Genomic DNA, 144179 nt, shown 5'->3' with positions numbered 1-144179 from the left:
ATGAATAAAGTTCTAATGGATGAGGGCCCCACTCTTACAAGCTCAGCATTTCTTAATTACCTTCGTAATGGCCCTATCTCTAAAAACAGTCATCATTGGGGTTAGAACTTCAACATATAATGTGGGAGGGCACAATTCAGTCCATAACAGATCCCCATGTCCTCTCACATGGCACCATCATCATAGACAAATTGCTGACTGAATTCTATCTAACAATTACTATGTTACCAATCATACAAAATTATTTCTTATTGGATAATAAAGTAACTGTGATTATGTTGCCAACTAAAGAGAAATTTTCAAGATAGTAAATTAGTTGAAAATGCTGTGTCTAGTTATTCTCTGGGGGAAAATTCAAGTTCGATTATTCAATAAGAAAGCACAGAGCATTGCACCTTTGCATAGTACCACATCCATCAGACCAGATAACTGCATCTTCATCCATCATTTGGTACAGTCAAAATAAAATTGTTATAACAGAACATCAATGTAGACTGCTTTGAAACTAAGTACTTCATTTCAATAAATGTCTTGGCTGCTCCCGTGATTCCATCTTACAACGCATTAACATTATCTGTGGCCCACATCCCATCCCTAGTGGATTAAAGTTTAAGAACATTTGATTAGATAGACAAAACAGAAGCTTCTACAAACCCATAGGCTGCATACTTTAAGCATATTTTCTGTCTTTGCCAGTTATTTTATTGTCCAGCTTTCAAAAAGTGGTAGGTTGCTATCTTGCTAGTCATGAATCAGTGCTACATACTGTGCCTCGTCTGAGCCACCCAATCTTGGAGAAAACACTGACTCACTTTTGTCACTTAAGACCTATCCAGTTTTTTAAGTTCATCCCAAATATATAAAGATCCTAAAGCTATTCTCTATCATATCCATCTTTATAATGTTTTTAAAATCAGGATTTGCCAATTGAGGGTAGCCAATTATTTATATGAATAAAGCAATACTTAAAATTTACTTATAGGAAGAAATAAAATATAGGAAATGCTACATTGCACAATTGACTTCTCACTACTGCTCAAGATAACTCGATATTTCTTTCTGGATGGTTAGGTTTTTTAGGGAAAACTTAAATGCTTTTTATGGGGTTATCTCATGTAAAGTAAGTTTATTTTGCAAACAAAACTAACATTATCACTAATGGAACATCATTATTTCATCAGACTTTTTTTGTAATTTTTTTAATTTTTGAGAGAAAGAAGAGATAGAGCATGAGCAGGGGAAGAGCAGAGAGAGATGGAGACACAGAATCTGAAGCAGGCTCCAGGCTCTGAGCTGTCTCACAGAGTCTAATGTGGGGCTCAAACCCATGAACCGTGAGGTCATGATCTGAGCCAAAGTCGGACACTTAATCGACTGAGCCACCCAGGTGCCCCATATTTCATCAGACTTTTAGACTATTGATAACAGATGCTTGCTGATCATTCACTTTGTTCTTAAGAAATTAATTGAGCCTTCATGGAAAAATACCTAGGAATTGATGCACATTATAATGGTTGGAAAAATGAAGGCATTTGATAGATAATAATAGTTATAATAAAATAATTATTATATTATTCTTGTGTTCTGCTCTGTGACTAAGATTCAAATAAAACATTTTATTTAAAAATATAGTTCCTGTCTTCAATAAGAGATCATTCAGTATATAATTATTGAGTGCCCACTATGAGCAAGTCTCAGCAATGATCTCTGAGAATAAATTTCCAACAGCTTTGGAAATGGCTGATACAAAAACAAGATTCATTTTTCTATTTACAGATCCTTTGGAACTCTGTTTGCTCCCATTCAATGTGAGCCCAATTTGTATGACTCACAGCATAATCTTTTGAGTGGGATTTTCCTTCCATACTCCATCACTATCACAAATACAGAATCATTACTAATATCTATTTCTTTATCATATGGTTCCATCACTGCTGGAAAATATTAAAAACATAAAGAGAGCTGGTCTCAGTATCTTCTTGAGGGTTCTAAAATTTGATTCACTCTTCATCAACTCCTCCCGCGCTTCCTGAAAGAGAAAAATAGAAATGGTTGGCCAAAGGCAAGAATATCAAATGAAGAAGTTGTTTTCACTCAACTCTTTTTAGCTCACTGACATTTCACATACATTAAAAAAGGAGAGAAAGAGAGAAAAGAAAAATGATAAAAGATAAAGAAAGAAAAGAAAAAACCACTTCTCTTGGGCTGCAGTAGCCCAGTTAAAAAGTGTAAGAACAGTCAGTTCTGTTATAGTTCTCTTTTGAGAAATTGTAGTTGGAGAAAAGTAAGACCAAAAAGGAAGAAGTCCTCCTCCAACATTATGTTTTGTAAGGAATTTCCCAAAGATTTCCAGCTTTCTTATAGAAAAGAACCAGAGGTTATTGATTCAAATGGTCATCTCTGCCTATGGGATTGAAATTGGATGAACCTAGGTATTTTCCCCAGGTAAAAACCTCAAAAGAAAAAATAGGTAGGTTATTGGCTGAGAGAAGGTACTGGTTTGATTCAGGACTTTCCTGTAGTTCAATGAAAAAAAAAGTTTTGTATTATAATTTCATCGAACTGAGCACTGTATTGTATTATCAGGCCAAAAATATTTTCAAGCATGTTAAAAAAAAATGTAAGAACGTTGTCATTAGAATTAAAATGTACAGTTTAATCTCAATCTAGTTGACTAAAATTATACACATCTATTTATCAATTTGGAAATTAATTAATCTCAAGTACAATAAAACAATATTAAATCACTTAAATTATTTCTTTGGGTTTATTGCAGTGAACAATATATCAGAATTTGAAAATATTACAGAGACTATGTAATTCAATCTCACATAGACTAACATACAGTTTTGTTTCAAATATTAGGAAATTGATCAAAACTGGGATGCTACAGAGCTTTCTTTGAACAATTGCACACAGGTACACTTACTTATCGCTGTTAATCTTTGAAAATAAATGAATGTGAAGCTTAAGTCTTAGGAATTTATACATACTAAATTTGAAGCTGATAATCACAAGGATATTTATTCTGAAAACTTCGCCTCAGGAGTTGGCCAAGTCTCCACTGGATTGCTGCCTGTTAATATCAATCTCGTTTCATATTGCCCAGAAATCCAAGTCCTAAAGGAAATCTTTCAGTTTTCTTCTTTGTTTTGTTAGCTTGTATTTTTTGGTGAAAATATACTAGAAACTAACTTATTTACACCTTTTATAGAAAATAAATAGAAACAATAGCATGTATTCCTTTCCTTGTTCAGCTAGGGTATACATGAAATGACAAAATAGAGAGTTTCAACAAGTACTATCCCAAGATCAGTAAGACTTTTCTTTGAACAGAAAAATACCCACACCTTCACAATAGTAAGCATAAATTGTGAAATCATCTATCATTTAACACATAGGAATTGAACACTTACTCTATATTAGACTTTGTGATTGATGACATATCATACAAAATGACTAAAGTGTGGGGTCCCTCTCCTAAAAATGTTACCACCTGAGAAGGGAGATACATAAATGAACACAGGGTGGTAAATTCTGTACCCATGTTGAGACCCTCAAAGCTTAATGGTCAGCTTAATCTGAAGATATCAAGAGAAAATTTGATAAGAAGTGATGATTGGAGTCTAGAAGGATGATTTTCCAGACAGAGATATGGGGGTTGTGAATGTGGTGCTGTATGACTAAACGTTGAATGATATGTGTGAGGACTGTATTATGATGCAGTGCTCTTTTTTTTTTTTTTTTTACAAGAGACAGAAGTATACCTCAAATGAACTTAAACATAAAAAGGAAACATGTTGATTTGAAAGCAAAGGTAGCCTTTGGGACAGTGGGATCCAGGGACATAACTTTTATGGCTCTATGTTTCCATTTTTCTTTCTTTCTGTCTCTAATGTCTGCTTCTTTTTGCACTTTGTGAATCTTTTTCACTATATGAGGGCTTTCCCTGTGAGGTAGAGAATGCAATCACAGGGAGGGAAAGACTCGTATACCACTCATACGACCAATAGGGAGAAAAGCCAAATTCAGAATGATAATTTCCATGGAAGAACTAATAAAATAGGCCCGGTTTGAGTCTTCATCTCTTGTAACAGTTTTGACTGATATTGCCTGATATTAGTACATCCATCCACTCTGCTTTGGTTACCATTTTCATGGAATATTTTTTTCCATTCTTTCACTTTCAGCCTGTGGATGGCACTATATCTAAAGTGAGTCTCTTAGATGGCATATGTCTGGATCTTATTTTTTCATCCATTCATCCACCTATGTCTTTTGATTGGAGAGTTTAAACTATTTATATTTGAAGTAGTTAGTGGCAGGGAAGTACCTTATATTTCCATTCATTATTTGGTCTAGTTATTTCCCTATTTTGTCTAGTTATTTTGTTCTTTTCCTCTCTTGCTATCTCCCTTTGTATTTTATTGATTTTTTGTGATGGCATATTTTGATTCCTTTCTCATTTTCTTTTGTGTGACATCTTATAGGTATTTTCCTTGTGGCTAGCATGCAGATTATGCAAAAGAGCTTATAGTTGTAGCAGCCTATTTTAAACTGATAGCAGCTTAATTTCAGTCACATAAAAACTCTACTCCTTTATATCTCCTTCCACCATGGTATGTTATCAATATCACAAATTGCACCTTTTAAATATTCTGTATCCATTAATGTAGTTTTAGAGTGAAATATTTATGTTTTTATCTTTTAAATTCTACACTTAAATTGAAAATGATTTATGCAGCACCATTACAGTGTATTCTGTATTTGTCTACATATTTATCTTTACTAAAGAGATTTATGTTTTAATATCCTTTCATCTTGCTGCCTAGCATTTTTTCATTACAACTTGAAGGACTCCCATTAATGATTTTTGTAAGACATGCCTAGTGGGGTGATGAACTTCCTCAGATTTTTTTTTTTTAATCTGGGAAGGATTTATTTCTCCTTCATTTTTTGAAGGACAGTTTTACCCAATAAAGTATTCTTGGTTGGCAGTGTCTTTTTTCTTTTAGCACTTTAAATATATCATCCCACTCCCTCCTGCCTTGAAATGTTTCTGCTGAGAAATCTTCTGAGTATCATATGGGAGCTCCCTTGTATGTGATGAGTCACTTTACTTTGCTGCTTTCAAGATTCTTTCTTTGCTTTTGATTATAATGTGTCTCATGCATCTGTCCTCTCAAATCAAATTACTTATGGATATACTGAAAATGGAATTCCTGGACTTACAAACCCAAGAGCCAGACATACATTCCTCATCAATTTAATTTCCTGAGAGGCCTTCTCCAAATGGCAACCTGTGAGCGTCTTGAATGTCTTCCTTCCTTTTAGCTGACCCCATTACTTCTCAGTCAATGTTTGTTAAATAAGTGAATGAGTGAATGGCCAGCCAGTATCTTTAAATGATTGTTCTGTAGTCCAATCAACAATATGGATTATATTTGCAGGATTTTGAGCTTCTTTGAAAGAAGAATCATTTAATCCAAGGGAGTGTAAGGACATGGCATAAATAATATGGTCTTAGAAATATTTTTCTAACATCTTGCTTTCTTCATGGAGACAATTCTCACCAAAATTGTTCAGGCATTGACAATACTGTTGTCTTGCTACACTGTTCTCAGAGAGGGGCATTGAACCAGACGATGGTTTAGCTGTTGTATGACATGATGGTACCCTCTCCAAATTCTGTGGCCTCTCATCTCCTTAGGGTTTTTGGGTACAGTCATGGTCTTTCAGGTTAGGCCCACCTGGGTATAGATGTTCTCCTAGGCTTTTTTTTTTTTTTGTAGGAGGTTGATTGATTTCTTTAAAAAATATTTTTATCATTTTCATCGTATGCAAATAATATTGGCTGCCAAGTATTTGTTCAAAATATGTCCTCCAAAATATCTACCCTGGCTCTACAATTCATTTCAGAGTAATATCAAGTCTCATCTTTGAGTAGATAAAGTGATCCACTTACTGAGGGAGTGTCCTTTAAGTATCTTAACCATAGATAAGAAAATTTCTTATTTAAGTTTTAAAAATAACTGTAGAATAAAAGTGGCTTCTTGGTGATATAATCTACTTAATATCCTCAGTCTTTAATACAAAACCAGAATTTACCAGGATTATGGATAGATTTTCTAACTGTTTAGGAAAAAATTAAGTGCACATATTTTAGAAATCTCAGTCAATTTGTATTGAATGACAGATCAGGCTATCTAAATTTCTATGGTTTGGTGTATGCAAAGTAACTTGATGCAACTGAATTAATCACAAGCTCAAGCTAATTCTTTTTGCATCCTTATTAATCAAGTTAGGGTTTCTGTTCTATGAATGTAAACACAGAAAGGTCAACAATTTTGCTAGGGGCATGTTCCAGGGCATGGGAATTAAGTGAAAAATCATCTTTCTTTCCCTTACTGGACTAAAAACAGCCTCAAACCTCAAAACTGAATTTTAGATAATGTGGAATGTGCTGTATTCACAAAGCATATAAGTTTCTGAGCAACAATGAAGATAATTTATTATAGGATTGTCAGCCAAGTCTGCAATGATTCTTTGATTAGTGAAAAGTGGTTTTGCATGTTATGCCGTGGGATATTTCCTTAAATATTTTTTTTTCCTCCACGAAGATTTTGTCGATTGTACTCATGCTCCACATGCTGATTTTTAGTGTAACATTTGCTACATGATGTGCCAAAGGTAATGAACAATAAAGCAGATAAATTAATTTAGAAAGTTTGTGTTTTTCTCTAAGAGAAAATATTGTATTAGAAGCCCTCATAAAAGACAGCAATGAGGAAGTTGCATAGAGTAAAGCTCTTTTTAACTCAAAGTTTTAAAATGTGACCATTTGGGGAAAAAATTGCAAGACGGGGTAAGTTTTTACATTGTAAATTTCTGTTACCTAAAACATTATATACCATAAACTCATCTTGCTCTCATAGACACATCAAACAACAGCTATTGCTTCTCTGTTGTAGAGAATAGAAAGCTTCATTGAATCAGCCAAAATAATTTTAAGCTAAAACATCCCTCAGCTCCAAATCTGTGCAGTAGCTTTAGACAATCTATTTCTTTCAACCTATTTCAAACACTTAAGTATTGTAACTAAGAAATACCATTTGCCTTTTGAGTTGGGATGCAATTCCCCTCTAATTTCTCCGACATCATGGTTTTGTCCAATTTTCTGATATTGTAGGTATTTAACAGATTCCTGAATGGATATCCTGCAGCTGAAGTTACCCAGAACATTTGAAACTCGTTCCTTTTATCTAAACATATCTGTGGAGTTCTTTGTATTTACTGAGCCCAATTATCCCATGAAGCCAACCATCCGTCCAATGAAAGTTAGATCCTCTTCCTTCCTCAGCTTCTAAAGGACACTTGCAAACCCGGCTTCCACCAGCAGCAGTACCAGCAAGCAACTATTGTCATCTTGGGATGGAACTGCTACTGTTGAGAGAGAGATTACAACTTCTGCCCTTAAGGGACATATAGCTTAGCTCAGGACTTCTAAGTCACTACCAAATGCCCCTGCTTTAGGACTTTCTCAATATATCTAGGTCTAGAGTTTCCTGATGCTCTGATTGGCACTCCCACTTGCATCTCGCAGCCCAACTGATCAGTGCAACATGGACACTTTATCTTAAGATTTTATTGTGGAAGTGGATCTGATCTTAGACACTTTGACACTCAGATTGGCAATACAGAATAGACGGACCCATGTGCGGTTGGCAGAGGAGATCTTTGCAAATCTTGAACTAAGGCATATGGGTAACTGGCTCACTTGTCATGGGCTCTAGGAGTGGTAGATAATCGCTAAACTTTCCTAGGCTGAAGGCAGTTCATCTCTACCACTCTTTTATCTATAGCAAGTAAGTATAAAGTGCTCACTTCTTCAGTGCCTTTCAGGAGCTAGGCTCAGTGCTAGGAATTCAGCATCCATTAGCAGTAATCTTCATTTAAAAGTTCTTCTACAGAATAGATACAGAGAAGCATTTGTCATCCAAGGACACAAAACCAAGATTCAAACCTGCTTCGGCTTTCTGTTTATTGTTCTAATTCCCTGATGCAGCTAATGTGCTACCCTGAAGTCAGCCCATTTGCTCAGACATGTTTACTTCTCTTGGTTCTTGCTAGTTCCTTTCTCCAAGATATTCTCAAAGACCCTGCTTTCATTTGGAAAGACCCAATGAGTTCTGATACTGTAATTTACCTGGATGAAAATATCACCATCAGCTGGAAACTGTTGGTGAGTCCACCCACCAGGTCCAACCCTTTAGATGATGATGATATGGGTGATATTGATAACCGCTGGTTTTGAGATCTCAAGATCTCATTTACATTTAGCAAGCAATTTGTTCCTCACAAAACTTCTATATTATAGTCATTGTCATTTCCAGTTTACAAATGAGACCCAGAAATGTGAATCCATTTGCCCAAGATCTATGACTAGAAACTGGATTCAAACTCAGTTTAGCTTTCTCCACAACCCATGTTCTGACGCTTAGGAATGATTGTGACATAGGACTACATTTAGAGGATCAGCCTTTCTGATTTAGAGTGACCAATCATCCCTATTCTCCTGAGACTCTCCTGATTTTAACTGAGAGCTACATCCTGGAAAGCCCCTCAGTCTGAATCCAGGCCCAGGGACCACCCTAGCCTGTGTTAGAAGCTTTGACTCTGGCCCATTCTCTCTTCTCTGTGGTCAGAGCCACAGTAGGTCAAGTCTGCAGTAGGCCCAATGGAACGGTGAGCATTTGAGGGTGGAAGTTACTCCTCTTAGGGGTAACTGAGGGAAAATTAGAGGATTCTAGGCCCTTCATCTTGAGAGTTAACCAGTTTTGAGTAGTGAACTTCAGGCTGCCTTGGCAAGTGTCTAGAAGAACACTGAGGAGCAATGTCTCTTTATTCACATATTTCTTATTTACACTGTTGGTTTCTTCAGTAGGGAACAGAAGGGACACCAATCTTCATCTGAGCCTAAGTTGTCACTCTTTCCAGTTTTGAAATCTGAACCAGTCCTTAGCAAAATGGCCTAACTTACCTTCCCTTACCCCTTTCTCTGTCCCATGCAAGGCTGCTTCAGGAATGTTTTAGCGTGGAAGTCATCTACAACTTCAGAGCCCACAAGCTCTTGAGATTGCTCATGGCTAGATCTATCCTCAGATGGGCAGCAGAGGCCCCATAAAGCCAGTGAAGCTTAACATTCAGAGCCCTGCATCTGCAAGAGTCCTTTCAAAGTCCCTTAGAAAGATTTGTGCAATATGTTCACATGATGGAACTTTTTTTCCCAACATTTACAGTAAGACATATTAACCTCAACTAATTAAGACTGGTATCTCTTTCCATGCCTGCTACTCCTCCATCACACTTCACATGCATCAGTTCACGTCAGCAAGCCGTGACTACCTTTTGGGACCTGGCTATGGAGAAATTAAGCTTGGACTATGCCATATTAAATGACATTTGGAGGACTGTTTTGGAAAGTGTCAATAAAACAAATGGAAATTTCAAAAAATTGGGCTTTATGCTTTTTGTTTTAAAATTTACATATTAAATAAGTTTAAAGACTCAGATAAAAATTAGTGGCGTAGGAAACAGAATCAGAAACATGCTCAAGGAAATGAAGAAAAAGATCCTACGATGACAACCGAGCTGCAACACAACATAAACTCACATAATATCAAAAGCAATGTTTTATATGAAGAGGTCATTTCCAAATAGAGACGGTAAATATGTCCTTGGTTTGTCTGAAAATGAAATTAATGAAAAGAAGTGAATCAGATAACACACTTTTTAAATTAATTACTTTTTAAAAATGTTTGAGAAAGAGAGAGCATGAGTGGGGGGAAAGGGCAGAGGGAGAGTGAAACTCTTTAGCAGGCTCCACGCCCAGCATGGAGTCCAACATGGGGTCGGATCCCACGACAGTGAGATCATGACCTATGCGGAAGCTAGACGCTTAGCCGACTCTGGATAGTCGGAATTTGTTGTCAAAAGAGCACACACTACCACCCAGAACAATAAAAGTCATATTGAGCGGCCCAGGTCACTTTGCTGAGAACGAGATTAATGAAGTCAATTTTAGAGACATCCCTTCACACGTACGATCAATAGTATGCACGTACTTTACCTACCAGGTTTGCTGCACTAACAGCACCAGGAGATTCCCGAATTCCCGGTCGCAGCTAAAATTGTACGGGAGCTGCTGACGGCTGCCAACTCCCTAGATCGTTAAGTAAGATAAATTATAATACATTGTGAACTTTTTCCAGTATTCAATACCTGTAGTTCAGTTGGTAATTTTCTCATGTATGTCATGCTGCCGGGATGCCATTGAACTTTAGAGTTCACTGCAAAGCAGATGATCTTTCGTTCTTTTGCAGAGCAGAGTTGAAATTTGTTTGCTTACTGGGGCGCCTGGGTGGCTTAGTCGGTTAAGCGTCCGACTTTCGCTTAGGTCATGATCTCGCGGTTTGTGGGTTCGAGCCCCGCGTCGGGCTCTGTGCTGACTGCCAGCTCAGAGCCTGGAGCCTATTTCAGAGTCTGTGTCTCCCTCTCTCTCTGACCCTCCCCTGCTCACGCTGTCTCTCTCTCTCTCTCTCTCCTAGAAATAAATAAAAAAAATTAATAAAAAAAAAAGAAATGTGTTTGCTTACATCAACAAATTGAGGACATTTTCACAAAATTGAGAAGTAAACAGGCCAATTTTCAAAAAAATTAAATTAAATTTAAAAGATACTAAAATCCTCAGAACACTACACTATAACAGGAACACCAATAACATATTAGTTAATGCCAATTGTCAATTCAAAGACCACGGTAAAAGTGGTTATTGCACAAGAAAACTTGAAATGCCCTGAACTGCCCTAAAATAGTACAGCTGACACATGAAAGAAATTTTGGCAGACGTTTTCACCATTTTGGCAGCCATACTAAATGTCCACATGACATTGCCGATCCAAAATTGGGAATCTAGAGTACTTTAAATGTTATCAACACAAAAATACAAATTTTACTCAACCATGCTAAAGGCAGGAGTGCATTTTTTTTCCTCTTTAAAAAATGTTATGTAACTGCTGTCTTATGAAGAGGTGACAAAGGAGAGTACTCAGCAAATATATATATATATTTTAAATACTATGGGATAAATCTAGAAATGAATTAATTAAAAATAATATACTAGTTATGGGGCGCCTGGGTGGCTTAGTCGGTTAAGCGTCCGACTTCCGCTTAGGTCATGATCTCGCGGTTCATGGGTTCGGAGCCCTGCGTCGGGCTCTGTGCTGACTGCCAGCTCAGAGCCTGGAGCCTATGTCAGAGTCTGTGTCTCCCTCTCTCTCTGACCCTCCCCTGCTCGCGCTGTCTCTCTCTCTCTCTCTCTCTCTCTCTCCTAGAAATAAATAAAAATATTTTAAAAAAATAATATACTAGTTTTCTGAATTTGAGGTTATTTGTGGTATTTGTCAGCTTTGTCATATTTTAAAAATGTGATTTCATTTTTTATCTCGTTCTAAATAAATATCTATTTTCACTCCTAATTTTATAATCTCTTTCTGAATTAAAGAGGGCACTTCCAGTAGTGTAAGCTCCAGATCCTATGGAGCCTAGATGTGCCTTCTCCCCACTTGCAATGCCTGAGAGCAGTAGATTCAAGCCATCAGGCAGGCCTGGGCTATTTTTATATGCAGAGTCAGAATCTATATTATGCAACTGGAGCTCCCACGTCTCTGTTTTTTTTCAGGCACTAGCTTGAGAATTGCAAGTGCTCAAAACTTTCCAATTTTAAGACAGTGATTCTCCAAAGCAACATTTTGGAAGTATCCTGATTTGTTCTCAGAGGTCCACCATTGCTATTTCCTGCAGTATATTTTAGAGTCTGTTTTTATTTTATAAAGTTTTGACCTAAACACTACAGAGCCCCAGTAGATGTTCAATCGTGTATTAATTATTAACATGCAGCTAGAAACTTTGATAGTAAATAGGTTTATAAATGTAATCAGATTGACTTAGTGGAATCAGCTGGTTTTGCTTTATTTATTGTAACTATGTTATCATAGCAGCCAGCAACATTAGAATGAACACACACACACACACCCCCCCCAAAACATAAGATATCAAATATGCCCAACAGGACTAGTCCTCCCCATTCACCTCAGGCCATCTGGTCCTTTGCTTGGCCTAGATTCTACTCATTTATCTATAGCGTCAAGGAGTCTGGCAAAACTAAACACTATTGTATGAAAAAATAAAGCAAATTAAATACACCATGATTCAGTTTATTTAAAATAATTTCAACCTTTTTGGGCTATCTAGTTATTTACTAGTATGAACAATCAAGTTTATTTGAAACATCTCCTCTTATTTATTAGAAACAGCCCAGGTCGCATGATATTCAAGCCAGGCTCAATGTATGACTTAAAATCTTGATTTTATTCCAAGTGCATGACTTAGGATTTCAGAACAACAGTGCAATAGAGTGAAAAGCCTAGAAGAGCCACACCTGGAGGTAGAAGACTATCCTTCCAATAATAAATGTTTTAGCACATACAATTTATATCAGGAAATAAAGCTAATCATAAAATACCTACAGCAGTCATCAGTCTGAATTTAGACGCTGGATTTAGAACCAGACAGACCTGGGTTCAAAAGCTATCTAACGTGGCCATGTTATTGCACTAGCTTTGCCTAATTTCCCTGGTGTGCAAAAACAGCATGATAATACAGACCGTATAAGGCTGTTGAGACAATAAATGAGACAAATGTACATAATAAGTGCTGGAAAATGGGAGCTATTTTTAACACTGCTCTAATAAGTTGGTAATAATTTTTAATAATAAGGGTGTCTGTACTATCTATTTAAAGTATCTTCATTGTTTATTACACTCTGCTTGCCAATATACAATTTTTAAATGATTGGAATCAAAACACTTTTTTTGGAGGATCTTTCAAAAATATATTTGTGAGGGAAGAATCCTAGCCTTATTATAGAAGCAGGGAGGGAATAAATCTGAGACCATCCCTTACATGCCAGATGTAGACGAGACAGCGTGTTACTCACAGCACAGCACACAGCGGGAGCATCAGCAGAGTGGTGCCAGATTCCAGGTCTCCAAGTCCCACGGGTGACACCATCGGCTCAGATGGAGGCTACACATGTAGTGGATTGTACTGCAGCTGAAGAACCCAGAGCCAAGGGACTGGCAATTCCTGAGCAAGCAGCAAGCAAGCCAGTCCCCTCCACCAGAGTGCAGGCAGTTCCATGGAGGTCGTGCTGTGGTCATCCGTACCTGCTTAGTGGCTTGTGTGGCTAACTATGAGCACTGCTCAGTATCAGGGGACAGATACACCTTACAGTTTATATCCAAGCACATGCAGGGATAAATAACCAAGGCTCATGATGAACTGCTTCCCTTAACAATGCTATTTTCAAGAAACCACAGTCGTTCCTTGAAGTTAAGCATTAACTGGAGGTGCTATTGTTTACATAATGTGATTCTGATTCAATGGTCTTACCTGTCTTGAAAATCTAAAACATTTTACCTTTTTTCAAATTAATATTGTGAAATAATAAAGGCTCTACTTCCTCCATTCCCACCTATCCAGAATTGTCTAGCTAATTAGCCTCTACAATTGAGTGCAATATTTCAAACTGGTACAGAAGTATATAAAATGTTGTTTTTTGGGTGCCTGGGTCGCTCAGTCGGATGAACACCTGACCTCTGCTCAGGTCCCAATCTCATGGTTCGTGAGTTTGAGCCCTGCATCATGCTCCTGCTGTCAGCACAGAGCCTGCTTCAGATGCTCTGTCCCCCTCTCTCCCTCTGAGGACCAGATGGCCTCCTCCCCCACCTGGGCTCTCTCTCTCTCTCTTTCAAAAATAAACATTTAAAAAGATAAATAAAATAAAATGTTATTTGTGATACAAACTAACCACTTCACTTTGGCCACTGTGTTAGTCAACCATATCTACACATGTTTTTTTCCATATCAGTTTCTGCCTCTATCCTCTCCCCAGCCTCAGAAGGGCATATAACAAATACAAAAATATGAAAATCCAGTAACAGTCTACAAAACATTAATAGCTTCAACACAAGTAGATTGATCTTTAGAGTCTTTCATTGTTCCTGCTCTATACCTTAGTAAACTGTTGGCCACAAGAAAACACATTTTTTTTCCTGCAAAGTTACTGTAAGACTCAGCACCATTTTTAACTTCTACAAAGCAAAAGATGGAAAGAGTGTGTAAGATTATGCTAAATATCATTTAACACCATAGATTTTCAAAAGATCAACCGCCTGATATGATGTTAAATATAGTTGAATGTGGTCCCACATCTCTGTGCCATTTTGCCAAGTTTCCGTCGGATGCAATTTGCAACAAGCAACATATTAAACCCCCATAAATAGTAATTATAATGTAAACACTGAATGCTCCTTATTGTAGCAGCGAGAGAAGCCTCTCCAAAATTAAAGAAAACAACAACCCAGAAAACAAATCCTTGAATTTCATCTCAGGGCAGAAGGTGGATTTGAATTTGAAGACATGCCAAATGGTAATTTTGGGCACAAATATTTCAGACAAAGCTGATCTATTATGAGTAATAACAGCATATGTTAGTTTCTAAGTCAGTTTGCATATGTCACAGGAAGCACACCCAATTAGCATGTGAGGCCATTTACACTTCAGCGAAGTTATTAACAGTAAATCATAACAAAGTAGGTATGATCAAATTATACATTCTATTTTGAATATGCGTAAAAATCTGACACAAAAACAGCAAAACAGAGAAAGGTAGAATCATAAATGAATTAAATCAGCAAATTAGTTTTTTCTTTTTGTTTCCAATTATTATTAATAATAATCATTATTGTTATTATTCTTTTCTTTCCACATAGCTGGTTGTTATGGCTCTTGACAGTTTCTTTTTAGCTAGCTAAGCCTCGGAGGATTAAAGAAGACATTTGGCCTTTATGGTTTTCTGTGTCTGAATGTGTATGTCCTGAGGAGAGAAAGGGCTGTGCAAGAAGCTATTAAGCACCAGTGAGCGAGTGCGGATGTGGAATGTCTGAGTTATGTTCACTGAAACAGATGTCGTGTCCCACAATTCCCTGAGCTGCCTCGGGCTTTTGCTGGTGTCAACCCTGTGGTAAATGGTTTTTCATAATGAATTTACTGTGAATTCTCACACACACACAAACCATTAGAATCACATTAAAGGGCTGACTAACAGCCACCGAGACTCAGAGTATGACTGTCTTTTGTTCATTTGGGAGAAGCTCTGAAGAATCCAGAATCGCAAATCAATCATTCATGATAGTTTGGAGAGAGTAACAGGCCTCTCTGTGGCTGGAGAGGGACAAGCACATATTTTGGGGAGGAGGAGGGTTCTCGAACCCCATGGAGTGCAGGGCTCTTAGTTTTTCCTCCCAGATTGTCACAGAATGATTATTCCTCTCATACCAAATGGGAGGTACTTGATCAAACTAACCTGATTTTTCAATTATTTTATTTTTGAATAACATTCAATTATTTTTTTCTCTCTCTTTTTTTAATGTTTATTTATTTTTGAGAGAGAGACTGAGTACGAGCAGGGGAGGGGCAGAGAGTGAGGGAGACACAGAATCCAAAGCGGGCTCCAGGCTCTGAGCTGTCAGCACAGAGCCCGATGCGGGAAAAGGTGCTGGGTGTGCTCTCCACTCCACTCTTACTGTTTTTGAGCACAAGTGTTTACTGTGATTACTCTGTCCCTGTCTTACCATTTTATGTTGAGTATATAGCTGGAAGATCACTTGTGTTTCTAGTTCACATCTCTCAACCTCAAAAGAAGCTGCCTCTAAGGAGCTTCCCCCAAAACGAACTAGACACTGGTCACGAGGTCCTGGATTTCAAGCCAGGTGTCATAATTGGTGTGAACCTTTATGGTTTCTGGATGAAAGTGAGCATAGTTTTCATGTTGCAGGAATGTGAATAATTTGTGTCAGCAGAGGTGGACTCTAGTATACTGCTTGATAGCCACGGCATTATCCACCTCCCTTTCGCAAAGTGGTTTTGCTGTTCCTCCCATCCACAGGCTGAGTGCATTTCTCCATTTGCTTAAAGCGGGACTGGAGTTGTGGAAGTGACATGTTTTGAGTTTTTGAGTCAAAGCCTCCACAGGGCTTACACCTGCTACCTTCCTTCTCTTAGGATCCCAACACCACAAGGCTGATGAGGAAGCTCAAGCGCAGACCACGTGGGTAAGGAAGCCCAGTCATCAGGTGCATCCCAGGTGAGCCCAGCCCCCAGCTCATTCACCGGTTGAGTGCAGCAACATGGATGATCCCAGGGGAGACCAGCCACTCACACCATAGTGAGAAATAATAACTCACTTTTTGGGGGAGTAATTTGTTAAGAAGAAATGGATAATTAATACAGTACAATAGACTGCTAAAAAGGTCATCTTTCTATTGATCCAAAATCTCCTGCCCAGTGAGTCCCATTTGCCCAGGTCAGGGTTTTTCATAGGCCATTAAATATAGTAAATTATAATAGTGAGTTAAGAGGTGATTTCCTCTTTTTATTTTACAGTAGTTCCCCCGTTTATCTGCAGTTTCACTTTCCCCTGTTTCAGTTACCAGCAGCCAAACACTGTCCGGAAGCAGAACCTCCTCCTTCAGAAGGTCAAGAGTAGCAAACACCACTTCACAATGCCGCCTTCATTCACCTCTCTGCATATTATCATGTAGGCACTTTATCATTTCACAACATCACAGGGTGATAACACACAATAAGGTATTTTGAGAGAGAGTATTCTATTTTGTAAGTGTTCTATTTTATTATTAGTTATTGTTAATCTCTTACTGTGCCTACTTTTTCAATGAAACTTTATTATAGGTATGTACGCACAGAAAAAAACAAAACCTGTAGGATTTTGTGCTCTCCGTGGTTCCAGGTATCTGCGGGGGGTGTGGGAACATATTCCCCCATTAATAAGGGGAGGAATACTGTGTAGTATTTTTATTGAAGACATGTGAAATTAGTGCTTAACTAGAACAGGGGGTTTTATCAGTAGACATATTGAAAACTGTTACAAACTGGCAAGGTATTTGGAGAATTGAAGCTTCTGATTTCCCCCCAGATGGCACCTTAAAGATACCTACGGACTCCACCTGAAAGTAGAGATTAGTTCTCTAGGAGGTAAGGTTAGGAAACTGCAGTGTAATTGTGATTAAACACCGGCAAGTTTAAATTATTCAACAGAGACAGCAACTTTCTGATGAGGAAAGTTCTATTTACGTTTCCAGATTTACTTTAAGTCACTGACCTTGTGCAGCCCCACCTTGAATCTTCTAAAGATAGATGCCAACTTCTTTTCTTTATTGATTCCTAGGTTTTTAATATCTTCAAATAGTTTTAGTGTTGATAGATTGACCATTTGATTCATCCCTTCAACAAACACGTATTAACTATAACAGTTAATGGGCCAGGAATGCAATAATAATTCCTACATAGCCAATGCTCTTAAAAGCATATAAATGAACAATTTGGTAAAATATTGTCAGTGTAACATTAGAGAAAAAAAAAAACAAATAGGCATCTAATGTACATTGGGTGAATTGTAACAAAGAACCTAAATCTGCTTTTGATGTCTGACTACTGTTGACAGCTTTTAAGCCTCACACCTCACTTTCTCCCTTTTGCCCCACATCTGGGCAAGCTGATAAGAAAGCCTGGTGCTTGCTTCCTCCTTTGTTGTGGGAAGTTCAACCTTTTCCTTAGCCATACCCCCTAACCACCACAAAAATCTCAGGCTAGTCTTCTTCCCTTGATCTCTCAAATTATTTTTGACCAGCTTGGGAGGCCTGAACTTCTCTCCCCAGAAAGCTGATTATTAAGTAAATAAACTTTTAAAAATCCTCTTGGTGCCTGTGTGGCATCATCAGTCTTTAACCAAATTTTGGGTAAGGGTAGCCATCCCGTCTCTAGAGAATGACCACAAAATAGGTGCTCATAAAGGCCAAGTTTATAATTAGGATTTTAAGAAGGAGACAGTGGTTGAGTATGAAAAGCAAAGCAAATCAGTAAGAGGAAGATTGAAAAGTAGCCACTAAGTTTGGGAATTTGGAAGCGAATGAGGTTTTTTTTCCAGAATCCTCCAAAAGTGTTATGGGGAAAAAAGCCAGATTGCAAAGGCAAGCAGTGAGCAAGTCGAGGCAGCAAATGCTGACTACTGTTTCAACAAGTTGGAGTGGAGGTTATTCAGGGATGCAGAAGATGAGCAGTGAGAAATGGCCGAAAAGGAAGCCTGGCCAGGGAAGGACCTTTTTTTTTTTTTTTTTTTTTTTTTTTTTTGAAGGAAGGAAATAAGACACCAAAGATTTCTTTATAGACTAAGGTTACATCCAGTCAAGTTAAAGAGGTTGAAGACCCTGGAAAGAGGGATTAAACAATAGAACAAGCTGGAAAAACAAGGTGAAAGTTTTGATTAAAAAAAGGAAAAGAAATGAACAAAGCAAGGTGGGGAGGAGAAAAACTCCATATGACAGATTTAATCTTGATTAGAAAAAAGAAAACTCATCCAGTGATACTCAAACAATACAAGCATATTTGCTCAAACAATACAAGCATGTTTGATATTAGGTGGCCAGGATCAGTAGGAAATTGATGGAGAATATGCATAATGGCTTCCTAAAGGTGGAGGCATGGTTACCTCTGAAAGACCCTTAGGAATGGGATTTAGAAGGGGGTTAAGGATGTAGTGAGAGTTGAAACTACTGGAAAACAGGGGTGGCAGAATGCCTGAGCACAGAGAAGTGAAAGCATTGACAGGCAGCTCTCAGTCCCACCTCAGGCTAGAGACTGGAAAGTATCAGAGACACCAGTCTACAGAAATGTGATCATCTTCCAGCTACCTTATTTGGATTCCCAAATAATCTGGTGGTCTGTGTACACCACAAGGATTGGGCTCCAGGATATCAAGACCACACACATTAGATACCCCTTCAGTTTTGCTCAGATTGCAGGCAATCTTCTAACAATTATAATGTCCTGTTTCATTTTACCTTCTCTTTCCCTCACACTGGCATCAACCTGGATGGTTGGCACTGGGCGAGTGAGACATTGTGCAGTGGGACCCTTCCCCCACCTCACAGCTCCTCTGGGACTTGGGTTACAGAACCTTGTTACATAACATTTACTTTAGAACAATTTCTGATTTCTTTCCTTTTTTTTTTTTTTTGATTATGAGATGGAGTCCAAATACATATCTTATTAATTTTTGATCTTCGGAATACATAAGGCAATTAAATCTATTGCCCATAGGAAGAGAATGACTTAAAAAGTAGATAAGGAATATACTGCGGTAAGCGTATTCCAGAAAAAAGAAACCCGAAGACATACATTCACACATCTGGCAGTGATTCATAATTGAATATTATTTTCTCTCTAGTTATGATGGTTTACATCAGCCTCAATCCCCAAACTGAAAGTAGCTGAGTAATATTACTGGCACCATCTCTTTATTCCAGTTCCATATGTGCAGAATAAAAGGTTTAACTATAATTCACTCTAGTAGCATTATACAGGGAATTTCAATGAAGGTGTTGAAAGAAAATAATTACCCATGGAGCCTGAGGCTAGAAGGGAAATCTCTCTCTCTCTCTCTTTTACAATATGTTTCTAATGGCTATGTGTGTGGAGCAACCTGGAGGATGGGGCCATTTTCTCACATGACTGCATCAGGATCTGTCAGAAATGGTATAAATTTGTGAAACGAGAAGGAGACTAAAATTTTCCTTGATGAAAGATATTGAATACAAACTTCCAGTTTTAGGAAATTCACCCAGGAATATATGAATAGGGATCATATATTCAGATATTTTTTGACTCTGACAAACTCATATGGATCAAAAGCTATGGGGAATTTGACACGGCCCTCTGCCACATGACCTAACTATACACCCAGACCCGGTTACTTAGGAAGCACCATTGATCCACTATGTGTACGTACTGACCAATGCACAAGCCCAAACGGAGCAAGTGATGAATACATATGTGCCTAACAGACAACAGGATAACCTTGGCGACTGATCCCAAACTGTATGGTGCAAAACTAAAGCGGATGATTGTTAAAAATCTTGACTTCCGAGCCCATCTCAAAGAAATTCTGATTCACTAGGTCTTGGGTAATTGTGCTTGAATCTGCATATTTAGCAAATACTCCTGGTGATTCTGGTGCAGATATCATCAGGATCACATTTCAACTGAGGTTTAAGAGAAAGTTGGAGCCATCATTTGATTGGTTTTAATTGATTAAAACTCTATTCTGTGGAGCAAGACCCTTACTACTTCAATATTTTCATTGGCAGTATGGAGAGAGGCAACTGAAATAAAGAAAAGGTTTACACAAGACAGGAATTGTATGTCAATCCTGTTTTTGGCAGGCACACCGCTATTCTCAAATTTTAATTCCAGAGCCAAAGCAAAAGGCATAGGTCCAAGCCCCAGGAAAATCTGCTATGTGGAAAGAATTGTTTGGCTTCATGAGCCCCACTTCCACCATGTGTGTGTCTTCGGGGTGAGGGACAAGGAGGACCCTGGTCATCCAAGAATGCCGGGGGCATAAAGCTCAGCCTGCCTTCCCTACATCACTGTTTGGCCCCCCCTTACCGCAGCAGCCTGCAGCCTAACACCACACCACCACTCCCAACCCTGCCCTCAGCAGCACCCTGAGCTCCAAATAGTTTCTAGCCAGCCTTCCTCATCAAAATTAGGACAAAGTCTTATAAGCTGATTAGATGAACTCATCCTTCCTAAGGCTAACACAATGCATGACAATGGCTTACATGTGTTTTTCCTTTCTTATAGTATTTACTCCAGCCTAAACAAATGACTCATGATAAGAACCTCAGACCCCTTGAAAGATAAGTGAAGCAAATAACTGGACTCAGGAGACATCAAGATAGTCCTGAAATCATACCACCATATGGTTAATCATGTTAGCCAACCTCTTCCTTATAGACACACTACCCTGTGCAAACCTATCCTTACTCTCCATTTTTCTTTCTCCTCCACACCTATCCAGTGCTTAGGCATTATGTCCCCTGCCCTCCCTTCCCTGTACTCTCTCAGGCTTTGTTAGCCTATGTAAAGGCACCTTTACTAAAACAGTTAAATCCCTTACTACAAATTTAAGAAAATAGGGAAGTTTGGGAACTCCATAGGATATAAATCAAAATATAAGAAAGTGTAGACACAGGGGTCTTAAATATGGAAGTTGATCTGGAAAACACATCACAGTCTAAAAGAGGCTCTCTCTTTCCTTACTTTTCTATCCTTACAAGGGCAGAAATAACTTCAAAACCAAGAAGGAAACAAAAGCTAGAAGCAAAAGAAATAATGATAGAATTCTACTTTTATTTTGGTTTATTTATTGAAGCATTTTTTACTGTATCAATTAGTAGGTATATATTGTTAATGGAGTTACTAATCAGACAATTTATAAATGTGGCCATAAGAACCAGAGGCTCCAAATAAGAAAAATAATACTATAAAGCTTCCTATACTTAATAGAGAGAGTGATCTTTTATAATTTAGAACCAAACGGAGATACATTTGAACAATATGACCTTCCTGTTGCTAAATCAATAGAAAGTAAGGATTTGTGTGTAATGACTTCTCTGATGGAGATCATTTCAGAGCACTTAGCTAGTTTGTAGTAATCTAGCATCCTTTCCTTCTTAAAAAAAAAAAATCAACAACAACAAAATCCAAAGCAAAGAAACAGAAAGACCAAAGTGGAGCCGTCTCACTGAAGTTAGCATCGGAACTGTTCTGTGCCAGTGTTTGTGACACAACTGATAGAATCAAGCGTGTCTCTGTTGCTATTTTCTTTAAAGCAATATGATAGCTAAAAGAGAATTAACTAATTCAATTCTGTCTTCTATAATTAGGTGGCTAGTCATTAAGACCCATCTTCAAAATATATGGCTCAACTTCTGAAAAGCCACTGGTACATTGCAAACCCATTTCGACTACTTCCCTCAGAACCTTATCTAGGTGGCCAAATATTATTAGTAACGTCTACATTGACCTACTGTTTCTACTAATGGAATGCTTTCACCATACGGTTCGTGATTATCATGTTTTTGATGTAAAAACATTCCATTATATTAAATACAAAATTCTACTAAGCTTGTTTTCCAGACATAAAAAAGAAAAATGTTTAAACGTAAAAGAAATATATAACTCCCTGCTATGGATGGAATTGTGTCTCCTCCCAAAATTCATATGTTGAAGCCCTAGCCCCCAGTGTGAGATATGGGTATTTGGAGACAGAGCCTATAAGGAGGTAGTAACAGTTAAATGAGGTCATAAAGAATAAAGGTGAGGTTCTAAGCTTATGGGATTAGTGTCCTTATAAAAAGAGATACCAGAGATCATTCTCTCTCTCTTTCTCTCTCTCTCTCTCTTCCTCTCTCTCTCTCTCTCTCTCTCTCTCTCTCTGCAAACCAATAAATGAGCTCTCACAAGAAACTGGCCCCTTGATCCTTATCTTCTCAGCCTACAGAAATTTAAGAGATAAACATCTATACATTAGGCCTGCAGTGTTTTGTTACAATAGCCTGAACAGACTAAGACACTCCCATTAGTCGCTGTTCCTGCCACCCTGTCTAAGGACACAGCACCCACTTTCTACCATACTTCCTGTCCTCTCTCCTTGCTTCATTCTTAATATTAGCACCAAACTTATTATAAGTAATATTGGTAGTATTATAAGTGCAATAAGTAATTATAATATATATTAATTATAATATATTATTGATATATCATTATAAATACTTATTATAAGTATACAAAGTAATTATAATATAAGTATTATATAAATATAAGTAATATTGGTAATACTATATTACCATCAAACTTACAATAAGTGTATTTTACATTTATCAATTTATTTCCTGTTTTCCCTTGTTAGAATTTAAGTTCCATGAGGACAGGGATTTTGTTTTGTTTTGGTTTGTTTTATTCACTGCTGTATCTACAATACTCAGAAGCAAACCTTATCTTCTTGTCTTTGGAACAGTAATTTTAAAATGCTAAAGAAACTGGGAGCACCTGAATGGCTCAGTCGATTAAGCTTCTTACTCTTGATTTCAGCTCAGGTCATGTTCTCACAGTTCACGGGTATGAGCGCTGTGTTCGGCTCTGTGCTGACCGTGTGGAGCCTGCTTGGGATTCTCTCTCTCCCTCTCTCTCTCTCTCTCTGCCCCTCCCGTTCTCTTTCTCTCAAAATAAATAAACTTAAAAAAATATTTGAAAAATGCTAAAGAACGCTGAAGTTGGCATACTAGAATACTAGAAATAGTATAGAATACTAGAAACTCAGGAAAGACAAACAACAGCATATAAATGAAGAACCCAAACAAATAAAAAAATTAACATATACACATTAAAATGTGAATGTAAAGGATGTAAACCTGATGAAAGAGGATTGTGCAAATGTTGTCTTGCAGCAAAAAGTACCCTTATTAGAAGTCCATAAATTAAGGCATAATATCTTACAATCCTAGGTTGATATTTTGTAAGAACAAATTACCAAGAATAATGGATACTGCCAGGAATTTTCAACACATGGTGGTCAGTCTAAGAAAGCAATATGTATAATTTGCTTTGCAGGAGAGTAAATACTTTGAAATAATGGACACGGATCCATTCAAGCATAATAGTTATCATATTTCAATTTATTTCCATGTAAATTGGTTGTTACATGCTGAGTTAGTACAAAGAATTATAAAAGAGATAATTAAATGCATTGAAAAATATAAAAAATAAGTGCAGCATATTAGACTACATTATTTTTAACTAAAAATCTTTGGATTATAAAGGCACCACTTAACTCTTTACGTGAAATCTGGCAACAAACTCACTACCAAAAAGCGTATTCTATATTGAATTAGATCATCATTCCACAGAGTACAGAATGTGCATTTCTAAGGCATATGTATGTTCAACAACATACTAATATATTTTGGTAACCACTAAATGTCAAACATTATCCATACAGGGTATTAACACATTAATGTTTTCATTAAAAAAGAAAGATCTCTTTCCTCATTACGTTATGCATTTATAGAATAGAGAGCTGTCAAATAAATTACTGCAAAGTAGTTCAAGCTAGACCGTATAACACTTGAATCATATAATCGGGGGCAAATAACCTTTAAAATGAAAGATAAATGGTAAAATTTAAGGGCATTTAATTTGCATAAATGTAATGTTAACGGTCTTTTCTTGGTTTCATATTTTATGCTTAATTTATATATGTCACTGTATTGGGTCCTTAACACTCTTATAGGTCAGTTTTAATTTTTTCTAATTTTATTTTACCATCATAAGTAATATGAAAGTGGTTTATCATATATAAAAATAAGGTGGTCTCATAAAAATAATTTAGCATGACTGGAAACATTCTAGCCTCAAGACCATTTTATAGTTTTATAGTTAATGCTTGCTTTGAAATAAATATGTATATTTTAGAATCTTGTGTGTGTAAAACTTAAATTCAACTTTGGACTCTCAGAACTCAATTTCAAGGAATTCCTCCACGTTAATGGTCATTGTGACCTTGGTATGCAGAAAACTTAGAACAAAGAGCTTTAAAGGTATATGGTTTGGTCTTCCTTTACTTTAAAAATACTATTAGCATTTGACACTCAAGTTATTGGCTTTAAAGTTTTATCTATTAAACTTCTATAAACACCGAAATGCATTCAAATATACCTGTCTAGACAATACTGTGACAGCTTTAACAATAAAGTAGAACAAACCACCTGTTGATTAACTATAATAATTTGAAGGGCATCCATGGTCCATAACCTCTAGCAAATTATAAAATGCCTGCAGTGCATGAATTTAATTATAGGCTAAAGCTACACAGCAAAATATTGATTTATACACTGCAAAAACATATTTTCTTTTCTTAACTTTTCTTGACTTATGTTTACATGCCAACGCCATAGGATTTCGGATGGGAAATGTTGCCACCATCCACCATCGGAATAATTTAAATGGACAAAACAGTGAAATTTTTTTCTCTAAGGACATTCTACTTCATATTATTACCCCCTCTTTTTCTTGGAACAATATTTGATGAGAATGAAAGTTGGCCTCACTCATTTTGATCCAAATTAGAGATAAAAGGATTGAGGCTTCCTTTGGGACAAAGACTTTTCTTTTTAAGTCATGTCAAGCAAAAAAACCAAAACTGAAATGGTAGGGTAAGTTATGAGATTCAAAACATTTATTATTCTCTTTTACTTTATTACATTGTGCTAACTACGATTTAATGTAAAAATTAAGGATCATATGAATGTTTACCATACATTTGTTGGGGACCATTATATCACTTGGCAGGGAGTCAAATTTTCATACAGATGCCCACAAAAATACCCAAATGGCCAGTCTCTAAATTTTGTTTTCAACCTACTTTTCAAACTCACTTTAAAGTATCTGGCTCTTTGTTACACTGGCAATTTCAAGAAGAGTTACAACACCTTGAAATGTAAGCATAATTATATATCTAGACCTATCTTTGAAAATGAGTTTCTTCATAAGTGTATCAAATCACCTAATAAAAATATGAAACTCTGTAATTGTATGTGATTGCAAATATATGTACAAGCATGAAAATGATAATTTATTCAGGTCACCCTGGCCTGTGGTGTTTGTCAATTACCCTGCTCATTTGGTAGATTTACAGATAATCACATATCCAAGTTCTACTCTAACAAAAGAAAAACATACTATGGAGACCAATCTATCTATCTATATGGATAGAAGGAGATAAATGTATTATATTGATTGTATCTCTAAAATAGGGAAGTCCCAAATTACTACAATTAATTGTATGTTAGAATAGGACAAAGCTATTGCACTGGTGGTATTTATTTTCTCCTCTAAAAATCATATTTGTGAAAAAAATATAAAATGTGCAACTTTCATGTGTTCTGGCTCCAACAAAACCTAAAGTAAAAACAGAGATTTTCTGGGGTTGGAATGCAGAAATTTGGGCTAAGCGTTTCCAATATTCATAGTAAAACGGACTAATGTCAAGAACTTGGTCATTGAGATACCAGTTATCTTGAAAATAATCTTGAAGACTCCCTTGCATGGAAAGATAAAGAACAATGGATTCTGGTTTGTTATTTGTTTTTGTTTGACTTAATTTTTGTGGCTTTCATATCATATTGTACAAAGAAACATTTAATCTTATTGATGTTTAATGGCTTTTTTGCGTTTTTGGAGGGGAAAATGGCACATTAGCTAAGTTGTTTTTATGCATTAGATACAGTTGATGCTGGGTTTTTACAAATGGCTTGCAAATGTTCTAAATCTCTTACGACAAATTATTTCTCAGTTTTACCAAGTTAACAAAACAGACATAAAACAACGCAAAATACCGTGGCAAAGGAAATAAATTCATGTTTGCCTCTCAGTACACTAAATCTAAATGCATACCAATTTTTACAAAATAACTATACAATAACCTACTTCCTAACGAAGATTAAGAAAAATTGCTGGAGAATCTTGACCAGTGGCTATGTGGTTATTAAGTCACATCATACTTATAGTAGAGGTCACCTGTAGGATCTCAACAACAAATAAGGGTGTGCAAAATGTCCAAGTATGGCCTCTTCAGGGCAGCTGCTAAAGACAAGAGCTGTACTTCAGCAAAAGGGTCTCAGACTTCACTGTGATCACTGAGTTTGCTTAAACTCTAAAATAGGAGAGGAAGAAATAAGTACATATTCAACTCTTAAATTGCTGCCAAAGAACAGTAGCAACTCATGCAAGCTGTCCAGCCAAGATAAGCAGATAGACATTGTATGACACATCAGAGTATAGTGGTTTAAAGCTCCAAGCCCAAGGTCAGACTGCTGACTTTGAAACTGGCTCTCCCACTTATAAGTGGTATAGCTTCCCTAAGCCTAAGTTTCCTCATTTCTAAAAATAGGTTAAATAATAGTATCTATGTTCCAGATCTAATGAATTAATGTTCACTAGTATCTAACGAATTAATATATCTGGAATATAATGAATACTCAGTAAATGTTAGGTATATAATAATATTAATAATTGTGTTGTTAATTATTATTATTTTATAAATACATATTGTTCTGATTGAATATAATAGGAATGAGTCTGGGAAGCACCAAATGCCATTCTAGGGATGAGGAAAAGCAAAATGATTCAAACTTAATGAAAAAATGGCAGGATATCAAAGCTTTGGGAACAGTTCTAAAACTAACTATAAAGGCCAGTATATTGAAGATAATTTTGACACTTCGTATCATGCGAGTGCTGGACTCTGCAAATACTATTTCCAAAGATGGCAATATGAACTGAGAGGCAAGGGTATCAGAGCAGAAAACAGCTATAAGGATAAATCTAAAGTATTAGCATTTGACAGAGGTGGATTCAAATTCCCAGGATCATGGATCCTGGAAGAAGCATTTATTTTACAAGTAAGTCGTATGCACATCATAGGCGATTCCCAAATCCTCTAAGCAGTGATATTGTTCAAAGACCCAAATTATTAAACAATGTTCATGACTGATCCAAGTAAGAAAAGGAAACATCCCTTTACTGTAGCAGAGGGCTCTGAGTGGGAGAAAGTTATAACAGATTCTCTATCAGTGGGGTAATAGGTTAATATAAAAAATGTCAAGCCCTTGATTCTACATTCTGATTTTATTTATAACTCCTGCGTGACAACTTGCGTGGCTCACCTTATTTGAATAGATGTTACTTAATGCGGCAGATACTGATTCAAAAGGAATTGGTTTCTCGGAGTCTGGGTTTCCACAGTACTTCATTGCTTTTATCAAGGAAGCTACAAGAAAACACAAGTAACGTAAGATAGATAGAGTAGCAGAAGGATCATGTTCAATGCTAGCCAAGAGTCCTCCCTTACCTGTGCAATGGGCTAATGATACTTCCATACTCCTGCTTTTACAATCCATGCAAACCTGAAAGAATTAAAATATACCCACAATTAGTTCAGCATAGCAGGCAGGAAAGAAAAAGACGGTCTTAAGAAAAAAGAATACCTAGTTCAAAAGAAAAGAAAAAGCCAATATTTATGATGTCAGACCACCAGAGGGAGGCATTGTTACACAGTCAGGCAGACCGCATACCGGGACAGACTTCTAAGAGACGGCCTTAGCAAACTAAGATTAATGCACTAGAGTATTAACCTTTACTGCAACTAAGCTTGGCTACTTACATTTTCATTTAATAAATGAAACTTCATTTAATAAAAATTAAAAGACTACATTTCCTTCCGTTTAAGAATGCTATAAAATTGTTCTCAACCTTCTCTTATTGAAGGGCCCATTTATAAATGTGATGAAAACTGCTGACCCACTGCTTACTTTAATATTTTACAACAATTTGTTCATATTCGTGGACTCTCAGATCCCATCCATGGACGGAAAGCTGAGAACCAAAATAATCAAAGGCAAGTCTGATTGCCCAACTTCCATTTTTAGAAGCCCATCAAGATGCGAGATCCTAACTAATTTGCTTGGTGTGCCTTAGAGTCTTGCTTCATTCAGGTCCTCAAAAATAGCAGGTAGGAACGCCTTATTGAAGGCCCTGATTTTAAATTCACCCAGACCAAAGTCAGCCCATGAAACTCAGTGAAAATAAATTGAGAAGTTTTAGCAACTCTAGGATGGATTTGGTTATATAATAGAGATGTATCTTACATATAAAATATAGAAAGTTGCATTTACAACACATTCTAAGAATATGCATGATATATCCAAAAAAAATTCTCTTATGTTGTTCCAGAAATAAGCAGTTACATTTTAGAAGAACTGTAGAATAATGGGAGATGTGTCACTCTGAGCATGAATAAACAAGCAAACAAACAAGTAATGCATGGACTGAGACTTTGCCACTGAATAAATGGCTCCTGTTTTTGTAAGTGAAAAGGATTAATTCAAGGTGACTGGTCAGTGTTTGACTTTTTCTCAAGCTCAGGAACCACACACACTAGTGCAGGTGGTTTGTTGATGTTGATAAACATAATCACTGACCTTCCCTGTGTCCTAAGCAGAAGAATAAATAGAAGTTGCTCCAGTTCCTTCAACCTACGTAACTCCTAGGGGAATGTTCCTACCACTGCAGTGACTAAGAAAATAATTCAGGAAGGTTAGGAGGCAGGAAGACATGCATGAATAGCTCAAGGGACTCTGTGGCTCTTTACTCTGGACGCCCTTTCAATGGCTGGAACTATGAAATAATATTAGTCGCAATGATATTATTTGCATTTTAAGAAATGACTTTTGCAAAATGAGAACAAATTATAAGACCTAGAATTACTGAATACTTATTAATTTCTAGAAAATTTCCTATGTGCGTTCTTTGCAATACATCATTGCTAAGCTTCACAACTTCATGAAGTGGGTATTTCTACTTCCAGTTTACAAAAGCAAACGCTTAGGCCCAGATAATGCAACTAGTTATTTGGCTAATATTTGGATAGGATCTATCTATCTTTAAAGTTAATGTTCTTGGGGCGCCTGGGTGGCTTAGTCGGTTAAGCGTCCGACTTTCGCTTAGGTCATGATCTTGCGGTTCGTGGGTTCGAGCCCCGCGTCGGGCTCTGTGCTGACTGCCAGCTCAGAGCCTGGAGCCTGTTTCGGTCTGTGACTCCCTCTCTCTCTGACCCTCCCCTGCTCATGCTGTCTCTCTCTCTCCTAGAAATAAATAAAACATAAAAAAAAAAATTTAAAGCTAATGTTCTTAACATACATCATAATTTACTGTAACCATGATGAAATAAACCAAGTAGTAAAAAGGAAATAAAAAAGGGCAGATTGATGCAAAACTGTTGATGTTCTATACACAGATGGAAGACACCAGGCCAGGGGCAAGTGGCATTTTCTGCTAATTTAAAAATAAAATGCATTGGTTGATTTGTCCCATAATTCCATTATGCAGTATTTTAAAACCATGAAGATGAATGAAAAAAAAACTTTCTTAACCTGTACCCAAATTATTTGAATTCCTCTGATTTTTCAACTTTAGATCCTAAACGCTGTGGGAATAAGTAATCATTTCCTCCTCTTGACAAACTCTAATCCTGATTTGTAATATCTAGAGAGAGCAGCTAATGAACATTTGAGCATATTCAAAATAAATTTAAAATATTATTAAACAAAACCTGCATATGCTGGTGTTTCCAAATAAATGGACAATCCTAATCTAGCGTTTCCCAAAATATGACCTTGGACCACTTGCCTCAGAATCACCTGTGGTTTAAATAAAGATTCCAGGATGAAAACTAGGACCCAGAAGACTGCATTGTGGATGAGCACCCCCAGTGAGTCTTCTGCACACACACTTGAGAGTACTCTTTCAGACCCTGGTGACACAGAAGAAACAGGAATGCCAAACACAGGGCCCCACCCCCCACCCTCCAGGGAAGAACTGTCTGTCTACAGTCCAGATTTAGATGCAAGAAACACATGACATGCTCAGGTTGAACTCTATGCCAAATTGTGCAAAGATTTTATAGTCAACATCAAGAAAGTAAAAGCACATTATATAGGAAAAAGGGTGACATACCAAAAGTTGCCACTAGATTTAAGGCCTAGGATATTTAAAATTCAGTTGTTTTTGTACAATTTGTTTTCTAAATATCTTCTCATACTGAATGAGACACAATCACTCCCCCCACCCCTTGTTTTCACAAGATGAACACACAGTGATCCAGAAGGAAACCCTGGATAACACCTGCCGGCTAGTGTGACAGTAGTGGGGCTACGCTCTCTCTCTGACAGTCACACATAAGCATCTTCCCCTGCCCAAAGTCCCAGCCTTCTCTTCATAAGAAAGTGATATGAAAGGTGATCTTTGCATTGTGTTTTTTGGTGTGTGTGTGTGTGTGTGTGTGTGTGTGTGTGTGTGTGTTTTACCTTTGCACTATCTTCAATTTGGAAAGCTGGACATCTCAAATTTATGTTTATCAATGAATAGAGGCACAATTATGCAACACCATGGAAAACAACCAACCCATAATGTGAAATTTTTTGGGAAACTACTGATCTTAACTCTTTAAAAGTCCATTTTTGACTTCTATGTCTTTCTATGATGAGTAACTAATATAAGACTATTCCATTCTTCATAAATAAGTAGTTAACCAACCAAAAATATACAAACCAGTGTTTTTAGATGGTGAAAACAAGAAGCACAGGACTGAGTTTCCTGAGACAAAGAAACACGTGAGGCAAGTTCTCCAGTATCTCTGCTTTCTGCACAAAGCAGCTTCTGGGCCAGAGAGTGATGGAAGCCTGAGTAAAATGCAAGAGCTTCTCTGAGCTACACAGTCAGAGCTGGAGTACAGGAAGGGTTAGGTAGGTGATATCTGTGCAAAAGAGTCATGGAAACAAGGGAAACAAGCAGAGAAAGAGCTCCAGAAATTTTCACAGGATTGAAGAAAAGACATTGCTCCATCTTCAAGACCCTCCCCCAACAAATTTAGTATACTGAGGAAGAGAACAAATGGAAATAAGAAGGTAGTAACTTCTTATTTACTCAACTTATAGTATTTACTCAAAAAAGTAGAGGGGGGCGCCTGGGTGGCTTAGTCGGTTGAGTGTCTGACTTTCGCTTAGGTCATGATCTCGCGGTTCGTGGGTTCGAGCCCCGCGTCGGGCTCTGTGCTGACTGCCAGCTCAGAGCCTGGAGCCAATTTCAGAGTCTGTGTCTGCCTCTCTCTCTCTGACCCTCCCCTGCTCACGCTGTCTCTCTCTCTCTCTCTCCTAGAAAAAAAAAAAGTAGAGGAAAAAATCCAGAAGTGTCTGAGTTTTCCTGGAATTGGAAAAATTAGATGTTCTTCCATCTGTTGGAATGTCTTGGGAGCTATGTTCATTTTAAAGAAATAAGTGGCTTTCTTTTTGTACACCAAGATCATGAAGACACATGAGGGTCATGGTCTAGAGAAGTAAGTGCCATCATCTCATAGAACGGAGAAAAGCCTGTGCACTGGGGGCTGTTTCAGAAATCAGACATGGTGTCTGGTCAAACTATACCCACCCATGAGGGTAAAAGAAAACATCTTGCCATGACCAAGGCCACTTTCTCCAGAGGAGTCTTTTCTCTTCTTTCTAGAAGCATGAAAGCCGACTGTCCAGAATACACTATGCTCAGTACATCTCAACCCTGAGTTCTCTCCTCTAGGACAACACCATGTAAATCCCCCAGCTGAGACCTCCACCACCACCACACACACACACACCGGAGGCTTGATGGGATCTCCTGAACACAAATCTATGGCAGTGGGAGGTATAAAGTTCTATGTTCCCTGGGGAGAACAAGTGAGATGAGTGTTAAAACAGGTGGGTTCAAGACACCAGAGCTAAGAGAGTAGCTGGTAAAACCCCCCATGACTGAAGAAAAGGGAAAGAATCAGTCCAAACACAATACCTCAACAAGCATGGAGACTCCAGAATAGTCAAAAAAAGTTACTCCACTGCAATCCAGGATCAAAAAGCATTTCTCATTGGGGCCCGGCTGTGAAGCTTCTTCTGTAGGAGAAACAGAGACTTGAGTTACAGAGTTGAGATTTCAGCTGCAGACTTTGTTGGATGGTGGAAAGGTAACAGTGGCCTCATGTTTAACAAGACTGGCTCCAAACACTTTTCAGGTCTTCTCTTCTTCAGCAAATGACTAGTTACTTCTGAAATCTTTAATTTTTAATTATTTGAATGTTATTTCAGGCAATTCTTACATAACTCTGAGAGGAAGATGGGATAGGTTAATTACAGAGAGACAAATGGAAGCTCTACACTTTTAAGCGATTTTAGATTTTAAATGATTTAGAATATCTGGCAACCACAGACTAGAGTTGAGGCCTCCAGGCCTTCTGAACAGCACTCTGTCCACACTATCACACAGGCTCCTTCATGGGGCTGCCCTGAGGCAGAGCCCTGTTTTGTCGTGTCTCAAGATCTGTTGCTGGGGCTTGTCTCTTGGGCTTGGAAGGGATGTGTGTGAGGGACCCTAAAAATTAAGCTTGATTTGGTTCTCAGCAAATCTGCCTCTGATGTAATTGATAAGGAAAAAAAAATGTCCTTAGGAGATCATGACCTCTTATTTGCCAACGTCTTCACGGTCACAGTTTCCTTATATGAAATTACTTATTTCCAAACAATGACATGCCATGTCCAAAGTCCCTCTAAGAACTGATGTGACTCTCAGAGCACACCATGTGAGGTAAGATACTTCCACTGTTATTAGGCAAAATCTATCAATTAAACTCCAATTCGTTAATTATGAAATTCTCTTTAGAATTAAATTATTTTTAATGTTTATTTATTTATTTTGAGACAGAGAGAGCACAAGATGGGGAGGGACAGAGAGAGAGGGAGAGACTCCCAAGCAGGCTCATCACTGTCAGCACAGGGCTTGAGGCGAGGCTCCAACTCACAAACTGTGAGATCATGACCTGAGCCAAAACCAAGAGTCAGATGCTTAACCAACTGAGCCATCCAGGTGCCCCTCTGAAGAAACAAATTCTTAATTGAAATAGCTTTGCTATTTAAAGTGCCTATGCTTTTCTCCTAGAATGGCTACAAAAAAAAAAAAACAAAAAAAACCATGTGGGACTATAGTTGTTTCTCAGCATTGGAGGGAAGTGTAAGGGAAATTATGTATTTTTTTAAAACTGCTCCTTAGACGTAAAAAGAGTGGCAAACACTTAACATTTATATATAGCAGTGATTTTTAGGAAAAAGAGAACTGCTACAAAGTTATTCAGGTATAGGATTTGTTTCTAAGTTTCAGCTTCAGCTCTATATTCATACTCATTGTTTGAAATGATAACCATAGAGCATATACTATGCTTAGGAAACTTTTTGAACTGTAAGATTTCAACACTGTAGCGGGTGATACAAATGTAAGTAAAATACTATTCCTTTCTTCTAGGAGCTCATCCTTGAGTGCCAAGGATAGGATTGGTATATAAATGACATGACAAATGAAAAAGAGTGGGAATTTACAAGAAGTCCCTCGAGTGATCACTCAAGGCTTCATGCAAAAGTACCCTTGCGGGATGTGTATGATTCCAAAAAGTAGATGCACTGTGAGTATTCCAACTATTCGGACAGCTGTAATTGAACACTAATGATAGGCACTCAAGAGTGTCTCCTTCTCCCAGGCAGCCAACATATATTGAGGACCTACTGTGTGCCAGGCACTCCAGTAGTGTCTTCTGTTTTCCTGTTTCTCTCAAAGAAAGGAAGGCTAATGGGGCGCCTGGGTGGCTTAGTCGGTTAAGCATCCGACTTTCGCTCAGGTCATGATCTCGCAGTTCGTGGGTTCGAGCCCCGCGTCAGGCTTTGTGCTGACTGCCAGCTCAGAGCCTGGAGCCTGTTTAACAGTCTGTGACCCCCTCTCTCTCTGACCCTCCCCTGCTCACGCTGTCTCTCTCTCTCTCTCTCTCTCTCCTAGAAATAAATAAAACATTAAAAAAAAAATTAAAAAAAAAAAAGAAAGGAAGGCTAAGAAGTAAAGGTTTAAGCTATACTTCCGTTGCCCCAAATGGTAAATTAGAACTTGAAACAAACCTGAAAGCTACCACAATTTAACTCTTATGGACCACTCAGTAGTAATCATTATTATTCACTATTTGCCTAATTAAACATGAGACCTACCTCTACGAATGCAGAGGCTCTTGTTTATATCCTTAGATTTCATGTGCCCTGCTCATTATCAGAGATAGGAGGAGATTGAGATCACAGGTAAAAGAAAAATGCACATCCAAAGCAAAGGTAAATAGTGGAATGTCGATTGATATTTATCCCTCTTATCTTGTAGTTCCACAAATACACACACACACACACACACACACACACACATACACACACAGGTTGGACTAGAATAATTGTTGTATAGATACTGCTATTTCATTTTGTTTAGAGGTACAGAGACAGAAAGTCCAAAAAAATGTTAATTCATTGCTTTTTCTAAAAGAAGATACACGAATTATTGTCTATAACTACTACGGTATGGCATGAGTTCTATCATCCCCATCCTTTAGCCAGATAGACATGGCTAATCAACTACAGTACTTTTTCCACTGAGGTCAAGATCTTAGAATTTTTATCAACTCGATGCTTGAGGAAGCCACTACTAGTTCACAGGAAGCTTACTTGTCAATCTGAATGTAATACTACAATGAGAAAACAATCTATGTACACATTATTTAGAGGGACTGATCACTGGATTCAAATGACCAGAAAAGGTGGTAAAAGGCACAGAAGATTCTTTAAGAAGCTTTTTTTGCTTTCCTATCCTATCGCATTTATTTCACTTGTAAATTATACCTGTCATTCTTTATATTTTCTTTTGATTATTTTATAATTTAAGTGGTGATAGATTGTTAACTATAAAAATATTTGGCTTTTATCAATAGCCACACAAAAATTTCCCTTCTATTGTCTCAGTGTGCTTGCTTTGTCTTCCACTTTACATCCAGTTTCCTCTTTCCTGTTCCTTTAATCAAAATATGGGCATATTTTCAGGCCATTCAAAACAAAACAAAACAAAACAAAATAAGACAAAAGAATTGTGCCGTGTAGTTGTAGATAATAATTTAGGTAAGCTAGTTTAAGAGAAGCAATTCATAATGCCTTTTCCAAATAAAGAAGACATCTTTAATGGTAAAGTTACCAATTCAGTCAAATGAAAATTTAAATAGAATGGACACTTCTGAAATCTTTCCAAAAAACAAGTGAAGTTTTCTTTTACACAGTACCCTCTCTGTTCTGTCATTGTACAGATTTTATGGCTATAACCTTGTGTTCTAAGCTTCTAAGTAAATCAACCAGTGCAATAAAAATCACATTGTCGTAGAAAAGAGTAAAGTGAATTCACAGCTAATATCCTGCCTTAAGCAAAATGAGGTAAGCTTGGAGCATGTGCAAAGGAGACAACTAATCTATACCCATGTGGGATGTGGTAAATGATGGGCTTTATCTACAAAAAACAACATTTCAGAAAGAAATTAACCATCAGGTGTGGGTGAGCAATTAACTCCAGACTGTGGAAGCAAGCTCTCTCCTGTAGAATATTCATTAACTCCTTTAATTAAAAAGTATTCATAGTTGCATAATTTAGGAGTGCTTTTCATATACTTCAAAAGGTTCTTGACACTCTGTGAGTCACTCATAATTTTTTAAGAGAAAGAATTTTCTGTTGATATCAATTAACTATTGAGAAGCAGATTCACATCTCTAATTTCTCAAAAAAAGAAAAACCAACAACAACAAGGAGATACAAGATATTTAGAACAAACCATAACATTCTCTTTGGAAAACATGTACACATATTATCAAGCATCTCATTTGTTCATTCACTCATTTGTTCATTCATTCATTCAAGCAATCAGTCAATACAGATGCATTTTGGGTTGAGTGCTGTCCTAAGTAAGGTAAGTAGAGTGGTAAACAAGAGAGATGATGGGCCCTGCCCTCAATAGATAACAACCACGGTTGTATCTATTGAAGTCAGCCTATTGAACTAGTAATTTGAAATTTTCTGAAGGCTGGAAAAATTATGGAGAGGAGATAGAGGAGTGACCCTGTGTGGTAGACAGAATAATAGACCCAAAGATATCCATATCTTAATCCCCAGAACCTGTAAATATGTTGTTACATGGCAAAAGGAATTCTGTGGCTTTGATTAAGTTAAGGGCCTTCAGATCAGGAGATTATCCTGGGTCATCCAGGGGGTCACAATGCAATCACAAGGGTCCTTATGCGAGGGAGACAGGAGGATGGGAATCAGAGAAGCCGTGGTGGTGAAAGAAGAGGTCGAAGAGAAATCTGATGATGCCACACTGCCAGTGTGGACATGGAGGAGGAGGCCAGGAGTCACAGAGTGCAGATGGCCTCCAGCAGTTGGAAAGAACAAGGAAATAAACGGATTCTCCTCTAAAGCCTCCATTAAGAATACAGCCCTGCAACATGGATGGACCTTGAGGGTGTTATGCTGAGTGAAATAAGTCAGGCAGAGAAGGACAAATATCATATGTTTGCACATATAGGAGGATTAGGAGGAACTTGACAGAGGAACAAGGGGGAGAAGAAGGGGGGAAATGGTGGGGGAAAGGGAGAGAGGCAAACCATGAGAGACTCTTGAATGCTGACAAAAACTGAGGACTAATGGATGTGGGGGGGGGGGGGGGATGGGCATGGAGGAGGGCACTTGTGGGGATGAGCACTGAGTGTTATGTGGAAACTAATTTGACAATAAACTATTTGTAAAAAAAAATAAATAAATAAGATAAAATGTCATCAACAATAAAAAAAAAAAGAATACAGCCCTGCCAAAGCTATCATTTTCTCCTGTGGGATTCATTTCAGTCTCTGTCTTCTAAAACTGTAAGATAGTAAATGTGTATTGTTTTAAGCCACTAAGTTGGTGGTAATTTGTGACAGTAGCAATAGAAAACCAGTACACCTGGCTTGCTGGTTTGGGGAGCAAGGAGAGGTGGTGAGTGAGGGCAGAAACTTGTTTTAGACTTGAGGATCCGTGAGAGCAGAAATCATGCCTGCTTTCTTCACCCTTGAACATGCAGCATCGGTCATTGTGCCCAGGACTGAACAGATGTTCAGTAAGGACAAGAAACATGTGCCCGAGGCAACAGAACATTAATTAATGCAGGAATGAGAAGAAGAAAAGAACACATGAGGTGAGATCTGGAGGAGGAGGTGAAGGTAATACACCTGGCAAACCATAGCACTAAGAGAGATGTGCACAGGAGTACCACTTGGGACATTCCCAAATGACTACAATGTTTTGGGGACATGACCTACACATGGTAATGGAAGATTTCTTCATAACTGAGCAACTTTTGTTTTCAGATAACTACAGTGACTGCCATCTTATAATTTATGTAGCTTGTTTCCTATATTTTGATTATTCAATCATGTGCCCAATGACAAATCTTTCCCGTCTGTACAAATTATTACAGGAGGGCGTAGATTTTTTAATTCTCTCCCCTGTTTCCCACTCCCTTGCTCAGCTTTGTCTCTCTTTGGTTTAGTTACTTCCAGATTTATTTAGTGTTCCTGCAAACCCACTGGATGTCTCCTGGACGTCTTACATTCACCACCCTCCACTTACCTTCCCTTTCACTCCCCAGGCCCCAGGTTCCACATCATCCCAGTGTGAAAGGTCTAAAGCCTCAGAATCGTTCTTTTGACCTCTCCCCTCCTCCAACACCCGAACAGTGCCAGCTGTGTTCATGACATGCTAAAATCTCTCTCAAGTTCATCGTCTCTCTCCATTTTCACAATCTTGTGACCAAAGCAGAGGGGTTAGCAGTCTCCCTGCAGACTACTTTCAGACGAGTCTCTCCAGTCCCAGCTTTGAGCATCCCTTCTTGTATGCATGCCCACATGGACAGGGACTCCACTCCTGCCTTTGTTCCCAATTAACGTCACAATTCAGGGCAAGTTAATCATCCCCAGTGGGCCCCAACTTATTATCAGTAAAATGAAGCGTATCCTATCACCTATTTGAAAGTGGAAGTATAGTATTTACTAATTACCTATTTCAGAGTAAAGATGGATGTCCTTTGAAAACTGTCAACTGCTATACAGATATTGTCTATCAGTATAATTTTCATTCACTGACCAAATGTTCATTGAACACTGAAGGATAATGCAATGAAAAGTTAAAATGTATTTCTTGCCTTAAACATCTAGTTAGAAGGAAAATATGCAGAAAAAGAACAAACTCTATAACCATTTAAGACAATATGTAACTGAGTGAAGCATGTGGTATCTCTGCTTTCCCATTACTATGATCTCTATTTCACAGCTGAAGGTCCTGAATTCTAGACTGTGCCGACAGCACGTTCCCCTGTATGGGTCTGGTTGACTTCTTCTTTTTTTTTTTTTTTTAATTTTTAATGATTTATTTATTTCTGAGAGAGAGAGAGAGAGGCAGCATGAGGAGGGGAGGGTCAGAGCGAGAGGGAGACACAGAATCTGAAACAGGCTCCAGGCTCTGAGCTAGATGTCAGCACAGAGCCCGATGTGGGGCTCGAACCCACGATCCATGAGATCATGACCTGAGCCAAAGTCGGAGGCTTAACCGACTGAGCCACCCAGGTGCCCCGACTTCTTTTTATACTTAATGGGATTGCCAAGCAGTGTGTCCTTCAATTTACTTTACTTTTCTGTTAAATCTTGAAGACAGTATAAGGTCTGGATTGCCAGATCGAGGAGATGGTTCTATTCAGGAGAATCCAAATAAAGGCTCAGAGCCAGGGATGACTGAATTAGACACAGGGGGGTGTGAGTTGATTTACGTGACTTGGATAGAGGGTTTGAGTAATGTGGGATGAAAGGGAAAGAAGTACAAGAAGATAAGAAAAGGCTGTAGGTGCCGTGCTAAGGAGGGTGGCTCTGGATCTTCAGAAGGGAAATTTTATGATTAATCATAAGACAGATGTTAAAGTAAAGGTGATTTAAGATTAATCTGTCATTACATGACAGAATAAAGCCAGGATGGCAATTATGTCTCAGCTTGCATGTCAACCCCAAGCATTCACAGTAGCTTCCTACAGCCCTGTGTGGAGATGATTCTTAGGGTACCTTGGCTCATAGGAGGAAATACTTGACCGATTAGTTCTGTCTGAGGTGAGCATGGGACACTGGGTATTTTCTATCCATGGATTAAAACCAAGAATGTCTCATGACAGAAAAAAAAAAAATACTAATTCAGTTTGAGCATGAGTAAGGACAGAATCAGCGTTGCAGAGGTGAAATATAAAGATAATAAAACCAAGAGTTATAGGTTGTAGTAATTAAATGGACAGCCTTAGCATATAAAGCACAAGGAGGTAGGGCACCTGGGTGACTCAATCAGCTAAACGTCAGACTCTTGATTTTGGCCCAGGTCATGATGATCACATGGTTCATGAGTGCGAGCCCTGCATTGGGCTCTGAACTGGTGGTGCAGAGCCTGCTTGGGATTCTCTCTCTCTCTTTCTCTCTCTCTCTCTCTGTGCCCCTTCCTCACTCCTCTCTCTCTCTCTCTCAAAATAAATAAATAAACTTAAAAAAAATAAAGCACAGGGATGAGAGGGCAGGATGGTGTTTCTGAACAAGAAGGAGAAATAGAAGGACCCACGATACTCTGGAGCATCAGAGGAGAGAGCATTTTGCTAGAAGAAATATTCTGATCAACTGGTTCTGACTATTACAGAAGGGACAAGGCAAGGGTGGTGGTGCCCATCCGTTGCTATTCTATGAAAAGTGGGCATGGCCTAGTGAGACAGAGGTGATAACACCCTTTAAAAGTTTCCAGGGGCGTCTGACTTTGGCTCAGGTCATGATCTCATGGTTCATGGCTTAGAGCCCACCTCGGGCTCTGTGCTGACTGCCCAGAGGCTGAAGCCTGCCTCAGATTCTATGTCTTCCTCTCTCTCTGCCCCACCATACTCATACTCTCTCTCTCTCAAAAATAAATAAACATTAAACATTTTTTAAAAAAGTTTCCAGATAAGCAGGAGAATAAGACTGTCAATAAAATGATCATTAAATAAGTACTATACCAGTGTTATGTAAGCATTCTTTGAGAACATAAGGCAGGACAAAATAAATTTACTACCAAAAGTGAGACAAGACCAGAGAAGCTGACATCTGAGCTATACCCATGTTGATATGGGGTCAAACCCATTGATTCATATATTTACATGACATTTATTTTATTTCATTCGATATGTTATATATTCATACAGAATATATTTTATATGGTAATATAATAAACAGTATAATATCCTCTTATTTAAACATTCTACATGTTCTTTTTCCTTTGTACTATTAATGGATATTTCAGTTGTTTCCAGATTTGGGGGAACTATAAAGGAAGCTACTATGAACAATCTTGTATATGTTTCCAGGTACAAATATTAACAGATTCCTTTTTTATTGTCTTTAGAAGTACAAAAATTAATATGTCAGCATTTTCTGTTTTTTGAGTTCATGTAAATGGACTTTTTTCTTTTTGCTCCATTGCATTTTATATGACTTATTCAATTTCTTTTATTGTATAAGTATACCAAATAAGTAATAATATTAATAATAATAATAAAAAGTATATTATGCAATTGAATAAAATACAGCTGCATAATATACCACAATTTATACGTTTATCTGCTACCTTTTTTGGAAATATGGGTTGGTTTCAGGTTTGGACAGTTATAAATACTACTGTTGTGAATATTATTGTTTTTGTAATTTGCTATATACAGGCTCTCATTTCTTCAGGCTGTCTAAGTAGGAGTGGAATTGGTGGTCATAGGGTATATATAACTTTACACAATTTTGCCAAACTGTCTTCCAAGGCAGTTGTAATAGTTTACATGCCCACCAGCATTGTAGCTTTTTGTCCTACACCTTCAGGAACCCTGGGCATCCTCATACTTCTAAGTGTTTACCAATAAACACACAGATATATATGCACATATACATGTATATATTACTGGATACATGCAAATTAAATCCACAATTTCTCCATTAACTACTCCGAATAATAGTCAAGCATATTCTCACATGTTTACTGGTAAATTTGAAAATGTCTGTTCATGTATTTTACCCATTTCTAGTGGGTCATCTACCTTTTATTATTCATTGATTTGTAAAGGAGTGCAGCCCTTTGTCCACGTTATATGTTCCATCTATTCTTCCACTTTGGCTTATCTTCTCATGTTTTATATGGTGGCTTTCATTGAACAAAAATGCTTACAAATAATCTAGTAAAGCTTAATGGTCATTTTCTTTATGCTTAATTCTTTGCGTTTCTTGTGTATTTTCTCCTATATTAACCTTTAAATTTATATTTACTTTACCACTCTTAGGACTTTGATTCACTGGGTACTGATGTCGAGGTAGGTGCGTGAATTACACTGGATGATTTCATTCAGTAGATACACAATTGTCTCATCATTGTATATGAGCAAGACTGCCCTTTCCCCACTGCTGTGCAGTGCCACTTTGTCACAAATCAAACATCAATATGTGTTAGATTTTTCTAGCCTTCTGGGCTCTCTCCTTTGTCCTATCGGTCTGTTCATTTATCTTGGAACCAATATCATACTGCATTGATTATTAGAGCTTTATAATATATCTTGAGAGTTAAGAAAATATTCTCTCATATATTTCACACATTTCATGGGTGTCTTGCCTATTCTTGGCCTTTTCAGTTTACAAATAAAATTGAGAATAAGCTTGTCAATTGCCATTAAAGTGTCCTATTGGAATTTTAACAGGGATTGCAGTTATGTTTATAAATAAGTTCAACATAAATAAAACTGACATCTTTCCAGTATTAAGTATTCTAACCAATGAACATTGTAATGTCCTTCCATTTATTAATAAATACCATTTACTTAAGTGTTGCAAGTATTTTTAATACTTTGTAATAAAGTTTTACACTTTTCATTCTGTGTAGGCATGCACATCTTTACTTAAATTTACTTCCAAAAGAAAGAAGGAGGTAAGATAGAAGGAGGAGGAAGAAAGGAAGGATGAGAAGAGGAGGGGAGAGGAGAAGGAAGTGGGAGGAAGAGAAGGAGGAGCTGGGCAGGAGAGAGAAAATGGAGAAAGGAGGAATAGAGAAGTGAAAGTAAGAGGAGGAGGGGAAGAAGGGCAGAACAGGGAAGGGAGGAGGAGGAGCAGAGAGAGAAGGAAATGAGGACAGTAGAGGGAGGTAGAGTGGCAGGAAGAGGAAAGAGGTTTTATTCTCTGATCTATATTCAAGTCAGAACACTTAATATTTTTAAAGCTAACTCACCATTGCAGTTGCCATTGGATAGAGAATTGAGCAACGTGTTTTGTTCACACTGAAATGAAAATGAATATTAGGAAAAATAACATTATAACAATTATTTCTGTCTCTGAAAACAGCACATGTTTCTTTTCTCCATAAATAACAAAAAACTGGGCTCCAATAATATTTTTCATTAGTCTTTCTTTTTCAGAATAATAAATACAACAAATTGAGATAATAAAATAATCAGCGGTTCTAAGTATTTATTAACTTGGTAGATAATTTATGTTACCAAGTCAGACTATCTTATTTAGAACATTTTCTACAAGACTAAGTTTGTTTTGATTTTTGATCAAATTAAATGTTTACATGTGTTTTCATGTAGTGTCTCCAATCAGAAATTAACCTTATTAATAAAACATTCCCTGACAGAGAGCCATTGACCATATATTTCATATTATATTAGAGTTAACTATTCATCTGTGGCTCCATGAAAATCCCTGAGAAACATTCTTGATTTACGGGAATTCTGGAAAATGAAAATAATTCTTTATCCTACAATTAAAGTTCTTTGAAATTGTCAATAATTGATGTCCCTAATGAGATCACATGCTACCTACTTCTCAAAGGATTTATTATTATTATTGTTAGTGATGATGATGATAGTAATTGATAGTTTTGACTACCTACTATATACCAATGACTTTATGTTAATTATTTAATCCTCAGAGCAATCCTATGGAGTTACTAATCTCATTTTCCATAGGAGGGAGCTAAAGATTGGAAAGGTTAAATAGCTTGACCAAAGTCACAAAGTGAGAACCTGGACTAAATCCAAAGCTCCTGCCTTTCCATTCAGAACCCCATGCTCCCAACCACTACATTCTACTGCTTCTCCCATGAAATCAGTTCATCCTAAATGCTGCCTAGAGAACATCTATTTTCTCTTCTTGTTACCCAGTGATACAGCTTATATGCTTTAATTCTGGCTCTGACAGTTATCAGCTATATTTCCCCCAGGCATTTTATAATTCTAAGTTCCAATCTTCCTTTTTTGTAACATTCAAATAATGTCACTTACATCATGGGGTTGGGGATGATTAAGTAACAGCCTAATTAAAAGGACTAGCCTCTGAGAGACATTCAATGAATGCAATTTTCCTTTCCCTGCTCTTATTTTTAATCTTGTCTGAAATCTGTGCAAAAGAATTTCAAATAATTTATGTAGACACTCTACCCTCAAAGAGATGAAGCATAACTCCACACTCTAACTGTGGCTGCACATAGCAATTTGCTTCCAAAGGCTACCATTATGGAAAGGGTAGAAACGGAGTAACTTTCCACTGGGGACACCTGACAAATCCTAGCTCCTGTAGGTGACCAAAGTTAACAACAGAGATGTATCATATTGATAGTATGTACCTTTGACATGATATGATGAAAATGGAACTTCACTACTATAGTTTTACTCCTAAAATCCCATATCCCTGATCTAACCAGGCTAAATTCCAGTAGAGGGGCATTCTACAAAATACCTGAACAATTCTACTCAATTGTCAACAATTGACAAATTGTCAAGTCAACAAAAATAAAAAAGTCTAGGAAACTGTTACAGTGAAGCAGAATCTAAAGAGACAGGACAACTAAATGTAATGTGATATAGTGGATGGACTCCTGGAACATAAAAGGACATTTGGCAAAACTATGAAGTCTGAATAAAGCATGAACTTTAGTTAATGATAATGTATCCATTTTGGTTCATTGAAACATTACACAAGAGTTAATAACAGTAAGAAACTGTGTGGTACAGGGTATATAGGAATTCTCTGAACCAACGCTTCTCAACTCCTTTGTGAGTCTAAAGTCATTTCAAAAATTAAGTGTATTTAAAAGAAAAACAACTTGTTTAAGCAAAAGAAAATTTGGGATAAACAGAAGGTTGAAACTTCCTTTGTAAAGTGAGATCACAAAATGGTGATTATTATAGGGGTATCTATAACCTATACAATAATGAACATGAATCCAACAAACACTAGGACTCTGAGATCCTAATGAGCCTCTGTATTCAGGAAGATATTTAATGATGATATATAAGAAGTATATTGTCCCAGTACAACAAAAACAGGAAATCCTTTTTCAGTTTGTGTTTTGAATATGACGTGATTCTTCTTGCCCCAGGATGTTTTAAATGCCCTTATATTACCACTGTCTATTGAAAATGTAGCTGTTAGAGAAGAGCACCCTACTTTAGGAACTGTGTACCACTATGCAGAGCCCTATAAAAGGCGGCAAAGCTGCAGTAGTAATTAATTGATGCTGACTCAGGACACTGAGTCTGAACTTGGAACAGGTGCATGGTCCTTAAAACATGAAGTTGATATCATGGACAGACAGAGTGTGACAAGGATGAGATGCCCGAAAGACCACCCATTCAACCATTCTGAAGACAAATCTATTCCTGGTTCCTCAGATAGCAATGCTTCCGGATTACCATCTAAATGTGTATTGTATCCTTCAGAACTCACAGTATGTAAATACATATAATATTTGCATTATTCTCATTATAGTGAAATGTACTCTCAAGAGATCCTTCCTCACCATTATAGTTCTGAGTGAAAGAATCCCTTTGGATGTCATTATGTACCAATAACCTAGATTCAATGAACTCTACTAGATGATTAGACTCAAATTTCTGGAGTTCCAAGTTGGTAAAATCACGTATGTGGTACCTCCTCAGAGAAGGCTGTGTGGATACGATGTTATTTTTGACTTCATATGCTACAAGATGAACACATGCCAACTGTCAATTCTAAAAACAAGTTGGAACAACTTAGTCTTGCAGAAAAATATTCTAAGGAAAAGATTATCATCAATAAATAACTACTTATAAGAATATTCACATCAGACACTCCACTAGACATGATAAAGCCTACAAAGAATCATATCATTTCAAGAAGTAAATCTACATTTTGGCAAAATAAGACCACAGATTTCTTGTGGGTTAGTTAGGTTATTTGGAAGTCTAGACAAATATTCCCACAATATTGTTGTGCATGGTGGTTGTCTGCTTATGCCAGCCACAAGAACCTACCTATCTCATAACACAGCTAAAAACATGTGTTTTCTAAGGCTTTTAAAAAACGACTTGGAGTGCCTGGGTGGCTAAGTCGGTTGAGCGTTCAACTTCGGCTCAGGTCATGATCTCAGTTAGTGAGTTTGAGCCCCGCGTTGGGCTCTGTGCTGACAGCAAGGAGCCTGGAGCCTGCTTCGAATTCTGTGTCTCCTTCTCTCTCTCTGCCCTTCCCCCATTAGCTCTCTGTCTCTATCTCTCAAAAATGAATAAAAGTTAAAAAAATTAAAATTAAAATTAAAAAAAAATAAAAAGAATTTGTGGGGCACCTGGGTGGCTCAGTCAGTTAAGTGTCTGATTTTGGCTTAGGTCATGCTCTCATAGCTCATGAGTTCGAGCCTCACGTTGGGCTCTGTGCTTACAGCTCAGAGCCTGGAGCCTGTTTTGAATTCTGTGTCTCCATCTATCTCTGCCCCTCCCCTGCTCACACTCTTTCTCTTTCTCCTTCAAAAATAAATAAACATTAAGAAAATAAATAAATAAATAAATAAGAGGCCTTGTATCCAACTTGGACAACTGGGAATGTATATCCACCTTTGGCATGAGTGCAAGTTCTTCTTAATCCAAATCACAGGTGGGGTTCCTAATAATCCGATGAAAGTGACATCCTAAAGAGCACAGTGAGAGGAAAAGACAGGGCTGGAGATAACACAGCCAGGGACAGCCTTGTAGGCTTGCAACCTGTGTGGTCACACAGGGTCCTATTGCTTAGAAGGGTCTCCTCCTTGGTTTAATGCTCTCTATTGCCATCTTGAAATTCTTAGTCACTGTTGAACAAGGGAACTCATATTTTCATTTCACGCTGCACCCAGTAAATTACATATCTTATTGTGTATTTATGGCCTCTATGGTGTGGGTCAGTATGATGCCCAGAGACAGAAGTATAAAGCTGAAAGGAATAGAAATGGGTCACTGAACAGCTCCTGGGACACTAAAAATGGGAGAGTTAATGCCTCCTATGTACCTGAGTGACTGGGGATAATACACATCCAAGGATACAAGAGAAAGGGATATTTGTAATCTGGAGCAGTCATGGCAAGCTTCATGGAGAGGCTACTACATGCACTCAATGAAACTAATAATATTAACTAATGTTTTATAGGGTGGAGTAGGCCAGGGAGTATTCTAAGTGACTTGCATATATTAACTCATTTAATCATCCTGATTTTAGATGAGAAGACTGAAGCACAGAAGGTTTGATAACTCAGTTATGTTCCTACAAACTCAGGCAGCTTAGCTCCAAACTCCATGCTAAAGGGCTTAAGGATTCAAATATTTATAGATAGCTTATTTCCCTTAAATCATCCTGATGCACATTTGATACCTATGTTAATTAAGACAACTTGTGGAAATAATGCTAGTTTTTATAATAATGTTATAATGATGGCAACAGTTTATGCTTCTCTGAAGTCATTTATCATATTCTATCTCTTTTGGATTCGGATCTGACTCTTCTTTCTCTTGGTAAAAAGATCATTTAAGCTAAATGATTTGTCTTATTTATTCTTCTCAGGGTTATAGTACCTAGTACACATGTCCACTAGATATATGTTGGATGAATGAATAAATGAACAAAGGAATGAATGACAGTGATTACCTAAAAGCTAACTATAAGAACCAAATAAAAAGTACTAAACTATATAAGGTGTAGCTGAGAGAGCAGTTTCCACTCTTATAATGTATCATATTCCATGATACAGATCTTAGTATCATGATAGAAGGATATTTGTAGTACAGTAATAGGAACTAGCTTTCCTACCTTGCTGATATCATCCAGTAGCTGGTTGTTGGCATTTTCCTTTTGGACTGTATTCATTAGATCAGTATGAAACTTCTTTGCATTCAGGAAAACAAGTGGGTTGTTTATTGAGATAATTTTCACCTGCTGCAGAGTTTCCTTTGGAGGAAAATATGAATAAATTCAGAGTTTTGAATGAAATAAAAGAGGATAACTATCCAAACAGTCTAACTCTTACAAATCCAAATGTCACTCAATGATGGAAGAATCTCTTAATCAAGGTTTTCATTATTAAAATTTATTTGTAAAAGTTAATATACTATCATGCTTCTTCTGAAAAATATTAGGAAACATTAATAACCATGAGATGAGCCTGCATCTTTTCAAAAAAATGGCACTTATTCCTACTGATTTGGGGGAGGCAACATCCCAAGATACCCAAAGAGTTATCAAGAAGACCTACCCTTCCAAAAGTACCACTTCTATACAATCTAGAAATTAAAAGTTCATTCACTTAAACATCAGTATTTATTTTAATGAAAATACGTCCTAAAGGGTTAACTCTCAGTCATTTACCTCATAATGATATAGCTTTCTTTGGCTGGAATTATAATCTTACGAGGGACTGATAGTCCTAATTAGGAGAAAGAAACCAAGAGATAGTATCTGAAAGGTAGTTTCACTTTGGGCAGGCCGAAATTACACTGGATTGACAGGAGGCAGGTAAGAGATGCAGGAAGGGAGAAGAAAAAGTTTCCAAGCAAAAGGTGCCTGCTTTGGCTATTGCCCAGGTTCTCCTGGCAGCAATTGCTGGTTTGCAGCTGAAACCATGCTCTTCACGACCTTTGGGAAAGGGGTCTGCCCTGGAAATGGAGATGATGGTGAGTTCTGTCGAAAAACTCCTTACCAGATAAATAAAGCAATACTCCTTCAGGCTTTAGTACTTGCATAGAAGAGGAAGCCCAGGGATTAGAGAAGCAGATGGGCAGATAAGGAATGATCAAAGAAAGAAAACATTAGGTATGTGAATTTGGACAATTCATTTAACCACTCTCGGCTTCTACATCTTTTAAAGGAGGTAAAATTTTAAAGTACATAATCTCAAAAAATTTCCATAGCTACACAACTGACTAAACTCTAGAAAGTGAGATTTGCTACATGTAAACAATCCCAGAAAACAAAAACTTTAAGTTACAAAATTAACTTTTAATCAAGAGTAAATCTCTTACAGAGAGAGACAAATCAAGAAACAGACTTCTAATTATAGAGAATAAATTCATGGTTACCAGAGGGGAGGAGGTGGGGGTTAGGTTAAATAGGTGATGGGGATTAAGGAGTGCCCTTGTTGTGTTGAGCACCAGGTGATGTAGGGAAGTGCTGAGTCACTATATGTACACCAGAAACGAATATTACACTGTATGTTAGCCAACGGGAATTTAAATAAAAACTTAAAAAAAAAAGAATAAATCTCTTACAAACCAAAACAATAAAACAATTCGTGGGCCTGTTATATTTAATTATCACAGAGCCCCACATCTAAGATTGACCCACCAAGCACACCACATTATTGGGCCAGTGTGTTGTTTTGAGTTAAGATAATTCTTTTAAAAAGCAGGTATTGGTTGAGGAATACAGATTCAAAGTGTGTCAGAAAAGAGATTCTCAGTGGGGTTGAGTTCACCCCCCAGAGAGGTCTCCCAAGTTCAGATGTGTTTCATGTGAGGAAAGTGGAAGGGCATGAATGGAGGAGAGGAGTGGCAGACCACTGACAAGCTTGAAGTTAGCTAAAAACTCCACCTAACAGCCCTTGTTCGAATCTTGCTCTTAGTTTTTTTCCCCTCTTATTTTTGACACAAATCATTAAATAATTAGTGAACTGTAATGTTCTAATAAAATTAAGATATCCATGTGACTGTTATTCAGGTGTGTGACTACACTGGAAACAGTCAAGAATTAATGATATGGAATAATTTTGACAATGTTTATCTTCTTACAAATCCCCTCATTCACTTGCCTACATGTTTAGTCTGAGAAGAAGGTAAAGATTAGACAGAATTTATTAACCAGTAATCTTTAAGCTGAAAATGGTCAAGGTTGAATTGTGTTTCAAAGCTAACAATGTCAAGGCTAATGTACAGAGCTATATGTGTAGTGTGGATACACAGAAAACTTTAGGGGCCCTAGAGCTAGTCTGGGACTTTCCATGAGCACTAAATTCTTGTGGAAAATTAAAAAAAAAAAAAGGAAAAGAAAAAGAAAATCATCATTGGTGGAAAACTTGAACCTGGGACAGTCTTAGGGCTCTGAACTCTAGTAGCTCTCTATGAAGTAAACTTTTTCACACTTAGTAAAACCACAAGCCAGGAGCGCCTGGGTGGCTCAGTGGGTTAAACATTCAACTTTGCCTCAGGTCATGATCTCTTGGTTCCTGGATTCGAGCCCCACATCAGGCTCTGTGCTGACAGCTCAGAGCCTGGAGCCCGCTTCAGATTTTGTGTTTCAATCTCTCTCTGCCCCTTCCCCACTTATGCTCTGTCTCTCTCTCTCTCAAAAATGAATAACTGTTAAAAAAAAAAACAACTCTAAAACAACAGCCATAATGTATATAAATACTGAATCACTATGTTGTACACCTGAATCTAACACAATAGTATATGCTAATTATTCTTCCATTGCACACACACACAAATACACACACACACACATTTCCCTGGGTGTCACAGAAGGACTCCTTGTGCCGCTTCCAACTTCCAATCTACTCAGAAATACCCTGACAATTAGTCTTTCTGGTAGGAACCCAGTTCTTTTTGTTCTGAGGGAAGTCATGAGGTACTGAAGCAAGTACATATGAAAAATAGAGGAAAAAAATAGGTTAGCCAAACACTTACAAAGCAGGTTCAAAGTAAGGCCAATTTTTTTTAATTGCTAATATTTAAGTCAACATTCTTTCCTTCACTTTGAACTTGTATTGGTCATCCATCAGAACAAGAAACTAGAGCTCAAACACAACTGGCCTGCCCAAGCATGGACAAGGCACAGCAATTTACATAAGCTGTTTCCTTAAAAAGATGGCCGCTGTGCAAGACCCCAATCCTATTGGTATTCCATACCCACTGAACTCAATTACCCTGTGGTAATAATACAATCTTATTGACTGTGTTACAAATAATAAAAGCAATACCATGATCCAACCTTTTTTTATTTCCTTCCCTATTCCTTATCTTCTTCCATCATTTAATTAGGAATAGACTATTTGTTTAGTTTGACTATTTTATGAAACTTAGCTAGTGGAACAGAGGTTTCCAATGCCTCAGCTAATCTGGGCCATGATTCCACTGTGAATAGTTCTAGGAACCATGCTATCATCTTCTCTGAATGCAACACGAGATTTTTTTGTTTTATGTCAACTGCCACATGTATGGTGGTCCCATATACCACTGAAAATTCATGCTAGTGAAAAATAAAATTATCATGTATTAAAGTTATACCTAACTTATGTTACCTTAAAAGTATCTAAACTACAAGTATTGTTAATAATTACACAAAGGAAAAGAAAACTAAACTTACACCATCCATTTCTGTCTTCACTTTAAATTCCATTTCTTTCATGTTTTTTATACTCAGAGTTTTTGCTCTAGAATTCAAGCAGAGAAAAAATAAAATGTCACTTCCTAATCACTACATTAACAAAGAAAATGCAAAAAAGATGTCATTTAATCTTAACAATTAGAACATACCCCTAATGGTTAACGTTTTGTATCCTATTTGAGCATAAAACACTGGTAAATCTATTTCTCAGGGATCTTCAGGAGTAGAGAGTAATACCAGAGGCATCTAAGTAGGGATTAATAAAACAATTGACCTCATCTGGTATCCCAGAGGCTGATCTCTGTAAGCCACGAGAGATAGATTGACAAAAAGAATATAAGAGAGTATATGGTGTTTGGGGAAATCTTGTTTTAGGGGAAAAAGAAGTAAGGAGAAAATCAATGTCAAGATAGGACAAGATACTGATGAATCTACACAGATAGGTTTCTATAGAAATCTCTTTATAGAATCTATACAGACAAAACTTAAAAATTTGTGAAGTATATTATTTTACAAAGAGTTTCAAGAGAAGGATGAGAAATGAGTAGAAGCATTATCAGATGATGAACACTGAGAAAGTAGAGAAAAAATTGGACAAAATAGCGGAATGGTTTACAGATGTGCAGCAAAAATCTTTAATAAATGATCTAGAAGAAATCTTTGTATGTATAAAATCTGCTTCTGAAAAATTAAATTTACTGAATTTATTTAATTTTCTAAATGATTAGATTTTACATGGTCATTGAATAATATATCCCCTTCACTTGATTAAGGAAAAAAAAAACTGCTCCATGATACACTGTATGGCTATGGGTTAATATACTTTGATAGGTTTTATATACTCTATTTTATAGTGTGGAGAAGATTTCTCTTCCTTAAAACCAATATTGGTATGTATCATTACATAGATAAAACCTTTTCTTTTCATCTCTAATTCTCTGATGCCAAGGAAAACATGGGAGTAGCACTAAATATTACACAGAAATAAAAGTAACTGGCAATACCATATACTTTGCTACAGTGTCAAAGTAAACAGCATTTAAGTAAGATCTTACCTTGGGAAGCGACCAATCACAATAGCTATGGTACAGACCACACCAAACAACAGCCCCACGTTAGCAGCAAAGCATATTGTAAATACATATGTACTGACCCAGATGCCCTAGAAGAGAAACAGGAAACAGAAGATACAAGTCCTTTGGTATTCTCTCTTATGATCGCTAAATTTTTTACCATCTTATTCTATAGCATTTCTGTAAACAAAACTCTCAGCAAGAACAGATTATTTTAAAAGTGGTAAACAGAAGTCCAGGAACACAAAAGCAAAGCCTATTTTCATTAGATTCTTAGCTGGGAAGGGTGGGGAAAAGGCACATTTTTTTTATTTCTAGAAACTTCCAGCCCTTAGTTCAATCCCCAACAACACTTTACTTAAAGATCTGTAAATAGTTGGTTGATGTATATGGTTCAAAAGCATTGCCATAATTTCCCATTGTTTTCTCATTTAATGTCATAATATTACAAGCAATTGTTAGCAGATTTTTGGTCATTCCCAACAATTTCTATTTTCTAGGACTGCTGTACAAAGAACTAAGGTAGTAAGACCTTCAAAACCCAATGGTTAAAACAACTGAATCTAATACTACCGAGGCCACTTTTAGATCAGCCACTCTAAAGATTATTATAATTTTATTTGCAAGAGGCAACTTCTTATGAACTTCTGAAAGCTAAAAAATCTGAGCCAACTTAGCCCTTGGAAATATTTCATAAGATTGCAAGAAATATCTTTTTCTCCTTTAGTTGAGATCCCAACATTATTCCAGTTTTGTCCACCACCTGAAATTATAATCAGTAACAAAATACTGTATAATAATTGACATTTCTAAGATTGTTACTGACAAAAAAAAAATCTTTAAAGGCAAAATACTTTGTGAAATCCAGATGGTTATATTTTTTAAACAGAAAATCCTGCATTTATCAAATAGTATACCAACAAAATATTCAAACCCCTCTTTTCCCCCAAATTATCTGCCTTACTTTACCTATGCATACACTTCTAAATTGAAGTCTTTCTGTCCTAATGTCTATATTATCACTTTGAAACATCTTCAACTACCTAATTCAACTTATTTGCAAATGAAAATGTCAGAAACTTCTTTATCTAATCTGAGTATGGCACAGATTCTTGTAGGGCTGGGTGAGACCAGTTTGAAGCAAATGTTTCTAAATAGCACTTTTTAATCAAAATACTTTTCCTTTGTATTATTTATCTAAATGGAGCTTGACTTGTTTCCCATGATAGGCTATTTTGAAAACCTAAGCCCTTTGATGCAAATGGAGGGATTTTTATCTATAAAATTCTTTTGATAGAGAAGAAACAAACATTCTGGAATAAAAGAGAAAATATATCTTTTTTAAGGCTTATTTATTTATTTATTTATTGGGGGGGCAGAGAGAGAGGGAGAGATAGAATCACAAGCAGGGTCCATGTTCTCATCGTAGAGGTAGATGCAGGGTTCCATCTCATGAACGATGAGATAATGACCTGAGCCAAAATCAAAAGTTGGACACTTAACACACTGAGCGACCCAGATGCCCCAAGAAAATATATCTTAAGTGTACTCATGTTCAGATCCATCACCAAGAAATGTAGTGCTAAGTTAGCACTTATTATGACATCATCCTCAGCCTGTCATCCTATAGGTTAGACACGGAGATGTTTTTCCTCTATTTAGGCAAAAAGACAGTCATTTGAGTCTTTTATTTGTATTAGTGTAATTTTTCCTCCCTAATGTATTACATTATGCTTCATCACATACAAAATAAGGCTGCAAGTTTTTGATCATTACTTCAATTTGCCATGATTGCTTTGTTTCTTACTCATCCCCTAATGCTGACTGAACCCTCCTGGGTGTGGCAGAATAAGACTTCACCAACAGCTTATAAGTCTAATTCCTCATGGCCAACCTCCATGATTCAGTATAGCATAGGGAACTGAGGATCCTGGTCCCTGCCATTTAAAAAACCACAGGGCCCAGAGGCCATGATTTATCAAAGCAGGCAGAAAGTTTGGTACCATCTGGTTCTATTTTTAAAGCATATTTACTTTCCCACAACATCATCTATTGTGAGTTAGGTTCCCATTGCTTAGTTATTTCCCAGGGCTACATTTATAGTTTTGAAAAAAACATCAAATGTAAATTAACAACATAGACCAGTAAATAGTTCCATTGGTGACAGTAAGTCCCCACACTGTTCTGTAACAATTTCTACTAAAGATCCAAGTGCTGTTTTTCACAGTTATAAGGAATTAGTTAACTCTCAGGCCCTTATTTTTTCATTATGTGTTACCACTTGATCCCTTCTCTATTGGCGCTTATAGCCTCTAAACACAAGCTAACCCCAGAGCTGACCTCAAGTAGGAAACATGTAAACACATAAACCCTTGCACCATTGAGCAACTACTCAATCACTTTGCCTCTTCCTCGTCTGTTTTGGTGATTGATATACATTAATATATTTGTGTAGATGTGAATTCTAGTCTCACTATTCAGTTACTCAAACTCAGCTCTGAGCTAATGAGTCAGGCCTCATTTTGGATTCCTATTTCCTCATTACCTAAGACAGGGTTTTTGATCTATAACTCAAAGTAGAATCATTATTCAGCTGTAAAAAAATTTTTAAAGAAATAAAAATTTCTAATTTTTCACGTGATGACTGCTCATATGACTTTTTAAAATTTCAACCTTCAAATTATTTTACATATATACACACCTTTGGTAACTTCTTTTCCATGATATTTTAGGTATATTCTATCTATTGAATAATCTGGATGTATTCTGTCTATTGGGCAATATAACCTGTATCCAGAAGTCTGTGTAACATTCTCACTATAAGTGCTCTGCTCAGGTCATATCCAGATCATCCATGGCTTCTCCCTGTTGTATTCCTTAGCAATGAAGGGCTACCTGCCCACTTCAACGTTAGGAGGGCTTTGTCAAGTGAAACCCAATGTTTCATTCAACCATCATGCATTTGCTATAACCATGTCACCTTTCTCAACCATACTTTTTGCCCACACCATACTATTTACTCCAAGTTTTCAACTATCACCTCTACATAGGAGACTACCAATTCTGAGCTATTACAACATTTTTCAAACTGTCTACCAATGTCATCAAACCCAATATGTCCAAGTGCAAACTCATTAACTTCACCCCCAAATCTCCCCTTCCTTCAATGTTCTCTTTCAGTTACAATACTAATGTTCTTCAAGACACTACAATCAGAAACCATGGAACCATATTCACTATTTCTCTTCTTTCATCTACTTGTCCAATAATTTCCCAAGACGTATCAACTATTAATAAAAAATGATCTCAAACCATACCCTCTTCTCAATTCACTGAGACCACCCTAATTGACTTTACTATGGCTTGCCTAGACTATTCTGACAGCCTATTTAACTTCTTGCATTTGTTATCAGCACTGTAAGCCATTTGCCATACTGCTGCCAGGAATATATTTATAAGTATAGATTTGGATATCAGATTCAGATAATATATTAAAGGCATTTTTACTCTACTATCTTCTATTAAAATCCATCCAAAACGATATAAAGAATGAATATATAGGGAGGAATACCCAGCTGCAATGAAACAAGAGCATGGCCACAACTCCTAACTATAAAATATGGTGGAGATTTACCAAATACTGTGAAATTTGGATGATATCAAGGAGGATACTGGAAGCCAACACATTTACTTCAAATTTCAGTCAATTATAGATTTCTTGAAATGAATGTCACAGTTTTTAAGTTCTATATAGTAATATTTGCTAAGAGCTCTAAGTTCTTGGGACAACGGTGGGCCGCCACAGAAGGAAATGCACTCATCTAATCTATATTTGATACCATAGAAAGAAGAGCAGCAAAATGAAATGCCATTTGTATCACTTACAACCTAGCTTCCTAACTGAAGGAGACTGACAGATGTGAAGTAAGGTGAAGAACAGAGAGAAAGCAGCAAGCGTTAGGTCATGAGAGAGCCTGTGACTGTGAGGCTTTGTTTCAACAAGGGACAAATCCGATGACATGCCTATGTCACAGCTGTGGGCTGCTCCCCTGCACCTCCTTCTCCTGCCCTTCCCACATTACTTTTCAGGAAATAGTTAGGTCCACTAAAGATGCATGATAATCATAAAAGAATAAACAAGGAACTTACTCATAGAAATGGAGGAAAGAAAGAAAACAATGAAACAGAGACAGAAGGTAGGTTTAGACATTTAATAGGCAATATAATCACACACACACACACACACACACACACACACACAGAAACCCCACACAAATAGATTTGAAAAGTCAAAGAAGAAAAACTGTGTTAAAAAAACCTGAAAATTAAAAACTAAGCTGGAAGAATTTAGAAAAGGATGTGGATGGAAATAAAAACGTTAGAGACAAAAGCCATATTTAAAGCTAAAAAAAAGGATAATCACAACTAGAAATCTATAACCAGAGACACAGTAAATAGTCCAGAGAAACCACATACATACTCCCCAAAATAATCATAGGAAAAAATGTAGATACAAAGAAAGACAAAATAATATCAGCAAATATATAATTCATTAGAAGAACATCTAGATTTGAGAAAAAAGTATTCAAAATATAGTAGAAGAAAAATTTGTATATAATCCTCAATTTTGTGATAAAAAAGATATGTCACTCTCATAGAAATTTGATTTCTTGTGGGTATTCAGCCACAAAAAATATTCTGATAATATTACTGAATCTCATGGGCAAGTAAGACCTTCACTGTGCATCAATGCTGAAAAACTAATTCACATGAAATAACAAATCAAGTTGGGGCACCTGGGTGGCTCAGTTGGTTCAGAGCCCAGCTCTTGATTTCAGCTCCGGTCATGATCTCCAAGTTCATGGGTTTGAGCCCTGCATGGGACTCTGCACTGACAGTGCAAAGCCTGCTTGGGATTCTCTCTCCTTCTCTCTCTGCCCCTCCCCTGCTCATGCTTGTCCTCTCTCTCTCTGCCTCATTCTCTCTCTCTCAAAATTAATAAATAAACTTAAAAAAAATAACAAATACGTCAACCTGTGATTTCTCTGCCTTATCCCTCAATACCTGACGATAATGCCAAGTCTAAAAAGCACCGAAGGAAGCATTTTAGACTCAGCCAAAAACTTCCTTCTACTATGAAAGAAAACAAAAACAAAAACAAAACAACAAAAACAACAGGGAATATAAAACACATAAGCCTTTCCTGAAAAGCTGCTTGTTGATGACATACAGAAAACAAAGAGATGAATTATAAAAAATAACTCAAGAATGAGAACCTGGATTAAAAAAAACAAAAGCTAAAGGTAAACACTAAATACATTTAAACAATCTTCTATGTTTTATAACTGAATGACATCATCTTCCTGCAATGATATTCCTAACTAGAAACTTGTAAGGAGCCCTAGACTGATGCACTGTATATGATGAATTGGTGGTGAGGACCAATTAATGCAATGTCTTAAATATTTATCAAGTGTATTCCTTCCTCTTGAACCTCCTCATCTCAGCTTTGTTCCAGACCTGCCTCACTTACCTGCCTGACTTACTAAAGCAGTTTCATCCATCTTCCCTAAATTACTCAAGCAATCCTTCTAATACATAAATCTTATTCTTATTTCTCCTTTCGGTGATTTCTATGTCCCATCTGTTACTAGATGTTCTACCCATCATTTCCTGGAAGAAGCCTTCCCTGGCATCTCTTCCCTTCCAATATGGTAATATGTTCCCTCTTATGTAATTAATTAGTTCCCTAGAATTACCTTTATCTGAGTTATCAAATAAATTGTAATTCAGTTTGCATCTTCTAATTTCTCTATTTCCATGTGCTACTTCACACATATCACCTTTAAAAAGTCATGACCCTCTATCAGTCTGGGTCATTTTAACCTCTTGGCCTGCCTATCAAATACTGTTCCTTCAAGTCTCAATTCACATTTCAGCTCTGCTGTTGGAGAGTTTTGTATTGACCCAGTCCAAATTAAATGGTCCAGCCTCCATTTTTTCCCAGCACTAAGCTTGTACATTTAAAAAAATATTTTAATTGTTTATTTTTGAAAGAGAAATAGCACATGTGCATATGCGAGTGGGGGAGAGGCAGAGAGAGAGGGAGACACAGAATCTTAAGCAGGCTCCAGGGTCTGCGCTGTCAGCACAGAACCGGATGCGAGGATCATGACCTGAGCTGAGGTTGGATGCTTAACTGACTGAGCCACCCAGGCGCCCCCCTCTCCTCAAGCTTGTATTTTTGCTTCCAGGTCATGTCATATCATGCCTTGTATAGTAAGTTAATATTTCTATGTCTGCTTCCTGCACAAATGTAAGTGTCTGAAGGAGACAAGTAATTCTTATTTATCTCTGCATTCCTCACGGCACCCAGCATTGTACTGTGGTTGGGTATTGAGCCTTGGGAGAAGTATTATGAAAGTAGGTACCATCACAAAGTAGGTACCCAAAGTCTCTCTGAAAAAGGAATCTGAAGGAGAAGGAATATATAGATAATTGCATTTCAGTATGGTGAATGTCATGATAAACAGAAGGTACTTATGAAATACTTTACCCATATTGGAAAGAGAATGAATTTTGGATGCTCCTGTACAGACACATTTCTCTAGAATTAGCATGTTATACATTTCTGTTGGTAGAAGCCACACTTTGTTATTGTTCAGTATATTTAACCTCTTGCTGGCAATATCCTATCAATATAATGTTCCTCTCAATGTAACTTCTTTAAAACTAAATCATGAGACTTTTTATGTATAGAAGGAATATGTTCACTGTTAAGATGTTCACCTTATATTGGGGGACCTGGGTGGTTCAGTCAGGTAAGTGTCAACTCTTTGTTTTGGCTTAGTTCATGATCTCATGGATGGTGAGTTCAAGCCCCATATAGGGCTCCGTGCTGACAGCACACAGCTTGCTTGGGATTGGTTCTCCGTCTCTCTCTCTCTCTCTCTGCCCCTCCTCTGCTTGCTCTCTCTGTCTTTCTCTTAAAATAAATCAATAAACTTTAAAAAATTAACAAAAGTATGTTCACTCTACATTAATGCAATGTATTTCTTAGTAATTGACAGTTTTTCATATGTGTTCTATTAGTGTGTACTTCCTTGATGAGCTTCACTTTAAGAATCAATTCATTATGGAAATTGAGAATCCCTAGTCCATTCAAATTAGCTCACATTTCTCTGTAAGTTATCAAACAAAAGGGGTGACTGGGTGGCTCACTAGGTTAAGTGTCCAACTCTTGACCTCAGCTCAGGTCATGATATCATGGTTCTTGAGTTCAAGTCCCATGTCGGGCTCTGCACTGACAGTGTAAAGCCTGCTGGGATCCTGTCTCTCCCTCTCTCTGCCCCTTCTATGCCCTCACTTTGTTTCTCTCAAAATAAACTTAAGAGTTCTCAAACAACACATCAATCAAAATTGGACAAAATTCCACTTCTGTTTCTTATAAAGACATTTTCTATTTTAATGCCTTAAGAGTCTGGAAAAATAAATAGTAGTTTACAAGTAGTGCACAAGTCTCAAATGGCCAGAACTATTTTCTGCAAATACATATTAAAAGCTGATCTTGCAATACATGCAGAGTCAAGCCAAAGAGGGTAATTTTGGGTCAAATATCTACTTACCCAATCAATTTTATCCACATTCCAATATTTTCTTAAGTCCCGAAACTGTATCAGCATTCCCTTCAATCCCACAACAATAATACTTGCAAGAACACACTACAAATAGGAAATAAGTTGATGAAGAAGTAAAATAAAGATTTTAATTTGAATTTAAAAGGACCAAGGTATTTTTTTGTTTGCTTTTAAAGTACTTACTAGAGAAAAGCAATCACCATTTAGAAGACTAAAACAATACTCATTTTGTTTAGAACCAACCTATTATTGCACTTTAGGAATATACTATCAATTCTAGAAAATCACAGTGTAAAACTTACACCATTAGAAAACATAAAAAAGAAAAAAAAAGGAAAGTTATGAATTATATGGGTGTATGTTATAAAGCTGAATGTCCTCTTAACTTTAATTATCCACTGCCAGATAATTTTTGTTGCAGAAAAAGTAAACATTTACATTATATATCTCTTTATAATTGCCTTCAATATCAATTATCTGGTTTCACCTGAAGATATTTATAACTCTCTTGAAAAGTGAACTTGATGATTAGATGATCCTCTTGTGGAAATGATTTATTCTCACTATATGAATGAAGAATTAGAACAAGACAGGACTGAGATGGTCTCTGGCTCTCCTAAGACCAGGATCTCACGTGGGTCACTTTGGTGCTTCAGGCTTATGAAAAGCAAGGTAAGCACTGGTAACACTGGTGTTCTGAACCACTTGGTATGAAGATGTATCAAGGGTGGCAAGATGTATTTGGTTCCCTACTCCCTTGCCCTGAACACATTCTTCTAACAGTACGAGTTCTGATAAAACTCTTTCAAAGTCTATTTCTTAAAACAGAGATTGTCCAGTTCCACCCTCCAAATGAACACAGAATAAATTTAGTTTCACAATGCCATGTTTACACATGAACTTAAGAAATAGAAAACAGCCACAGTCCTTTCCCAGTCCCCGCCCCCCCTCATCAAATGTGGACTCTGTCCACCTCCCCTTCATTCAATCACTACTTATGTCACATGGTTTTCATATGCAGGATCATTGAAGCCACTCTTATAAGATTAATATACAATGATTTCATTAAAAATAATGTTAAAAAGTAGATAATGAAAAAAGACTACTGTACCATGGGCAGCCAATAAAGCAAAGGTCCTACAGCATAGATGACTATCAGGACAAGAACGCAAGATATTAAGCAAGCCACCTGTAAAATACAAGACGCACAAAAAAGAAAGTGCTGAACATTCTTATTATTCCAAAGTTAAAGGAGGAAATATAATTCTTAGTTCATCTTGATTATAAGAAACTGAATGTTGGTGTGTGATTGTTAAACTGCCTAGACTACCATTATCTATATTTTGCAGCTGAGGAAACCCAAACGTGACAGCTGACAAACTGGTGCAATCAAATTAAGTCAGTGATGAGAGAAAAGCAATTCCACACAAAGAAATAGGACACCATCAACTTTTATCACACATCACGGCAATGGCTTTTTTTTGTTTAATAGTGAAAGTGACATTTCAATTAAAAGTCCTTTAGCCTGTTGTTGTTCAGCTTGACTCTCCTTGTTTCCTAGTGAGTTTGAATAATAACTGAATGTGCAACTTAGAGTTTTTTCCTCCGCTGATGATAAATTTCCACTGAAGCATTTACTCTCTTTGGAGCTCTTTGTTAGGAAGGGTTCTAGTATGAAGCAGTTATATGGCATTATAGGAGCAGTCTCTGTAGTGAAATAGGCTTGATTTTATTCATCCTGAAGAGTCATTAGTATAATGTTCCAACCAACTCAACTTGCTGACAAAAGGCAATTCAAAACACCTGACTCCTAGCTATGCTCCACTTGACAGAGAACCTGATTTCACATAAGCGAATGTGTATGACTTAATAAAAACATTTGGCCAAACTGGCAGCCTAACAGGAGAAAAGAGGGCTTTCATGGGACCACTAAGATGACCAGAATATCATTAGGGAGATCAGAAAGGGAATCAGGATCTATCAGAATGGCTAAAATTAAAAATAAATATATAAACACTCAATCAATATCAAGGGTTAGCGAGGACTTCGAGCAACTGAGGTTCCCGGACATTGCTAGTGGGAGTGCAGTGTAGTACAACCACTTTGAAAGGATTTTGATAGTTTCTTATGAAGTTGTGCATACACTTATATGTGTCCCTGAACTACCTAAGAGAAATGAAAACATATGCCCATGAGAATACCTATATGCAAATTATTATAGCAGCTTTATTCATAAACAGCAAAAATTATAAATAACTGAAATTCCATCAATTGGTGAATAGATAAATTATGGTACGTCCATAGAATAGAATACTACTCAGCAATAAAGCAGAGCAGACTACTGACACACGCAACAGCATAGATGAAACTCAAAACCATTAAAGTAAGTGACATATTTCATATTTAGTGGAACTCATCTCCAGCACTCCCCAGCATATAAAGGGGAAAATAATCCTTCTGTGGGAAACAAGTCTTCAGGGATCTAAGAGCACTCATTAAACAAGTCACAATATACCAAACTGTTATAGTACTCATCATCTAGGAACAATTGGTGATTTTGCATAAGAATTTTTAAATAGCAAAATATGTCTGACATTCTACTAGGGTGGAGAAAGCAGATCAGAGAGCAGATCATAGATTCATTCAGATAGCTCGGGGACTCAGTATGTTTATGGAAAGAAAAGGACACCAAATGCTAAGGTTTATTTCATGACAAAGGATAATGAATAGCAAATGAATAGCATGTACCCTTTTGTGGGCCTTCTCACACATATACTTACAATGTACCTGAAAATACAGCCTTTAATCTTAGTTGCAGACAGGAACTTTGGACAGCTATAGTGTAAATTCCTTGGAAGGCTCTGAGGCACAGGGAGGCAGAGTGACTTGTCCAAGATGGTAGAGTTCAGGAGTGAGAAGGCATGTGCATTATGAGCCAAGTTGGGATCCATAAAGCCGAACATGTTTTAAGGTTCTTAAATATGTTACAATTCACCGAAGCTGTTATAGGAAATACAACCTAACTGAATAATTTTATTTAAAAACAGTAAACTACAACTACCTTTGGGCTTTTCTCTAATATTTAATGGACCTTTCGTTCACGTGATGCTTTGTATGTACATCAATAATCAAACTGTGCACTCACTGAACTATGATTTGAGTCACTGTCAAAATGAGTCAAGAACTAAATGGATGTTACTTGCAAAGGATAATAAACTACGGGTAAAAAAAAAAGTTTATTTGTGTACCTTTGATGGTAAGCCATATAATGAAATAGACCATAGAAGCAAATGGCTTATGTTAGTTCCTTCAGTGCACTTGCCTCACCTAATGTTGCTGCCCTAGCTCAAAAGGTAAGTGTATCTAATTGGACAAAAAATCTTTATCAGCTCTGCCCAGTGTACCTAGTTCATAAAAATCAATAATATAAAAGTTCCTTCCCTCAAAGCTCTCAAAATACTGATATTCATTGTCTCTGCAGTTAAGACCCGTAGATGTTGAAACATGGATTTGTAAAAATCTTTGAGATCATGTAGTCCAAGTCATCATTTATATACGGCCAACTCAGTAACTATGCAAAGAGGTTGAACAAAGATGAGATATTTGCAGTGCTATCACAGACTTCTCTAATTTCAGGTTTCAGGAATAATACAGTGGAGCTGTATTTACCCTATTATTACCCAATTTCTGAATATCTGGCACTTTGCTTATGAAATGCTGCTTTTTATATATCTCTGATTTACCAAGAGAAAAATTTTAAAGGCAAGTTGCAACCCAAGCAACAGAGAACTAGGATATCTGTGTGGCTCAGTCTTTGAGCACTGGACTCTTGATTTGGGGCTCAGGTCATGATCTCACAATTTGTAAGATCGAGCCCTGCGTCAGACTCTGTGCTGAGAATCCCAGAACCTACTTGGGATTCTCTCTCTCCCTCTCTTTCNCAGGTCATGATCTCACAATTTGTAAGATCGAGCCCTGCGTCAGACTGTGCTGAGAAGCCCAGAACCTACTTGGGATTCTCTCTCTCCCTCTCTTTCTCGGCCCCTTTCCAGCTCTCTCTCTCTCTTTCTCTCTCTCAAAATAAATAAATAAACCTTCAAAACAAGAGAGAACCTTGTTCCTCTTTTTAAATTTTTTTTTTTTTTACATTTTATTTATTTTTGCAAGACGGAGAGAGAGATAGAGTGTGAGCAGGCAGACACAGAATCTGAAGCAGGCTCCAGGCTCCGAGCTGTCAGCATAGAGCCCAACACGGGGCTCAAACCCATGAATCATGAGATCATGACCTGAGCTGAAGTCGGAAGCTTAACTAACTAAGGCACCTAGACACCCCTCCTTTTTTTAAAAAAAAACAACTCAGAAAACAAACACTACGTAAGTGTCCTCTTCCTAATAAGTTTCAAGTTGGAGGAAGTTGTAACTAATAACGACAAGTGTTCACACCCCTAGTTATGCACAGGGCAAACGCTGTCTAGGTATGCTACTCTTCAGCTCTTTCGGTGCCATACTAACTAAATGACTAGAGACCAATGTTTTCTGCTCTAAAATCTAACTACTATATCAAGTTATTTCTGTATAAAGGATAATGAAATCTAAATGTTCTTCTTGTTGCATTCCATACACTATATATGTTGTAGGTTGCTTACAAAGATGACTCTGCAAGCAGCAGTGTTACGCATACCTACTAGATGGCTGGAGGAAGAGTGAGATGCCAGCCATGTCCTTCCTCAAGAGTTGCCAAAGAATGCAAAGTTGGTTGAAAGCCCACTATATGCACAGCTCTGTGGAAAGTAGTGGAATGGCAAAAGTGACAGGAAAGGGCAGAAGGAGAGAGAGGATGTTGGGTAATGAAGGCTAGATGAAGACAGCTTTAAGGAAGTTAGAAGCAATAAGCCAAATTTGAAAGAATAAAGGAACGTAGCTTGGCAAATTAGAACCCAAAGGCAATCTGAGTTTTGCAGAAAAACGCGCCAGCTGTCGTTTCCAGCTGTGACCGAGCTTTGCCCACAGCAGATGCTGCCTCTCACCCTTCATGTTTCGGTTAAGCCTCCCAAACTTCCCAGAGAGCACCAGGGTGTCTACTCTGTTGGAAGCAAAGGGAAATGCAGAGGGAAAGGGCTAGGGCATAATGCACTCCCTCTCATAATTCCTGATCTTCAGAGGGAAAAACAGAAGGAAGACCTGCCAACAATTCTTTGTGCGGGTGTGTCTAGGCAGCCCCGAGACTTTCTTATTCCTACATATCCATGCTCAGCATGTCACATCTTAAGGGAATCGCTGTGAAAAGGGTTTCTTCATGTGGAGGATAGAAATGTATTTGGGCCTCTGACCTCAGCACTTGGTATTAAATACTCAGTACCTTTTGTTATTTCAATTCAAACATTTTGATTTTTGAAACAAATGAGAGGCTTTACCATCAATTCTTTTGTATGTAAAATGGTCCTAAATGCACAAATATAGCCATATGTGACTCTTGTGCATTTGAGATGTGTTTAGTCCATATTTAGATAGACTGTAAATGTAACACACCAGATTTGAAGCCTTAGTACAATAAAAATAATGTAAAATGTATTGTTGATAATTTTTTGGATAGATTCTTTGTTGAAATAATATTTTGATTACATTGGGCAAATCCAAATATATTATTAATTTTAGTGGTTTCTTCTACTTTTTAAAATGTGACACCTGTGTGGCTCGTATTACATTTCTACTGGACAGCTCTTTTCTAAAGTCTGTGACCTTGAGCCTGGTTTCAAGTAGGATTTTCCTGATTTCAAATGTACTATGTTAAGTCCCAATACAAACTGCATGGCTTCACCTGTCCCTTTTTTTTTCTTTAAGTTTGATTGATTTATTTTGAGACAGAAAGAACACGTGCAACCAGGGGGAGAGAGAGAGAGAGGAAGAGAGAATTCTAAGCAAGATTCTGTTCTGAGAGTGGGAAGCCAATGGGGACTCAAACTCAACAACTGAGATCATGACCTGAGCTGAAATCAAGAGTCAGACTTAACCGACTGAGCCACCAGATGCACCTCACCTGTTCCTTCTTAATGTCAGCAAAACTGACTAGTTTTAGCATTATCAGATAACTTCATTTTTCATATATTCTTTCCTCACATAGTTACTGAAAACCTACTATGTGCTGAGTCCTGGGCGAGACACTAAGAATGTAGTGGACCAAAAGAAACATGGACACTTTTTTCTAGGAGCTTAAGTCAAGGGTAGAAGGCAGGCATGAGTCATAGAAATCACACTGATCAACATTTTGTGTACAACTGACCCTGAAAAAAAGAACTGGTGAAGTCTGGCAGACGGTCAAGGTCCACGCAGTGGTAGGTGAGCTTGTAGAAGGTCTGCTGCTGCTTCTGCTCCACTTCCATTATCATGTTGGCTCTTCAGAGAAGATTTAAAAAATCTCCTACTGAGGTGTGCTGATCACGCCCTGGAGGAGGACGCTGGGAAGAGGGAATCGGGCCTTCGTCTGGTGGGTCCTCAAAGTATTCAGACCACCATATCGGTCTCCCAACCACCAAGGGCAGCATGGGCAAAGGCAGCGAGGTGTGGAGCCAGGGGGTTACCTCAAGAAAGAAGCCAAAGTACACATGATGGAGAGCTCCAAATACCACTATGAGTAGAAAAATAAAATAACCAAAGTCTCAACAAGAGAGACCAAGAGACACCATTCAAAGAAGACTTCCCGAACGGACAGGCCCTGGACAGTCAAAGAGCCTTCTTTAATACAGCAGTACTCACAGGTGCAGAGTGCATAACAAGCTTTTAAAACTAACAAGAGACAGAAAGCTAACCAAAATGACAAAATGGAAGAACTCTCTTCTAAAGAAATTCCAGGAAGAAATGACAGCTAAAGAACTGCTCAAAACAGATATAAGATATATATATATATCTTATATCTGTTATATACATATATAAACATATATATATATACATATATCAGATATAAGCAACATAACTGAACAAGAATTTAGAACAATAGTCAAAATTAATCGCTGGGCTTGAAAAAGGCATGGAACCATCCAAGAAACTATTGCTACAAAGACTATAGAGCTTAAAAATAGTTGTGATGAATTAAAAATGCTATAAATGAGGTGCATAATAAAATGGATGTGTCCAATGCACGGATTGAGGAGGCAAAGAGGAGAATAGGTGAATTAGAACACACAATTGAAAAAGAGGAAGCTGAAAAAAAGAGACAGAAACTAATCCAGGAACACAAAAGGAGAGTTCCAAGAGCTGAGTGATACAATCAAACGGAAAAATATCCATATCATAGGAATTCCAGAAAAGGAAGAAAGAGGGAAAGGCGCTGAAGGAGTTCTTGAACAAATTATAGCTGAGAAATTCACCAATCTGGAGAAGGAAACAGACACTGAAATCTAAGAGGCATGGAGAACTCCCCTCAGACATAACTTGAACTGATCTTCTGTATGACATATCATAGTGAAACTGGCACAATATAAGGACAAAGAGAGAATTCTGAAAGCAGCTAGGGATAAAAGAGCCCTAACATACAAAGGGAAACCTATTAGAGTGGTTACAGACCTATCTACTGAAACTTGGCAGGCCAGAAAGGAATGGCAGGAAATCTTCAATGTGATGAACAGAAAAAAAATGCAGCCAAGAATCCTCTATCCAGCAAGCCTGTCATTCAGAATAGAAGGAGAGATAAAAGTCTTCCCAAATAAACAAAAATTGAAAGAATTCATCACCACTAAACCAGCCCTACAAGAAATCCTGAGGGGGACTCCATGAGGGAAATGTTACAAAGAACACAAGGTACCAGAGATACCACCACAAGTATGAATCCTTCAAAGAACACAGTGACTCTAAGCCCATATTTTTCAATAGTAACACTGAATGTAAATGGATTAAATGCTCCAATCAAAAGACGTAGAGTAGCAGAATGGATTAAAAAAATCTATCTATTTGCTGTGTACAAGAAACTCATTTTATAACTGAGGACAACTTCAGATTGAAAGTAAGGGGATGAAAGAATATATATCGTGCTACTGGAAGTNACAGGAAACCATCAAAACCCTAGGGGAGAAAACAGGAAACAACCTCTTTGACCTCAACTTCAGGAATCTCTTACTTGACACATCCCCAAAGGCAAAGGAATCAAGAGCAAAAATGAACTATTGGGACCTATTCAAGATCAGCTCTTCTGCATGGCACAGGAAACAATCAATGAAACTAATAGGCAACTGATGGAATGGAAAAAGATAGTTGCAAATGACATATCAGATAAAGGGCTAGTATCCAAAATCTATAAGGAATTCACCAAACTCCACATCCAAAAAACAAATAATCCAGTGAAGAAATGGGCAGAAGATATGAACAGACACTTCTCTAAAGACGACATCCAGATGACCAACAGACACATGAAATGATGCTCAATGTGACTTGTCATCAGGGAAATACAAATCAAAACCACACTGAGATACCACCTCATGCCAGTCAGAGTGGCTAAAATGAACAAATCAAAAGACTACAGAANGAGGAAGTTAACGGAGGACCATGGGGGAGAAGAAGGGGAAAAACAGTTGGGGAGAGAGAGGGAGACCTGAGAGACTCTAGAATGCTGAGAACAAAGTGAGGGCTGATGGAGGTGGGGGAGAGGGGAAGGGGGTGATGGGTATGAAGAAGGGCACTTGTTGGGAGGGCACTGGGAAGCGGCAGTGAGATCTGAAGGATGGGAGGACTTCACTTAGAGGGGAAGGGGAGGCAGCCACAGAAACTTGTGGCACACAGGAAGGAAGGAGGACCATGTGGCCCAGAGCTGAGAAAGAAGAAGAGAAGCATCCAAGATGAGGCTATAGAACGAAGCACCCAGAACCTTGTAGGTAAATAAAGGTATGAATACTAAGACCTCTGCAGAGCCTTCTATGGGCTTTAGGAGGACGTAACAAGATCATATTTACATTTTAAAAAAGCTTTCTATGGAGAAATATCAATGATGTTTCTTTTTTTTTTGAGAGAGAGAGAGAAAAAGAGAACACACATGCATGCAAACAAGGGAGGGGCGGTGAAAGAGGGAGAAAGAGAGCCTTAAGCAGTTTCCATGCCCAGCACAGAGCCTGATAAAGGGTTTGGTCTCACCACTGTGAGATCATGACCTGAGCCGAAATCAGAGTCAGACCGTTAACCTACTGAGACACCCAGGTGCTTCCTAATAATGTTTCTGAATAAGGAAGAGTCAGTTGGTGAAATAATTAACAATGGAAGGTGGTTCCCTCTGCTCCTTTAATTAGTTGTCATTAGCTTAAAAGTTGAAGAGTTTTTAGGTGTTCTAGATTAATTTACTGGGGATAACTCTGGTTCCTAAAAGAGATAGAGCCATATAAGGGGTTGTTTTGTGAAGCCTTGTCACCCAGAAAACTGGTTTCACAAATAGCCTATTTAAAGACAAAGCTTTTAAGGACTTGGCTTCCCCAGGGCCTTCTTCAAATCATGTCAGTTATCAGTTATACCCACATAAACTTAACAGTTGGAATGTTAAAGGTCTAAAATGACTACCATGGGAAAGCATCTTCGACTTGGGTACGCGCAGTAAGTCAGATTCCTTCTCTGTGCAACTTAATGGGAATTGTTGAACAGATTAGTGACCATTTCAACAAGCAGACCAGCAAGAAAATACTCTCCTGCTGAGCTTTATTTATTTTTCTGAAGTTGTGTTTTGTGAGATTTCTTCATTTCTTCTGAAGGCTAGAGTAAAGTGCCATGCAGAAAATAACTCTGAAAAGAAAAGTCCTTGGAAAATTTCTGTTGTCCTTATCATTCAAACATGTGGCCTCAAGAAAGGTGCCTCTCCATCCCCACTGCATTGGTTGAGCAAATATATGCCCACCTTAAATGAAAAATAAAAAATCCAAGATTTAAAAATAATTACATTTTTTCTCAATGTATTGTCTCTTTTAGACATTTAGTGTTTAAAGTTACAAAGATTAATGAGACAGTTTTGTTATTACCAAAATAGTAATCGGCAAAGCAGTAGACGCCCAAGGAAACTCTAGGTATGATGCACACTCAGGGGGAAGACATATCACAGAGTCTATTTCAACCTTCTCTTGTCCATGTGGTGAATGAAGATGCTAACCTGCTCAACATCCCCAGCAAGTTGGAGGGGCAGCTTGGAGTAGAAACTGCCCCACTGCACACCAGTCAAACTGGGGTGTTTTAATATTAAATGCTAAACAAAAGGTTCTGGAAAGATTTTATTATAAATAATAACAATGCAATCAATAATGGTTGTTACCAATGATGGAGTATTTATTTAGTGCTCAAGCTTTGGGCTAAGCAAGCATGTAATAACTCATATAATCCTTATAACAAATACATTGATGGCCCAGTCCAAGTCCAGTTAGATTGGAAAGGTCAAGTTACTTGGCCAAGTCACTCAGCCACTAGTGGTGGAGCCAGAACACAAGCCCAGGCTCTGGAATCCATGCCCTTAGCCACTCAGTTTATTTATCTAGCCCAAACATGAAGAGAAGAAATTGAATATATGACCCCTCATGAGAAATCAGATGGAAACTAGTATAGAATCCTAGAATTGGAGGGGTGGGGGGAATCTGGGTGGTCCAGTCAGTTAAGCATCCGACTCTTGATGTCAGCCCAGATCATGATTTCATGGCTCATGAGGTTCAGCCCCCACATTGGGCTCCGTGTTTATGGTGTGTAGCCTGCTTGTGACTCTCTCCCTTTCTCTCTGCCCCTTCAGTGCTCTCACCCCACCTTCTCTCTCTCAAAATAAACAAATAAATAAACAAATAAAAAGAATCCTAGAATTTATGATAGAAGTATCTTCAGAGTAGGGGATAATACTTGAGTACACTGCACATTAAACATTCAAATTCAGACCACAAACATTTGAGAGTACAGTTTGCGAGTGTTTATGCCAGTACGTATGTGAACCTATACTTGAAATCACTAGCTGCATAAAAGCCAATCAAATTGTCATGTAAACCATGCTTGAATGAGGACCTCACATCTTAGCTCACAAGTTGTGGCAATTATCTGTCAAATTGCTATACATTCTGAATTTGTCTCTGTTTCTTCTCCAGTCCATGCTACAGTCATCAGTAATTTTATTACCCAGCTATATGCTCTATTTTAATGTCAATTTACCCATCTTTCTCTTGCCACTTGCCCCCAAGTTCATACAGGCAGGTCTACTAGGCAGACCCCTAGTAAATGTTTGAATTATCACATAAAATGTTTTACAAATTCTCATTCAATTCCAAGGCTAAATAAATGTGTATTGTTTTAAAAATGGTTAGCTGTTAATACTAATTTCTTATATTAACATATACATAAGTTTTCTTATATGCAATAGTACTTAAAAGTGCAAGATTTGAGGTCCATCTATCTGGGTTCAAATCCCAGCTCTGCCGCTCAGGTCTGTGACTTGGATAAGCTATCTTAACCCTCTTTTCCCCAACTTTCTCATGTGGAAACTGAGGATAATAATTATAGCTCTTTCACAGAGTTGTCTAGAGGTTAAATGACTTCACTTATATAACAAGTATGACATGCAGTGCCTGGCACATAACTCAATATATGCCTCCACCAACACTACCATCACCATCATCTTCATCACAGCAACACCTTCATAATTGCCATTGTCAGCTTACTGGTACCCAGCATAATACTAGGTACATAGCAGGCTCTCAACGAATGTTGAATTGATTTAAGTTTCTAAAAATATATGCTAATTGTTTCTTTAGGCTAAAATGTGCACAGACGACTTATTACTCATGTATATACCTGTACATCTCTCTAGGCAGGAATTTCAGCGCCAAGGACTGATTTTCCATATAATTGATTTCGTTTCATTTAAAGGAAAAATGAACAAACATGGAAATTTTTTCAANCAAAAAAAACAAAAAAAACAAATGGACTGGTTAGATTAGCCAAAAACAAAATCAGCGGCACCACTAGAGGGAGCTTTATTCAAAGGTTGCCAACAAGCTGCCACTAAATACAGGAGTTTTGTCTGCTTTCGCAGTCATTCTGCTTCTGGAGGGATCATTCATAAGAAGAGAGAGAGAGAGAGACAGACTTTCTCGAACTAGTTAGAGACCAAAAAATTGAAGAAGTGAAGCTATTTCCAGGTCTTTAGAGAGAAGCTCAGTTTCTCCAAAAGAAACTGTCCAAAAGAAAGAGTAACTGGAAGTTCTTTGGCCTGTTCTGAAGTGACATTACCTGTGTCTTTGCCCCTGTGCTGTAGAGGCCAGCTGTCCTTCCCATGGCAGCAGCGCTTGGTATACAGAAGAAAAATGAAGGGATCACATTGCTGAGGCCGTGAGCCAATAATTCCTACAAGATGGATAATAGGAGAATATACCATTACTTAATCACAATCAACTTTAGGTGACCACAGGTTCATCCTGTCAAAGGATGAGGCTTGTCTGTACTCCATTTCTGTTCTCCCCATTTGTTGTCACTTAACCATTACAAAAAAAAAAAAAAATAGCTGACTTTTATTGAGTGCTTACAATGAGCCAGAAACTGTTCTAAGCATTTTACTCTTTAATGCTTGTAACCACCTTATAGGGAAATACAAGGATTTATTGTCTCTGTTGCCAATCTCTCCACCATCTTTCAAGTCACAACAGTCAAGGCTTTTGCTCCCACCATTCCATCAATGACACCCAGAAAGCTAAACCCAGTGATTAGTTCCTACCTACTTAGCCTAAAAGTGGCATCTGAGATAGTTGCTTACTTCCTCCTCCTCAATGGCTCCTTCTAATCCTTCTAGGATCTCACACCTTCCTATTTTCCTCTTACTTTCCTGATCACTACTTCCCAATTATCTTTATGGTTCCTTCTCACCAAACCAATCACAAATATGGGAGCATTTCTCTCTGATCTTAGCTACCCAAATATACGCTAACAACTATCAAGTCTACATCTCTAGCTTGGACCATTCTTCTGAACTCCAGACTCATATGGTCAACCTGCTACTCAGCATCTCCATTCGGATGGCTGCCACGTATCCCAAACATAACTAAATCATGTTTATTGCTGTCTACTATCCCAAGCCAGGTCCTTCTTCCCCATCTCAAGTTCCAACTGCTTAGGCCAAAAGCATTAGAGGTATTTTTGACTCCTTCCCCTTTTCCCAGATGGCATCCACAGCCAATCCATAATCTGTCTACTTCTCATCTCCTGCATTGCTACATCCAAGTCATCAAATGTCACCTGAATGACTGCAAAAGCCTCCTCAAGTTTTCCTGTTTCTGCTGCTGCCAGGAAATGAAACATACAAATATGCCTGTCTTCAGTTGGCTGGCACTCCAGTTAGGGACTGCTTACAGTAAACAAGAATAATACAAAAAGCAAAGAGAAGGGAGTGGAAAAACCTGGTGTTTAGCTTTTAGTGTACCAAGGAAGGCCTCAGTGAGAAGGGAATGTCTGAAATAAAAGAGGCATGCAGATATCTGAGGGAACAGAGTTCCTGGAAAAGGGAGCAGCAAATGCAAATATCCTGAGCCAGAAAAATGACTAGTGGGTCCAAGGAAAAGCAAGGCAGTAAGTATGGCTAAACTAGAGTATAAAAGGGATATGAAATCACAGAGGAAAGGGATGGTGGCAGGTCACACAGGGCCTTGCAAGCCTTGGAAAAGAGGCATTTCATCTGACTGTGTACGAGAAGCCACCGGGAGGATCTGAGATGAAGAAAGACATGCTCTGTTATACACCATTGGATCCCTTGTTCCTGGACCAGGGCCTGGTACATGGTAGAGCCCAACACACATCTGTTAACTGAATAAATCTGCTTTTTTACAGATGACAAAACTGGGACGCAGAAGTAATTAACGGCACATAGTATCAGAGTGAGATTTAGAAACAGGTAATTTGCCATTCTTAACCACTATTCCACAGCTGTCCCTGCAGACCTGTGCAGGAATGTAGGGTCATAAGGCTTGAAAGAAGAAGCTAGCAGAAGCAGATTCAGGAAGATGATCAATAAAATGTTCATTCTTTGGCATTCTTAGAATAAACACTTGCGCCCTTTAGTTTTTTACTAACAAGAATAAGTAATATTGGTATTATTTTTACTTTGATGTTTTAAAGTCAGCATGCAGTGATAAACATATGTAGATTCCCTCCTAAAATCAAAAAGGACATCAAGATGTCCCTCTTCCTAGGGGAAAAAAAGGCATATTATAAACCAATCCATTAAGGCCAGATTTTCAGCTTTCTATGAATGATTTTTGAGAGTTTTTGTGTTCTACCCATTATTGCTGTACACTTAGGAAAGTTACATTTTTTGTAAGTTCAACGTTCTCAGGATTTGGGAGCACGGAGTACCACGATACCACAGCTGTGGGGAAGGGCTGGGGTGTACTCCACCTGGTTGTCATCAACTGAGTATTTGTATTTTTTGGCAGATCCTTGAGCAAGAGCCAGGGAGGCCACATAACCGACAAGTGCCACTCCGAAAGCTTCAGTGATTACTGCAGAGAGGACATTCATTGGGGGAGCTTTAGGTGGAGGGATTCTGTGGAGAGAAAACCCATAATTAAGTCATCAACTTTTATGTAATTTCTGTAACAACTTGCAATGAATTCAACTGTGGTAATGACTATGAAGTTTACACAGAAAAAGTGAAACACCCGTGAAAACCCAGCAGCCTTGTCCTTAGAAGCCCTTTGCTTTCAATATTATTTAGCAGAAAAGCAAAATCACAAGGATCGGCACGGCAACAGCTCCATGTGTCCATCCGGCATTTACGCCCAGGGAGTTCAGGTTTTACATTACAGAAACTCTGACTCAATGAAAATGTTCTGTATCAGAGCAAAAGCAAATCTGGAGCGCTCTTTCATTCGAACCTTTCCAAATATGTAATTGGCAGGCATTAGAGACTCTACTTCCTGCCCTGGGTACTACAGTGTTGTACAAACAATGGTTTGCTGTGAGCTGTAATTCTTGAGCTAATCCCTAACTTTGCCATTGAGTTCATAATCTTAATTATGTTTTTAACTCAATCCTTTCATAGTACACTTAACTATGCGTCACATATGTGAAGAAAAATGTGTATAAAGGCTCCATCTACCCTCCGTTGTGAAATACAGGCCACAGCTAGCTGTTTCTCAATTTTAAAGAACTGCTTAAATAATTTCTTTCAACTAATACCCAGCCATTGTCTTATTGTCTTTTAAAAAACATTTGAGCCAAGGTATCATTGTTTATTTATATCCCTGATGGTACTTGGGAAGACTTACTTCCTCTTCAAAAACAAACAAAAAATCCCTCTGGGGAAAAGGTAGGAAAAAAAGGGAAGATAATTCATGTTGACTTAATCCCTAGCATGAAAGTGGAATGTTCAGCCCTTTCAATTAGCAGTTTCATTTAACTGTCCCCACAACCGCAGACCCAGAGCCACTCAGGCCCTCTGGCAGAGAAAACATTTCAAGAAAGTTTCGGTAATGTATCTAAGTCACAAAGTAAATGGTAGAGCTGGGGTTCACTGTCTCTTTTCAATGCCACACTCTATGATTTCTTAAGAGAATGGGTCTAAAAAGGTCACTCAAAATAAAGGAAAAATAAAGCAGTTGGGGGAGAGGCATGGTTTTTTTTTATCCACTTATTAAAGTTTACCCCCAAGAGAAATTGATCTGTAACATTACAGGCCCTAAGATATCTTAATATGATGTACAAAAGTGCTGCCATTTCAAAGTACAAGAATTTCTGTTGCCTAAAAGTTGAACTTAACTAATTACTAATAACAATAAGCTGACCTAGAAAGAAACAATAAGTTGACTTTTGAAAGTGGAAAAGTAGAGAATCCTGTAGAAAACCCAAATTGACTTAAATAATAACCTGTATCTACATAAAGGCTAAAGACAGTATTTTTAAAAATTTTTTTAAATGTTTTATTTATTTCTAGGAGAGAGAGAGAGAGAGAGAGAGACAGCGTGAGCAGGGGAGGGTCAGAGAGAGGGAGATACAGACTCTGAAATAGGCTCCAGGCTCTGAGCTGTCAGTCAGCACAGAGCCTGACGCGGGACTCGAACCCACGAACCGCGAGATCATGACCTAAGTGAAAGTCGGACGTTTAACCGACTAAGCCACCAAGGCGCCCCTAAAGACAGTATTTTTTTAAATTATCTTGTTAACCTCTGAGAATTTTTCTACTGTTCTTCCATTTTAATGTAATTAGAAACCAAAATTTGGGAATAGAAGATAAAAATACAGAGGAGTCAACAACTGTAACTTTGCCACACATTTATAAATACTGGTGTATATACAGCCCACAAAGAGGGAATGACTCATAACATACCCCTCTCTTCCCTAAGATGTCTTTATGTTCCTTCAGGCTATATTTGGATCTTTTTTTGCCCTTTAGGGTCAACATTTCATGTTAACCTTCCTCTTAGTGTCCACAGGAAGGCTTTAAGAAACCATACCCTCTTCTTTACTTCCACCCTCCCTCACCATTATACATCATCCAGGCCTATGTGTGGGCTTGCTATTTCAGATGATACTTGTGTGCTTTTACTATGTATAAGGTGAAATAAAAATAGTCATAAGAACATGTGAGTGGAATAGGGAACAATAAATCCCAGAGGCATGACTATAATTTGGAAATTCAATGCCCCCCTTTTTTTCTCCAAATAATATCTTTGTAAATATTTCCAAATCTTTTACCTGAAGCAAGGCTGTATAAAATAGTTGTCAACTTCCCTAGTAATAGGCAAACAGTTTAAGAAGTTACTCTTTCTCCGTATGTGTATTGTTCCTTCCTATTATTTTCAAATAGAAATTAATTAGAATTTTGTCCTATCCAGGCCCTTTGAAAGAAATGAAATACATAGTCACCTAATCCAAGTCCTTTCCTTCATCAAAAACAAACCAACAAAAAATAAATAAAGAAAGAAAAAGACTACATTACCCTTTTGGAATATGACCAACTACTTCTAATCCATATGTGATTTCCATATTGGTACAATAACAAGCAAATGATGCAGCAATAATCTGTGTGGTTCCATTTGAAAAAAGAAAAAGAAAATTATTACTGGCCTTTCAAACACCTTGAAACTATTTTTAAAAGTAAACATTGTTCATGTGCCCCATGATTGTCAAGAGTCATGTCACAGTTGCACAGACTTTTAAAAATTAAGAAAATGTTAAAAATCAAAAAATCCCTCTAAAATTTGAGAGCACTTGATTTGCAGCCTCAAAAAATTAAATGGTATCCAACAATATGGCCTTTCTAATATCCTTCCCAATGTGCCGATCCAATTATGTCTGACTTTGAAGGGGCACAGAACAGAATATAGGTGCGTATGTGTGTGTACAGTTACCATAACCAGCTTAAATACTTGTGTCTCAGGGTGTGAGGGAGTGCCTCATAACACAGCACGATTTCCCTCCATGACACCAACCTCTAAGGAGTTTGAGGAATTGCATTAATTTTCCTATATAGGTCAGTAGTCAGTGATGATTGACAGTCTCCCTTGGAAATTTTTGAATTTTGAACTTTTACTATTTCTTGAAGCAAAATATACGAGTTAATAACATGCTGGACCTACTGTTTTTAAAGTTACCTCCGGTGGAGTCTAAGGTGCCCTACACTGCTATGATAAGCAAGGTCAAGTATCCTCTGCCTGTATGCAGAATCACCTGAAAAATGCATGTTCAGAACGCAGTTCAGCCTTTGTTTTTCCTACCATGCCACCCTCATATTTTCCATCCATTTTCACATTCTCTTTTTATTCTTCTGATGTTTTAATAGGTACTGGAAATCTCACATGATTATGGTATCAGTTTAGATCTACTTATACACTATACTGTGGTTGCTTTTGTTTTAATCAAAAAGAGGCACACCAATTATCTGTTTAAAATACCAATTTAGCATATACATGGCCAGAAAAAAAGGTTTAACAAAATCACACTAGCAAATTAAGGCATATTTGAGAATTAATGCCCAATAACATTATTTTGTAGGGATTTTCTCCATCTGTATATTTCTGTTCTCTGTGATGATATTTAACCAAATTTACAGAGGGTTTTAAAACAACAAATAGATTCAAAAAGCAAAACACCCTTGAGAATTTTTTTTAAAGGCAACAAAACTATACAGATGATACTGTTAAACCTAATAAGTATTGTGATATAACAGTGTTTTCTGGTGAAGATAGCAGTAGTTAAAAATTCAGGCTATTAGGTTAGAATCAGAAGTATTCACATATTCAAAAATCCCTAAGACAATTAATAAATTTAATTGCTAATAATTTCCAAGAAATATTTACATCAGGTCAGAAAATACTGTGATATATAAAAGAAAATACCATTAGGCACAGAATATTGGTTCCTTATTGAAAATGGAAGAACACACAAGGTTCAGTACTTGTAGCCAATATTACAATCAAGTAATCTAAGCCACTGAGTTGGCTTCCAGACATCTTATTTCCTCGCTGTATTTCTTTCACGTGATTAAACTTCCTTTATCAGCCAAGTCATTGGTCTGTCTTTAATAGTATTTTAATATTATATGTGTGTATAAGACCAGCACTGCCCTTAGACTTGTGCAACATGGGATACATGTCCAGGCAGGTCCGGTGTTTTAGAGGGTTCTAATCCAGCCCTCCTCAACCTGCTGTCCTTCCCATACAATGAGAGCTTTGTAGGGATGAAGGGATGTGCCCAGCTTGCCTGTACCGTCTTTCTGGACTATACTTTGGATACTCAAGAATCTATGGTTTCCACCCCAAATGGCCCACAGAGTCTTTCCCCTAGATTCATCCTCCCAATGTGGCTTGTAAATAGGCCAAAGGACAGTTTTGGTGGTAGAAGAGTGAGGATGTGTTTGGAGTTTGGATACTGGGACACGAATGGCCACACATATATCTATGAGTCTTCCTTCAGGTGAGACAGAGTGGGAGTAAGAAGAGAAGGGCAGCCCAGTGAACTGCCTCTCCCCAGGCTGCCTTTGTCTGGCAGAACTCGAAGGAAGAAGAGAATTCTCTCTTCTGACCTTTCAAGGTAATCACTAAGATGTTTTAGTCAAACTAGGAAAACAAAACCTGTTTTCTTTAACACTTTGATCTATACAGTTTAAGTATTGGGGCCCAAATTAGTACTTTTGCCTTGGCTCTTGCAAATATCAGGGCAACCTTGTGTAAGAATTACCTCTTTTTTAAATATAAGAATAAAAGATAATTCTTACTAGTTTTGCATTGAATAAGTAATTTTTTTATTACCAGCTCAAGGGCCTTGTTACCTAACGTTATTTTCAATTCTTGGTTTCAGGCAACTTACGTAAAGCCTCCCAAGATATAATAAGATTTCTTTATACCTTTAGGACTTTGGAATAAAATGGAATGTTTCACAATTTTCGCTGCGAAAGTTAATAATTATAGTCCCCTCCACTTTTATGGCTTATTTGAAATACACACAAACACACACACATTATATTGATCACATATGTTACACGGATCTCCATAAATTATCAGGAGTAGAGAATCATCCAAGGTCTAGCTCTGGAGAGAGGCCATCCATCTCAGTTCTACAGAAATATGTCACAGTCCTCAGAGAGTTTCCAATGTGCTAGGCTTACACATTTATGTAAACCTATACCGTTCAGCAATATAACTGAATATTTCAAGAGGTGAAACTATTTAGATACCTCTTGTCCTGTACATGTGTAACCCAAAGACCATTAAAAAACTAAAGTCAATTAATGATAAATTAGTAGGCTGTGATTGTGTTAATATTTTATTTTCAGCGTATGCTTTGTCTAATTAAGAGTCCTCATTAGAGCCTCTTAAAATTTCAAAATGCATTCTAATGCACTAAACTTTAATGCAAAGTATAATTCATTGCTTTGCCAGGTACAACAACAAAACAATATCTTAGAGAACCAGCTCTGGCCCGTGAAAGTCATGGGTATCCTTTCAAAAAAGCAAAATTAGGTCAGTAAAAAAGGTGTTAATAACTCTATCAATCACTAATGGACATTTGTTAACTGATAATACTTCTATGCATATCATACAGATGCCACATCAGTGGGATGGGGTATCACTTTTTATAGCTTTTAGGAGAATCATTCCAGAGATCTTCTGAGTCTCACCCTTAGAAATGTCTCCTTATTTAAAATCTGAAGCTATAGGTTCTATTATTTATGTAAAAAAATTACAAGCATATGAGAAATGCCGTGTAAATTGAAAGCATGTGTGCCTCCTTTTTTAAAAATTATTGACTCAAAATGTTTCCTGTTCTTACATTAATGTATAGCCCTGCAAAATTAGCCTGCCTTTAATGAGAGACAGGAATAGTTGTGGGTTCTGTAGACAATATAGTGAACCTCTGCAGGTTACCCCAACAACTGGCAAACCCTGGAAGGCAGAATGCGAAGTGTTGATTTCATACTTACCAAAACTAAATCGACAGGAAGGACAACTTTAATTTTCCTTTTAAACTGTTCATTCAGCTCTTTAACGAGAACAAGCACCACGATGCTCAGCAAGGATAATAGCAGGGCCTCCAGTCGGACAGACTTGATGTTTTCAAAGACATACGCATAGATCTACAGTGTTAAGGAAAAATACAAACAAAATCCAGGGTCATCCACAATATGCCAAAATCGAAATCTGGCTCCAAATGAACTCAGTGATATTTCACAAAAATATGTTTAGGGGTGAGGAGTGGAAACGTGGGGAGTAAAAGGTGGCTAGTGCTGATTCAGAGCAAGTTATCATTCATTCGCATGTACAAAATTGCTTTGCCCTTGATTCTCCCACTCAACTCAGTGTTTACTCCTGCCTACATAAGGACAATGCTAGAGACAATGACTCTTTTGGGTCTTTCCCAGGACACCTCAATGGGCGGAGATGCTATAACTCATTACCTACATGCAGATTCATCAGTAAGAGCAGTAAGGGGACATAAGCTCTTCCTCAAACTCCAGGATCAAATATGCACATGTACTTTAAATATCTATGGATACATCTAGAGAATTAATAGCTCTACATAAGGAGATATTTGCATTTATGTGTCTTCCAAATTCTCTCTTGCAAAGATATAGCACTTGTATAATTTTAAAGGTTTTAAATAGGCCTTAAATGCTTATCTTCAACATGTCCCTTAACTCTTCCTTCTGTTGGATCAAGCTGACTATGATTTTTATACCCTCGTTCCTGTTTGTCCACAACAAATTCTTCAAGTCATTTCAGGTGATTAAAACCTAGCTTTCACTGTAGCTCACAGGCTATTCTCACAGCAGCCCAACTTATTGGTTGGTTCTTTGACCTCTCTTCTTAGTATCTCAAATATAATTTGATCACAACTAATAAAACTGGATCAAAATATTATATATACGATGGATCAAAAGAGCTTACATAAACTCTGTTCCTTAGCATCTCCTAAAATTCTGTTCAGCAGGTTTCCTAATCAAAGGACTCAGACCCTCGGGTCCAGAGATCAGGAACATCCATGAGGTATGTTGTAAAGGAGATGCATCAGGCTATTTGAACCTAAATTCTATACGTTAAATGTTACCATTAACACCGTAACACTTTCAAACACACAAATAAAATAAACTCAGTTAAAATGGAGCCTCACTGACTGAAAGGGATCAGGGTATAATGTAGGTAATCCAGAATCCCCTGTGTCTACACAGTTTAAAAACAAAACAACAATAACAACAGCAAAAACCCAAACACTATGTGTGTAAACAGATACATTAGCTTTACCTGTTACCTTTTTCACAGTATTCTATTTTATCCCACACTATGAGGGTACTATAATATCATAGTTACCTGCGGTGCAGACAGTATTTTTCTCTGTCTCTGTGGATGATAATTGTTCACAAAATCCCTACAGCAAGTGAAGGAGCAGGTTCCGTTTCTCATAGTCACTCCCTACCCAACGGCAAGGACTAAAATCCAAAATGCTACTCAGTGAAAAATTTTCTATAGGAGATGGGGTTAGAGGAATGTCAAGAACTTTTTGTCCAAATACATAGCTTTCTGACAATTTAAGGATAATATTGAGAATATCATTCAGATGATTTGTTAAGAAAAAACACAAGCATCCAAATGTTTTAAAGTAGTTACAGGATTATTCCTTCCATTTCATCCATGGTATTAAAAGTATGCCCTTTTCCGAAGAAGACATCCAGAAGGCCAACAGACACATTGAAAAGATGCTCAACATCACTCAGCATCAGGGAAATACAAATCAGAACCATACTGAGATACCACCTCACACTGGTCAGAGTGGCTAACATGAACAACTCTTCGGGAAATTACAGATGCTGGTAAGGATGCAGAGAAATGGGAACCCTCTTGCACTGTTGGTGGGAATGCAAACTGGTGCAGCTGCTTCAGAAAACAGTGTGGAGGTTCCTCAAAAAAATTAAAAATAGAACTATCCTATGACCCAGCAATAGCACTGCTAGGAATTTACTCAAGGGATACAGGAGTGCTGATGCATAGGGGCACATTTACACCAATGTACATAGCAGCACTTTCAACAATAGCCTAAGTATGGGAAGAGCCTAAATGTCCAACCACTGATGAATGGATTAAGAAAATATGGTTTATCTATACAATGGAATACTACTTGGCAATGAGAAAGAATGAAGTCTTGCCATTTGCAGCAACGTGGATGGAACTGGAGGGTATTATGCTATGAGAGAGAAGTCAGTCAGAGAAAGACAGATACCATATGTTTCCACTCATATGTGGATCTTGAGAAACCTAACAGAAGACCATGGAGTAAGGAAAGGGAGAAAAAAGTTACAAACAGAGAAGGAGGGAGGCAAATCATGAGATACTCTTAAATACAGAAAACAAACTGAGGATGGATGGTGGGGTAGGGGAGTGGGAAAAATGGCTGACGGGCATTGAGGAGGGCACTTGCTGTGATGAGCACTGAGTGTTGTATGTAAGCAATGAACTATGGGAATCTACCCCAAAATCCAAGAAGACACTTTACACTGTGTGTTAGCCAATTTGACAAAAAGTCATATTAAAAAAACAATAATAAAAAAATAAAAGTGTGCTATGAAAGTGCCTGTATAAGAAAGAGAAGAAATATGCTAAACTCCCGAGTCATACCAAATTTGCTGTAATGTGCATTTTGAGAACATGTGTTTGCAGTAATAAAAATGACCACCCCAGAATGAAAGGAATGACAAAACAAAACAAAAACCAGGGTTTTTATTGTCTGTATGAGTTAAACTATAACATGTAGAGCAAAGCACATCTCACAAGATGCTCCAGAAGAACATGGGGGCAAGCAAAGTTTTGTTAGGACTAGCATGAAGAACACAATAGACAGCAGGCTGATGAGGAGTGTCATCAGTGACTGTCATGTGGACCCACACAGAGAAGTCAGAGCTAAAGTCAGTTTGTAAGCAATGAGTGGCAGATGGAGACAGTGACTGGAATAAGGATAGGGATACAAACACATATACACACACATACTTACACATAGTTATGCATGTTCATTTAACTCAAGTCTAGGCATCCTAAGTATACATTAAAATTTCTCATTTCTCATATAAATCCAGTCATCTTAGAATACTATCACAAGCTTCAGTAGATAAAAATTCCTATTGAAGATCATCTTTCACTTCTCAGACCTCAGAAGGGCAAAGACAGTTTATATGTGTACAGATAAATAAATAAGCTATATCATCACAACTGACCAAACTGTTTAATAAAAACAGGTTAACTCATTTTGAGACTATAATACTAGTTCTTTAAAGGAACCATTGACTATAACTTGACATAAAATGAAAAATATAAATATGTATAAACAAATCAATTTTGAGGTATTTCAAAGAATAAAAATAGCCTATTGATAATACATCTACTGTTTCTTATTATGTTCTTTAGGGATGAGACTTTACTGAAGTACTCAATAAACATTTGCAGACACATAAGTTTATTTATATAATGTGTTTTTTTATCTGATTTGACCATTCTTAAGGTTTTACTGATGAATTTTCAACTTCTAGAATAATGTGTGGCAGATAGACACTAAACAAATATTGTTGAGTGAATAAATACTTTGACCTAATGTAGTAAAAATAATAATAAATCTGTAAATAGGAGATTGTACCCTGAAAAAGCAGGATGAAGAAGAGAGACAGGACCCAGACTATTCTGTCTTCACTATCAATACCTGAGCTACATCATATTTGTAGTTATCATTTATTCATTCTCTCAACATGTTTATGTGCAAAGCCTTGATCTAAATGTTAAAGCTACCATTGCAGTAAATGTCAAGTAATTATTTTTTATATCTTTTATATGATCCAAATAATCAGATTTTTAGTAACTTATAAGAATAAGCCAAATCTAAAGCTCAAAAAATTTATATTTGGGATTTAGTTAAGGAAAACAAAGGAGGTCATACTCTTTCAATAGTTTCTCATTATACAACTGTTACTGAGGTTCTGAATAAGGCATGTCTAGAAATACCTGTACACGAAGAAAAATCTAAATTACATCAATTTTGTTAAACTTAATAAGGCAAAGAGAAAGACCTTAAATTTTTAGAAATATTAATAGTATTAAAAACTAAAATGGACTTTTGGGATTCCTGGGTGGCTCAGTTGGTTAAGCATCTGACTCTTGATTTTGGCTCAGGTCACATTCTCACGATTTGTGAGTTTGAGCTCTGTGTTGGGGTACATGCTGACAGAATGGAGTCTACTTAGGATTCACCATTTCCACCTCTCTCTGCCTCTCTCTAGCTTGCACTCACACTCTCTCCCTCTAAATAAATAAACATTTTTTTAAATTAAAAAAATCTAAATAGACTTCCTGTCCAATACTCAATTAACCATAAAATTCTATCAACCAAGTAATCAGAAAATTCTGTCAACCAAAATATCCTTTTCACCAGTATTCTGGTTGCTTTAGGTTTTGCTCTAATGAAATCTCCATGACAAAAAAAAATGATCTTAATATTTTAAGTATATAATACTATCATTGACAATTCTTCAATAGCAAGCAGCAATGAGTATGTTTCTGAACTGTCTATAAAGGGATCACATGGAATATGCTAATATATATTTCTATGCCAAAATGAATATATAAACCCTTTAGTAGTATTATTTATTATTCCTGTGCTGTTTTTGTATTAGGAATCTGTCATAAATCACTTTAGGTTTTGCTACAGAAACAACAGAGTGATAGTACAACCAGCAAACTTTAATAAATCTGTTAGCATCCTACTGTATAATAGGTATAAAGTACTAATCTTGATTCCCAATATATAACTTTGAGTCTATCATCAAGCATGAAACCAAGAATTTCTGTAGAAAAAAAATAGTAACATTCATAAATGTTTGCTACCATGTGTTTAGACTGTGGTTTGAAAACACATGTGGCATGTGGCACCATCTGTGCACAGACATATCTTTAAAATCCATCAAGTGCACTTATAAGGGACAGAAGAGAAGACATGAACATAGAGTGGAAGACTTTGTGGTAACAGAGGCACACAGTCTGGTGTGACGGAGCCACAAGCCAAAGAATGTGCAGAGCCACCAAAAGCTGGAAGACCAGCAGGGCTTCCCCCTAAAACCTCCAGAGAGAGCATGGCGGGGCTAATGTCTTGATTTGGGGCTGCTGGACTCCAAAATGTGAGAATAAATTTCTGTGGTTAAGCCACCAGCTTTCTGGGAATCCGCAATAGCTTTCACAGGACACTAACGTAGTTACCAAGTCAAATGCTTCTCATTGCTGAGATAACTCAAAGAGGGGGTTATGGACTCAGCTGTACTCCCCTAAAGTTCATATGCTGAGGCATATGCTGACACCAGTGATATACATGCACAGTGGGAAGACTATGTGAAGAAGCAAGGGGACAGCCATCTGCAAGCCAAGGAGAGAGATACCAGATGAAACCACCTCTGCTGGCACCTTGATGGTTGATGTCTAGCCTCCAGAACTGTGAGAAAATGCCTGTTTGTTGTTCAATCCATCTAACCATGGCAGTTTGTTACAGCGGCTCTGGCAAACTACCACAGAGGTATGGGCGACTCAGATCTTTTCCCTTTGGAATTTCATATATACCCTAGTAAATTCCCTCTTCAAGTTAACTAAGATAGAAGTATTTTTAAGACAGAAAGGAAACTAAACAGAAAGCTTTTAGTAACAATTGCTAAATGATTAATACCATTAAGAGAGATAGCCAGCTGATGGGGTAAGCATCTCTCCCAGACAAAAAGGCATGGTGGATAGCTGTGGTAAGGATCTCAACAAAAGTGCCTAACAAAGGCAATATTTAGAAGACACTTGTCAGAGCCCAGAGGCCCCAGAAATCAAGCAGTTGAACACACTCATTTTGTAGATGTGGAAATCTAGGCTGTAAAGATTAATGACTTAGCAGGTGACGTGGCTTGCAAGTGACAGACTCAGGACTATGATGCAGGTTCCCTGAACCCTAGACCAACACATTTACCATTTTACCAATGCCTCACTCACCATTCCCTTCTTTCAGTCCAGCATACAATTGTTCCAAACTTCCCTGGTGCTTCCTGCTTTCCTTGGAATGAAAACACCACCCCTTTGAAGGGGAGACCACCATGGTGCATGAGGTCTTTGATTTCGGTTGTTAGTGGTGGGATTTGGTGGTACCTGTCTGCATCTCAGGCAAACCAACCCTTCTCACTCCTGGCTTTAAATCTGTGACATCAGTAGCAGAGTCATGCCAGGCAAGTGATAAAACCTTCCAACTTGATTCTGAAAGCTGTGAGTACAGGAACCATGACTGTTTTTTCTTAACATATTCATATTTAGTGACAGTCTCCTTGCACCCATACAGTGCATTCACCTTAACTCCTTCTCTCCATCCTAAATGGACAGGAATTTTCACATGTTTGCTATCACAAGCAGATGTGGGGAGGGCAACTTGTGATAGAAAGAATGGAGAGACTGCTTCAATATCATCACTTTCTAGAAGAGTGGGAGGATTAGCATTTCTAGACACTAGGCTAGCCGTCTTATGTACAATGACTCACCTAATTTCCCAATTAATATAAGGTGAGTATTATCATTTCTCCTTCGCTCTGTCACTTTACCCACCTTCAATTACCTGACCTGGTTTCCTTCTTTAACACTATCTGAGATTATCTTTTTCACCAATCTGCCTCTTCCTGCCCTACCTCATGCCTTTTCAGTATTTCAATAAAACTCCATGTGAACAGGAATATTATTTTTCAAAGGCATCCCCAATGCTTATGAGGCAATCAGTTAATATTTTCTGAGGGAATCGATTCCTATGGTTCTTGAATCAAGGATGCATACTAGGGGCACCTGGGTGGCTCAGTTGGTTAGGCGTCCAACTTCAGCTCAGGTCATGATCTCACGGTTCGTGGGTTCGAGCCCCGTGTTGGGCTCTGTGCTGACAGCCAGCTCAGAGCCTGGAGCCTGCTTCAGATTCTGTGTCTCTCTCCCTCTCTGACCCTCCCCTGCTCATGCTGTCTCTCTCTCAGAAATAAATAAAATGTTAAAAAAAAAAACACTTTTAAAAAAAGGATGCATACTAATCTCTTCCCATCCATGTGTAGTTTGGAAAATCTCCCCAGATTAGTCTGTTGAACATTTCTGATTTTGAAGCCTCATACCTAGACCAACGTTCCCATCTGGCAGGTGAGGAGACTGAAGTCTGTTATCAGCCCTGGCTTTTTTTTTTTTTTTTTTTTTTTTTTTTTTTTTTCTGGCTTCTGTTCTTAAAGTGAGCTTTCACGTCCTTGGGACCTTTAAACATGACCTACAATTGCCCAGACATGCCCTCTCCCTGCTCCAACTTACTTTCAACTTTATTATATTTGAATCCCACCTCTAAGCAGATACAGATTTTGCTTAGGGATCCCTAAAGCCACCTCCAATCCTTCCCAAATCAATGGTGGTACTAGTTCTCCCTGTTCTTAAGAATTTGATGTCTCCTATACACTTTGCCTACAAATCATTAAACATTTTAGGACCAGTATTGTTGAATCAAATGCCTCAAATCTCTCTACATCCTAAAGTAGCACAAACAGCACAACAAGAGAAATATTAAGCTGAAACCTTAACCCTAGGCTGTATTTTCATGAGTACAAAACAAGACCTTAAAAGGAATAAAGAAAACAACATTCTATTATTTTTTACATAATTGCATGCAAACTTCTGACCAATAAGTGCTGCTCACACTGGGCATAAACCCATTCAGTATTGCTTTATGGGATAAATTAAATCTGCAACCAAAACGTGAACTAGGGGAAGTATGGTGTGTTAAACACTAGAGACAACATTGGGTACACGAAACTCGCAATGTCTACAACCAAGCTCACCACGGCCCAGGTGGCATCCGGCCATCCCTTGTTTACAACACTAAGTTTAGTTTGAATTACTCAAGCATGGATTTTGAAGTGCTGCATTTTTCAGTGAATTGTGGGGGATAGAGAGAGCTTAACCCAAGATGGTCAGGTCACAAAAATACTTGCCCTCTGATTTAGAATCTTAAAGTAACCTTTGTTGCGAATTCCCATGTAATTGTTCCGCATCCAAATTAAACCTGCCACATTTTCTATCCCCTGCATCACTGATTGAATCAAGCTGCAGATGAACATTCCTTTTTTTCCCCTTCAATTTATTCTGTCCATTTTTCAGGGTATATTGAACATCTTGCAATTCACAATAGACATGTCACAGTAAGTGCAGAGAAAACACAGGCTTTCATAAACCACCAAAGTGTGTTCTTCTTGATTCAGAATTCCCAGAGGGCTTAGGTCTTCAAAGTAGATTTATTCTCCACACATAAACCTCGTTTGTACGTACTTAATTGTGATCTCATTCTCTATTTTTAAAAAAATGTTTCATTGGCTCCGATTTCCTTCTGACGTTTCTATCCCATTTCATTAACATTCTTGGTTCCTACTTTGCAGCCGTTAGGGATGTCCAAACTAGAAAAGTGTTTCACTTGTACTTCAGGGATGGGGGCAGGAATGAAACTGTTTTTCAGTTTTGAAACTCCTCATATTTAAAGATGGAAAGAAAAACTTCCAAGGAGGGTAGTTGAATACATTGCCAAGCTTGCCTCGTGCTCTTGGGCTTAACATACAGAACTGTACATAATTATTTAGAACAGTACTCATATAAAGCCATGCCAGTGAAACTAACTTTGCCAAATGTATCCTATGTTGCTACAGGCTGAGACACTGGCGCCATCTCAAAGAAATCCACATGTGCTAATATGAACGAGGAATTTGTGTAATTTTTATTGTGCCTTTTGGGGAAACATCCTTTCTAATAAAAAGATACATTATCATTTCTGAGTTAAAAAAAATTATTCTAGAGAAGATTTAAACTTTTCTCTCTTATCTGTTTGGGGAACCAACAATCAGGCAAATATTTGAATCTTAAGAACAACAGGAATAAAACAACGTAACTGGTGAGCCAGGGTCTCAAGATAGAAGTGACCTTTGTAATTTTATTGCTTCTGCTTAGCTTTAAATATATTCCAGCAGTGTTTATAATTTATTAAATGAGTTTATAACTAATGGGGGGGGTGAGCTGAATAGATGGAAATATTTTTAAATGAAAATAAACAAAAAACAGCATTTCTTCAATTCTGATGACTAATCCTTATTAAGAGCAGATATGGTTTTTTTTTAATGTTTTGTAAGTTTTGAAATCATATAGCTAAGTTGCAAAAAGAGAAGTAACTTTGTTTTACTGTTTACCTTTGGTTATCTGATCAAGTCCTCCATAGATTACAGGAAAAGAATCTATTACTATTCCATTATTATAATAGGTAACAGTATCTATTGCATATGTAGCACTTTAAAAAAAATCGTAAATTTGTTATATCCAATATGCATTACTAGTATAAAGATAATGGCTTCTATTTAATTAATACTTTTTATATTCCAGGAATTTCATTTAGGGGATGAATCTCCATAGGTATAATTATCACCAACTTATAGAGCAGGCAACCAGAAGCCAAAGATACTTGGTCATTAGGTCAAAGCAGCAGAAAGCGTTTGTGGCATTTAATACTTCTGGGAGAGCCCCTCAGGTGAAGCTGGCTAACAGTTTTCAGCTAGAAGAGAAGTAGCCTAACTATCTGAGCTTAGCTGGCATTGGTGGCATGAGATCTTCTACAGATACGGAAAACAGAAACGCATTAGGACATCTCGCCTTAAGATCTGCCAGAGACCTTTCCTATAATCTGATAGGGCAGAAACGAGCATGGTACCACCACCTGTATCTGATTCAAATTGCTCTCTAAAAATGTTATGCATGGGGCACCTGGGTGGTTCAGTTGGTTAAGCATCTAACTTTGGCTCAGGTCATGATCTCAGGGTTGTTAAGTTCTAGCCCCACATAGGGCTCTGGACTGACAGTGCAGAGCCTGCTTGGGATTCTCTGTCTCCCTCTCTCTCTCTCTACCCTTCCTCCACTCATGCTTTCTCTCCCTCTCAAATTAAATAAATAAACTTTAAAAAATATAAATAAAAATGTGCTGATGAGCCAAGAACATCAACCAGCCCGGAGCAACCCAAGGGATGGAGATTTTACACAGAATCAAGCATCCCCCAGACAAAAGACACTAAGAAGCCAATCCTCAGAACAGGATAAAGCCAGAAGGCTGTGTTTTCTCTCAAAGCTGATAGTAAGGATTATCTACTATCAGAATTAATCAGAATTAATCAATAGACACTTTGATTGGCCAAACTTGTGTTCTATTGAAAAAAATGAGGGCTCTAGCTGGGAAAATTAGGAGTGATAACTGGCTCATTGTGCAAGAATCTCAAATAGTCTAGATATTAATTTGTGTCCCAAATAATACCTTTATCTCCCATCAGCCTGAGGCTTTCAAAAAGGATATAACAGTTGCAAAAGCTCAGGGGTGGGAAGCACAGTCAAATGGTGAATAATCCCCAAAATGTGTTAATTCACTCTCCCCTGGCTTCTCTGACCTAATGACCAACGCCTCCATTTTCTTCTCTGTTCTATAGTTCTGTGCTGACCTCAGCTCTGCTCCTTCACATCCATCCAAATGATGCAGGGGCAAGTTCAGAAGACACATTATCATCATCAGATTTTTCAGCCTAACTACACCAAAGCTCACTTTGCAAATATCCCAGTATAATCTACGCATGATGCAATTTATATCTGCATAGCAAACCCTACCCTTGTTTATAGTACAGTGCAGGACTCTGTGACATTGAAAAGCAAGAGCAACTTTCTTCATTTTCCCTCAACACAAAGCATAGCAACTTCCACCGAATGGAATAATGTGAATTTTAAGTCTGACATCTAGAAAAATTCTTAAATCTGATTCTATTTCATTGTGAGAACTTTTAACCCTGCCCCAAAAAGCCACCTAGTATTTGACCAACAAAGTAAAGACTAAGTAGCTTGCAGTTTTCCTCACAAGAAAACAAGATGGAAAATAAAATCGTACACAAAACAGTTTAATGTAGCATTTTATGCACACTGCCGTGAGAGAAGCAAGCTGAAAGACTAGGTGTCATTCCCATATCCAGCTACCTTGCTTCTTTTAACAGAACTAGGAAAAGAAAGCATGATTATTTGTGTAGGTGAATATGTAACTTTCTCACATTTCCTTGCACTTCACATGCAGAGATGAGAACACCATTCAAGGAGGTCACGGCAGAATCTAGTGCTGATGTGGTCCTGTTGTGTAGACCTGGCGTCACCAAAAGTCTTAACTCCAGTAGTCACCTGACAGCTTATAGCTACTTTGGGCTGCTCGTGTTTGTACTGGAGCATGGAATTATGTTGCCTCCAGGCTCCATTCCAGTGTTCTTGTTTTAGTTTTAAGCTTTCTTATAATGAATGAATCACTGAGCAGGATATCACCTACATAACAAAAATTCAGGACTGGCTTCCAGCTCCCTGTTGACAATTATTATTGTTTATTGACTACATTACCAGTTAATCAGAGAAACACACATTTAAGCAGATCAATACTCCTACTTTTCACAGACCAAAATGGCAAATTTTAAAAACAGTAATAATCAGAGTTGACAATGACAGAATGAGAGTGCAATATTAATGAGCAGAACTTTTTAGACTGAAACTTGGCTACACACACACACACACACCTTTTGACCCAGTAATTCCATGATTAGGAATTTATCATAATGAAATAATTGGTGATGCAGATAATAAGATACAAATAATGAAGATCCTCATAAGGCTGTGTACAATACTATGTATAATAGGGAAACACTACAAACCACTTCAACATCAGGGGTTAGATAAAGAAATTACTGTACTTCCATATGTTAAGCTAATATTTAGCCTTTAAGATCAAGAAAATTGAGGGTAGGAACACTCTCATTATAAAACATTACTGTTATTTAGTATATAGCATTATACCATGGAAGCTCCAAATACGCCGCCCCAAAATATGCCTCTTTGACATAAGGATTATTTTCAACTTATTATCTGGAGAAACAGCAGACACAAGGAAGCTCTGAAGAGTACATATTACCCGTTTGTAAGAGAAATTTACTTTTATAAAGGAAATCTCCATTTGTAAGGTGTCTCTTTCTGGGTACCAAGAAGAAAAAAATGACACTAAATCACAAGAGACTCTTAGCAATAGAGAAGGAGCAATTTACATCTGCATAGCAAACCTCATCCTTGTTTATAGTACTTTTCCTTGTCACCTTCCCATAACTTGCCTCCCCACACTCTTTCTTTCTGGGTTTTAGGTGAACATGGTATTTATGCCCAAGTTCTAGCCACCTCTTTTGAGTTACTCATCTCGGAGTTTCTCCCATGTGTATGTGAGACATACAGGTTAACAAACTGGTTGGTTTTCTCTTATTAATCTATTTTTTGCTAGAGGGTCCACAACTCAGTACCTAGAAGAGTAGAAGGAAAATGTTTTTTTTCCTGCTCTATGAAATAAAATTAAGTAAAAGGAAGTTTGGTTGCCCTAAAGTTGATTAACAAGATATTCATTTTCTTATAAAGCTCGCATAGGATGTGACTTCCTGGGCAGTCATAGATTTTAGGTCAGCCTCAGAAAGAGACAAAAGCAATAGAGTATTATTAGGATAATATCTTGAAACTGGCCAAAGCTTCCTTTCTCAGGTTCAAGTGACTTTTAATAACTGATTGACTGTGATTGGGGCTTCAGCAACCAATTTTTTAAAAAAAAAATTTTTAACATTTATTTATTTTTGAGACAGAGAGAGACAGAACTTGAGTGGGGGAGGGGCAGAGAGAGAGGGAGACACAGAATCTGAAGCAGGCTCCAGCCTCTGAGCTGTCAGTACAGAGCCCGAAGCGGGGCTTAAACTTACCGACCGCGAGATCATGACGTGAGCCAAAGTCAGCCGCTTAACTGACTGAGCCACCCAGGCACTCTAGCCACCAATTTTTGACCAGGCCTGTGGTTTGAGCCAAACCAGAGTTCACAACACTGAATGAATGTGGTAGAGCATACTGTAGTTAAAATGGGCCATGATCCCAGTAGATGGCTTCCACTAGAAGTTGGCAACATAACTCGCTCTCAAAAAAATTCATTATTTTTTTCTAATCATGACCCCAAATGATACCATACTCAATTCTTATAAAGAAGTGCTTCCAAAATTAGTAGAATGTGTTAAACCGATTTTGTATCCTAAATCACATTTTAAGTATACTAAAAGATTACATTTTTTTTTCATTTTTTTAGTTTTGAGAGACAGAATAAGACAAAGCATGAGTGAGGGAGAAACAGAGAGAGAAGGAGACACAGAATCTGAAACAGGCTCCAGGCTCCGAGCAAGCGTTCAGCACAGAGCCTGATGCGGGGCTCGAACCCACCAACCGTGAGATCATAACCAGAGCCGAAGTCAGACACTTAACCGACTGAGCCACCCAAGCTCCCCACTAAAAGATTGTATTTAAACCAAAGTTCCCTCAATACAGAAAAATCTCAGTATTAGAATTAACCAAATTCTACTTAGTGAAACACGCTCCCAAAATACACGAACAAACACATATGAAAAACTCACGTAAAAGAATCCAAGTGGTCCAGATATATATGGCATTTTCATTCCCAGGAGATACTTGACTTGTGAAGTCACGACGTGGGTGGCAGCTCCAGTTGTCATGGCGCTGATCACAGGCTCTGTAAGCAGGAATGTGGCACTGCCCAGCTGTAGCACAAACATGGCCACCTAAGAGGACAAAGGAAAGGGACATTTCCCAAGGTTCCTAGAGGAAGTGATATCTGACACATTTTCATTTTCATTTCACACTGACATGAAGAACTGATGTGAAGGGATTTCTTAAATTTTATATATTCAATATCTTTAGTTTTCTTGAGAACATAACTAGGTTGCAAGGCTTTCCAAACGTTACTGCGTACAGTGTAATTGCTTCAGTTAAAGTGAATGCATTTTGTCCCCCTGAATATTGGCTTTTCATTTTTTCTCTTTTCCTAATCACGTAGGTCACAATAAAGGGAAGTATGCTCAAGTCAGTTCACATATGGGGCTCTGCGGAGAAAAATTAAATTTGCACTTATCGTACTTTAATGAAAAAAAAATTCGGGTGGACACAATTCACTACTCCATACCCAGTAGGTTTAAAAATCTCAAAAGCACTGAAGGAAAAAAAAACCATTTCTTGAATTTCTCCCAGGTTCTGAGAAATAGAAACACTTTTTTGACTAGAAACTCTATCAAGTAGCTCTAAACAGCCAATATTAATAAGAAGATATCAGGACTTATTTGTATGTGGAGAAGAGCAAAAGATAGAGTTAAAATAAAGGGATATAAATTCAGAAACCCTAGAATCAGTAGAAAAGTCATTTTCCTTAAACATTTCCTTGCTATTCTTGTACTTCATGACCAAACAAAATTATCAACACTGAGTGTAGAAGTTGTGCATTCAACTTTGCTGGGCAAAAGATGACCAGAAGAATCAAAATTCATCTCTCTATTAACATAGTAATGGTTAGTGTTCATCCTTGGGTGGACACAGAGCTTTTAGAAGATGGCCCATCCTTTGACTGAATACTACTGTATAAACTCAGTCATAGAAACTACAAAACAGGGGTGTCTGGGTGGCTCTGTCAATTAAGTATCCAACTTCAGTTCAGTCATGATCTTGCAGTTTGTGAGTTCAAGCCCTACATCGGGCTCTGTGATGACAGCTTGGAGCCTTGAGCCTACTTCAGATTCTGAGTTTCCCTCTCTCTCTCTGGTCTCCCCCTACCTCTCTTAAAAGAAATAAACATTAAATTTTTTTAAAAAAACTACAAAACATAAAATTCCATGTTTTGAAAGTAACATTAAATTGTATCCATGAGTATCCACACTAGAAAAGGGACACAAAGTTGGTCATGTTGATATATCCTCTCAATGTGTTAATTGTCATATGTAGGCCAGGTCCTAAAATCCTTGTTGGAAAATAAGATTATTAAAGAAATCAGAGGAAAGAACAGCAATGAGACCTGCCTCTATGAAGAGGTGACAATGATGAAAAAGAGAAGTATAAAGTGCTATCTGGTAACACTAGAGCATAAATTGCAAAATGTATAATTTCTATCATATTGCAATGTCTTTTAACCAAAAGCGATGATGCTCTGAACTTGCGTCAAAGTGGAGTTTTCTGGGCTCAAATCTGAAAACCGAAGTTGTAATCCTGGTTTCACTACATCCTAGCGCTGTGACTATAGAAAACTTGCAGAAATGTTCTGAGCCTCATTGTCATCTATAAATCATTAGAGTGAAGTCTATGCTACCCATCTTGTAGAATTATTATAAAATGAATGTGAAATAATATAAAAGCTTCAAAACTTGTAAACTGTGCAAAATATGTGATGAGCCAGGAACATCATGAGGTGTTGTGGATATTTACTCAGTATGAAAAACCAGCCACAGTTTTGAAAATGTAGAAAGGGCCACCCCACACCACAACTCAGGAAAACTTGAAAGATTTTATAGGTGCAGAAAGAGAGGTATTTGAATTGTTTGAAGTTTAGCACCCCTCGTTTATTCAATATTGAATAAAAGCAATCTGGATTGCCAACATAGAAATCAGGCATTCTGTTTTTGCCCAGAGGAAGCCTGAGCAGCAGCCTCCACTACTAACATTTTTTTTTTTTTTTCCAGAAACTGTGTGTGTGTTTGTCAAAGGAGAAAGGTCCTGAGGGAAATATGCAATCAATGGTATAGGTACAAATGGAACACACTGATCTTCTTGGCAACTCTTGATTCATAGTCTGTTGATTTTCATCCTGAAAACACAATCAGTTAAGAAAAACATTGAACCAATTTTCCCCAAGCATCTATCTACTAGTAAGTAAATTCCAACTTATGGCATTAACTCTTACAGGCCCTAAGGATAAAATTAGCATATTATTGGGGTAAGATGAACACCAGAGAGTTGAATTTTCAATTCAGCTAAATGCAGCAGACAAGCAATCCAAATCTTTGAAATTGTGAAACCTGTTTGCATATGTGGAATTTTATGCATACATGGAATGTTGGAAAGTTCTTATCTGTATGCCAGGAAATCTTACCTTCATTTATTTTGAGAAGCAAAATCTTTTGGGAAGCCTTGTACAAACCATCATTATTTTACTTTCTGTTTAATATTTGTTTCCTAAATTCTAACATCTTTTTAGAGGAGTTAATGATTTTTCGTGCCCAAGAAACAAAGGTCACTTAACCCAAAGTCATTCACCAACCACTTCCAGCTCACTACTGTCTACTAGTAACAGCTTCTTATTTATTTCCACAACCTGAATGTTACAAATGGAAGGGTCCAGGAAAGTACAAGACATGAAGAGCTCAGCCATTTCACATATTGAAAATACATATACATACCTTGCAACTGACAGCAGAAAAAATGGAGTACCCTCCTTTAAAATTTAGCCAAAGACTCAAAGTGTTTTTCTACTTGTACACAATTTTATGTTTTAAAAAAATCTTCCCAGCAAGGGATAAATCCCTAAAATGGAGAGTTCTCAACTCTGAAAGGTCAACAAGCCCCTTAAGAGCTTATTTCTGATACAAATCATTAGGTATGTAAAGGATGATCACAAACATGTGAGATTTAACTGAAGAGAAATTACTCTCTCCTAGATGACAATATTCTCCAGAACCCAAGACAATGGTGGCTATTTTAAGGATAAAGAGGAAGAGGAAGACGGGAAAGAGAAGGATAAGAAAGAGAAGAATGAGAAATTTTAGAACTCCTCTTCTCCACTGCTCACATTTTAATAATTTATCCACATAAAAATTAGGGCTCTAGGATATAGAGGCTGATTTACACAGCTTGAATGCAGCAAGTACCCATGAAACATGGGTTTTGTTAGAAGCACCCACAGATGGATGTGGCTTCCAAGGTTATCTTACAACTTAAGTATTCAAAATGAGGATCCTTTTAGTCTATTTTGCGTGTAGGCCCAGTATTTAAATTCTACACTAATGTTAAGGACTTGTTTTTTTTTTTAAAGCTAATGACTTAATAAATAATCACCTCAGCTGCTTTTACAATAATATAGATGACAATAACTCTAATCTGGTGAGCCAACTCCCTAACTTTGGCCATGTAATGTTTTATGAGAAAATAAATTTTATACAATCAATATATTTCAGCTGTTTGTAGTAATTCTGACGATCTGGGCTAATGCTGAAAACCTCTGACACACATTATCAAGGTTCACTAGCATGATACTATTGGGTAACATTTCTATAAACACCATGTGTTCTATATAAATTGAATATATATCAGATTTCAGGCCATTTTTTTGCAAGTGGCCTTCAAATAGTGAAAAAGGAAAAGAGATATAGTAAACAAATACGCTATCCAAGTGGATGGAATACAGCATGTATTTCAGGGTTGTTGTTTTTTTCAGCTTGTCTGCAACCTGTTTTTTACATTATACCAAATTATTTCTTTGTCTGTTCAATAAATATTTCCTGAATACCTGTGAGGGGCTAGGCACAACATGGTTGCAGAATACAGACATAAAGGTATAGTTCATATTTAAAAAAAAAAAACAAGACAGGTGAAATGAAGATGTTGGGAGGGGGCCCTTTTAACCAGAAGCACAGAGAACTGTAGTGTAGGTGTTACTAGGAAGGTAAAGTCTGAGAAGCTCTTTGGGTGGGAGCTAAAATGCTAAGAGCTGTATTCTTCACAGAGTATGCTGCTTTGGGGAAGAGAGCTAAAGGGGTCATGACAATAGGAAAACAATTTAGTGCTGCATGGAGGTATGGAAAAAAAAAAAAAAAGTCTGTGTGGCCAGAAAACCCAGAGCAAAAACTGTCAAATGGATACCTATGAATATGTATGCTGCAGAACTGAAAACATAAAACCCTCCTCCATACCTTATGGTACTAAAAGGGAATGAGCTATTAAGCCATGCAATGACATTGGTGATCTTTTAGTGATTATTGTTAAGTGAATGAAGACAGTATGAACAAGTTATATGCTGCATGATTCCATTTATGTGATATTCTGGAAAAGGCAAGACTATAGAGACAGTAAGCAGATCAGTAGTCACCAAGGGCTTGGGAGTGGGAGAATGTATATTAAGTAAAACACAGGGAGTTTGCCAGTTTGGTGAAACTATTCTGTATGATACTGTAATGGTGGATACATAACATAAGCAGATGTCAAAACCCATAGATCTTTACAGCATAAGAGTGACCCTTAATGTATGAAAATTTTAAAAAAATCATTTGCTCAGGAGATCCTGGACTAAAATATGACAAAAAATCTGAAAGCCACTGATGTGTTTACTATCTTTATAAATTCTTTCTTTTCCAGAGTGTCATTTAAATGACCTTATATTATAGACTTTTCAGACTAAGTAGATGATATAACCTCACGAAAAGGGATGGCAAAAAAAATTGCTCATGTGTGGGGTGCCTGGATGGCTCAGTTTTTTGAACGTTGACTCTTGGTTTCAGCTTAGGCCATGATCTCATGGTTCATGAGTTCAATCCCCACATCAGGCTCTACTCTGATAGCCCAGAGCCTGCTTGGGATTCTCTTTCTCCCTCTCTCTGCCCCTCCCCTGCTTCGTCTCTCTGCCTTGCTCTCAAAATAAATAAATAAACTTTAAAAAATGTTTAAAAAAGTATGTTCACCCTATATTAATGCAACACATTTCTTAGTAATTAATAACAGTTTTTCATATGTGTTCTATTAGTGTGTATTTCCTTGATGAGCTTCACTTCCAGAATCAATTAATTATGAAAATTGAGAATTGCCAATCCATTTAGGTTAGCTAGCATTTCTTTATAAGTTCTCAAACAAAAGGGGCGACTAGGTGGCTCAGTCGGTTAAGTGTCTGACTCTTGACCTCAGCTCAGGTCATGATCTCATGGTTCTTTAGTTCAAGCCCATGTTGGGCTCTGCATTGACAGTGAGAACCCTGCTTAGGATCCTGTCTTTCCCTCTCTCTGCCCCTTCCCCTCCTGTACTCTCTCTCTCAAAATAAATAAATAAATTTAAAAAAATTTTAAAAAAATTTCTCGTGTGAAGAACTCCGGAAATGAGTAAAGTCTGTAAAACCAACGATAAAAAAGAAACACTGTACTCCAGGTGTTAAGGTTATTTTCCATGGGGATAGGAGTTAACAATCCTGAAACCAGTATCCATATATACTGAAATTTTAAAAACTAAGTAGATGGATGGTGAATGGTGGGAGCCAAGTTTCCCACTGTTAGAGAAGACCAGCAAGGGGAGAAGGCTAGGATGACCAATATGGTAAGGGACTAGAGTTGAGGACATCCAGAAACTTGTGTTTAAGGACAGATATAGATAATCAGCTTTTGATTTTTTAAATTTAGCAGACAATGCAAAACATTTTCTCATTGTATTACTTTTAAAAGCAACAAACCTGAAAAATGCACACTCTAGTTCTGAAATATAAACTCAACCTGGTANGATAGATAGATAGATAGATAGATAGATAGATAGATAGATAGATAGATAGTTATGTCCGCAACCATGGGTTAATATACACACATACATGTCCTTAGTCAGTCATCCAAGAGGGTTAGACCCAATAACACCCTGTTCACAATGAACACATGCAGCACCCAGATCTTGACCTTTATTCTACAGTAAAAGGAACCAGGGTTCCCTGGAGAAATGGGTGATTCTAGGACTAAGGCAAGAAATATACATTATGAACCTGAATCCCCTTGTAGTGCCAGAAAGAAAGAAAATGCTCCAAAAACAAAGAACCAGATACATGGGGGCATGTCAAGGAGGGACACAGGAGCCTAGTGAAATATCTCCCAAAGTCTAAAGCTAGAACAATTTGAGGAACAACATAGGTAAAGTAGCACTGAATTATAACCCAAAGGATAAAATAAATATCCTTGAGCCCGTATTGATATAAATACTTGATTATATCTTAAAAATGAGAGAGCTGGGAAATCTCATGTGTAAGTTATTATTCCAAAACTTTACCTAGACACTCCTCACTCATTATCTAAACTCCTCACGTAAGGTAACTCCCACCTCTTAAGTGGGCTCTGCCCATAGACGTCTTTCCAAAGAATACAGTGGGGAAAGCGGGGGAATAGAGAAACTTTACATTGGAGGAACTTGACAAACACTAGTTCAGGCAGGTGATTAAGGTTAACATCAGGAGTTACAAGTTATATTAATAGTCTATACTCTTGCTATGATGTAATGAAAATGTCACTCTATCTCCCTGGTCTTCCTCCTAAAAATCCATAACCCTAGTATAATCATTAGAAAAACAGCAGACAAATCCCAACTGGGGAACATTTTATAGAAAGCTGACCAGAAGGCCTCAAAACTATGAAGATAACCAAAAACAAGAAAAGTCTTAGAGATTTTCATAGTTAAGAGGGGCCAAAAGGGAGACAGGACAATTAAATGCGATATGGTATACTGGATAGGATCCTGGAATAGAAAATTAACGTTAGTAAAAATTAAGGAAAGCTGAATACAGCATATGGACTTCAGTTGATAGCAACATATCAATCTGGTTCATTAATTGTGGCTAATATGGCACATTAATGTGAGACATTACATTAATAGGGGAGATTTGGGTGGATGGGCTAGGTGACAACTCTGTATGCCCTCTTTCTAACTTTACTGAAATCTAAAAATATTGTAAAACAAAAAAGTTTTTTAAAAAGGGAAAGAAAAGAAATCCCCTCTACCTCTTCCACAGAATCTTCAGGTAAGATGACATTTCTCCCCAAAGTGTGTGCAATGCATGACGGGTTCCTGAGTTCTGCACACTGGGCACAAGAGAAAAGAGGGACCCTCAGAGGAGCTTCAGACAGCTGGGCTTCGGGGGTATGACATGTGCATAAATAACCACACCAAGACAAGCGTGCACTTACATAAAAGAGGAATAGAAAATGTGCCACAGTAGCACCTGGGTGGCTCAGTCAGTTCCGTGTAGGACTCTGGATTTCCATTCATGTCATGATTCCAGGGTTGTGCAATCGAGCCCCGCATCAGGGTTCCTCACTGAGTGTGAAGCCTGCTTGAAATTCTTCCTCTCTCTCTCCCTCTCTCTTTCTCTTCCCCTCCCCTCCTCACTCCCTCAATTGCTTACAGGTGGAAGCACCCTCTCTCTCACCATCAAAAAGAGAGAGAAAGAATGAGAGAGAGAAAATGTGCCACAGATTTCAGAGAGAGAAGGAAATTATTCTGGATAGGGGTAAACTTGTGCCTTGACACATGAGGGAGAATCCAAATGAGAGAAGTTATTAGAAAGACTTCCAGAAAAAGGGAAGAATATGAGTATAAAGCAGGACAGTATGGGACATGTTCAGAGGATGCGGAGCTGCTAGTTTCGAAGGAGCACAACTAGCCAAAAGGGAGTAATAGAAAATAAAGCAATACATTTTGAAGTCAGAGTATGGAGCACCTTAAAAGTAGTGAAAAGGGAGTTTTCGAGGAGCGAGTGACATCACTCTCTCATACATTTATTAAACACCTAATTTTGCCAAGAAGTGTGTTGCACACTGGCTCAAAAATCAGAGCCGGGCTTTGGTAGAATTAATCTGATGATAAAATGTGGAACAACTGACCATTTAAAATGTTAGTATCAGAGGAGCAACCAAAGGAAAAAAGACAGAAAACATCTCAATTGGACTCAGCAGGAATGGAGAACAGAAATGAGCCATGTGCTGAACTATTGATCATATGCCCAGGAAACAGAGTTTATTGTCCATTTGATTTTTTTTTTATTGTCAAATGTAGAAATTCACGGCGTGCAAGAATTATCTTTATTTGGAATTCTATGGTTGCGAGAGACATCATAATCTTTTCATTTCTCAGACTTTCCTAGAAAAATATAGCCTCTACAAGCCATGAGAGACTCTTGAATACTGAGAACAAACTGAAGGCTGATGGGGGTGCGGGAGACAGGAGGAGGGGTGACGGGCATGGAGGAGGGAACTTGTTGGGATGAGCACTGGGTGTTATATGGAAACCAATTTGACAATAAACTATAAAAAATATAAAATAAAAAAATATAGCCTCTAATGCAAGAGGCAGTGAGAATCAACAATGCTAGGGGTGGACAGTGATTTGACTCTTCTGCCTTCCTTCCTACCCCAGTTATAGAAAACAATGACATTGTATAATGGGATGATTGGAGCATGACAGTATTAGCAGTATTAAAAGACACAGGAGCATGGGAAGTCGTTGTATTTTCATTGTTCATTGGGTGGTGGCTGGGGGGCAGCTGTGGGAAGAGGTAGGCGACTGCATTGACTATGTCTTCACATTTTAGCAGGACGGATCTGGCAAAATCCATAACCAAATTAGAAAATTATGATACATTTTCTTACTCCTTTTTCATTAAGAACTATACTACAGTTTAAACAATCTAAACACATTCCTTATCTTCTGGTCATGGAGAAAGGGAGAAAATGGTCAATTAGAAAAAAAAAGTCTCAATTCAATTTTGGCTATTTAACATAGTGATAGCATTAACATTTAATTGACCTTTTTCTTATTCAAGTTATTCAACTTACATTTAATTAAATGCCAGCTGCTGGAATTATAAACAGTCTTTGCTCTAGAGACTCACAGTCTAGAAGGGGATGCGTAAATATGTGAGAAATATTTCCTGGTAGATTAAGAAGTTCTATCAGGTAAGTCCTGAGCAATGTTTCACCAAAGGAAGGGGAGGCAATCAGTTATAACCACATCCAGAGATATCAGGGAGGGCTTCTCTGAGACGATTATATTTAAGGTGAGCCTTGAAGGACTTGCAAGTGACATGGAAAGTGCCTTGAGGGCCTGGAGAATGGCGGGCACACAGTTGTACAGCCAAGGCCATTGTCCCAGCACGCAAGTCATGCCTGGTGCATAGGCTGCTGCTACTATTAAGGAAGTGAAATGTGGGAAAGAACTAACAAAATGCCTGGCCTTAGACATTACTGGGTTGGGGCACCTGGGTGGCTCAGCTGGTTAAGGGGCTGACTCTTGATTTCAGCTTAGGTAATGATCTCATGGTTCGCCAGCCCTCTGTCAGGCTCCGTGCTGACAGGGTGGAGCCTGCTTGGAATTCTCTCTCTCTGCACCTTGCCTGCTCTCTCTCTCTCAAAATAAATAATAAATAAATAAACATTGAAAAAAGTTATTAGGTTGACTTCTTTGCTTCCGCCTCAGTATGAGTTTAAAAAGCCTTGCAGTGTAGCAGTTAGGAGACTGTATACTGGAATCCAACTCCTACTTTGCTAGTTTTTAGTTATAAGATTCTGAATAAGTCATTTCACCTTTCAGTACCTCCATCTGCATAATGGGAGCAATAATATTACTTATCTCATAAAATCTTGATGGGGACTGAATGTGTGAATAAATGCAGTAAAATGAGAACAGAACTTGGCATATAATAAGATAATAAATATTATTATTGTTTTTACTGTGAAGGATTTTCATTTTTATAAATTTAAGGATGTTATAATTCTAGTTTTGAGTGTATTACTTCTTAGCTTTGCCAGGTAGAAATACAGCTGGAAAGATTTAGATTATACAGAGTAACGATTTGCTGACTAAAATGGTTGGGAAATAGTGTAACATCATCAAAAGGGATTTTACATTGTCCTCCGCCTGCACTTCAAAAGAATGATGTGAATGATTTTTCTGGAAGGAGTATGTATGACGTGTTGAATAGGCAGGTTAAACTAATCTATATCTTAAATCCTTTCCATACTCATGATCCCCTACACCCCAAAAAAATGTTAGTACAAAACCGAAAGTAACTGAAGATTTCCTATTTGGGTCTGCAGTTGGTTTTTATCATCCCTGAAGACACAAGACTGTGTGTTTCCAGAATGTACCCGTCCAATAATACAAGGCGCTGGCACTAAATACCCCACCTGTGTCACCCCATGCTTGTGCAACTGTCAAACAAAGGAGCTATATATCCCCCTGTCCTCCAGGGCAGAAATCCTGTCCCATGGTTGCTTCAGAAAAGTAGAGCTTGGGAAAACTTCCAGAAGTAAATGGGCAGGGGACAATCCCAGACCCCTCTCAGTTCTTGGAAAAGGGAATGGGCAAAACGCCCAACATGAGAATAAGAAAAGCTACAGGGAGAAGAGAACAATGGTTTTAAAAGTGCCCTGACTGTTATTGAGTGTTTGTTTCCCCAACAGAAATGCTAACTGATGTTGGCATTTTAAACAAGACCACTTTGCCTTGAAATTAACACCCCATTTCTGTGAGTGAGCAAGCATCTCCTTTCTTGGCTGCTACTGGTTTTTGGCTACAAAATCCTTCTTTTTTCTTTTTTTTTTCCTTTTTTTGAAAAGTAACGCTAATAGCACAAAATTGCATCAGTTACAGCAGAAACACTTTGCAAGATGAGACATATAATGTACCTTAGAAGTAGATGGCAGAAATGGAAACAAAAAGATTCCCAGACCAAAAATTTCAGTTAGAATCAGATACTGCATGAGTTCTAATCACAGGGGTCCCTGCTATGTTACAAAACCTAGAAAATCAACAACAATAAAGGTATTACAGAGAGGAAGAAACCAGAGAAAAATAATATAGTGAATATATTTTTATGAAACTCTAGAAAATACAAACTAATCTATAGTGATTACTGGTTGATGGGAGGTGGGGTCCTAAAGCAGTGAGAAGGTCAAGTGTCAAGGAAAAATTTGGGGGAGTCACCAATATTTTCACTATCTTGAGTGTGGTGATGGCTTCACAGGTATGTGTATATGTCAAAACTTGTCAACTTTCACACTCTAAATATGTGGAATTTATGTGTGGCAATTATATCTCAATAAAGTTGTTTTTAAGAGGCCCTTAATCTAATCTATAACATAGAAACCTATCATATTACATTAATGTGGTTGTATAAGTACACGTTATACTAGCAATATAAAAGAAATGGTAAGGGAGAAGAGAGACAGGAATTATTTCTTTGCCTGAATGACAACGAATGAGATATATTTGAATGCATTTATGTTTATGACATACACATAAACAGCTTATCTAAAAGGTAATCAAATCACTACTAGGCAACTCTGTTTAATATGATGAAAGCAGCCTATGGTAAGGAGTGCATCATTCTCAGTGCAAGAAAGACCAAGTACACACAAAAAAAAATGAATAAGAGTATTGAAAACTTAAAACAACATAACCAATAAGGTAGAACTTACAGCTATACACTAAGAAACTATACTTTCTTTTCCGCAAGTGCTTATGAAACATCTACAAAAATTGATATGTTAGGTCCTAAGGAAAACATCAGTAATTTAGAAAATGTAGAAATATTACAAATAGCGCTCTCTGACCACAATGCAATAACACCAGAAATTATTGGGAAAATTGAAAATCAAAGAAACCCATTCGTTTGGAAATTTATAACCTTTCTCTAAATGACTTTGGATAAAAGGGGAAATATAAACTGAAAAGTACAGAATTTCTAAAAAAATATTGACAGTTAAACACTATCAGAATCTATGGAAAAAACATTTCAAGCAATGAGCATGGGAGAATTCACTAAATGCACTAAATGCTTTTATCAATGAAAAATTTTAAATTATATTAAATAATTGAATTTCCAGCTCAAAAACTAGAAAAGGAATAAATAAACTAAAAAAATAGCAAAAGAAAGGAAACAATAAAGATAAAGGCAGAGGGGGCACCAGGGTGGCTTAGTCGGTTGAGCGTCCGACTTTCGCTCAGGTCATGATCTCGCGGTTCGTGGGTTCGAGCCCCGCATCGGGCTCTGTGCTGACTGCCAGCTCAGAGCCTGGAGCCTGTTTCAGTCTGTGACTCCCTCTCTCACTGACCCTCCCCTGCTCACGCTGTCTCTCTCTCTCCTAGAAATAAATAAAACATTAAAAAAAAAAAGATAAAGGCAGAGGTAGCAATGGAAAAAAGTAGACATACTATTTCAAAATCCTACTCTTTTAAAAAATAATGAAAATAGATAAACCACTAGCTAATTTGATTGAGAAAAAAGATAAAAGCACAAATATAAACTGAGAAAATGTCAAAGCAGAAAACATAAAACCAAGAAACTGTTTAAAAAGCAGAAGATATCAGAGACCTATGTACAAATTTGAAAATCTAGATAAAAAGAATAATTTTCTAGGGAAATACAGATTACCAAGTTTGACCATACTGGAGACAGAGTTCTGCGACCGACCTATTTTATAGAATAAACAGAGAACGTTATCAAGAAATTACCCCCAAAAACAGCACCAGGGAACAGATTATTTCAATGGAGGACTTTTTAAAGGCGTCTTCTACAAACCTTCTAAAACTAGTCTCATTAGAAGTACTTAAGAACACTGGAAAAAATAGGAAGAATATAAAATATATATAACTAGATCTGATAAAGACAGCACAAAAAAGAAAACTATAGTCGACTATCACTGAAGAAAAAGGGTGAAAACGGACTAGATAAAATATTGATCAATAGAATCCAAAACCACGTTAAGAATAAAATACACCATGATCAAGTGGGAGTTACTAATGTTACTTCAACACTAGGAGATCCATTAATATAATATAACACAATAGACTTCAGAGGAAAAATAATATGATTATCTCTATAGATGCTGAAAAAGCCTGCAGCAATATTCAATATTTTTCCTAATTTCTATTAAAAATACAAAAATAAAGCAATAAATGATTTCTTAACATGACAAAATATATACACTCTATTCCCAAGGCCAAGTATCTTCATAGAGATGTTAATGACATTTTGAGTAAGTTCAAGAAAAGGCAAAAAATCTCAGTTTCCATTATAGCAGGTATCATCTACTGTGATTGAATAAGATAAATCACAAGTCATATTATTTTGTAAAAAAAAAGTAAAAATATCTCTATAAAATACTAGAAAATCAATGAATCATAAGCTCATTTAAACTTTTTTACAGTTAGTTTTTGAGAGACAGAGAGAGAGAGAAGAGGAGGGGCAGAGAGAGAGATGGAGAGAAAGAGAGAAAGTAAGTGAGAGAGAGAGAGAGAGAGAGAGAGAATCTCAAGCAGTTTCCACACTGTCAGCTAAGAGCCCTATGTGAGGCTCGAACTCACGAACCGTGAGATTGTGACCTGAGCTGAAATCAAGAGTCAGACACTTAACTGACTGAGCCACCCAGGAGCCTCTAAAACTCATTTAAATAGTCATAAACAATCAAACAAACAAAACCAAAACAGAAAAAACCCCAACAACTCAATAAGACATGAGGATATATAATTAATAGACTCAAGCACTCCATATGTACATGTACACAAGACTAGGACTTGCCTATTCACTTTCTTCATCCAAGAATAATTACAGTTTCCTAATCATGACATGTCCAGTTACCCCTCTCCCCACTAGACTGTATCTTATATGAAGAGTGACCTGAGCCCATTCTCTCCCTCCTGTATTCCCTATGTCTAAGGGATATCTGGCTAGAGTAGAGATCCAATAAGGTTGTTTTTTGTTTTTGTTTTTGTTTTTGTGGCTACCACTGATTTTAATCTTTCTAGCAATTATCACGTTCTTTATCATTAGCAGAATTCCAGTTTTGTTTACTTTTCTTTCTGTGAGGTATTCAAGGAAGGAATTCCTTTCCATGCCCCAGCGGTGAATTTTAATTAGTCGAAGACAATCATGGTGGTATTACCCCCACCACAGTGGCAATTAATTTAAGAATGGGCATGTGATACCTTTTTTTTTTTTAATGTTTTATTTATTTCTAGGAGAGAGAGAGACAGCGTGAGCAGGGGAGGGTCAGAGAGAGAGGGAGTCACAGACTCTGAAACAGGCTCCAGGCTCTGAGCTGGCAGTCAGCACAGAGCCCGACGCGGGGCTCGAACCCACGAACCGCGAGATCATGACCTAAGCGAAAGTCGGATGCTTAACCGACTAAGCCACCCAGGCGCCCCTGGCATGTGATACTTTTAAGCATGAGAAGTCCAATAGGGATTTTCTAGTGAAAGTTCTCCTTCCTGACAAATAAATGTACAAGGGAAACTGCCAATTTTCTGAGTCTTGCTGTGATTATGTGAGGACATGTGCCTGGCACAATGGCAACATCTTGAATCGTGCAGTCATGGGGCAAAGGGTCACCTAGGAAGAAAAGTAACCAGCCAAGGATGGTATAGCAGGAAGATATAAAAAACATGGGCTATTGATGAAAATATAGGTACTGAATTAACCAACCAGGAATTCTGCTACTACCAAGAATTCTTGTTATGTGAAACACTAAACTCCATCTTTTAAGCCACTTTTATGTGTATATGATATTTTCTACAGCTAAAAGCATCTTAACAGATACATTTGTTAAATAAAGAAATTAATGGAAAAATATCAATAGCTTCTATAGACAGAAACAATAACTAGGTAGAGGACATAATGGTAGAGAAATTCCCAAGAATAATAGCAACAAAGATGATTAAATAGTTGAGAATAAATACTTAGAAATAACTGTACAAAACTTGTAAGAAGAAACACTCCTGAAAGACTAAAAAGTCTAACAAAATTAGACTGGAACAAAAAGAAAGGCAACTTGCTCTTGGATAGGATAATTCAACATCATAAAGATGTCAATTTAACACAATCCTAATAAAAATAATGACAAGGTTTTTAAATGGATCTAGACGAGTTGATGCTAAAGTTCAGAAGAAAGAACAAACTTGCACAAATAGCCAGAAACATACTAAGATAAAATTACAAAGGTGGACTAATCCTACCAGATCAAACCAAACTACAAGTCCTCATAACTAAAACAGGGTGCTACTGCCACACAAATATATATACACACCAACATGACAGGAGAGAGTAGTTCTAAGTAAGTATGGAAATGGTAGAGGTGGTGTTACAAACTGTGGAAGCATAGGCGAGTGTGTTAATAAATGTCACTCGCCCAACTGGGCAGCCATTTGGAAAAAGAATGCAATTAGATCCATATCTCCCAGCACACACAAGAACAAATTCCACACTGATCAGGAAAGTAAATGTAAGAAAAAAATCAAATAGAAAGTAATTTAAGGGTGCCTGGGTGGCTCAGTTGGTTAAGTGTCTAACTTTGGCTCAGGTCATGAGTTCTGGCCCTGCTTCAGGCTCTGTGATGACAGCTCAGAGCCTGGAGCCTACTTTGGATTCTGTGTCTCCCTCTCTGTCCCTCTCCTGCTTGCGCGCTCTCTCTCTCTCTCTCTCTCTCAAATAAATAAACATTAAAAAGATTTTAAAAAAAGAAAAGAATTGAATAAGTTAAAATTTTAAGAATATGCTGAATTCTTCTATAAACTTAGTGTAAAGGGAAAGCTTTCTTTTTTTAATAAAGTTTATTATTTATTTTGAGAGAGAGAGAGACAGTGCAAGTGAAGGAGGGGCAGAAAGAGAGGGAGAGAGAGAGGCTCCATGCAGGCTCCATGCTGCCAGCATACAGCTCAAACTCACAAAACTGTGAATCATGACCTGAGCTGAAACTAAGAGTCAGACACTTAACTGTCTGAGCCACCCAGGCGCCCCATGGGAAAGCTCTCTAATATTGATAAAATCCAGGGATAATTAAAAATATGATTGATAAATCTGCATAAATTTCTTTAATTGCATGGTAAAATAAATTGCTTGCCAAATTAAACTAAAACACTTGCAGCATATATCACAGTAGAGGGCTAATATCCATAATAATTAAAGAACTCTTAAAATGTAAGGGAAAAGGGAACAAAACTCTAATAGAAAAATTAGAAAAATATATGGACACATAATCCACAAACTGTTGCAAAATAGTATAAAATATATACAAAGATGTTATAATTTGACATTACTCATAATTTAAGAAATGCAAATTACCTTTGAATAAGATTTCTCACTTATCTGATTAAAATTTAAAAGTCTGGGGGTGTCTGGGTGACTCAGTCAGTTAAGTGTAGAACTCCTGATTTCTGCCCAGGTCTTGATCTCATGCTTAATGAGATCAACCCCTGCGGGCTCCAGGCTGACAGTACAGGGCCTGCTTGGGATTCTCCCATTCTCTCTCTGTCCCTCTCCCATTCATACATAGTTGTGAGTGTGTGTGTGTGTGTGTGTGTGTATGTGTGTCTGCACGCAGATGCGTATTTACTCTCTAATTCTCAAAATAAATAAATAAAATAAACATTTAAAAAAATTAAGTCTGACAACACATTCCATTGGTGAGGCTGAGGGTGCCCTCATGTATTTCTGTGGGAACGCAAATGGCTACAACCCTTTTGGAAGGGAATTGAAAACATTTAACAAAACTACATTGACCTTTCGATCCAGGAATCCCATTCTAGGAATTCACCTTAGATAGACACCACCACCAATATGAAAATACATATGCACATTCACAGTATCATTGCTCACAATTGCAAAATACTGGAATCAACTTAACTGCCTAGAGACAGGAGGATGTGTTGAATAAACAAAAGCATATCCATACACTTGAGCACTACACAGCAATACTAAAGCATGAGGGGCATTTCTAGGAGCTGACATGGAATGATTTCCAGGATATGTTACTGTTAAGCAAAAAAAGTCAAATACAAAAGTATTTCTTCATGTAAGAAAGAAGGGTAAATAAGAAAATATTTATTTTGTAAAGTATAAACCAGAAATGACTGAGCTAGGTCACCCAGTGGAGATAGGTTAGAGTAGAAAGGAGAGGGAGCCTGGGGGTAAGTTGGAGAGAATGATAATTCTCTGAATATACCTTTTTCCATTGTCTCTTCTTGTTATAACTAAAGTCACCAAATGTCAGACTCAGTGCTCTTAAAATCACAAAATTATTACCTGGCATGGTGTCTGCTATTTCTTGGTTTTCAGATTCTGAACTAATGGTTCATTGTCTAATGCACTATTTTCTAACTAACATCTAGTATAGAAAGCAAACCAAAACATTATGGGTGTACAGAAAGTTTGAGGAAAGGCAAAAAAGAGCAATTCCCAAACTAAAACCTGAAATTTTATGTTATGAAAACAGTTTGCTATAAACATACATCTTAATTCTAATTCCTTTAATTTATGCCATAGTTTCTCCTAAAACTAACATAAGACATGTTAAATTAAAGAGAAAGACATATTAGAATCACTAAAACAAAGTTAGGGAATGTAAGTCAAGTAAAGAAATGGAGAAACAGTTGAATGGTGAAGTGAAGTAATGAAGTGAAGTAAAATAAATAAAAGCAACAATTTAGAGGGGGAAGTTATTGGTGAACTACCAGGAGAAAAAAAAGGAAAAGCACCAAGTCACAGACACCTTACTATCTAATTAAAAAACAAACAAACCTGTTCATCAACTGAATGGGCTGCCAGACATTGAAGAACCTGCTTCCATGGCCTCTTGTAACACAAAATGCAATAAATGTCTACATAGTGTAAGCTCTGGTCGTAGGGTCATCCCTTACTTATAGCTGAGAGCACTTCCAACTGATACACAATCTGTGAACCTGATCAGAAGTGACGGTTTCAGACACCCTAACAATATAATTTTATTAACCTAAATCGTTCCATCAGCTGGAATTAAAAACAAATAAGACAAGGGAAACAAACACCATCTGTGTTTGTAGAAGCTGGACACCTTGGTTCTGCCCACGTATTCCATAGATTTCAAGTCTGAAGGAGGAAAGGGAAAATGACCAAAAAGCTGGATCCAGCAGACCCAACCCAGGGTTCTGGTTGACAATGGATGGATGAGTTTGGAGGTCAAATAAAGTCCAGCCATCTGTTCAAAAATTGGCTAAAACGTGGGTCACATATCCAGGATCAGAGCTAAAGACAAAGGAAAGCAGATGTTTGATGAAGTTATAAGACAAAACATGCGACTCTCTGGACCAGATTTTACATGTAATAAAAGTCCATGAAAACCAAATTATTTTTATTATCTTTAATAATATCCTGTTTTACTCTTGTGATTCTAGGGAGTTTCTTTCCGAGAAATGAAACATTTATTTCTTATGTTGTTTGAATCCTGGCTTTTACTTTTGTATTTTATTATCATTCGAATTCTTAACCCAAATATGCTAGATAATAACAAAATACCTGGTGACCGTTTTAAACTATGGAAAATGGTTCAAATGAGACTAAGCAGAAGGTCACTGGGTTTTATTGTTAATTATTGACTCTCATTTCAAAAAATGTTAATAATATACACCTAAAACTACTTGTTCCATGCTTTATAGAATAAGAGAAAGTCCAAACCTAGTAAAAATCATAAATTCAAAGAGAGACATGAATGGAAAATAATGGGACCAGAAGGAATAGTGGTATTATTTTTGCTGTGTTAATACAGAGATTTTTATTTTATTTTAAATGAACAGAAATCAAGGAAGACCTATACCACATCTATGGCAACATATCTATTTCTGAATCACTAGTTCACATGGCTCATTACTTCTGAGGTGGACACAGATGATGAGTCCATTAGAAGGTCTCACAGTGGCCCATCAAGGAAGAAGTGGCTGTCCAAGTGTCAGAATACATGGACATCACCCATCTTTTAAAAAATATAATGAAGTTCACAGGATACTCAGACAACCAGTTTGCATTTCATGAAAACACAGCTATGGCCATAGAAAACACCTATTGGCCTTCTAATCTGGTAGTTTCCTAGGCAAAACTGCCATTCAGATGGTCTATTCCCTAAAGAACTAGGAAGAGTTGAGTTAGTATTGGTCTTACATCCTCAATTCTCCCGTGCTTTTTACAGAGCTAGAAGGCAACATAACTCTATGAATTTGTTTCCTTCCCTCTAGATCACATCTTTTCCTCTAACCCTCCAATTCCAGGCAATCATCAACTGTCTTTTTTTCTTTTCTTGACCTTTACACCATCTTTGACCTTGCAAACAATATTCACTGTAACAGTGAGCCTCTGCCCACCCAGAAAACAACCATCCAGGAAGTTTAGGTACATGTAACTCAATAGAAAGCAGAGGAATAAGCCAAAATGGCTATCAGACCAATTCCATGTCTAGTAGTCAGTACCAGCCAGACTATAGCACAAGTGAAACACTACTTGTTACTGTTATAGGCAGTAACATCATAAACTCTGAAAATTGGGACAGCCCCTAAAAATCTAGTCATTTGTCTTCCCACTGCAGGAACTTCTCCTACCTTAACCTCCAGTGATGATCCAGTCACTGTATGAACACAAGGATTGCCTCACTGCTTTATAAGGAAGCCCATTCCATTCTGTAAAACATTCTTTAGAAAGCTTGTTTTTGAAAAGTCAAAAATCATTTCCCCGTAACTTCAATTTCTTGGTTCTGATTCATTTAGTTAACTAGGACTTAGAGAGTAACTACTCTATATATAGTAGACAATATTTTCATAAAGATAAAACACACCTGGGCTTCATTCATCTAGAGAGATAAAGACATGAACATGAATAAAAATAAAGCGCCAACCTCCTTTCCTTCCATTGCCTCCCTTTCTTCATCGCCAAGTCTCAGTACCACTTACCTGAATCACACCTCCCAAGAAGGAAACGGCTGCAGCAACACCAATCCTTTGCATCTCAAAGTCAGATAAACCTACTATGCTCGTGTTACTCTGTGTGGTGAGGTTCTGGCTGCTCAGAGGGACAAGCCGTTCCACTGCATTGGCTGATATCAAGGATGTCAAGGCGAAGGTGCCTAAAAGGGGGTGATGGTGGGTGTGGGGGAATCTTCTGTTAGTAACGGACTCAATAACAATGGTTGGATTCCACCATTAAAGCTGAATCTATGGTGTAAAACCAAATAGCTCTATCAGAAACACTTTTCTCAGCATCCCAGCTCATCCACCCTTCTCTTCACAGAATAAACTTTCCTACATATATACATTTTCCTTCAACACACAGCCACACCCATCTACTTGCTCTTGCCTCCCAGACCATACATTTTCCCAGCAGCATACAGAATGTTCTCAGGGCAGGGATTAATATGGTGGCCTAGACTTGAATGTAAGTCCTCTATTTATCAATAATGAGACTTAAAGCACATTACTCTGAGTCTGCATTACCTCACCCATAAACTGGGGGTAATAATACCTACCTTTCAGGGTTTGGGGAAAATGTAAATGAGATGATAAATATGAAAACCTCAGTAGGCTCAGTAGGCTCCTAGTGGCTAAATCTGAGCTCTTTCACTTCAATTTTAAACCAGTACAACTCATTTCACACTTTTGACTCTAAAACTGTAAGATAATAAATTTATCTTGTTTCAAGCCACAGAGCTTATGGTAATTTGTTACATCAGAAATAAGAAATCAACACAATCAATAACACAAACTGACCACTGAAGAAATAGACACATACATAGAGGCTGAGATCTTAAGTGCACAAAATAAGTAGAAATGCTTCTATGGATATTTCTAATTAAAAGTATTTTATTATTATTAATTTAATATTTAAGATTAAGGTGTCATTTTTGTAATAATAATAACAACTTATTATATCTTATATAGCAGGTACTAATTTAGATACTATACATCAACTATCTCATCCAGCTCTCACTACAATCGTATGAATTTTTTTTATTTCACTATCCAGAAAGCAGCAAATAGACCTTTAAAATGTTGTCCAAGGTCATGCAGATAGCCAACAACAAATGAGACATACACCCAAGACCATCTAACTCTAAAATCCAGGTTTTTAACCAGCTTAACTTTTTATGACTATTTGTGATAGTTCACATTTTATTTAGTAATGCAGAGGTAGACAAGGCAAGAAATATGCTTATTAAAGGGCATTATAGAACCTAGCTTAGAAGAAACCTAAAAGATCCTTTAGTGCAAATATCTATTATATAAAAAAAATTTTCAATATTTGAGTAACCAAATTCTATATAGTCTTTTCTTTCCTTCAAAGTGCATAATTTCTCTTAATTCACTGTAAATTCAGAATATATGGCTTTCTCTTATGACCTTTTTACCTCTTATGACCTCTTAAACATAAGAGGTCATAAGCTTTAACATAAGCTTGATTACATAATAATATAGCAATAAATCACAATATGTGTTGAGTAGACGAGGCACAGAGAGATAAATGTCCCAATATTTGCTGAAGTCTTCAGAAGTTAAGTCAGAATTGCTTTGGAAATGTAATCAGTAACTAATGAGCACTCCTGGGTCGCTTTCATTAGTAACATGAGAAGCATAAACAGACAGAAATTATTACCTGTGGCAACATGACGTCCCATTCCAAATATGGCGTAAATGATGGCAGGGAACAGAGACCCATATAAACCGAACACGGGGTGCACAGATGAGAGAATAGCAAAGGCCAACCCTGTCAAGCAGACCCAGGTAGTTAGGATCATCTTATAACCTCAAGATATAGTCCGCTACAAAGTACAAGGGATAATGGTTTGTTTAATGACAAAAGGAACTATGACTTCATTATTCTACTTGCTCAGTGAGAGACTACATTACAATCCTAAACTACAGAAAAACTCCCTTATTTAGTTTATATTTAAATTTCATTTTCAAAAACTATTAGTTTTGGACCACTACCTTTTCCCCTTGATTACAGAGATGTCTACAAGAAAACTTTGGTTCAGAGAGCCTTCCTGGTAAAAGCAATAACATCACAAGCAAAATATCTTCACACACACTTCAAGAAGCATTTCTACACTTTTTGGCATTATTTTACTGGCACAAGAGCATCTGCGGGATAAGTAGGACTAGCAATGTTACCACTGACAGATGCAAAGCTCATTAGGCTGAGACAAGAAGGACACACACTCAAGGTGGCCTGGCTGGCGGCTTCCTGGCTGGCCTCACATCATGTATCACAGTGGCAGGGCAGTGTGTGAGCCTGCGCTCTCCCCATCCTGGACCCCAGCCTATTTCAGACATAGTTTCTTAGAGTGAAAGCAATCAACTTTTTTTATTCAGACAGTGAGAAGTAACTCATAGCTGTTCATTTTTATTCCTCATAGACACTACTCCCTACGCAGATTTTATGTTACATACACATAGAAAATTTTCTTAGACATGTCTAAATGACCACAAGTGGTTTAAATGTGACCAAAATATATGTGAGTATGAACTCATTAAATTGATCATGCTTGTGGCTGGTCCTTGGCATTAAATGATTAGTTAAGCAAGATTCTGCATATCCGTTCAAGTCTACACAACTTACTGATAGGCATTTGATTAAGCATAATGCACTTTATAAATAGGGTACAAAGAGACTTGAGGAAGGGAGTGGAGTTAGAAACTGGATTACCTGAATATAAAGTTAATTCATTATTCACACTATGGAGCCCAACAATATAGTTCCAAGATCATTAGGTTTAATTTCTTTTTAAACAAATAAACTCTAGTTACACATCAAATATGGGGCGCCTGGGTGACTCAGTCGGTTGGGCATCTGACTTCGGCTCAGGTCATGATCTCATGGTTCGTGGGTTCGAGCCCCGCGTTGGACTCTGTGCTGACAGCCAGCTCAGAGCCTGGAGCCTGCTTCAGATTCTGTGTCTCCCTCTCTCTCTGACCCTCCCCTGCAAGCTGTTTCTCTCTCTCTCTCTCTCTCAAAAATAAATAAAACATTAAAAAATTTCTTTAAAAATTTAGTTACACATCAAATACTTTTTCAAACACTACAAGACATTTTAGCTTCAGTTAAAATACATAAAAGTTTACCAATGACCAGTCTCTTATTTAGTTTTAAACACTCATCTGGATTGCTATTTACTTACAATGTCTTCTTAAATGTCTGATGAAAATAAATAATGATTACAGAAGGGTCAGTGGCAGAGGCTGTTCTAGAATGTCATACAGACAGGATGAGAGGCAGCACTCTGGTTATTGGGAAAGATGGTGTTAAGTATCCCCCAGCCCCCTGGAAGCCCCTCCCGGCATGTATAGCTCAGGCAACTTTGTAAAAAGTGTACATTACATCAGCCACTGAGGAAAGCTAGAAAATAACTTTTCTCATTCATTTTCAAATGAGTTACCTGAAAAAAAGTTACCCAAGAGACAGAATGCTAAGTGTTTCCAGGTAAGAAAAAAATGTAGACCACATTTCAGAAAATCACCCAGATCTACTAAATCAATGATGGGGGCAAAGGGAAATTGCATGCAGCATCTTTAACAAGCGCCTCTTGGATGAATTATATGCATGCTAAATTTGATAGGAGAGGACCTATTTGACCACATTTTTATTCTACCTACAACAACAAATGTACAGACTGAGCTAGAAGCAGTGGGGTCCTGCCTCTTGTCTCGTAAGTAGCTACCTCTTTATCTGTTTATTTTATTGCAATAATACCTTTCTCTCTCTCTCTCTCCTTCCCTCCCTCTCTTTTCCTCTCCCTCTCTCTCTGTCTTTCTTTATCCCTACAGTTAAAACCTATGTATAGCCAAATCAGTTCAAAAACAGAATTTTTTTGGATCTTATATTCTTACCAAATTAAAATGGGAATAATCATGTAAAACATGTTAAACTCAAATCTTTAAGAGATCTCAAAACCTGTAAATGCAAAATATCACTTCAGTAGATTCTACAAAAACAACCTGAAAGACCAGAAATCCTGTAGTCATGTCCTTCATTCCATCTGATACTGATACTGAGCTTTTCCTTTAAGCAACAGTGTCTTTCACCCTCATCTGGAACCTGCTTCTCTGCTAAGACAGCAATGAACGATGGCCCAAATAAAAGAGGAATGGATGAATATAGATAAACAGAGCTTTAAAACTTCAAATACTCCTTCCACAAATAAGAACCATAAAACCCAAGCCATCCACCCACACACATCTCCAAAAGCACGGGTGGCTGGATAAAGTTTCCTTATTCTGATTCATTTATTATTCTGGGTTCACAAAATAAGCCACATACATATTCCGATACACACACACTCACCCAGCTAAAATATGCTAAATACTCCAAAAAACATGAACATATTCACTGGCTTGAAGTCACTTACAAATTAGCCGAATTACCTACACTCTTTCCATGTTTCTAAAACAGGGTATTCGCTAAATTATGAGCAGAATTACAACTCTCTAACTCTACTATTTGGGGAGGAAATACTGCACATGCTAATAAGTGTTTGTATTACCAATCTAGTTGAGATTAGAGGAGAAGAAGACAACAAAAAGAAGGAACAAGAAATAAAAACAAAGTACATTTGAGGCCACAGGGTGCCCAAAGGGGATATGAAGGAAACAGAGAGCAAAGGGGAAAGGGAGAGAGAGAGAAGAGGGAGAGAGAGAGATTGGAGGAGGGAGCCAAAACCTTAAGGTCTTTAGAGGGCTGATTATTTTTAAAGATCAAAAAAATCATACATTGGTTATGCAACTCTGCTATAACCATGAAAGAATGGTCACTTCCTGAAGCCTTTGAAAGATGCAGTTTTTAAGAAAATAGCTTCTGTAGGTGTAGTGATGGCTATTCAGTACAGGGATAGAATAGACTCCATATTCCCACATCAATAGCATCAGTACTTTCAGGGCTCGTGAACAGTACCAAAATTTCAAGGGCTCCTGAGCACAAAGTCAAGCATTGCTGACTAGTCCCCTTGCCCCTCCAACCCAGGCAGGCTGTCTTGTGTCAGACCAGCTTCCCTAAACACAGCCCCTGACCCCTGAGGGAGACGAAGAACAAAAGCCATCAGTAACTCTGTCTCTACCACCGCTCCTACTACGCTCCTACTACAGCTTCTCGGCCGAGAGGCCTAGAAAGCCACTCAGTCACTACTGGTGAGAAAGAGAACTGTTTATCACAGAGAAGATGATGTTTTATACTTTAAGATACAGATTTTTATTTCCATTTCAGCCCAGTCTTATCTGGATTTACCTGATAGCAATTATTCAGAAACTCAAAGAAACCTGGCACTGCAAAAGATCCTGTCTAGAAATTAAATAACGTGTTGGAAGTTGGGGATTGGGTGCTGGGTCACATGTGGACAGCCACTCTGCTGGAGACTTTATGTTTTGTTGACTCAGTGACCTCACCTGTTTAGTCGAGGTCAGGCAGCTAGGACTCAGAACCAAAGGTTTTACTCCCCTTCCAACTGTGGTTTTAAACCTTTTTTTTTTTTTAAAGAAAAGTTTGTTTTAGCTTTAAAACTCTGTGAATTGGGTTTTTATACAAATACAATTTAATTATCTCATTAATCTTTCCAATTTCCAGTATATCAGAAAGAAAATATTTGCAAAACTGTCAAGAAGGGTGAGCCCAGGTGGATGGGCTCATGCAAAGCCTTAGAAGCTCCTGGCCTCTGCCCCCAGCCTGCAGCTAGCTAGCTCACTGAGGCTGCTGCCAGATCACTCAGCACTATATGCAAATTAGAAAAAGGTGTCNTAAAAAAATTTTTTTAATTAAAAAAAAAAGAAAGAAAGAAAAAGGTTTCCCCTGCTGGATGATCAGCCCACCTTATTTGTGACCTGTGTCTGAGGAACTGCCCCGCAGAAAAGCATAGAAAGCTTTCCTTATCTTCTGCAAAAATGGGAAGCTTTTAGTTTGGTCAGGCTCGAAAATATTCCTGCTTCAAAATTATGTTAAAGCACTGTATTCAATTTAAGTTGCCACGGAGAAAACAAACATTACTTTTCAGTTCTCAGTGCTGGGTCCACAGAAGAATTACGGCATTCGGGTATGGCTGAAGGAGGAACTCTAGAAGTTGAGACATTTATTTTAAAACCGAAGCTGAGCTTCTTATCCTAATAAGTCACACCACTTAATAAATTGTAGCATTATCCAAGAACCACCCCCTCAGTAAAGATACTTCATAGGAGCAAAAGGTAATAACAAAAACTTAATTATTTCTTTTTTTTTTTTCTAGGAGAGAGAGAGAGAGAGAGACAGCGTGAGCAGGGGAGGGTCAGAGAGAGAGGGAGTCACAGACTGAAACAGGCTCCAGGCTCTGAGCTGGCAGTCAGCACAGAGCCCGACGCGGGGCTCGAACCCAAGAACCGCGAGATCATGACCTAAGCCAAAGTAGGACGCTTAACCAACTAAACCACCCAGCTGCCCCAAAACTTAATTATTTCTTATAAATACCTAGGGTTTGGGAGTGGAGGTGGCAGAGTGATGTCATGAATATTGAGCATCAGAAGTATTTTTTGGTTCATTTCAGAACTTATTCTGAGCCCAGAATGGCTAAAGATAGAAGCACTTAAAGTTCTCATTCCAAAGAGTAAGGGCTAAGTATCAATAGTTCCATGAGAGAAAGAGAAAGTGTTCAGAATTTAGAGAAAGTACTAACAATAAGGCTTAAAGAAAGGAAATGAAAGATTCAATCCTGTGCTGGGTTCCTTAATCACTGACTTAAGGTTCTTATGAGGAGCCTTGTTAATGAAAATGAAAGGGCAGCTTGTACGAATAAAGGAAATGGAAGGCAAGGTGAACCCAGGTTACTTTTACAGGTTAACAGTTGAAAAGGAGAAACCACTGCCGGGTGAAATAAGGCGGTGTGCAGTTCTGTTCTCCCCACCTTCCTCCCTTGCTGTCCCTTCCTCCTCTCCTTTCTTTCCTCCCGAACTTCTCCTTTCCTCTTTCTCTATATTTAAAATAATCTCACATTTTCTCTGATTCGGAGAAGGTGGTTGAAATATCTGAAATCAAAACATTGGGGCAGTGGGAAGATAAGAATATTGTCACTACAAATGCCCTATGAGCTACACATTGTATTTCCTCTTCAAATACATTTGCCCCAGGAGTAAAAGCAGAATTGGCACATTTATAAATCGAATAATGAAAACTAATTTAAAATATGTGACCATACACACACACACACACACACACACACACACGCAAAGTCAGAACTCACACACAGTGTGGACTGTTCCCTGGCAGGTTACTGGCGGGCTGAGCGAAGGGAATTTCATAGGTCACACACACCACCAACATTTAGGCCCTCAGGAGAAGCAACACCTAGACATGCCCTCACTCCGTCCATGGATTCTAGTGGGGAAAACCTCTGGGTCCTTCAAAATCTAAGTCGTTTAGTTTCTATGACTCCTACATACTGCGGAGAATATGCACTTCTCAGTTTTAGATAGGGCACATAACCTTTATTTGTAGAGCAAATGAATGGACAAGGGCTCCAAGCTGACCAAAGCCACTAGCACAGCTTCAAGCCCGTTGAATTTGTCCCCAGCCAGACTTCACTGATAAGGAGATACATACGGAACACTGCGAAGCCTCAGTATTTTTGTTCCTCCTTTACTCCCATAGGACGAAATCCCTGTCTACAGCATGGGGATAATGTCATCACCTGCACCCTGGTTCAATAGGTCATTAGCTTCCGTGGTACAACATGTGCTGTTTTTAGCCACCCATCTCCATTTTCCCTTCCATCGGTAGCAGGAAGCTCATTTACTTCAGGAAGTCCCTCCTTCACCCACAGAACATGGGCCAAGAAAAGGGGCGTTGACTCCGACCCCAGGCTCTAGGTGGGGACACATGGCTCAGCCTGGCTGATTGGGGATTTGCATTGCCTTCCCCAAAGCATCTGGTTTAGAGAAGAACATGGGACACATGCATGCTCAGTGAAATTCCATTTCACTTTTAATTACACTTTTATTGGAATTGCTAAATGAATTCATAATTACTTCAGAATATATATCTAATCCTTTGTATTAAAATACCTTATGTAGTAATTAAACAAGGAAATGACCTGAATAGTCATCAATATAGAGACAATTAGATGAATTTTAATATAACAGTGCTATGAAATATTACACAGCTCTTGGAAAGAATGAATTAGATCCATATCCACTAATATGGAGACATGTTGATCATATATTGTTAGACATGACAAACGAGTTGTAGGCTTAAATTTTTTATGTAATGCTTTATGTAAAAATCCAAGAAGGAGATGACACATCCTTTTACACATCTTTGAATTTTGTTTCACCTTGTACATTAAATTTATAATTCTATACAACTTATACATTTTTGATAGAGACTTCTAAAAGCAATCTGGGCATTATCCTGAATTTTACAGTAGTCATTAGATTTTTTTTAATGGAAGCAAGGTGACAAGATTTGTTTTTTACATTTTTTAAATGTTTATTTATTTTTGAGAGAGAAAGAGATAGAGTGTTAGCAGGGGAGGGGCAGAGAGAGGGAGACACAGAATCCGAAGCAGGCTCCAGGTTCTGAGCCATCAGCACAGAGCCTAACACGGGGCTCAAACCCACAAACCATGAGGTCATGACCTGAGCGGAAGTCTTACACTTGACTAACTGAGCCACCCAGGCACTTTTTAAGCAAATTAGTGCAGCAATTACATGGAAGACGCACAAGATTGGAGGAAGGAACAGTTAGGAAACTACGGCTGATATATAGGTGGTAGCAGCAGGGGAAGGAAATGTAGTTCCGCCACATATAAAGAGGCATTACACACACACAGTTAAAAAGCAAATAAGTTCCCTGGCCTATGGCTTTAGCACAGAACACTTTCTTTCCAGAACATGTCACAGGGTCAAAGGTGACTGACCGGATGTGAATAGACATGACAGGGACCTCTGAAAGACAGCTAACATCCTGGTTTAGGCCCAGAGAGACTGGGCAGGTAAGCGTGAGAAGCCTGAAGGCCTGGTCAACACCAAAATTTGAGGAGTGAAGGAATTGCCAAATGCAAAGGAAAAGAATTAGAAAAAAAGGCATAAGGAAGCCAGGGTCAAAGTCTGTGGCAATTCCACAGAAACAGTACACGTGGGAAAGAACAAAAATATCCTTTGAATGGGATAACAGAAGAGCCACTAGTGACCTTAGACTGAGCACGTCCTGGGGAAAAGGGGTAGGAACCAAGTGCAAGAAGCTTAAGGAATGGATGTGAGTGCAGGGAGAAGGGGTGGGAAACATGAGTCAACCCCTGAAAATCCCCATTAATGAAGAAAAGAGCAAAAGGCTTGGTGCCGGATGGAGACATGGGGTCAAGGAAAGTGGAGTTCATTTATTTTCTTGTTAGTTTTAAGATAGGACACATATGAGCACTTGGGCAGTCAGGTTTTATGAGCCCTAAATCTTACACATTTTGAGAGTCTTCCTAAAAAACTTTTTTAAAGTGAATTAAATTAAAGAAATAAATTAAAAAAAAAAACCCTGAGAAGTAGCATAAAGTTAGCTGCGAAGGTGAATATTTATTTACACTGAGAAATCATGTTAAATTATAAAAAGCTGACAACCTCCATGATCAAATGTCCATAAAAAATAATATGCTCTTTTTATTAACTTCCTGTTATAACTCTGTACTTCTTATTCCCCTTATAATTGCAGGCTGTATATTCTTTGAACACTTCTTCATCTAAAAATGTTTTTTGTAATATTTTCTATAGAAAGAATGGAAAGATCAATTTGGCTTTCCTCTTGCACATCACACATTTCTAATATATCATGTATAATATATCATGTCAGGTGTTCTTGGCCTTGCCCATCTTGCGCAGCCCGGCAGGGGCTGTCTGACTTCATGCGGTGCAATCTGACACCTTCTCTTTTTCTTACCCTAGCATTTCTCTGTCGACACCTGCGTTGAGAGTCTGCGAATGCCCAGACTCTCACATGTTAGCTCAGAGGAGCACCCAAGGGGTGAGCCTTTGACCAATGACAAAGTAAACTAGTGAATACACATTTCCATGTTTCTCCCCACTGAACAATGGTCTGGAGGTGCAGTTGATACTTTCTTGGGGCCATGGCCCCCATGATAGAGCCACATGCCACCCTTGGAGGTAGCCAGCCCCATACCAGGCATCGGGGGTCACCCTCATTCCTGCCCTCTGGGCTTGCATTCCCTAATTATAAAGTTGCACAGAAGCCCTCTGACTCGAGTTCTGGGGAAATCAGACTAAAATATCATGTGTATTTAGGTTTGTTTTTGACTACTGGTAGATTAGAAATTTTTATTTTAGCTTTATGACTAGTTACTAATATCACGTGTAATTCAAACTATCAGATTAAGAAAGACTCTTTTGAGATTCTTGATAGCCGTAAGATTTCAGGGCATTTCAAGTTTTCTTGTGCAGAGACTTAAATAATATTTGAGAATTGCCAACATTAATTAACAGTTTCTTGAAAATGCCCTTGTTATATTACTGTTTGATGAGTTATTTTATCTTTGTCACCATCAGCCATTTGTGGCAACTTCCCCTTAGCCAGATCCCCAAAATATCTGCAGCCATTCCAATGCCACTAAACATAAGAGGTGTGACCCAAGGGAAGTCGAGTTGGGAAGAGGCAGTATTCTTACTCAACGTCTGTTAAAATATGTCACTTTGGAATTTTTACAAAAATACACGACCATGTAAAGACAACTAACCTTGGAAGAGGTACAAGCAAATGGAGATGCAGTATTGAACAGGGTGGATATTAAGCACGTACACACAAGTGTAATGTGTTTTATATGTGAAATTACTAAGAGTAACAGGAGGATAATTAGTCTTCACTGGAGAGGGGTTTCTGGGGGATAATGCCCTTGAGTGAGAGACCCAGCTTTTAAGACAGGCAAACAGGTCCTGGATGGCTCAGTGGGTTAAGCGTCTGACTCTTGATTGCGGCTCAGATCATGAGCTCAGGGTCGACGGGATCAAGCCCTGTGTCAGCCTCTGTGCTGACAGTGTAGAGCCTGTTTGAGATTCTCTTTCTGCCCCTCTCCCCCTCTCAAAATAAAGAAACGTTAAGGAAAAAAAAAAAGAAGGTAAACAGGTCAAGAGAATATCTTGCGAACATTTTGAAAGTGTGGATTTTATTCCCTACAGAAGAGGAGTTCCTAAGGATGCACTATAAAGGCTGGCCGCAAAGCTATCTATCACTGGAAGTACCAGCCAGGGAGGAAGAGACACACTGCTGTATTAGAGGAAGGGAAGGGGGGAAGGAGAGATGATAAAGAAGGGGCCTGATTTCATGTGGCGATCAAGGATCACAGGAACCGGAGCCAAGTGTGCAGGTATAACCTCAAATATACACGACAATGTCATTTCTTTGTTCCTTCTTACTGTATTTACTTTGGAGTGTGAGACCCACTAATTAGGATGAGAAAGAGACTAAAACAGTAGTCCCTGGTTTCTCTGTCTTGAAGTAGGTCAATTTGAAGGACTTTTTCCAGATCACTTCCATCTTTTAATATTTTTAATACAAGAGTTGTTACCTATGTTCAAAAATAGTAATTTTCAGAGGAAAAAAGAAATAATGCCTTAGCTTTAGTGACACAATCATATAAGTAAATATCAGACCATGCATGTGAGATTATATCACTTTTTAGGCTGTGATGGTGTAAACCATTTCAAAAATGGATTATGCGCAGCCATCATGCTCTGAGAGGGTTAATTTACTACTTAGAGATAATCCAGCTGCTTCCGGAAAAGATTCATTAGCTCACCAGTTTCAAGGGGCTAAGTATGTTAAGAGCAAACAGTAGGGCCCAGGTGAAAATGAGGAAATGTTGAGCAGAGGAAAGGCACCCATCGCTAATCTCTGACTCCAGTCAAAACTGAGGAGCCCTTGTCTGTGCAGACCAGCGGTGACAGCCGCAGTCTGGGCTGGCACTCCCTTCTCACACAATGCAGCCTCAGAGACGCAGGAGGCTTGCCCACACAAATCGTACCAAAGCAATAATGATCCTTCTGTCTGCTGTCTGCACAGTACCATCCTCCAGCAATAGCCCCAATTTACACACAACATTCATGCACATAGTACCTGCAGATGTTAAATGATACTGTCTAGCAACTGATAACAGTAATAGCTAGAAGCACCCATCTTGGCAAATTTGGGAGGGCAGCCTTAATTCGGGCATTAATTTCAGGCAAAACTGATACTTTCCATCTTCTTAGCTTTCTTTTATCCTCAAGTAGCACAGCTAAAACCCAGATGTAGAAAAGTGTCTGCCTAGAATGAGGCACTTTCCAGGGCTCCTGGGTGGTTCAGTCAGTTAAGTGTCCAACTTAGGCCATGATCTCACAACTTGTGACTTCAAGCCCCGCATCAGCCTCTGTGCTGACAACTCAGAGCATAGAACTTACTTCAGATTCTGTGTGTCTCTCTCACTGCCCCTCCCCTACTCTGTCTCTCAAAAATAAATAAACATTTAAAAAATTAGAATGAGACACCTACTATGTGCCAGCCACTTGAGATACATCAATTAACAACCCAGATGAAAATCCCCACCTTTCTAAAATTTACATTCTCATGGGAAATAGAAAGTAGCAATTATAACATTGAAATAACAGCATTTTTGAATATTTGCTTTGTGTGGATTCTGTCCTGAGCACTTTTTTCCTCTCATTTAATCCTCACAGTAATTCTATGTACTAGGGGTTATTATTCCCACTGTACACATAGGGAGACTTCATCTTAGAGCAGAAAGAACTTGTCCAAGTGATGTAGTTGGAATTCAAAACTGAGGTCTTTCTGATAGGTACTCTATAAGTACTTATAACCTTTTATTGTATATCCAAATCCACCTTCAATTCCTTTAGAGATGTAAAGGGACATGAAATACGAACTATCAGGTCCTTGCCTGAAACAAACATTATCCAATGTTGAACAATTATATGTGGAGTGTATTTAATGATCAGTGTGGTCAAAGTTCAGAGAAGACAGAAGAATATGGGAGCCAAAACCACAAAGTCTTATTGGAAGGCAAGAATTAATTGAAGTGGAAGTTGAGGATAGACAGAATTTTTCTGTTTCACAAGTTGCCCACCTTCCTGAAGATTCGTAAAGCACTTTTTCTGGTACATTTATTATTAAAAATATTTTCCAGGGCTCTCATCAAGTTTCACATTTTTGGTTTATTCTTTATGTCCTGGGAACTCTGTGTTTCATACATCCATTTTATCACATCAACCACACTTAGAACTCTTACCCACTGGCTCCCAGAGCACCATGATGCTAATGGACCACATCTTCTCATTCCCCTTTGCTAGCTCCTCAGCCACTAAAATGTCAGTATTCCCCAAAGTTGCCTTTCTGGTTCCTCTTTTTGTTCTACAAACTAATCATGAATTATCCCATCCAATTCCATGACTATAACCACGACATATATATAAAACTGATTTTTTTACCCAAATGGCTAAAACATTTGTGTATACCTTGTGATTTTCTTGATGAGATTTTTCATCACCCCTCACAGTGACATGGAGCAGGAGAGCCAATTGTTTCAAATACATACATGTTAATGATATCTGTCCTAAACCCCAGACCCAAATGGACATCAACCAGAGATCCCATAGGCACTCACATAACAAATGCAAGATGGAAATTGTTCATTTTGGTCCCTCCCACCACCAATCCCTCCATAAGAACAAAACAGCATGCATTAAAACCAGAGCAAAAACACATACTGGTGTTCCTTATTTATTTATGCCCTATTTCAGAAAGGGAATCACCACTCATTAGTCTTCCAATTCAGAAACCTAGAAATTATCAACAGTGTGCTCTTTTTCATGCTCCCATCACAGAGAACACTAAGCAAACTGAATCTACTCCATTTAACACTGGAAGACTCTGTCCCTTCTCTTTATTCTCCTGCCACAATGTCTGTCTTGGTCTGTTCAGACCATGGTGCTTCCTTTCCTGAATAGAATGTCTCCAAACTACTCTTTCCTAACTAGTCTTTTGCCTGTGTCAAGTATGTAAGATAAGCTGCTGCCAGAGTGACTATTCAATAACACAAACCTTTGTCACACCCTGGCCTCCCTCAAGATCCACTAACGGCCTCCATCATCTTGGAAAGTAAGCCCAACCACTTTGTCCATGTTATTCAAGCTTTTTGTGATCTGGGCCCTGCTACTGTCTCCAGCTACAACTCCCACTAAATTAAATTACTGGTAAGTATTTAAACAAACTGTGTTCTTTTATTCTTTTTATCATTGCATATGTTTTTCTTCTATCTGTAGTGCCCTTTATCTATAAACTACCTGAGCAACACTCATTTAGCCTTCAAGATCCAGTTAAAGTATAATTCCTTCTTGCAGTTTTCTCTAACTACTAACCTCAGTCTCACTGCTGCAAGAGTTGATCACAGCATCAGTGCTATTACCACACTTGTATATTCTTCATTTTTACTACTACCAAAATTATTATAAGTACTTTTGTGTCTGGGTTTGAACTAGATTGCGAGATTGATTGTTAAAAAATATAATAAGAATTATTTCCATTTATAAGGAAACTATTATGTGGTGAGCAAAATACTGAGATCTTTTCACTGGTAATCTGATAAAGACAGAAAGGGTCCTAGAAATGAAATGGTACATTTACACAGAGCACAAAGGGTATGAGGAGAGAAACAAAGGGTCAAAGACAAAGAACGACACTGCTTATCAGGTGGATAAAGGCATAAGCAAGGTCAAGTAGTCAAGAAGACTGTAAACAGTTCAGGAAATCAGGTTATTAAACAGTTTACTGCAGAGGCCAGTACCAATGCAACGGTATTTAGAAGGTACTGACCACACTGAGCAGAGTATGGTTGGGAGATTTAAGATTTCTCACAGGTCCTGATGTTCTTTCCCCTTGAACACTCTAGCTAAGTAAATCTGAACAGGAATTGCCCCATGGCATCTTTCAGTGTGTTGTTTTCTTTCTTTTCTTTTTCTTTTCTTTCCTTTCTTTCCTTTCTTTCCTTTCTTTCCTTCCTTTCTTCCTTCCTTCCTTCCTTCCTTCCTTCCTTCCTTCCTTCCTTCCTTTCTTTCTTTCTTTCTTTCTTTCTTTCTTTCTTTCTTTCTTTCTTTCTTTCTTTCTTTCTTTCTTTCTTTCTTTCTTTTCCTTTCTCTCTTTCTCTCTTTCTCTCTTTCTTTCTCTCTTTCTTTTCTTTCTTTAGGACCAAGTTTCCAAACACACTTCTAGACAACATAGTAGGCCAGGGAGCAGCAGAGAACAAGAACTTTCCTCCCACTTTACATTAACTGCTGGTTCATGCTTCTTTCCTTACTTCTCTTTGCCAGCCAAGTGCATTTTCTCACTGCCTCCCATGGGCTCAAGTCCACCCACCAAAATATGACGCCTGTTCATACACTGGCTACTCAGTGGTTTAGTCAGGTGAGCATATGACTTCAGCTCAGGTCATGATCTAGTCATTCAGGAGTTCGAGCCTTGAGTCAGGCTCTATGCTGACAGCTCAGAGCCTGGAGCCTGCTTCAGAGTTTGTGTCTCCCTCTCTCTCTCTGTCCCTTCTCTGGCCATGCTCTGTCTCTCTCTCTTTCTCAAAAATAAATAAACATTAATTTTTTTAAAAAAAATTAGAAAAGACCCTGAGATCTCACCATTCTGTTGGCTTCCTAGACTGTAACTCAGACCCTTTGTACCCAGAATCTTGGACCCAGGTTCTAATCCTGAGTTGCTCCTATATTTTGTGTTAGCTTTTGACAATTTATTTCCCAGTTGTTCGTTTTATGTCCTGCTCCCACTGGTTGACATCCAGGTACTGAACTTTACACCCACCAGGATGAATCTGTACATCTTAACTAATCTTCCTGAGTTTGACCTGAATCCTACCTTCTCAAATGTCATGATTCTATCCATCTCTCCCAGATTATAGCCACAACCTCAGGTCAAAGGGTAAAGCAGAAGTTCTCAGACCCTTTCTCCCTACCACCTTCCACTTCCCCCACCCAAAAAGAGGGCTGCTAATTGGAGAGGCCAAAGTTGAACACTTACAAAGACTTACTTCTTTTGTTGTTAGTTTCAGGCATAAAATATAGTGATTAGATAATTCCATTTATTCAGTAATGTATCACAATTACTCAGTGCTCATTGTGATAAGTGTACTCTTAATCTGAGGACACATTTTTAATGGGCAAAGGTATGCCCACACGTGTACATATTTCCTCTTCCACTATTTCTTCATCCATGCTCCTAATATGATGAAAAGATTAGGGCTTGCCTCAAGGTAAGTTCTGATATATCTCTCTCTCACTCTTTTTTCATAAGCACATCCAAACCTTAGCTTTACAAGAAAGAAGACCTCTTTGATCTCAAGCCTAAGTTAATTTTTTGCTAGAGCTATGCTTTAAACACTAAACACTAACACAGCTAATAAAGTGGGTCACTGATTGCCATTCCTTAAATGTTACCTGTGTATATAATTTCCTTGAGATGGTCTCCCAAGAAAGAGTGATTAGCAGAACTTGATTTCTTAAAGTGCCAATTCATATAATACCATATGTCTGTACTAATCAAGTCTTGCCAGCTTTTGAAGACTGCCACTTTGGTCTCTATATTGGTCTAGTTTTTACCATAAACTATTGGTTTCATGTTATATTATATAGATGGGCTTGTACTACTTTTCATGTTCCTAAATAAAAATACAGAATTCTTTGGCAGCTTCCTAGATTATACAACCTACTCACAGCAGAAAGTGGCTGAAACCAATACTCTCCAAACTTTCATTAAGAAAATGTTCCCACCCGTACATACCCACAGCAGATTGAGATCTTCAAGGCTGAATAAGAAGATCATATTCTCATACACTTTGTACAAATTTCTGAGGAAGGAAAAAATAATAAGGCCCTTGTGGGCTGGAGTGTTGTCTTATACTTCTCTGTCTCTCTCCAAGAACATAGCAAAATAGTGTGTATTCTTTCAAGTATGTTTTTTAATAGAAATGAATAAAGCACCCTAGGAAGACAGAATAGTATTCTTGAAAACAAAATAATTAGGTGGCACTAGGCACTTCCAAGAACTACACATAAGAAATCAAACCCAAACTGTGTGGGTAATGATGAAAGTTATTTCCCTCTGGTAACTGGTTTGTGGTGGTCTTAGAATTGTTATTAGCAAACCACAGTATAATCAGCTGTCTGGTTCACAGCATCAGTGGGCTCAGGGCTAAGCGGTATTACAAATGGGTCTCCTAGAATCAATTTACATACGTTCAAGAACCATAACTATATGCAAACAAAATTCCTATAGACATATATTCTTTAGGTTCACAGACAGAGATCGTTAATCAAAGATCATTGGTTCTAATCACTGGAGGGGTTAAGGCAAATTACATCATTCTGTTTATCCCAGAGCTGTACAGTGGCATCTCACAAATGTGAAAATAAAGAATTACCAGGACCTAGAAGCTTCAGGATCAACAGACCTACAAGTTTAAATATCAGAAACAGTAAGAGACTGAACGTTTCCATGGGGGGAGTAGTCACCAAAAGGAGAGTGGTCACAGGAAAATTCTGTCCTGTCATCTCAATTATGATTTTTCACTGTCGGCAAACATATGAGTACCTACTATGTGCCAAATACTTTGATAGGAGCTGAAAGGGTTTCCTAGGACTCAGGACCTTCACAGCTGAAACCAAGATGGTTGGTCACCCTAGACTATAAATAGTCCTAACTGAGGGGAGGGGGAATGAAATATAAAAACAAATGCAATTGCAAGTTAAGTGGATAAATAAAGGTACTATGTGAGAACAAAACAGAGGTGTCAAGCGCTTTGGGAAAGCCTGTAATCCTCAACCCTAGCTGCTCTTTTACTTCACTTTTTTTATTAGTTGAGGAAGCTAATGCCCAGGAAATTAAATGAGATGCCCTAAATTCTCCAGATATTCTAATTTAAATGGTCTAGGATTTGAGCACAGGTATTTTTTTAAGTGCCAAAAGAGATCCTAATACGCAGCCAAGCTAAGAACCACTGAGCTAAACCCAGCTCTGATATAGGCTAAGATAAAATCAGGTGAAGGGGACAAGGGGAAAAAGATTACCCATCTAAGAAGAAACAGTATGTGCAAATGTCCTAAGGGAAAACAAGCATGATCCTTTACAAAACTAAGAGCAGTTCCATGTAGCCAGAACATAGGGTGAATAAGATACGTGGCTAGAAAAGTAAGTTCCAGATATTGAAGGGCTTTCAAAAACATCTTCAGAGTGCAATCCTGTCTAATGAGAGAAAAGTTTTATATTTATAAAATCTATTTATAAAATCTATATCCCTAACTACCTTCTAAATTGTGTTTGCTTTTATATTAAATATATACTTCTTCTGAATGCTGTCATGAATTTGGACAATCAAGCTGTCCTTGAGCTGAATCTGAGAATATGTATTCTGCTCTGGAATGGAAAAGGATGAATAACAGGATTGAAGTGGTACTGATATAAAAGGGTAGTGAGTGTTGGGTAATATATAAATTGGAAAGTCCATGGCCACAGAAAGGGCACGAGCACCAATCAACTTCAGCCTAGGGTTTCTGTTCAGGAATATGAGCCCTTTGTTATTGGATGATTAGATTTCAATACAGGGGGAAAACTGCTCAGTTTTAAAACAAAGTCTTCTGTTATTTAAATGTTGGTTCCCAACATTATACATGTCAATAAAAAACATCCCTGTAGTTTTAGTTCCAGGGAAGCATTTGGAGTTCCAGGGAGCCATGAGGAAAGGGATGAGGGAAGGGAAGGGAAGTGAGAGAGACCAACAAGATGGTGTGAAGCAAGGACGCTATATAGAATGAAACACAAAAAAAAGGTCCAAAAAGCATCAGCAAAGGTGTGGCTGAAGCAATTTAAGACAAAGATCTCCACTTTCTAACTCTAAAAAAATTGTGTTGCAGTTTGAAATAGATTATAGAGACACAAAGCCATAAACAAGAAGACATTCTAACTGGCGTGGAAGGAATGACGGTGGCTTTTAATGAAGATCAGAGCATGGGCTCAGGATCAGAAAGACAAGTATTTAAGTGCTCCTTCTGCTTTATAGAAATCGTGTTACTTGGCACTACAACCAAACTAATCTTCCGTCCTTCATCTGTAAAATATAGATAATAATAGTATCAAACTTTTAGGTTATTCTGAAGATCAATTCCTATAATACACAATGAATGTTTAGTACCCTTTATGACATATTTTAAGCATTCAGCAAATGTTACAATATCTATTAACACTAAGGAAGTTGTCACAAGGACAATGGGCATGGGGTATATTTGAGAGACACTCAAAAGAAAGAATTTAGAGAATCTCCTTAATTGAATACGGTTGTTAAGGGGAAAAGGCAATTAAGATCATTCCCAGACTCCTGCATAGACAATTGGGTGGATGGGGGTGACTTTCAGTATAATGCACAACAGAGGATAAGGACTGATTCTGAGAGGGAAAATGATGTGTCCAGTTGTAAATATGTCCCTGGAGACATTAAGATGGTGTTCCATATGCAGCTGGATATTTATAGCTAGAACTAAAAAGAGAAACTTGGGCTAGAAATATATTTTTACAATTCACCAGCAGAAAAGTGGCAATTGAAGCCATGGGAATGGACTAGCTCATGAAAAACAAAATGTATGGGGAAAAGTTGATCAAGCACAAAGACTGGAGAAACAGGCTATGTGTTTTTTTGTTTATAGAAATGGTGTTAAGCTGAGGCGGACCTGTGCCGCTGAGCTCATGGCTACAGGGAAGAATAGAGTCATGCCTGGTGGGCAGACATCTCCAAGGTAGGAGAGGTTAGAAGTGCTCTAGGCACGCTTTCTTCTCTTAGACTCAGAATGGCAAAGGACAAATGTCCACCATGGTGCTCTGGGCAGGGGTGGTTAGGTTAGAGATGGCATCTACTGTGATGGAGGAGAGTAGAGCTGAGATGAAGGGGAATAAACCGAGTGAAGATGACTAAGCCTGGTTCCAAACCCATGGCACTCCATCTTTCCTTTTCATCGCCCCCTAGCCTTTAGTAAAATCTCATCCAAACATCTTAGCTGTGTGTTCCTTCCACCACATGGTGAAAACTATTGTCCACTGATGCTCAGGCCAGTGTTCAAGCATGCGTTCTCTTCCTCTCTCATCTGAAGCAAGTCTAACAGAGCACAGCGAGAAGCTCTCCAGGAAGAGAGCACGAACTCTGGTATGGGTACTTCTTCTCTACGGCAAAGCCCTCTTCCACTCTCAACCAGAATCTCTGGGTTTTACTTTATCAAGCAAGGTGACGTGTTATCATGGGGCTTAAGGGAGGGGCTGAAGGGAGGCTTGGGCATTCTGTTGCCCATGATCAGCTCCAGTCCTATATCTGTTATACTCGAACTAACAGGGAACAGAAGGCAGTGAGGGGTAAGAGATGGGACCTGGCAGAAAAAACCTCTCTTAGCAGTACTAGACCTGGGGGCAAGTCAGATCAAGTTCTGAGCCTCAAACCTCTCTTCTCAGAAACATGTAAAGTACAAGGATGTCTATCTTGCTGGGTTCTGTAGAATTAGAAAAAATGTGTGTAATATTTAAATTGTAACAATTCTCAAATGTGTAGTTGAATCCAACTTAAACCTAATTAAGCAATTTCATTTTTTTTAATGTTTATTTTTGTGAGCGAGAGTGAGAGAACATGAGCAGGAGAGGGGCAGAGAGTCAGGGAGACACAGAATCGGAAGCAGGCTCCAGGCTCCTAGCCATCAACACAGAGCCTGACGTGGGGCTCAAACGCACAAACTATGAGATCATGACCGGAGCTGAAGCTGGACGCTTAGCCGACTGAGCCACCCATGCGCTCCCCTACTAAAGCGATTTAAAACCTGTGCTTGCTCACTGTGACTGATGTGTTGCATACGAAATCCGTGCCCTTGTGCCTACGTGGCAGATCCCATCCCCGAACCGCTCTGATGTATGGGATTGTACCAACTACCAAGACTTGGGCCACAAGCTCTCACCAGACCAATCACTGTGTCTGCATCTAGTTCTCCACACTGTTATGCAGTAGAATCTGGGACAACTTAAAAAAGGAAAAAAAAACCCATATCTTTATGTCTGGGAACCACTCCCAGGAAATCTGACGATTGCTTGACAATGATACGCAGGTGCCAGTATTCTTTTAAGCCCTAAGGTGGTTCCAATGTACCTGTAGGGTTTTTTTTAATGCTTATTTTTGAGAGAGAAAGACAGAACATGAGCGGGGGAGGAGCAGAGAGACAGGGAGACACAGAATCTGAAGCAGGCTCCAGGCTCTGAGCTGTCAGCACAGAGCCCGACGCGGGGCTCAAACCCACAAACTGTGAGATCATGATCTGAGCTATAGTCAGATGCTTAACTGACTGAGCCATCCAGGCGCCCCTCGAATGGATCTGCAGTTCTGAGAATCCTGGTTGAGGGAGACTCAACCCACTGATTAGCCTAGACTCCATCACTAGAGCCAAAATTACAACCTCATATACCCACATACTAAACCACATATACTAAAAATGGAAGAGAGGTTGTTTCTTCAAACATATTCAGGATATAGTCATTAACAGGAGCAAGAATGGATCCTAGCTGGCAAAAATAGAAGTCTACTCCACATAGGCCACACACTTTATCCTCACACTCACTGCCGATCTATTTTGTTATAGACCTTGCTAAGTTCTCCACACCCTAAAAAGGAAGGTCATGATTCTTCCATGTGGACAACTGTAAATATTATAAAGAGCATTCCTCTAAATGCAGAAATATATAAACGGCCCTTTAATATACAGATCATCATCATTTTACATTTACATTTTACACTTAAGAAAAAGAAAAAGAAAACCAGGAGTGTCGAATGAAGCCTGAAGTTAATACTGTGAGGCTATCGATGGGATAAAGGGAAATGGAAGAGAAAAGTCAGCAGTGTTACTAGCCGGTGGGCATATTTTTATAAGGGTCAGGACAAGTATCCTTGAGACTTGCTTAGCAATACTTCGCTGCCCCTTGTTGCTGGAGAAGAGAAAAGTTACCAGCAGGGAGGAATGGTGATTAAGGGGGTTAGGTTAGAGATATATCACTAATGCTAGGATTCTGTATCCTCAAAGCTGAAACCATGCAGGGGAGAATTCCCAGACAAGCCTTTCATCTTCCCAATGCAGTACGCTTCAGGAATTTCCACTTACTGTTCCACATGTCACTAAGCTGGCCTCAGGAGTGCAATGGGGCTCAGCCTCCACACATGTGTTTTGGTGCCAGTAATGCCACACATTCTGCATAATTATAAGGAATATCCATCTTTTGTCTGCAGCCCAGAACACTGTGGTTTGAACATCAGGCAACCCTATGGCAGCATAAAATTTTCATGGTTTGGGAACAAAATTTCTAGGTGATCCCTTGGAATGCAAGGCAAAACATTCTCATATTCCTTCTCAGTGGATTAGCTTCTTACAAGGCAAGTCATGCATTTTAGGTCTCCGCCCTGTCTCAATGCTTGAGTTTTCAGGTTGGAAACAAAGAAACCATTTCCCCCAAGTGCTTGTTCAGGCTAAAATGTGGACTAAATATTCTAGAGACCAGAGTCTGGTACTGTTTAACTTGCCCACCATGTTTGGGATGGGTTTTAAGTTAATGACTTTCTCTACGATGTTTGCTCATCTTCAAAACATATTCTGTAGTAAGGTCCTATAAAATGTCAGTTACAGGTCATTGTGGTAGATGCAGCTATGTCTTGTACCTGATGGTAGTGATGAGAGCTTCCAGATCTATTAAAGATTTTTAAAAATACAAATTGTTTCTAAGAAATAGTTGAACATACTGAAAGAGTGGTCTAAGGTTTCTCTTCCTTTGAAATGAGAATATCCATACTTTTATTTATTTACTTTGGGGAGCTGTAATCCCTTTTAGTAGTCTGGCAACACCTATGAACTCCTTCCCAGAATATCTTTTTAAAAAAAAATAATTAACAGAGGGATGCCTGGGTGGCTCAATTGGTTGAGTGCTTGACTTCAGCTCAGGTCATGATCTCACTGCTTCTGAGTTCGAGCCCAGCGTTGGGCTCTGTGCTAATAGCTCAGAGTCTGGAGCCTGCTTCCGGATTCTGTGTCTCTGTCTCTGGCCCTCCTCCTCTCTCTCTCTCTCTCTCTCTCTCTCAAAGGGAAATAAACATTTAAAAAATTAAAAAAATAATCGGGGCCCCTGGGTAGTTCAGTCGGTTAAGCTTCTGACTTCGGCTCAGGTCGTGATCTCATGGTGGGTGGGTTCAAGCCCTGTGACGGGCTCTGTGCTGACAGCTAGCTCAGAGCCTGGAGCCTGTTTCAGATTCTGTGTCTCCCTCTCTCTCTGACCCTCCCCTGCTCATGCTCGCTCGCTCACTCTCTCTCTCTCTCTCTCTGAAATAAATAAGACATTAAAAATTTTTTTAATTAAAAAAATTAAAAAACAATTAAGAGAAAATTCAAGGATTATAAAGAAATGAAGTACACTGGAATACATAAATCCAGGTTAAAAGACCTAAAGGTTCTGTGAATCTGAACCTGCTCTGTGCGAGCACAAGCCCCACTTCGGATGAGCCCCACTTTTCTCCCTCTCTCTCTCTGCCCCTTACTCACTTGCGCCCTCTCACTCTCAAAGAAAAAAAAGTTTCTGTGGATCTAAGTTAAGAATCCAATCTTATGTAATCTCTCGGTAAAGGTTTTATTTAGGGATGAGTTAGAGGCATATTAGGCATATTGACAAAACATATTAGAAAGTGTCTTGGCAGGGGAAACAAATTCAGACATAGGGCTGGGCAGGTAACAGAAATACTAGCAGGAAGGGTGGCAATGATGGGTGAGTGATGAAGACAGTGGCAAAATGCAAAGTGCACGCCCTGTCTAAAAGGGGTAGCTTCTGGGAAGGCCCAGCAGATCTTCACCAATGGGAATATGGGCCCTGTATGGCCATGTATTCCTCTTTTTTCAAGAGTGGCCAAGCATATGGGTTTATATATGAACTGTTCATATTTGTTGATGTTGGCTGGAGAAAATATTAACATTGTTTTGGAAGAAAGGAAATATATCTTTTACCAGATTTGTCTGGAGGGCTGCAAGTTTGTAACTTCAGGAAAGTAAGAGGAATTGGAAGATGTACATTAGTCACTCATATTTTTATTGTATTCTTTACTCTTAGTATCTCTGTTGCATTTATTTTTTAAATCTAAGAATTTAAATTTAATTTCCTTCCTCGAGTGGCACCATGCTACTATGGAATAATCAGAAGTTGCAGGACTTAAATTGTTTTTTATACTTCCAACAAATATTTATTGAAAACATACTTCTATGCAGCAGGCAATATACAAGTTGGTAAGACTGTAAAGATTACAACATTACCTTTGTTTCCAGAGCTTACAGACCAGCATGGAAAGAGCTGTATCGAAATATTATAATACAATCTGCTAAGGACTATCATGAAGATAGGTACAAAGTACAGAGAGAGTAGGAGAGAAGAAAATATGCATCTTCCCAGGAGATGCGGAGGGATTTTCAGAGGAGGGGTCTCTTTGAGTAGACCTTTGTATCATGGGCCCCAGATTATTAATGATCTAATAAACTGCTCTAAAGAATTGGGCTTTTATCCAAGAGGAAAGAGAGGATTGAAGATTTTTGGATAGAGAAGAGATGTGTTCAGATGTTCACATTCTGGCTGCAGTATGGAATATGGCCTACAGGAGGAGACAGAGAAGGAAAGGCCACAAAATGATGATTTCAAGAGCACAGGCAGTGAACTAGGGCCACAGCAGGAGGCATGAGGAAGACTACTTGGTTGGAAAGATAATCAGCGACTAGAAATAACAGAACCTAGTGGCTGACTGTGTGCTAATGAGCTAAGTGGCAAAAGAGAGAGAAGAGTTGGGAACGACTCTTGAGACCCTCCCCCCACCCCATGAAAAGTAATTTAGTGTAAGATGAGAGCATTCCTGGATCCTGACTACTTGAGTTCAAATCCTAGCTCTTCCACTCATTTTCTGTGTGACTTTAAGCAAGTGACTTACTCTCTCTGAGTCTCAGTTTTGTATATAATGTCAAATATTCTTACCACAGTGTTTACATGTGTGCTTGAAAATTACTGCTATTATTTTTAATTATTATAATTCTAGTTAGGATGGTGGTGTTTTTCAGTTTGTTTTAGAAGACTAAATGTTGCATTTGAAGTGCTTCTAGAAAATTCTAGGTTTGTACAATTGAATATGTGGATCTTGGGTTTAGAAGAAAGTTTCTTTATCAGGGTGATGGTAATTAAAAACTCTTATGCAGATTAAATAGCCTAAGGCATTCTTGGATAAGAAGGCCAGGGTTTGAGTCTCCTGGACAATGATTCTTAGTGGGTGGATAGAGTAGGAGGCAAAATCCTCAGAAGCTCACAAAAGAAGGCCAGAGAGGTGGTAGGAGAAAAATGAAAGAGCAATGTCTCAAAACCAAGAGAAGAAAGTCTTAGAAGGAATATAGTCAATAGAGAAAATGCTATATGTGAATCAAATATGATGATAACTGACAACCATCTATATTTAACAATTGGGAAATCTTTAATAAGATGCCTGTAAAATAAATAATTTAAAATATGTGACATATAGAATACATTCGAATGTTAGTTTCCATTATCCTTCTTAATTTTAAAGACATTTCTAGAGAGAGAAGAATGAAAAACTACTGGATTGAACCATATAACTTTCCATATTTATAGGTCAAAAAATATTGGATTCAACAACTTCATATAATTCAACTATGCCAAATAACTGAAAAGCTGCTTTCAAAATCAGTAGAGTGAAAACAGGTACTGTGTTATGATGTAAAAGCAAAAATTATCCCTTTCTTCCAATTTTCCTAAAGAAATAGAGCTGGTAATGAGTGCCTATATTCACATAAATGGAAGCTAATGATATCTAAGTGCCATTCTTACTGTATATTCTACTGTAGCTATTTTCTTCATCACTTACCTTTGAGTCTAAAAACTTCAGGGATGAAACCTAAATGCAAAAGTAATTTGAAAGGAGGAATATTCATACCTTTCCAAAGAAATGTCTTTTATTACTAATAACATTGGTATTATGAAAAAGTCTAGTTATCTTGGCAGTGTAGAACATAAAGTATAAAATGTTAAAAGTGTTGGCTTTGGAATCAAGTCCTCATTCTACCACTTATCAGGTATGAGATCCAGGGAAAATTACTTGCTTTTCTAAATCTCCATTTACTCATATATAAAATGGAGAAGAGACTGCTGTCTCTTGGGAGTTTGTTAGGAAAGGGGAAGACAATGAATACAGGGGTTAGCACAGTGCCCCTTATAACAATGGTAACTTATATTTCACTTTTTATCTCTCCATAGTGGGTGAACACGAGAAAGTTTGAGAGAATTGTTTTTCAAAGAATAGGTACTTTTAGAAGAATTCATCTTTTCATACATCAACAAAAACCTTGAAGTTCTTTCTAGCAGCATAGCCTTGTCCAATCACTGGTAGCTTTCCAAGAGAACCAACGGCCAGATCCATAACATTCCAAGACACAGGGCTGTAAGCTTTGTGCTCCCTAACAGTCAGGGGCTGGCCAATGTGCTTCTTTATAACCAATGAAATACATGACTCATAAAAAAAAAAAAATCCCTCAAAATCTACATCTAAATGAAAGCCATACAATTAACCACCAAAGACTTACACATAAATACTCTTGCTAAGGGTGTATCACAGACATCTTTATCATATCCCCAGATTCCCTTATTAACTTGATATTCTACAGAGATGACAAAACAAATTATTTAAAAAATATATTTCTTGGGGTGTCTGGGTAGCTCAGTGGGTTGAGCGCCGACTTCGGCTCAGGTCATGATCTCATGGTTCATGGGTTCGAGCCCTGTATTGGGCTCTGTGCTAATAGAGCCTGGAGCCTGCTTCAGATTCTGTATTTCCTTCTCTCTCTCTGACCCTCCAGGGCTCATGCTGCCTCTCTCTCTCTCTCACACACACACACAAATTAATAAAAAACATTAAAATTTTTTTAAACTAAAAAATGTATTTCTCTTTCACTTTACATTGCATTAAACCAAAATAAATTTATAAATTTATTTTATAATTAATACCCTAACCCTAACCCTAACCCTAACCCTAACCCCTAACCCTAACCCTAACCCTAACCCTAACCCTGGTGAATAAATTCACCAGACACTATCTGGTGAAAAGCCTTTGGAAGTCAATCACCTAAGATTCAAAGTACATAGTGGTGTCACATTTTGAATTTGAAATTGAATAAAAACAGGGCTGAAAAATTCCTAACCTGTTATTTACTTTGCAGTTTTATTAAAGATGACCATGCTTCACTATTGGCAAAATGGTCATTTAAAAAATATAATATAAGACTATTCAGGGAAGTAGAATCCCATAAAGTATGATAGTCTTATGGATCTTAAAGTAAAGCCACCAGTGCAGATGTTCCTAATCATACTAGAAACACAAATACACAAGGCAGTTTGTTCCAGCTACAGAATAATTCAATTAAAAGAGTGCTTATAATTTAACAGTATGAATAATAGTTCAAGCCAGGGATGTAGTGAAACTACAAGGAAATATAAATCTACAGAGTCTATGCCAAGGAAAGTGTTCCAAATTTTCAAGGTTGAGAAATTGGGTCCTTTCCTTGCTACAGGTAGGAAATTATTATTTAAATTAGCAAAATAATAATAATATAATAAATATATCTTTAAGGAAAATGTATGCACACACACACATATTCACATACATGTACACACTAGTTAACTTAAAGGTTTCACCAAGAGAAACACCTATCTATCTAAATCCAGAGTATCACTTAGAATCTGCTTTGGGAAAGTTAAACTCAGACTTCTCACCAGTTTAAATTTCTTATTGAGAAATAAATAGAGTATGTAATGTGATACAGAATTAAATCAGCATGCACAGTAAAATACAAGCTCTAAGGACACACAGGATTCTCTTTGCAAATAATGGTTTTGGCAAAGAGCCTCCTTTATGTACAGAAAGCTCTGTTCCTTGCTTATAGCGACTCTCAAGGCTACAACAGGTAATTGTGTGCTGCTAATTAGGTTTACAAACGATATGTTCAAGCCAGCAGATATTTTATAGCTTGACTCAGTGAAAGTAACAAACTATATCAGTAAGGTCAAGCTATAAAAACTCATTTTCCACAATTACTGATCATTTATTCTTATATGGTATGAATTTTAACATTGCAAATATGTAATAATACCATTCAAAAATTGATTCAGTGTTTAATAGCTTTAAGAGGTAGCAAAAAAAAAAAAAGCAACAACTAGGAAAGCTTTTGTATACAGAGATTCAATGTGCTTATTTCCCCAAAGTTAATTAACTATCCATTTCACTAGCTAAATTATAAATCAGGGGTCATAATACTCTTCAGAGAAAGCAAAGTTACATCTATTCTGCTTAAAACAGGAAAATCAAATGCAGTACATTACCTTGTGTCACCTGTTGAACTGCCAACATTACCCCAGACATGGTGTCTGGAAGCAAGTTTTCTTTCAGATTGTACTGTGGTGCCCATTCCAGAATAGGTAGCCGCCTTCTGAACCACTGTTTAAAGTCTTCACAATGAGGGGTATGCATCTTGCTCCACAACATGCTTTTCTTTTTCCTCTTTGCCCCTGTCATTTTTCAGATTCTCTCTTGTAGAAGTAAACTTCTTTAGACAAGAAAAAAAAATCGTTGCAGAACACCTCTTTTCAATGCCAGGCTCCAATTCGTCTGTGGCTTACAATGTCAAAGCTATCCAGAAAGTAAATCAATAAAACAGGGAAAAAGGGAAAGAGATTAACAGAAGCACTTAAATATAATCATCCAGGCTCTATGTCTTAATTATGGTGAGGCTAATTATTTTAGATAAAAAGGTATAGATTAAAACCTTGAATCCTTATCTGAGTAAGACTGGGAAATGGTTCCTGTTAGTGTAATATTTTTCTGATCTTGGAAAAGTAATGGGTTCAGTGTTAAGCTGGTCCAGAGCGCTTTCGCCAGTAATTCCCCTTATATTCACTGTAGTCTTATGTTTTTGGCTCCAATCCCAATGGCTAATGAGGTAGTTGTGGGCGTGTGTTGGAAGTGGGCTGGGTTATGCTAATGAAACCAGGAAGCATTCAGCGAGTCCAGTTTCTCCCCTACAAGCTATGCAAAAACATAAAACTGCCAGGGGGGTCTACAGTGCAAAATATATTCAGACAATCTAGCCTTACTTCTTGAGAAAGTATATATTTTCAATACGTCAGACAACTACCGGTTCTACAAAATTCAGAAAAATAAGAAGCCACTACTAAGTGTCCTTATCTATTTTATTCCCTGGAGATGAGTTTTTCATTCATACAGAAACATTCAGACAGCCACTGCCCAGTCTGAGAACAGAATAGCCAGTTCTCATAAACAAACTGAAATTTCATCTCACGGGCTGAGAAAATAAGCATCACTGTGAACTATGAACAAATATTTGTGGCAATAGTTCTTCCCTGTCTCTGAAATTGTTCATTCAGTTTTCTCTGTTTCTCCAAACTGCATAATTCTCACACTCATGCTATAGTAACTGGAATTTCTCAAGGAATGATGTATGGTTCAAACTACTGTTTGAAGTGTCCCCAGATTTCTGTGTGGCGCTGCCCTCTTTTCACACGACCTTTGGGAGATTTCTCTTTTTTAGATAGGGTGTTACATTTTATAATAGAATGGACAGGCTGTCAAAGATTTTTATTTTATGATTGTTTCCCCCTGTCCCAGAAGAAAAAGCCCGCATTTATGAGCTGTGCCATTGGAATTAAACCAAAAAGCCAATATAGTAACTAAAATTGTGAGGCCAAGAGAAAAAATATCATGGTATAAATTTACTACAGCCCTTTTAATACCTATTTGTCCGGAGAGTAGAAATCTGGTTTCTGAAAGGCTTCAGAATAACAAAGTACTTGGACCCCTTGGCTACTTCCAATGTCCTCTGCTAGAATTTTTCCATTGTTTTTTAAATTAGGCTCTTCTCTCAGCTTTCCAAACATGACATTGCTTTCTATCTTTGCAAAAATGCCTACCTTTCTTTATATGAATCCTAAATATGTAGGGATGTATGTACACTTCATTCATATGCACAGAATAGAATTTGCTTTGTATTTTTCTGATTGTTCAC

General features: G+C 37.8%; 1 protein-coding gene across 1 annotated transcript; it reads right to left on the bottom strand.

Moving 5' to 3' along the window:
• Window positions 1-26563: 26563 nt before the first annotated feature.
• On the bottom strand, window positions 26564-142672 carry SLC26A7 (solute carrier family 26 member 7). Its single transcript, XM_077771276.1, has 18 exons — window positions 142480-142672; window positions 115609-115719; window positions 113913-114085; window positions 94013-94177; window positions 80402-80554; window positions 76919-77001; window positions 74377-74524; window positions 72223-72336; window positions 61112-61189; window positions 59989-60084; window positions 52346-52452; window positions 51270-51336; window positions 47724-47861; window positions 42859-42907; window positions 32476-32576; window positions 27953-28007; window positions 27768-27871; window positions 26564-26755 (listed from the first exon to the last, which is right to left on the bottom strand). The coding sequence occupies exons 1-18, from the start codon at window positions 142670-142672 to the stop codon at window positions 26720-26722; spliced, it is 1971 nt and encodes a 656-aa protein (XP_077627402.1). The 3' UTR covers window positions 26564-26719.
• Between the last annotated feature and the right edge of the window lie 1507 nt (window positions 142673-144179).

The sequence above is a fragment of the Crocuta crocuta genome, unplaced genomic scaffold (genome assembly GCF_008692635.1).
Source record: "Crocuta crocuta isolate KB4526 unplaced genomic scaffold, BGI_CrCroc_1.0 scaffold235, whole genome shotgun sequence".
Lineage (NCBI taxonomy): Eukaryota > Metazoa > Chordata > Mammalia > Carnivora > Hyaenidae > Crocuta > Crocuta crocuta.
Note: the sequence above shows the minus strand (reverse complement) of the source record. Positions and strands in the feature narration are given on the sequence as shown.

What these genes read in the sequence shown, in the direction of transcription:
- SLC26A7 (XM_077771276.1), bottom strand. Translation starts at nt 142,672, where the DNA reads ATGACAGGGGCAAAGAGGAAAAAGAAAAGCATGTTGTGGAGCAAGATG. An exon ending in GTGATTGGTCGCTTCCCAAG is followed by an intron (nt 51,337 to 52,345) that starts GTAAGATCTTAC and finishes CTTGAATTCTAG; the next exon opens with AGCAAAAACTCTGAGTATAA. An exon ending in ATCATTAGCCCATTGCACAG is followed by an intron (nt 27,872 to 27,952) that starts GTAAGGGAGGAC and finishes GTTTTCTTGTAG; the next exon opens with CTTCCTTGATAAAAGCAATG.